Raw genomic sequence first — 144,179 nt, 5'->3', positions numbered from 1 at the left:
ATCTGGCATGACCATCAGGAGTGGTAGTTAGAGTCCTAGTTTCACTAGGTACCTGTACATGGGCAACTCAGTAGTTAGAGAATCAACAGAGTCAGAAAATGCAGTGTAGATTTTGAATCATCCTAAATCAAATTTGGATGCTTAGTCTAAGTTTGACTAGATGAATAGCACTTGACTCCTTTGACTGGGTTGCATAGGTCTCCATTGACTTAGCTTAGACATCTATCTACGTTTATTGCTTCCTAAGTTTAGATGTCTGAATCTTGAACAGAATCTTACCCCCTTACTATTTAATTACTACTTCCTGTTCTCACTTGGTTAATTACTACATAATCATTTTAGGTGGCTATGTGGCATACTAATTCAGAAATAAAATGTGAATTCCTTATTTTATGCTTTTTAATGAAATTGCCATTTTTAACTGTTACAACTATAGTCAGTTTATGGTTCTGATGATTATGACAGTTTTTCCTGGTCTCTTATTCATTCTGTTTAATGTAATAGATTAAACATACATTAAAACTGCGCATCCCACTTCTCCTCACAGTTATATCTCTTGAGTTGAACAGTCCTGTTATTGCCAAAAATAATTCGCTGAGCACAGCTCTCATGAAGCATAACACAGAGCTTCAGTAAGTTGTTTTATGGCTTATAAAATACACTGTCCAATAAGAGTGTCAGTGAATTTTTTCCAGGCATGTAGAAAAGGGCAGGACTGTACAGAATTACTTAAGATCATTTAGTGTAATCATCTACAGTAAGAAGGACTACATGTACAGCAACCATTCCTCACAGGTATTCGCCTAACCTATTCCTAGTGAAGAATTTTCTGCCTGAGTCCCTGTTCTAATATTTTATCTACTATATACAGGAAGATTGTTATTGCTTTCTTCTACAGGCTTCTGATTCTTGGAAAATATATCTTTCAATCAGCTGCACATACATTTTATCGTGATTACATCTAGAACATCCTGTGGAAGTGCTTATGTCTGCTTTGACTTTAGCAGAACACCATGACCTTTTCTCACCACAAGAAATGTTAATACCAGCCACCTTTGCTTGGACAAAAGATCTGTATCTACTCTTTATCCTACTCCTTACAGAAGAAGGAGATAAGCAAAAACATGCTAGCTGGTAAAGATACTACCTCAGAAACCCTCTCCCATAATTAAATAACTTTCAACCCTGAAACCTGGTGCATCCAATGTAGCATTTTAATGACATTTAGTGACCTTTCTGCTAATTTTTAAAGCCTAATCTTTTAAACTAATCTAAATTTACTGTCTACAATATCCCTCAGCAAGGAGTTCCCTCATTAGGTTATAAATCTAGCTTTTAGCTAGCGAAAGAAGGTAAGATTAATTTCACCTACACACTTGCAAACTGATTGTTATAGATGTACTTCAGTATCTTTATGAGGATTGAAGGTATACTGACTGATCTATACTTTGATCTGTAATTCCTTGTGTTGCAGCACTTAACCTGCACTATGAACCTCTCAGCAGGGCTTATTAGCTCAGGTGCAGCACAAAGTGAATTCATCTAACTGGGTACATATGTTTCTAGGGTCTCTGCACCAAGCTTCACTGTTTTTTGTAGACTATGTTTTTTGTATCTACTATGCTGGTGGTGCTGATAATGCTTTTGTCAAGTCATAGAAAACAAATGTTACCAGATTGGTTTCCTTGTCTTTGGAGTTCAAAATCCTGCAAGAATATTCAAGAATTATACAGGATACAAGAATCATGACGATGTTATCTTTTTGTTGTAAGGCAAATTTATGAGTAACAGCAGAGTTATGCCTTTAAACTTTCTTCTTATGGGGAAGGAGTCCTACTTCAGTATTGAAGCATAATAAATCTAGATTTTTGATCAATGATTGGTCAAATTTCAAGTCCCTCTGTATCTTATTCAGTTCCGCATCTTTGAAGTTTTGTATTGCAGCTAGCAATGTGTGTTTGAAGCTTCCTGTGATCTCTTGCAATGTATAGGAGCTCTCCCACTTTCCTTGTCAGTTATTATTATTTAGCAGCAGTCCTCTCCCAATCCAAAAAGATTAGAATTGCATTCTGCTCAGGGAGGGGCAGACAAGACAGCTGTGAAATATACCATTAAACATAAACCCCAGATGTACCTAGTGCACAAAATGCAGATAAGGTTAGATGCACTGGTGGAATCTGGCTGGTTAGACTGTGTTTATAACTCCTTTGCACAGCAGAAAAGAGCAAGGAAGATAAACCAGTTCATCTGGTCTATTGATTTCTTGTTGCTCTGAATCCTGATACTTTGATTTTTTTTTTTTTTTTTTTTTTGGCTTGAATCTTTATGCTGCAAAAAGGGTGAAACTGATGCTTAGGGCCATTTCCCTCCGGGTAATATATAGATCAGGTATGCAGGTTTAGATTTTCTAAGGTAAGTGTGCAAGACATGCAGCTACAGGTCTCCCTTTAGGAAGGGTTTCAAACCCATCTCTCTCGTTTCACATGTTAAATGTGGCCTAGAGGAACATCCACCCACACCAAATGGAAAAGCCAAATTTCCTTCCAGTTCCAAAAACATTCTAGACATCTGCCAAATGACATTTCTAATTCTTCCCGTAAAAAAATGGAAAGCTAAACAGAAGCATCACCCTTCCAATAAATCCATTCCAAACTCTTCCTGATTTATTCCAGATCTGCTGTATTTTGGTGAGGCTGTTAAATAATGCTCTCTTTTGTTCTCCTTATGGGGCTTACCTCAGAATGTATTTTGTATGAGTGTTTCTTCAGAGACTTTTAAAATGTTTTAGAAACCATAAGGAGGCAAAGTTTGACTTCTGATACATGTGTTCAGTTCCTATTGACTTCGGTGGGAATTTCAAGTCGGAAGAGACCAGAGTGTTGGAAATATTTAGGCATGCTAGGGAAAATGAGTAGTTCTGAACAAACATTAATATTTCCATTAACTACAACAACACTTAAGCACCTTAGTTGGATGGTTTTCTATATACAAGAAAGAGAAAAATTACTAAAATACATTTAAGAAATCAAAGGAATGGTGAAAGCAAGAAAGCTTATTTTGGGAAGAATTTTTTGTGGACTAACTAATCACAACATCTTGCAGTAGATGTATCCTCCCTCAGATGTAAGTAAAGGATAAAGCACTAAGTCATTTTTTATTGCAATGAGACTGTTGAAAAGCATCAAAATTCATATTACCATTAAGAAAATAGGTCTTGAGATGTTATCCTTTACATTACAATGGTGTTGAAAGGGTTTTTTTCAGCTGTCACTGTTGTGCCTCTATTTGTTCTAGAAGGTTTTTGTAACCTGATGACTTGGACAAGCACTAGAACACCCTAGATCTTCTGGCTATGCCCTGACCTGGTCAGACAGAGCCAGCTCCTGTCCAGAATCAAGTAATTGCACTCAAGTTGCTCAACCCTACTTATTACCTCAAAACACAAGTGCCATGCGAATGTATCTATGTATGACTTTGGATAAGAGCTGACTCACATCTGGCCATTTTGAAGAACAGGCAGACAAGCTTGCATCTGTCTGTACCTGTCCCTGTAGACATACCCTAAAGCTGCTAAATAGCTAATTTTTTTTTTTTTTTTTAATGTCACAGTAAATAATGAATTTGGAATGTCAAGCAATCATCGTGGAATTAAAAAATCCTCAACAAAAAGAACAGGTAAAACAATGCAAATAACAAGATATATTTTTTTTCCCTCCCACACCCATACATTGTCATGCAAGTCCAATAGCTGGAATTGACTTAAAGTCTTTCTGAAAAGCTAATTTAATAGTGTGCAGTCACTTTTTATTTTGTTAATTATTCACCTATTTTAATACATTTCTTTTTATTTTAAGAAGAACTTGCACTTTGATATTTCCAAAATGTGAGCAAGAAATACTTGCTATTGGTACAGGAAGTATAAGAAAGGCTTTGAAATTTTCCTTTTTATTTAATAAAGGTCTTGTAAACTTTGGATAAGATTCCATACTTTGAAGTCACAAGTGTTGCATGAATATATCTGCTGGCAAATTTTTCCCTTTTTTTTTGTGGGTGAATATGGAAGACTGATGTTCAGCAGTAATAAATGGGAGCGGGATTGATGGAACTCTTCCACAGTTCTTCCCCAGGTTTTCCAGGGAGCTCTAATAACTTGAGAGGTAAGATAAAATATGGACCAAAGCTTCTGCACCTAGATTAGGTATCTATCCAAACTCCTCATTCAGATGGATCAGAGAAGTGATTAACAGAACTGTTGTCCTCAGTGTGATCAAAGACTCATTCCATTTTACACCAAAAGCAGGATACTCTATCTATAAAAGATGTTTTAAAGCGCTCGCTCTCATGATGATTTGAGCATGGATCCATGCTATAAAACAGAATAAAGGACAGCTAAGTTTAGAGGTGCAGCTGAATCTGAGAAGATGAGACTTAATTTCCCAAAGGCTTTGCATAAATGGTCAAAAAACTTTAAACGTAGCATTACTTCACACCTAAAATATCCCCTATTTCAGTAAAAAATTACAATATGTCCTCAAAAGTAGAACAGAATGTGTAGTGGCTAAGGAGTTTCATGAGTGGATATAAATTTAGAAGATTTGATGAGCCATCTCAAACTTTTCTCCAGCTGCTTTGATGACATCATTGATTTTACTATCTACAGTGGCACCACTGTCACATTAAACAACCACAGATCTAAAACTATCCTCTCTGCTTTCCTGAGACATATTCATATGCTGTAGAAAGAAAACAAAATTCTTCTACTTGTCATCATAATTTTTCTTTTTTTCTTTTCCTTCTCTTTTTTCCTCCCACATAATTCCCTTTTGTCCTTCAGGTCTTAATTGCAATTCATTATTATTTTTGTGAAGAGCAGCCTCATGAAGGCAAAGAGTTAAAGACGTCACTTTAAATGACAAAAGCTGAACACTTTACCCCACTTTCAGTCTCTCATCTATTCATCCTTTTCATTGTGAACTTCGCTATTTCAGCTTTCTAAGCTCTTCAACTACCTGCCCCTAATTTGTATTCCTGGGAAGAGGCCTAGGCTGGTTATTTTGCATTTGTGTGCTAATGGTGATGAGTTTGCTTCTAAGAGGAGAACAGGGAGGGGAGGGCAAGAACCTCCAAAAGGGTTTAAGTGGGAGTGGGGGTGAAGGTGCAGGAAGGGTTGTTTGGGGGAGAGTCATGCTGAATTTTAACCCTGAATGCTTTCTTATACAATTTAGCACAAAGCCCTCCTGATTATATGGAAAATGACACCCTGTGAAAACTTGCCTGTTCATATATACCTTTTAAGCAAATAGGTTAATCAAGTGTCCAGAAAGCCTGGGAGACCCTGAGTTGAGTCATCTTTTTATTAATACATTAAAGCATGACATAAATTTTTCAAAGTTTTTTAGCTTTTTTCATACTGGTCTGAAAATATTGGAAGTTACTATTTGAAGTATGTATAGTATTCTTCAATACATGTGTTAGAAGAAACAGTCTGTGCATGTAAATAATAGCGGTGCAACTCAACTCTGCTTTGTTTGATAAAAGCATTTACTTTCAAGGGGTTAATTTTGCCGTAGATGCCATGTGAGATAAAATACCTTTCATTAGATTAAATGGGCCAACAGAGGCTTTTTGACTTATTGACTAGTATTTCAAAGCTGAGCATTTCTTATGCTAATCATTTTTATAACTAATTTAACAGACGTAAAAGAATGTCATTATGAATAATTAGAGATGTTAGTAATTTAGTTTCTAATTAACCAGGGATGTGGCAGACCATTACACATGGGAATACTCATTAGCTGTGAGAGGCATGGATGTTTTACTGCTTGTTGTAGATCCTGCCTATATTTAAAAATGGTTTAGCTGTTTGCACTTTTGGTGTTTTTTTCAATACAGAGCACTTTCATTTTGTGCTGCTGAGTGAATCAGGCCTCTATACTTTGTCATATGGTAAATCAGACAACTGCTCAAAGCACCTGATGCAACAAAAACGTGTAGCCAGTCATTTTCTGTTGCATGAGTTATTGTGTGATGGTAGCTCTCACCCCAACTCTATACCCAAGTGGTGAATTTGCAAAAGGGACATTTTTTCTTTTGCCATTGGTGTAAGTTGCTTGTAATACAATTAAACACCCAAGTATTAGGTCTTCAAATCTGTACCTGTGATTCATTTTATGAGCATGAAAGAAAGAGAGCCTAGCCACTAACGTCTCCCTGCTCACTGAGCTTATGACATGCTTCACAGAATGTTACTGCTGTCAATATGTCGTCTGTTCACTCTGTTGGCTTCCACAGCAGTTTCTGAGGTATGAAAAAGGGGTCTCCTTTAGACTCTTAAATCACCTGAGTGAACTTCCACACGTCACTGTTGTTTCTGCTCTTACTACCTTTTGCTTTCCTTAGCTTCAATTTCCAAAATTATTATTTATTCTATATGTTCAAACCCTGTTTCAGTAAGACTCAAGCCAAATGAAATCATCTAAAGACAGACTTTCTTCCCCTCCATTTGAGAAAAAAAAAAGAAATAAACCAGTAATAAATTTGAAAATCCTTTGGAATCAGTACAGTCAATTTGTTTGGAAGAGACTAAATATTGATTACAGAGTATCAACATATTAACAATATAGACAGATCATTAAGCTCTCTAAGAAAGGCAGATTGCCCCTTGATTTATTAGTCTATAGAAAGCAAGAGTGATGATTTCATATGCTACATCAGCAAATAAACCTGAAGAAGAGCTTCCTCTGAGTTCTGACACTGGGATTATATAGAAATGTGTACCCCACTAATAACAGTCTTTGTCTACAGAACAGTCGTGCACAATTTTTCAATAGTGTCTCAGTTAAACTTCTGTAAGCTCTGTTTAGTCTGAATATGCATAACAAACCTCCATCCCTCCTTTAATGCCCTTTAACTAGATTATTTTAAACTGTCTCTTTAGTTAACCATTGCAACTTTCTCCTGTAGGGACAATCAAAAGTGGTTTCAAGTCAGATCATTCATTGTCTCTGTGCAAATCTGTTTGTAATTCCTCTCACTTGAGAACAAAGGTGTCCCATTTCAATTCCTAGGTTAGAGTCTGCACCAAAAATATCAGAAGATGTAAATTAAAATGAACTACTATTTCAATTCAAGTGTTCATATACGGAAAAAGATGGAGATTCCCGATATGCTTATTAATCTGCTTATATATATTGTATTCTCAGTTAAACTTTGCCTAAGAAACAATTGAACATACTTAGTCAGATTAGAAAATATTTTTTCTTTTCATAGCAGAGATTGAGCAGTAACCACAGCTATGGAAAATCAGTGTTCAGTGCCTGCTCTGCTATAGATATCATAATACAAATGACCTTGGGCAAGTCACTTAGCATATATTTGCACTGCAATCAGACAACCTAACCTTAAAGTTCAGCATTCCTGAACTTTTTAGCAGCACCAGAAGACCACTGTCAACCCCTACTGTTTTCAAAGGCCACTGTGAGCCCCTATAAAAATTTTAATCAAAAGCACCATTGTGACAACTTTGTTTTATATGGTTCAGCCAACCACTTACTATAAATTGGGAACTGCAGATGGGAATCACTCCAATGGCATGGTGTCAATGTGGGTTAACTGCAGAGGGTCCCAGGCAGATTTGTGCATCCTGAGCTGCTTTGTCTATATCTCTGCCAGTGTCTGAGCTGGTCTGTCTACCACCAGTTCTCCCATGTCTGTCCTCACTGCTGCCACATTTCCCAGCTGAGACTGCCTCAGCTCCTCACCTGTAAAAGTAACTATCTAGTTCACAGGTAGAATCTGAACATATTCATATGTAAAGATTTTTAGGAATGCAGATATCATAGTGTTAATGAGAGTGTTCAATATATGCTCTAAAAGACACTGAATAGTTATTTTCTCAGCTTTCTTTATGACCTTGTGGTGAGTCTTAGTAGGTACGGCTAGAAGAATGAGCAAACTACTCAAATGAAAGTGAGAGGATATGTAACTGTCAAAAATTATCTGTTCTGTTGGTTTAACAACTGTCTGACTCATCTGATCTCTCTCTAGACTGCCTATAGTCGAGATTTAAAAAAAGGACACCAAACAATTTTAAAAGCATAGAAGGTACTAAAAGGAAGGGGGAAGCATGATAATGAGTAGCTGATGGCCAACAACCATCTTCCCAGATGCCAAAATGCATGAGTTGTTTGGTTTTGCCCTCAGAGTTAATGTGATGTACTTGAACATGTGGAGTCTTCAAATCAGAGGCTGAAATATCCTTACAGTGGTGCACTCTTCCGTGCACTGTTCTGGCTGAAGCCAGTGAGTAAAGTATCTACATATCATTTCCAGAGAATATCAAATAAGGAACAATATAAACAAAATTCTTACATATACTAGATTTTGGTCAAGTAGAGTGTAGAATGACAGTGGTTTTCTTTGCTCTAAATCAGTTTCTTCACCCTCAGTTGCAAATTCTTTTCCACAGGTCAAGCAATAATGTAACACTTCCTTAGGGAAACTTTGCTTGAATTTGGATAAAAAGTAATTGTGAGGCATACCCCATCCTTTTAGGTTACCACTTTTATTAGTAACAAACCAAATGCATGGTATCATGAGCTTCTTCCAGTGATTAAAACAACCAAGTCAAACCGAAGCAAAGTGAACCAGGAGTGGATCTCATGTTAATGGCTACTATCTTTCTGTAGGGAAGACGGGACCATAAGTGTTTATGAGTACAACTAGATCAGATGTATCTATAAATTTTATGAATTCTCATTCATGCCAAATTCTAAAAGATGTAAGTCCATACAGCCATCCTACTTCAACTGTTAATTTTTCTCTATATGTTTTGCCTGAACGCTCTTGGAAAAAGAGAAAAATCTTTCAGCTATGGTAATCAAGTCTTTACTGTGCAATGACTGACATAGATGTTGTTTTGTCATTTGCAGGTTATTGCTTAATAGAAAGTTGGCTGAGTAATTTTGTAAGATTAGGTGATGACATATTTCAATGTCACTTATCATAACCATGTAAGCAATATCTGCATCTTAATAAAGATCCTCTGTGTTGGGATTTTCTCTTTCCTCTGGTTCTAAACTATGTTCTGATACATCATAAGAATGAATAATTTAGTTATAACTGTACCACCACAAGTTTATTGTAAACTGAAGCCACAATTGCAATCTTGGATGCCACAAAAAACTCACTGTAAAAATATCTAAATGGTTCTTTCTTCAGCTGCAATAACATACCATTTTACATTACCAGATGTTAAAATTCTATAGATTATCTGACAGCAAATACTATATCAAAGCAGTTCAAAAGAAATGTAAAAATGATTTTCATATTTTTAATCATACTTGCAGATGGGTTAGGATAATCTGTCATAGTTCAGAAGTAGAAAAGAAAAGAAACAGGCTTGATGTAACACGGCTCATTGGTCTGTTTCAAATATGATTCAGACACAATGGGAAAAATAAGCAGGTCTTTGCTTGAGAAAACAGATGCAGCAGGCAAGTGCAAAATCTGACTTTGCTCATTTCAAAGATAAAAAGCAAAAGTCTAGCTTTTTAGGAGAGAGATATCATTCCAAATATCTCATGTAAGGTTTTCATTTTTTGAGATACTTTCTGTGCTTACCCCTTCCTCTTCCCATACACGCTGAATCAACAAACCCAGATGTTCATAGAACACATCCCTTGGTACAGCCATATCCTATGCCATGCATGTACAAGAAGAGATGCTTTGCTGCAGATGTGCAGCAATCCTGCCACACCAATTTTTGTTCTGCAAAGTGATGTACAAACTGCACTGCAGAGACAGCAGGGAAGCTGAGCATGCTCTTTATTTCATGGACTGAATCCTTTTCATGGGTCATGAAAATCTAGAAACTCGGTGCTTACAAAAAATGTAACATCTGGACTCCAGGTCCTGAACTCCCAGGTCCTTCTCTTTTTGGCAACACAATGTTCCTTCTTAAACTGGCATAGTGTTGAACTAAAAAGTGGGATCTGGAAGACAGAAAAGAGATGATTAAAATAAAGGTGCATAATTATTATCTTCTTATTTAATGGAATTTATAGGGAACGATGCTTCAGTTTATACCCACTCAAGCATAGTCTCGTTCCTTTGCTTACCTGCTTTTCTCGGCTATTTTCCTTGACTGACACCTATTTAATTTTCAGTCAGCCTATGATTTAAATGTGTGACCATTTGAATCTGAAGAAAGCAGTAGTCTTAAGTTTTGCACACAGCAACTCTTGTGTCACCTTCTCCTAGTTTAGTTACGCCTGAATACCTCATAGCACCCTTCATCCAGCCTGTATGAAGGGGTTTAAAACAGTGAATTCAGCAGGAGCACTTGAAAAAAAAAACCTAACCAAACAGCAAAATAAATGGCAGGGTACGGGGTGGGATGGGGAACCAAACTGCCTAGTGCCTGACATAAAGTAAATTAAAATAATAAGGCAGTCCCTTGCCATAAACAATAACCTGGATGTTTACTGTGCCTGGCTGCACACCCTCGAGCGAGGCCCGGCCACCCCCCTCCCCAGGCCGGATGGCTCCACAGCTCAGTGCCTTGGCTTAGGTGCAGTTGGAAATGCCCGAGAATGGCTCTTTGTTGATTTTCGCCTGTGCGAGAGAGCCTGGTGTTGCTGCGAAGCGAAGTGCTATTGAATTTGCTCACTCAGGCAGAACACTCGACAGGAAGGAAGGAAGCAGCCATTCTTTCTGGTCCTATTGTCTGGCCACCAGGCTTAGGCAATCAAACAGCCCTGTGGCCCGGCTGCCGGCTCCCACTCCGGCCTCTTCTGGTGGGCCCGGAGTGGGGAGGGGGGCAAAGCGGGGGACTGCCTTCTCATAGCATTTACTTTGTTTTCCCTGCACTCCAACTGCATCTTTTCACGGATCAGGGCCTCAGGTAGCCGTTTTCCAGCCCTCAGAGTTTCTCCAGGGGAAAAGGGTTGGGGGAGAGACAAGAGTTTCCCTGGATAGGACAGAGCTGCTTGAAACCGCTTCTGGACTGTCACTAGATGACCAGAAAGTGCAAGAGCAAACTGCTGGAGCCACTGAAGAGTCCTTCCTGCACTAGGAAATGTTTCTGTTGTGATCAGAAGACACTATTCAAAATTGTGAGCTATTAAATGATGCATTTATCATACAGGAGTAATGAAGGGTGAGGTGCAAAAGGGTATGGGACAGACAGAGCAAACCTGTCTTTTGAAATAGATTCATTTAAAAATGATGGAAATACAATGTACATTTCTGATTCCCCAGCTCCCTTATCTCCTCAGAGAAAAGGAAAGAGTGAAAACAGCCAAAGATACTGGTTTTGTGAGACAGAGTGCTGTGAGCCTGGCCCTTGCTTGCAGTAACACCACTAGGTCTGGGCAAGTTGTCCTCTTGAGTGTTTGTGATGGAGGGAGTGCAAAAGGGATAACCAGTCTAAGAGCATCCAGAGCAAAAAGCCGTCTGCTTTACCTGTATTTTACCCACGATGTTACATCTGTGCAATATCTCAGCACTTCAAGTCTAAAATGAGATTGTAATCCTAAAGTTGCTATGTGTCTCTCTCATTCTTACTAAAATCTGTCCATGGGATAGCCCCCTACTACAGTTTGGTGGCCAAATTTCTGTGTGATAGCTGCAGGGGTTTTTTTGTTTCATCGTGGTGGGTTTTCTTCAGAAAATACGAACTGGTAGATTGTGGATCAGGTAGCAGGTGTGTGAGCATTGTCATTCCTGATGTCATAGAATACGCACCAGCAAGTCTGCAATGTACGGTGAGATAGTAGACACTGGCAAATGCAGAGACTTTAGTATTCACATAGTCCTGTTTCTACCAGCCTTTTGTGGCAGTTTAAGCTATTCTAAATCCAGATCTTGGTGCCTTCACCCATGCTGGTGTCCGCAGTTGCATGTTTCTTATTCATCCTCTTAGTCAATGGTATTGCTTCAAGTCTTCCTCGGTCGCAAGCTTGGGCACAGCTGGAAATCCATGTCAGTACCAAAGACTGATTACCTGGTCACTGGACAGAGGCTGACATTCACAGAAAGGGCAGGAGGGAGTGGTGAAGTGTAGTGTAGGTAGGCAGCATGAGGGAGCTGCCACAGCATAGACTCAATGAGGTGGACATTGCCCTTGGCATGGCATCATGCTGAGGCACTTTGAATGCAATGTTTGAAGCCAAAAGAGTTTGCTCATACCCAAGAAAGCCTATGGACTGCACTTGAATTTTGTTAAATTCAACAGAAAGAAACACAATGCACTTGAGAATTTTGGTCTTGCAATATATCCAGCTTCCCACTCTTATCTTAGTAAAACCTGTGCTTAATCTGCTCACATCTATCCTTGGTGTGAATCTGAAATAACCCTGATGAGTTATTGCAGGTTCAGCAGTGCAACAGGCAGAAATCAGCGTAAATTATACTTTTTTTCTTTTTAACGGAAACAAGTGGAAATTACTAGAACAGAGAGACACTTGAAGCCAAGCAGAACTCTTGGGTTTGGATTTTATTACAGACTTGAAACTCAGGCCAGTTTTGATGGGATTTGTAAATGCTTTCAACAAACGTGAGCCAAGTTTCAAGTGAAGCTGGGCTCCATTGGAAGGGAATCTGGGCCAAGGTATGGTTTTGAGTGGAAAGCATATGAAACTCAGTGCATTTTTCTGATTTAGAGTCTTGCTTTGAAGTACTTGGTCCATTCAAACCTAAAACTCAAAGCAAAAATCCACATGGTGTAAGTACACTGGAGCCAAAACTATAATAAAAAAATGCCCTTGGAACTCCTTGATTCAAAGCTAGTACAGCTCCAGATACCCCTTATAAGCTCTTACCAAGGTGGTTATTTTGCGTATATATTTTACTTTAGAAATTTTAAATAATTTGAAGTCTTTACTAATTTCCAGAATCCTGAAAGCTTATATTAACATTTTACTGTGAGGGCTGTAGTGGAGGAGAAAGGATTTAAGATTATTACTTATGTTAATACTTTATCTTTGAATATATATACACAATTATCTATTTTTTAAAAATCTTGTACTAAATGAGATGCATCATTAGTGACCCTACTCTACGTCTATGGGCTCTTTCACCATTCTCAGTACTGTAGTGTCTGAGAGCCTTCCAACAGTGTGTGAAGCAGCGTGAATAACATCTGTACATGCTGTTTATTGTGTCATCCTTTCCCTTGAGATGCAGCATGTGCAATGGAGTGTCTTGTTCTGATAGGAGTTTTTTTGTGCAGTGATTTGCTTTATGATCATGAAACCATGTATCTGAAAATGTCTTAAAGGGCAGAGGAGTGAAGGATTTTACTGGCTAGAAACTGGAGGGAAAATTCCCCATGAGATAGTATAGACTTTTTCTTCCTTTTTTTTTTTGGCTATTGACAGACATTTTCACTTTACTGCAGCAGTCACAAACATAAGCTCTGTGCGCATATTCACATAGCTAGACAGAACTTCTTTCAAACGTTTTTGTTTGAACACAGCATAATGCAATTAGCTTTACTGCCCAGCATGCCTTTGATACCAGAAAGTATGCTACAAGCCGACTTCTCTCGCCTTTACAGATGCATCAAAATTCCATATGAGCAGCCACCCAGTGACTTGACTGGCTTTTGCATTTCCATTTAACTACTCTGAATCATAAAAGTCTGGGAAAGGATCTGAGAAGTGTGTTCCTCCCAAATACTGCAACACTTCAGCAGGAAGGCTGAATTTGTGTTACATGTGGAGAATCGCATGTTGATGTGCGTCATTCATAGTCCTATGTCTGTTACACACTTCTGAGAGGGGCTGGTAGTTCCCAGTCACCCGCCTGTGGAACACCCATAGAGCTAATGGGAGGTCTGCATGTGGCTTGCTAACAGAATTGGGTCCTGTGCTGTAAAGCAGCCGAAATATGCTGTGTTATCAGCAATAATTCTCGTACCAAGGGTCTTATTTGTTGCACAGCTCTGTAATTAATTCTTAACTGCTTAATATGTGATACTGATGGTCTGGGTCAAGAGGAAGCAGGGGCAGGGCAGACAGAATGGACATCTGGTTCTCTCACTTCTGTAGCTTGTCAAGATTGAAGTGATGGCCTCAAACATCACTTGAAAAAGGGAACTGAATTGTTTCTGAGGTGTAAAAGAGAAAGAAAAAGGACAGCCCTGGGGATGCCATGATCAAAAGTAAACAGAGAAGGCAACAGTGAGGGAGCACTATTGAAAGGAGATGTACATTTGCAGAATAGTAATTGCTGCTCTTTCAAACACATTACCATCACCAACAACCTCTTCCAGGAATAAATGCACAGGCACATAACTCTACTCTTCCTTCTCCTTGGAAGTTCAGAATGGAAAATCAAGCATGCAGAAGCTCTCCAAAGTTCTATATCCATCTACTCTTCCTCCTGAAAATTCTTTCTATTCTCTTCTGCATATAAAGCAACACAAATTAGAGCAAGGATTGTTTTTAAGACCATTAGAGCAACACTGGAGAAGACTGGACTGGACAGCTGTTATAACATAGCTCCCAAAATAGAAAAGCAACTTACTATTATTTCACCTGTCCACATACACTGGTATGAGAGGTGACTCTCACTTGATAATCTCCATGTATCTGGACCATGCATTCTAGGTGAAACATCTCTCCATACCAAAGCTCTGCATGGCACAAGAGGAATGAAGAAAGCATTGTGTTCTTGATTCCTCTGGCCAGGTGGAAATTAACTTAGACTGAAATTCAGATGCCCTAACTGGCATAATCTATATGTGGTTAGAACACTGGTGAAGCAAGCACATGCTTGCTGTTGTCTCTTTTTTTGACTTTACAATTTGCATAGGGTAAACATAGGTCATAACAGAGGAGATCTGGCCTGTAAAATGTCTTTGGATAGACTTTTATGTTAATTCAGCATGTTACCAATTGCTGAGCTTCTCCAGGCTCTACACAATTTGTAAGAGAAGCTCCATATACCAGATCCTGCATTGTGTTGTGGAGTTTCCTCAGCGCAGATACCTACACCTAGTTTGATAAAAAAATGGTTCTGTTACCAGCTCCAAATGTTTTTTCTTGATTGTTGTTTTGATGTGAAGACTTAGTGGACATCTGAGCTACTTAGTCTCCTTGTTGTATCCTACTTGTTCCCTCCCCCATGCGGATTGTAATGAATTTGTTAGCTGTCATATCTTGGAGATTAAGCTTTTGTGCAAGGTTTTTCAGGACCGACATGTGTAAAGGGGCCCTTTCAACCAGAGAACAAGTGTTCCTTAATGGCCATACACATTTTTTTGGCATGCATCCATACATTTGTCGGTATGATCAAACATATCTCAGCAGACAGTAGAACAGAGATAGCTGTAGGTATAGAGACCTTCAGAGCACAGGGGGAAATATGTCATCTCTGTTTTCTTTTAGGACCTTCCTCAAGACTGAAGGCTCATAGTAAGTGGTGATCCTGATTTCTGTGGTGTCAGCCTAGAGGACTGTCTGGAAAATTCCATACAAAACAAAACGGCTGCAAACAGTCTTACTGCCAAATTAACTTATCAGCTGGAGAAGCTTTGATTTACAATGAAATTCTCTGTTGGTTACTGAGAGTCTTACATTCAAAATTAATGACCTCATAGCTGATGAATGATGAAGCAGGAAAGGAAGTGTGCTGAAGACTGAACAAAAATCATCAGGTGAAAGGGACACTCTGTGATTATGGAATAAAAACTAGTCATTAGGGCTTTAAAAAAAAAAAAAACACCCCTAGCTGGGCTTCTCACTGGTGCTAGTGGTGGATATTTTCTTGGAATAGAAAATTACTTCCCCCCCTCAGGATCTGTGGTACTATAAAAACAGTCCCCTTCAGAACTAACTTCCAAATCTGCTAACATAATACTCCTCTGAAGAAGAATAAGAATGTTGGTTTTACAGTTAAATAAGGGTTTTGGGTCAGGAACTTGAAATATATCCATTACGATATGGTTTTCTGGTTAAGGAGTCATAAATACATAGTACACTTTATTAAATAGCTCAAAAAAGACCATGTTTAAAATATGATAGCTGCTTTGGTGTGTTTAGCAACAGATAAATAATTGTTGAAAGAAGAGAGACAGTTCACCTTGGCAATAACTGGATGTGTCATTTCTTCAGAAAAACTAATTTTGTTGTTACATGTGTATTCCTTTTCTTTCTCTTAACTGATTTGAGAGTGGATGGAAACAAGATAAAGATGAAAGGTAGAGCAAAATAACACAGGAATTCGGGGTTTTTAAAACCCAAAAAGGACTGTTATAAGACAGAACTGAAGAGAGTACCTACTTCTTGATGCCTTGTGAAGTATGAGAAACACGATGCAAGGTGTCTATCTTGGCAGCTGGGACAATCATTTCAAGAGGAGATGATAAGTGGAGCAAAGCATAGTCAGAAATAACTAGAAAGAAAAACAGGAATTTGTGAGGAGAAGCATATAAAAAGACACATTCTTGGAGATGGGGGGAAGGAGAGAGAAGCAGGGTCCATGCAGGTACCCTTGAACAGTGAACTACTTGTTTGTGAGCAGAATAATCTTTTAGACAGTTCATCATTTCCAGAACCATTCTTATGCTAATTCCCCAGATTTAGGGAAGCCTTGAACTCCTTCCCTTGCTGAATGGAACCATTCCTCCATCAAGAGTTAATTTTAAAAAGCAAGCAGACAGAAGAACTTGGTGTTTGGCAAGCTTGGGGTTAGAATGTTCCCATATACACATACACATTTAGAAGAGAAGTATCTTAGTATTCATGATACTTGGTGATAGAGTAGCAAAAAGCTTTCAATTAAGCATGAAAAACAAATATCACAATTTATCTCAATTCTTCACTTTCGTGTTCTGAAGGGGTTTTTTTTAATGGTGGATTTTTTTCCCCACTTTTTTTTTTTTTTGTGTGTGTGTGAGTGTCTTTCATTGCAAGTTACCCTTATTCTGTGTCCTTTTTTTCTTCCTTTTGGTCAAAGCATTTCTGAATTTCTGCCAAGAAGTTACTATGTAAAGCCTGTTGTACTCAAGAGTTGGATTCCCATTCCTGGAATCATGACTAGCAACCCCAAAATAGAGTGCATTGTTGTTTCAGAAGGAAAACAAAAGAGGAAAGAAACCTTAGGAACAAACAGAGAAGGATGAAGCCAAGTGACAGTTACAGACTCTTCAGAAAGCTGCTCTTCAATTAGACATTTATATTGGCTGCTGATGAAACTAATCTAGATGGTAGGAAAAACTACAGATTAGGTATGGTCTGCTCTCATAAATTAATGCTACACAAAGCTTCTTATTTTTGCTTCCTGCCTACTTCTACTTAGGAACCAGCATCTTCACAAACGTTTGAGAGGTAGGACACCTTGAAATGTCCTGCTTCTACTGTAGAACACCTTTTTTCTCTGAACACAAAGTGAAACTTCACCATAATTACATTGCAAATTTATTCCTGGGGGGGGGGGGGGAAGGCACAATCTCTACAGAGAGGAATTAAATAGTAAACTTTTTGATTTTAATCATAGTGTAAGCAAAAGAGTTAGCAAAGTTATTGATCTTTCATTAAAGTAAGTATATTACTGAATCCTCTTCCAAAAAAACTACCAAGTTATCATTTCATCAATTTATTGTGCTTTGTATTGCTTTTTTTGCTGATTTTCATCACATATAATTTTAAATTTCATAGATATAGGAGCATTTGATCCTATAATAGTAGTCATTATTAACTACAGGAAGTTTAAAAGCTTGGAGAGCTTGGCTGGGTAAACAGAAGAAACTTTAGGATACAGGGAGGCTGATACCAAAAAAAAATTCCCTAGTAAATTGTATTAAAATATGTTCTTGAAAAGATTGATTTGAAACTAATTAAAGAATGTGAAAATGAGAGGAGATTCTGAAAACTCGGCAGAACTTTGTGGTGTTTATAAGGTTCTCCTTGTTCCCACTAGGACTTTTATAATGATGGCAGAAAGGAACTCAATTTCTCCTACCTTCCAAATATTAAATCATTTAATTTGAATTAAGAGTATCCTTTTTAAGAATATCTATATTATTTGACACAGTGGACAGGTCTATTTTAATCCATTTAGTAGCATATGATGAATCCATTGATTCCTTGTGATACACACAGGAACAAAATCCTAGTTTTAGTTTAATAAAATATGATTAATATTGATTAAGACATTCATATGAAAAGAGACATGAGGCAAGACCAGATAAGATAAGACAATGATTTTGATCTCTGCTTTCAGTGGTTGTCAGCACTGGGATGTTATGCTTGAGAAACTGTAAAGGTCTGAATATGGCAATGATAACTCACTATGTGAAAGTTCCACCACTTTAAAGTACATCAAAATTGAGTATAAAATACATATACAGTCCAAAATCACTAGTTTCTTTGTGACCATCACCAGAAGCATCTAAAAACCCAGTTTTATGTGTAAATATGTGTGATATAAAATGTATATTAAATTTCAGTCATAAAAGATACTGGAATTCCCAAGCTAGAAATACGTGAGGACATCCTAACCATCCGGTCTGACATCTGATTTGTCTCTTCAATTGAGGTAACCAATGAAGCAGTTGCACGAAAGTTATGTGCACTGTTAGGACACAGTCAACAGAAAGGAATAAATGGCTCTGGGTGCCTGCAAAAGATTTTAGCTGCTAGGCTTCAGTACACAGTTTGGGAAATTAATTTAGGAGCAGGAAGGTTCTCAGTCTGGATATCTTCAAATACACTATATAGAAACACTAGCACTTGTGTTTTGGAGCTCACCATCTGCTCTAGCAGATGTTTAAAACTGTCAGTTACATGGTTGCATTAGGTGAACTGGAACCTCTCCTATATCATCTGAAATACAAGTTTTCAAAGTGTCATCATAAGGAATTATTTTTTTTAATGTTACTAAAAGTGTCATGAGGCCAGAAATAAACACTTTTCTTCTTTTTCTCCTCTAAGCAGTAAGCAAAATGTGTCTAGAAGACTTAAATGGAAATTCGGTTTCTGGTCCTGAAAAACTGAATCCACACATAATGCAGAAAGCTTTACCAAGTAGACATACACAAAACAATCCTACAAAAAAGTTCCTGATGGAGTTGTCTGGCCAAAACACAATATAAGACACTATCACTGAAATCAGATCACTAGGGACACACTGTTTTATTTTTCTAACCCATGTTGGTGCGTATTCAATGAATATAAAGCACATGTGTGTCTCTAAATAAATTAGTTTCATTTAAAAATGTGACTATGTCAGTTTCTGTAATTAGATCCCTTAGCATCTGTTATTGATCATTCCTGCACTTCTTTAGCTTACACTTGTGAATCAAGCAAAATGCAGAATGTTACTATACCGAAGAGCGATGCTAAAGAAAACATCTATCATGTCCAGCATTGCAAAACAAGACAACCATGCATGGTTATCAATTGTTATCAATTGAATTTATTCTTGGCTTACAATATAAAAATCTCTGACATCTGCAGAAAAACAGTACTTGGGGACTTGGTGCCACACTATCATGAGGAGAGGATGTTCAGGCACCCAAGTTAGCCAGTTAAAACCAGGCTTGATGCAAGAGATACACTCCCTGTTTTAGCACAAACTTGCACTGCCATTTTTTTTTTTAATTAAATGACAGCATGCTATGACAATGTTGAAATGGATATAACCCAATGCAGAGAGTGAGACTTTCCTCCTCCGAGCAACTTACTTGCTCTACTACACAGAGAACACAAGCATACTGATTTACACAATGTGGTGCTTTACTCTGCACTGATGCGTGTCAAGCCTAGGTGTGTTACATTCAGTTGACCTGATAGGTGCACTTAGCAAAGGTGTTGTGTTTATGTCTCTCCAAAGGTGGAATAGGGCAGATGTGGACAATACAGGTACTGCCTCATTGCTTTCTTGTGCCTAGCTTCAATAGTAGCTTCAGTGAATAAAGCAGGTATTTATCAAGTACCAAAGGCTGCATGTTTTTACCTTTTAGGTAGGTTACAATAAAAATTATTCAAGTGTCCCACCAAGAGTCTCAAAATCAGAATGGCTTGATACTGAAGAATTGAATTCCATGAAACTGAACTGTAGGACAGAATGCTCAGAAGAAATCAGAAAATGTGAACAAAAAATGAGAGTATTTTTGAACCTGATCCTTCTAGCTCTTTCACAGCTTTATTTCTTCATAATCCTCACATTTTAAACATAAAGAATAAATTATAAGGTGAAGAAAGGAATCAGAGTTTTGATTCAGTATGTGCAAGTGGAATGAAAAATGTACCTCATAGTCCAAAGCAACTGAAGGACTTGATTGAGAATTAACAGAGTTAAAAATAATCATTAAAATTTTCATCTGGTTACTATTGCTAATGATAACAGACACTGATACTCACATGTCTTTGATAATGTGTTTCAGAGTGGGCAATATTATAGCAATGTCCAAGAGAATGGAAAAGAGGAAAAAGTTTGTGTCTACTATAGATCAATAATCAAAAGAGTGAATAATATGTTAATGCTAACATAGGAGGTAAATTTCATTCATCTCACATATTGATCTTTGAGATAAGTACACTATACATCAAAATTCATTCAATTTTATTTATGTGTTACTTTGTGAATTGCATTAACTTCAAATGGACTCATGATCTTACAGGAGGGAAAAAGGTTCCAAACTAAAAGGTATGTAAACCACTACAGCTTTTTTTTTCCCAGATCTGAAGTGTACATTGCAGACAGGCAGATATAGTCCCTTGCTGATGCAATTCTAACAATTTTAACAGAGTTGTAAAAGTAGGAGTTATAAATGTCAATATAGGTTACAGTACAGTCCACCTAATTTTGACTCCAAATTTGTACCTACAGTTTAAGCATCTTCAAAATCCTTTTATAGTGCAATGACGTTCTCTGATACAGGGCGTTAGTGGCAATTCATCCCTGGGGATCTAATGCCTGCCTCAAACTACGTCCCCCAGTAACGTGTATGGGATCTCATATGTCCTTACCAATCATAGCTGCATAAGGCAGCAAGCAATGAAGAAAAAAATCTATCAAGGAGTTTGTTTTGTCAAGGATATGGATGCAAAGAGCTATATAGGCATTCAAGTTGGAGTTCTTCCCACAGATGACAGAAAAAAACAAAATCCTTTTCAATAATGCTGAAAGCTCCAAGTGCCTACTGTCTATCTCCTAAACCCCAAAAGCTTTCCCCAACAATCTCTTCATGGCTATTATCAGGCCTGTCAAATGCCAGGCTTGCAAACACACGACTACTAGTGTCTCATGCAACTCCTTGCTAAGGGTCACAAGATTTCTCCTTTTCTCTTGAGACATATTGGTTTTCTCTTGGAGAAGCATTCCAGAGAAGGATTGCATCAGCCACCATGTATAGAGTGCATTGTAAAACAGCCTTGTCCTATAGTGTTGTCTATTCACATTCAGTTCCAGTAGGAATACCCACCTCCTTTGACATTTTAAAAGGCATGCCTACCCTTGCCCTTCACACAGCACATTCCATGGAGCAAAATAGGGTGATAAATGTGTTGTCACTGTGAAAATATGGAAAGTCAGATGTAAAGTGTGAAAATAAACAGTTGATTAAATTTAATGTCAATGTGAGTAACATACAGAATGCATCTCTGATTCAGTTATTTGTATTTTATGTTACTGCATTCAATAAATCTCTCTACGAATGAAAGCTGTGAAGTACTTCCAGATGGCCAGGCTTCTCTACAGAAGAATGGGATGAACCTCACAGCTTTGCAAAGGAATTCAGGTTCATCTGTTGCAGAAGACACAGAGCTTTTCCCCTGAACTTGTCCCAGTGACACTGTAAGAGAAATACAATATGAAATGTAACTATCAGCCCCTACCCAGACAAATGTTCTAACATGTACCTATAGTTAAGAATGTGGCTTAGGAGGTAATCAGGCACTGGAAATTATTGAAAGAGCTAATCCTTTGCTAAAGTGATGGAAGCCATTTGTGTAACCTCACTGTCATTGTAGCAAAAACACAGCTAAATGTTGTTAAAGATCTGAATTCTTTGCCCCTGGAAGTGTAAAACAGCTGCTGGGTCATGTGTCTTGGTGGAATGTTGTACAATTCTATGAAAGAAAAAGCAAAGGACAACACTTTAGTGTTTTATCTACATGACTTATGAAATATTCAGTTTGAGATGTAAAGGGAGATTCACCATAGGTCTACTTCTTTTCTGTCTTTCTAGACAAACATTATTACAGCAGAGATGTAGTTTCAATGAACTCAAAGGAACAGAGGCACAATATGAAGATCATAAATGAATTATACAGAGAGTGTTGTGGTTTGTCCCAGCTAGCACAACAGCATTATGACAGTCTCTCGCTCGGTGCTCCTATTCACCTCCACCCTTGTTAGGATGGCAGAGACTCCAGCAAAATGGGAGTAAAAAGATAAGCAAGGTTGCTGTGGATTGAGACAAGGGCAGGGAGGTCTCGCTGCCAATTACGGTTCCGGGCAAAACAGACTCCAGTACTCGGCTTAGAAAGTAGGAAAGTTTATTCTACAAGAAACAGAATGGAGTAAAAGCAAAAAAGGAGTAGTATGATGAAGAAAATTACAACCAGCACTTTAAGATCTCCCTCCCTCATCCCTCCTTTCTTCCCAGGCCCAGTATCTCTACCTCCTCCTTGGTCCCAGTATCTCTACCTCCTCCCTCCTCAATGGCTCGGAGGGGTAGGGAATGGGGGATGTGGTCAGTCTCTCACAGATGGGTTCTGCTGCTTCTCTCTTCTCAGATGAGGACGACCCCTTGCATTCTTCCTCTGCTCCAACATGGGATTCCTCCTCCAGGACACAGTCCTTAACGAACTTCTCTGGTGTGGGTTGCTCCCAGCAGCTGCGCCTTCTACTGATATAGGGTCCCTCACACAGGACACAGTCCTTGGTGAATATCTCTGGCGTGGATTCTTCTCCACAGTTGCAGTTTCTGCAGTTATAGGGTCCTCTCTCGGGACAAGGCCTCTTCTAGGCATAAGTTTAATGAGCTCCTTTGTTGTGGGTTCTTCTCTACAGTTACAGCTGTGAACATTAGGTCCCTCCCTCAGGACATGGCCTGCTCTGGCCATAGTTTTAGTGAAGAAAATCACTGCCCCTGGCTGGAGGTTCTTAGCAGAATGAGTCGCTCTTGCCCCTGGACTGGTGTCAGCTTTAGCAACACGAGTCTCTGCCCCTGATATGAGGTCATTATCAAAATGAGTCTCTACCACTGATGCAAGGTCTTTAAAGAAATGAAAATAAATCTCAGTTTCACCAGTCCTCTCTGTAGAATGCAAGGGAGTCTCTGCTCCTCCTCTCTTCCCTCACTGACCTTGGAGTCTGCATGATTGTTTCTCTCTCTTCCTACTCCTTGCATCACCACCAGCCAGAAGAGAAAGAAAAAGGAAGAAATGGGAAGAAGAAGGAAAAAGCCTCCTCTTCTGACTTCTTCTTAAAAAGTGATTGTGGAGGCGTCTAACTGGCTGGGTCCCAGAAGTGGATCTGGCTCAGAGCTAGGGAGAATTTCGAGCAACTACTTATAGGAGCCATCTTCCCCCTTACCAGAAAGGCTGTCATGTCAAACCATGACAGAGAGGCAGATGTATGAGTACCTAGGCATCTTTAAGAAATATAGCACTTCCGAGATTTCACTGGTAACCTAGACAAGGTGATGTTCATAAACTTCAAGTGTCTGTTATCTGAGGCAGTCAGCTAAGATTCCCTTTATAACCAATAGAGGGAAACAGGTACATTAAGGATAAAAGTCATTTGACCTATTTTCATAATCTATTTTAGGATGAGATGAATCATACTCTAGAAGTGCTTATTTCATTTCATTGAACATAAATGAGAACATAGAGACACTACTTCATATGTTAACTACATTTTCACCATGATTTATGGTGATTAAGATACTGATGTCTGTTTTTGCTCAAATGAATCTTAATCATGTTGGCTTTTGTTGGGAAAAATAAAAAAGATATGTTCAGGGGAGTGTTTTACATCTTGTACAAAAGGTACTGTGAAAAACAAGAAATAAGTGAGACTAAGGTCTAACCAGGTACTTGTTATGGTTTACATGCAGGTCACCACCTGTTAAGGTTGAATTGGTAATACACTTGAAGTACTAGAAGTAACTCCGATGGAGCAGATTTCCGTCAGTGAGACGTGAGACAACACTTTCCTTCAACAGAGAGCTATGAATATGCGTGAAAGGATGATTTCATGGTTTATAGAGGCAAAATGTAACGTGGGATGTCATTTGAGGATTTTTTGAAGATGAGAATGCAGAGGAAGAAGCTCTTCTAGCTTCACTGACATAGTCCAGTGTCAAACCAGAAATTATCTGATGATTGCAAGGACATCTATGCCTTACATTGATATTACAGTATACAGAGGATGTCCTACATTTTTGTGGCACGTGAGTTGTACTTAGAAATAGATAAAAATATATATTATAAACATATAAATGAAACAAGCTAGAAAGAGCAAACAATTAGGATGTGAAGAGTCCTAGTTAGGGTTCCTCTTTTGAGAATTTCAGTTTTGAGAAACAAGTGGATACAGAACAAGAGTAATATTGCTATTTGAAGAGCATGTGTATGTAGTAGTGTGTATGTATATTTATGAAAATAAAAAAGAACATGTCATCTGCCTTATAAAATAAAATAATCCTTATTTTTCACATTGTCAGTGATCAGTTTGAAGTTCAGATGGCTGTGAATGTTATTTATTTAATGCTTTGTTAGAAGCAATATTTTTATTATGTTTATTTTGTAAAAAGCTCTTCAAAAGACATCAAGGACAATTAACTTACTCTTACTTCCCACTCCCTTTTCATCATCTGGAATCCTTGGAAAGCTTCCCACATCCATATTTTGCAATGTTCCAGATTTGTCTTCTGGCATTGACTCTTCTATCTTGCATTTACATCTTCCATAGCCCTCAATTATCAGTGAGAATATAATTATTTTAACCTGTGCTGTTAATGTTGCAAATCAAATCTGGCTTGGTAAACAGCCCCATGGTGTTAGCTTACCTCCTTAAGATTCCTCCTTAAACTCCCACTTTCAGCAACTATCTTTCTATCAATACACTCTAGGTTGGCACAAACCACTTCTCCTCACACCTGTGATTGTATCATGAAAAAAGACCAAAATAAATATTTACAATGTACATGCAAGAAGAAAAGGTCTGTTTTCCCTTTTCTGTCATTGATTTCCTCTGTTCCTCAGTTACTGGTCCTGCTTTATTTATTTATGATATTGTGTCTAACTCAGACTGCATTTTGTGGGCAAAAGTCCCTTGTTTCTGCGCTGTGGCTTTTGTGTTAGTCTTGCATATGAAGGCAAAGAACAGAGGAAAAAAAAAAATGGAGAACACTCCAGATGAAAGCAGTAGTAAACCCACAAAAATTGTCTGAAGTATTCAGAAAAAGATAGTCACTAAAAAGACTGTTAAACACTCCAAAAAAAGATCTATTCTCTTTCATAATACCTCCTCAGAATAGCATGTGCTATCCTTTAATCCACTAGGCTTGTAAAAAAAACCCCTCACTCATGAGAGTGTATGTGTAGAAAAGATCTGATGAAAATTAGGTTTAATTTCTTTTAGATATTTTAAAAGTAATAATAGACTTTTATTGCTGTCAACAGTTTCACTTTTTTTTTCCCAAGTGGCAGCAGAATTCTTGTTATGCATAAAAAAACCCAGAAATAATGCTAAACAGTTTTTAGAAATGAAAAATTCTGTCTTTCTTACACTTGAAACACACCAAATTTTTCAGACCAGTTTGGCTTACCTCTCCTGTCTTGTACATTATCTGGATTTAAGAAATCAGACAGAACTGGGTCCTCTCCACTTTTGGAGACCAGTAAGTCTTCTAATAACGTAGGACTTAGCCCTTAGATAACCAGAGTTCTTTTCCAACAAGAACAGACTGTGCACAAGACCCTTTTGATGGGTTCAGAATTGGGTAATACTGATTAGGAAATGAAAACCTGCTAAAAGCTTAGCCCTTCATATACTATAAGGTGGTAGTTAGTCCAGTTGTGTTTGTTCATACTCTGAAATGTTCTACATTACAAGATGGATGTGTTTCAAATGTGGAATAGTCCTATACATTACTGTCAGTATAGAAACTGCGACTAGCAAAGCAAGTCTATAAACTGCTGATTGCCAGAAGCCAGGAGAGCTACAAGGGGAAGGCTTTCTCCCTGCTTGCATTCCTTACCTCCTTTTTTAATCATCTCCTACTAGCAAAAAAAAAAAAAAAAGCAACATACTGGGATAAACAGACATTCATTTATGTCTGGTCTGATATTCAGCGTTTCACAAGGAGTGAAAGCCTTTGAAAGTTAATGGTTTGCTCTATCCTAAAGGAAATCCTTCCTGAGTGGGGGAGATGTGTTTTCCTGTCTTTGCATTTATCTACTCTGGGGCTAATGGAAGACATCGGTTTCCTGTTCTGTCAGTCTTGCCTGTCAAGCAGACACTGAATTCACTTTAATCAAAGCCACAAACTTTTAACAAGGCGTGTACAGAAGGTTCAGCATGTCTCTCTTGCTTGTACATAAGTACTTTACCTTTGGAAACATCAGCTGTTCTCATTATGTAAAGGCCAGATGCTGAGAAGGTAAAAACCCGCCTATCGTTCTACTGACTTCAATGACCATATTGATTTGTAACAGCTGAGCTTCTGCTATACAACTTAAATTTTCAAGCCTTTTGCATATGCACATTTACAACTGGAGAAATAAAGATGAGCTTTTGATTTTCTTCTGTTGAAACAAGTTGATATAGTTCCAAAGTATTGTTTAAAAATAAGTTTTGCTTGATAGAAGTTTACTTCTCTCAGAACAACTTTCTATCACTTCTAATTTATTTTCTGTCAGTTATACTTAAAATAAAAATTAAAAGTCATTCTGGATGATTTGCATCATGTTTTAATTTAAAAAAAAAAAAGAACAGAGATCCATTTATTTAGATAGAGCTCTGTCGGGCAATGAATTATATGGAATTCTATCTATTTTGGGTATTCTCAGTGTGAATAGCAATGGAGTACATAGTGGTCCAAATAAATCTGAATGTAAAAAGGCAGATGAAATATTGATCCTACTTATAGTGTCCTCGTTAGCTTGAAAATGCCAGAATTTAAAGACTTAAATCACAAAGCTTCACATACTCCCTATTTTAGGGCAATTACTCCTTCTAACTCTGAAGTAAGACACAGACAAGGTCTTAAGACCTTGAGTATCTTGTAACCTGAGTATCCAGCATGTCCTATGGTTTAACTCTTTATAGACTACATACAAAGATCAGATAGTGTAAAGAAATTCAAATCATGTTCACCGTGATACTGTTTCCATATCAAATGAGGAAACTAAAAGATTACTCTTTGAAAACCACAAGTAGAATATATGTTGCCTGTGTTATAATATAAATAGAAGAAGATGTATTAGAAAATTATTTTAACAAAGAATGCATAATTTCATCCCTTTTTTTTGCATTTTGACTTTTTTATTTTTATCTCTGTTTAAGAGAGAAAAAGGTAAGAGGAAGAACACCTTAAAATGTTTTAAATTTGCTTAGCAGAAAGGTTACAATAGAAACTATCAGATGGATAAAAATGCTTTTAAGAACTTTTTGAGAACAATACAATTTAATTGAAATGCTAACAGTCATGATTAAAAAGTACATAACATGAATGGTGTCTTACCCTGGGGGAAAAAAAGAATAGTATGAAAGCATTTTTCTGTTCTCATTTTCAATGTCGTATTCATAATAATCACAGCTTCAACTACAAGTTTTGCTACTGCTGGTTTAGAAAAAGCAAATACACTTGCCTTCCTCAATTTATCAGGAGTAAATATTGCATATCAAGCACACACATAAAACAAATATCCGGTCAAATGGAGGAGACTGGAGTTGTTCTGCCAATTAGTAAATTAATCAGTGCTGATATTGTTGCAGATATTTAACTGTTGCTAGTTCCTCAGATATATTTACTGAATATCTTAGAAGAAAATAAATAAAGATCACTGGTCTGTCTGAACCAAACCATCAAAGTGTGCTGTTGTGTTTGAGTGAGTTTCTCCAGAAGTATGAAAATCTGGCAGATTTGATGGTGGATGGTAATGGCTTCTGTTCTCTAAATGCTTAAGCCTAAGTGTACATTAGCTCAAGTAAATAGTCTATGAGACTGTGGCCATGAATGATGTGACAGATATAAAAAAGTATAGGCCTGACTGATTCCTTAAATGTTTACAAAATCTTAATGTCTTGCAAACCATTGTTAAAGGGTAGACAAATTTAGATACTTCTTACATTAAATATAATGTTAACTACAGCATTCTATGTTTTATCATTGATACAGATATTCAACATTTCAAGTAAAATAAAACAACACAGTCTGTGTCTTTGTTCATGTTGAGGCTTTAAATAATACTCATGTGGATTTCTTTCTCAGTGTCCATGTCCTGCTTTGCTTCCTTGTCCATCACCAGGTAGCTCTCATTTTTTCTTTAGCAAGTAATGCTGTGGATACTTGACTTCAAAATGATGTGATGGAGCCTGTAAGATAGCAGGGGGAAGGAACATAGGGAACAAGGAAGAGGGACCATCAAACAGCTAGATGGGTCAAGACAAATTTTGTTCCTTGGGAATCAGTACATCTTACTTTGGTTGTCCTTACAAATAACAAATACAAAGTACAAATAACTTTGGAGGGTTTTTTTTAACTTTTTAAAAATGTTTTTTCATGAATTCACATCAGTTAAGAGGAGCTCCCCTGAAGGCATATGGTATCATCAATATGGAACACAGAAAGATCAGTGTAAGATTCATAAAGGCATTTTTTTCCCTACTTTCTTCAATACTTACAAGTCCTTATATGACAAAGGCACAGATAAACCCAAGACTACTCTAGATCCTGTCTCAAATGGGTGCAACAGTTAAAACCCTTCTTATGGTATTCAAATAGCCATTTTAAAGCTCTTTTCTTTGATGCAATGTCTAAAAATAAGCCTGGGTTGAACATGAATCTTGTAAGACAGCTATTTAGCTGACTTTATGACATGACGAAAGGAGGTAGTGTCACACTGATTCTCAGTGGACAGGTGTCTATGTGATGGGACAATGGATGTTGCTGGACACACTGTAGTGGTCTCAGCAGACACTCATAGGAATAAAATGGGCATTTCCTCAATGCCAGAAGAATCATCCCAGAGTTAAAACATGCCAGTAGGGTGATGTGAGGATGCGTGTCCTGTTTTTGATTTGTGCCGTATTCCTTCAAAGCTTACTTTAGCTGCAGTTATATATGTCCTGTGACTCCTGGACAAAATAAAAAAAGCCAGATCATGCAGCTGAGTGAAAGCCCCTTCCCTTTGTGTCTCTATTAAGACAGTAGAGCTCATCTGAAATACATTGGCTTACATGCAAATCAGCAATGAACAAAGTAATATTATTATAATAACACAGGGAATGGAAATAGAAGACTGAAAATGGTTTTGGATCCAATATTTCATTTGAATCTAAATTAATCTTGGTGATCTTTTAGTATATAATACATCGAGAAAGGCAAAGAATATATTAAATTACCTACAGACAGTCCACAGTCATAAAATGTTCAGAAGCAAATACTCCTTACAGCATTTCTGCTTCTTGTTTCTTCACTGGCTCCATTAAGATACAAAAAATAGAATGCAAAGGTTTTAGTCTGACAATGAAATCTTTGCTGAATTTTAATTAAGGGACAAAATCCAAATGAAATATTACAGCATAATATCACAACAAATTAGTCTTGCATTTAACATTACTTTGACCTAAGAGAAACACATCAAGGGAAGAGTTTTTCCAAAGTAGCTTTTCACTTTTTATTTAAACTTAGAATGCCTAAGTCTGGTGTTCTAAGAAAACTCCTGTGGAGTTTCTCTTGCACTTCGAATTAACCAGAAAATTTGCAAGATTCAATCTTTGGTCCATAGTTACTTAAAACAATCCTTTACATACAGTTTATGTTCAGAGTCAAATCAAAATGCCACTGCGAATATAAGCAGGGACAAATGTGGTTCACAGTAGTTATTCTCTACTACTTTTTATTCAAAACTTGTATGGATGTCAATGTCCTGTATGACATGAGTTGTGTATGGCCCCTTCTGAGAAATATGTGTAATGCCTAACTGTGAATAGTTAGCTGTACAAAAAAAAGAATCATTTTTTTAATTGGAATTATCTCTTCCTCTTGTCTATTTTTTTCCTGTACTGACACATAAACTGTTTAACTGTTAATAAAAAAATACAATAAGAGTGGTAGGCAAGTATGTGTATATGCATATGTCTCTCTCCATATACATACAGTATATGGACTCACTGAGGCAATGTGGGCTTCTGGACAACTTTCTGTGGTATTAATCAGGCATTACATTGATTTTGATTGCATTCATATTCTGGAAGAATAATTTGCTGTTATACATCAGACGTTTTAAACAACAAGACTTGTATTCACAGAAAGGCATAATGGCTTTATTGATGGTAATAAGTTATCAAAGTGCACCAGAGAAGACAAATTATGTGTATGAACTGTGATTATACATATCTCATGTTCTAAGGACTATTTCTTTGTGCTTTTCATAAGAGTAAAGGGTTTCTAGAAACAGTCTCATCTGTACATGGGTTTAATTTTTTTTTCCTCTGTAGTTTAGAACTTACTTAAATGAATAATGATGGAAATTATCTAAAGCCTATTGCCATTAATAGGATGACTGATACCATCCTATACAGGGGCAGGGGGAGGCAACTAGGAGACAAGGGGAAAGAGTAGAAGGGGAGGAAATATCCCATTGTAATTGCACTGTGCTGTTATAATGTTGAAGAGTTGTGCATATGTCATGACAGAGAGATGACCAGGTAGCTACACAGTCCCTTTTTCTCTTCCTGATCAGTGTTACAACAAGCTACTGTCATGTAGCTGGATCACTCCTGATTACAGTCTTAGGCTTCATAACGTTATTGAGCACATGCTCATTTAAAAAGCACCCTTGTGAGCCTGATTTATACACAGATGTACGCAGTTATATTTTTAAATATGTGAGAATTATGAACATTTGTCATTTCTGATAATCAGACTTGATGGGCCCCAACTATCATGAAGAAATTATTTGCATTTCAGCAGCGTAAAATTAAAACTCATATGTGGTCGGTAGACAGATTAGACAACAAAGTCTCTATCTATAGCATCAATGTCTACATTTGACCTAGTTATTTCAGGCTCCCTTTATTGTCAGCAGGCAAAACATTTCCAGATGATGATTCTGCTAACCTATTTTAGATATAATTATTGTCAGGTAAGATGAAAAATAAATGAGGTTGATCCCACCTGTAGTTTTCCAGCTTAGAGAAAAATTCTTTTTTTTTTTTTAAAAAAAAAAAAACCAAGAATGGCCATGAATTTAACTTTTCTTTATTTCCATTTGCTTAAGTCAGATTGTTGTTAGTGTCATACAAACACACAATAAATTGCTCTCTTCTCCCAAAAGGTTGTGATTTATTTAAATAAAAAAGCAGACAAAAGTTCATACATCGTCTATTATATGCTGGTATGAACTGGAGGTGGTGCAGTGCTCGAGAGAGCAAAACAGCATAAAAATGATTTATCACAAGTTAGGATTGTATAAAACTTCTTGATTTATCATCCAAGTACTTCATTTAAACTACAAATAACTTCTTGCACAACCACTGGCTCTAAGTCCTAGGAATGTGTATGTACACGATGAGATAAAAAGAATTATTATGGTATTAACTGTAGGAAATAAAGATCAAAGGTTACCATCATGACTCTTCCTGAACTAGAACTATGCTTTGCCTCAAAGTGATACCTCAGCTGTCCTGAAAGTGTAATGAACAATACCTAAGGCAATATTTATATTGGCATTGGTTTCTCTTTAGTAGTTCTGTATAAACTTAAATAAAATATCTTCCTTCAACAAATGCTTAAATAATTTCTACATGAAACATTCAAAGTATTACATTCTCCATATATTTTTTTTGTTTGGTGTGTTTTTTTCCAATCTATCAAGTTTGTATGCAGTTTCCTAAAAAGCTGGTGTCATTTTTGTAGGAGCACAGAGGACTAGAGGTGAAACACAGCTATTAAAAAAAAAAATCTCTTTTTCTGTTGTTATACTGAAAACATCTTCATGAAACATCTTCATGCTTTTCTAATACACAACTAAAATTATGTGAGTGGAAATGGAGACATGGCAACTCAACAATTAAAAAAAACCAAAAAAACACTTATTTCTTGTTATTGAGAAAAATCCTCATGCAAATCTTCATGTCAATGTACTCAGCCAATACCAAATACCTATATTCAGTAAATTTGTCAATAGACAATTTTCCATTTTGAATGAACTTTGTTCTCTTCAGCAGCTATATAAATTTTTCTTTCAAATCTTCCCACAGAGAGTTCATAAGCTCAGTGACCACTGTTCAAGTGGATTGGTTTATTCTGCCCTTGCTTTCAAGGCAGACAGCTTGAATAATTCCTGTGCAGACCTACAACCTTATAGTCTTTTTAAAAGGGAAGTGGCAGTTAAGGATTACACTGTTTGGGACATAAATGTTTTAGAAAGCAACAGTGTCATGGACAACCACCCCACTAAGGGTCTGGACACTGAGAATGTTCTAGTTTTTCCCCACATTGGCCTCATTGCAACCAATCTTTTCGTAAGATTCATACACATTGAATAGTTTTATACTAAGTACTTGCAATTGTTTAGAAATGTATATCTAGTTATTGTTTGCAATTTTGAATGGTGTCATTTTGAATTTTTGATACTCTGATGAAAAGTGTAGCCTGCTCACTGCATCTCAAAATGTTTGTGCAGAAACTTTGACACAAGAATCCTTAGACAGTTCAAGACTTGGACATCAGCCCCTCAGAATAAGGATGCAGAAAGGAATGCAACTGTAATGTAAGATGATGAAATGCGCACATGGGTGCAGAGCAGCTGGCTGAAACGAAATCCAGACAAAACATATGTGGATGTGGTGGGAAAAGGAAAATGTTTAAAAAAAAAAAGGCCACAAACATTACCTCTTGATGACATCAAAGTGGTTCTCAACTTTTGCTTCCTTTAGTACTCATTATTGCTTCAAGATACCTATTATTAATCTACTCTTCTACAGAGAGGCTTTCTTAGCTGTTGTGAGCCATACGCTCTTGTCACCTACAGCTACTTTTTCCTCAGTACACTCTGTCTGGGGAAGGTGAAGGATGTCACTGAGAAGTTCTAGGTTTTCTGATGTGTGGTGAAGCATAAGGCAACGTAAAGCACAATAACATCCTTCTCCACCAATGATCCTGATGTTTAGTGTTCAGTGTCCTATGTCCAGACACCACAGAAGTCTCTGCTTTTGGAGTCAGAAAAACTCTACCCATCCCCATTTACAGTCTACAGCTGTGGAGAATCTGATGACCACTGATCATCTATTGCAATTATGTTACATTTATCTCACTGGCAGGCAGATTACTTCTCCACAGGTGAAGAAATGGAAGATGAAGAAAGCACAAATGTCCTGTCTACATCCATCTCAAATATATTACAGCTTAATTTTTAAAAACTACTTATTTTCTTTCTTCCAACTCCCTGTTCCATAGGAAAGTGATTACTCTTTTTTTTTCATGAACATTTTTTGGTCTGTTAAGACAGAAAAAAAACAGATAGAGAACTCTGACTTGTGTAAGTGATGGAGAAAACATATCTCTCCTCTTGGATAGGAAGACTAAGAGAAAAACAGAGGGAATCTCAGGAATTTTGAGTGAAGTAAACCAGAACAGTGCAGAAAAAAATCTTTACTCATTACACAGATGAGAGACTAGCTCAAGAGGAGAAAAGTTATTTCAATCTTAAAACCTTTGTTCCAGGACAAGCTATCACATTCCTTACCCATCTAATGTGTTGAATTGATTTGAATCAATACAACTTTCAAAGTCTAATTGATCAAAACAGATTCCAGATATTTAGTTATTAATTTTTAATGTCAGATTAATTGGTTATTTTGAGAACTTTATTTTTCCCTCCTACTTATGAAAAATTTCATTTGACATAGACAAATGTTGGAGGTGCTTTTCACTCTTAATCCAAGTTCTTTTCATTATAAATATCCCTTCTCTTTCTGTTTCCTTTTTGGAAGAAGAAGGAAACATTCAAAAGATTAAGATCTTGTCTTTTTTAAAGACATCAGCATTCTCCTCATCTAATTTCAAGAGACTTCCTGTCATTTACTTTTGATAACTGTAATGTGACATACATTTTTGATTTCTTGATGTAAGTAAAAACGAGTGCAATGCAATGACACAAAAATGTCACAAAGTATAATCAATGAAATATCCTCCTTTAAGAAGTATGTGCTTTGTCATTAGTATATACTTCCCTATATCATGAGATCAGCTAAAAACAGGTAGGAAGCTGGGCTGACTATTGTCTACCTGGATGAACATTCATGATATTACTGACTGGTTTTGTCTTTTGACACAATATAAGTAATGGAGAGGTTTACTGTTGATCCTTCCTGTTGTCCATATATTTGCTTTCTGAAGATAGCTTTGTTGTTGCTTTTCCAGAGTAGATAAGGTTAAAAAAATCCATTGTCGAATAATTCCATCCAAATTCTTACTGACTCCAAACGTTACATGCTATTGGAAATTAAATCCATCAAGTCTATGCAACTGATTATCATTTTTTTTCCAGATAGATTTCACATTATAATCTTAAAAAAATCCTGTCTGTGTTTGAGTTTCTAGATGGGTATGGAAGCTGAGGCCTTAGAAACATGTGGAAGAAGGGCTATTTTAGTCTCTATATTTGTAATTAGTTATGCGTGTTTGACTGTAAATGCCCTGAGAGGATACTACACACTGATAGGACTACTCAGGTGCTTAAATTTCTATATGTGTTGCAGTATCAACACATATTTCTGTATCTTACAGGATCAGAGCTGAATTTCTGCTGTTGAAGGGCATGTAGAAAGATGGATCTAGGCCTAGGTACTCAGGCATCCTTGATAGTCAATTGAGAAAAATAGCTACCTCCAGTGGGCAATTCTTTCCATTAGTCTTAGTCAAAGGTATTGAGAAATGATGACCTGTCCTTTTGTGGATGTCTATCACTCTACTTTGTTGACACAGAGAGCCTAAAAAAAAAATCAGCTTAGACTTGATAGCTTTTTTTGGTTCACATGAATCCTATCATCTGCCATTCTGACTCCATTGATTTCAAGGTTTCTGCAATTGTCTTATCTTTATTGTTTACTGAATTCATTAAGGTGGCCAAACTGGTAGATATCTACTTGTTAAAATGCTGTGTTTCTAAGGATATGGTATATCAACTACATGCTGCATGATACTTCCAATCTCACTTTCAGTCCTGTGTTTTCTCTAGTTCCCCTTGAAATGCTGATTCAAGACATTCAGTTTTACACAGTTCTGCATTTTATTGTTTCCTTTAAGAAACCTGTGATTTACAAATGGCACTGTGTATGTGATAAGAACATGTCCTTGTCATTCTTTGCAAGGCTATAGCATGAACTAGGATAGGAACAAATACTACATGTTTGGTATCATTTTATGATAGCCTTGCTTTATAAAAATGACCTTGTTTGACTATATATATTAAATAAACAAATGATCTCTTATTCATCTGTAAAAAGCCTTTGGCTATCTGCTTATTCAAAATATGGTAAAACATTGTCTTCCTTTGCTTGTCTCATGATGTGCAAATTAGATTTAAACCAACAGTGATAACACTCTTAACACTGAAAGAATGTTGTGCTATATCAAACTGAACTTTGCACATACAATGTATGCTTAGAGGTATACTGAAATGTGCACTGCAAAAATGGCAGTTATGTAAAACAATTCAAAAGGATGGATACAGACCCTCAAGAATGCTTCAAATATTTTAATATAGAAGGGGAAAAACAGTTTTATCTTATGTCTAAACTGAAGTCAGTTAATATGTTGAACAGTTAATGTATTTTAAAAAACACTGACATGTGACTTGCACAGGGGATTGGATATGGACATGTGATAAGAAGTGCTGGGCTCATTCTGGTGCTGATGACAACCTTCCCTGTGACCTCAGACAAATTACCTTCAATGCTCTTTTTTTATTCACCCCTTAGACATATGAGCATAATTTACATTTCCCTACTTATGTAGAGCTGCAGGGCCAGAACGTCATTTGGTTACTTAAAGTGAGACATTTACAGAATATTCATACTTGGAAGATGGACACATATCCAAAGAGGATATGAAGGTGTGAGGGAAGCAGGATAATATGGATACTATAAAACTCCTTCTTTGACTTATTGTTCTTAAATACAGCCCAAGGTTCTTTCTTCATGGTAAGACTATACAATCTAGCATAAAACATCACTCTGCCATCTGTCAATATGAAATATTCCTGTCCAGTGGAAATCTTGACACTTTCTAGATGGTGGGGCATCCTGTGGAGGGCTGTTAGGCAGATAAGGGATGCTTTCTGCTCCAATGTGCTGCACTGCTGGGTTTGGTGCTACCATATGCATTGCTGACACCTAGCACAAGAATGAAGTAAGGCTCAGGAAGATTTTCCTATTGCAGCCAGGTTTGCCTCACCAGAGCTTTCTCAGTGGACCCTGAAATCTTGATATTTGAAGATTCTTCAGTTCACATATGCCACATTCTTCCCACTATAACTGCAAGCTCTTGAGTTCTTTATAAAAGGAAATATATCAAGCTTTAGACAATATTAACATCCTCTTTTTAGGTAGTGTTAGTAAGGAGGGCAAGCTATCAAGTAAGGAACCACTTTTCTCATTTGTCCTAGGAGTATTTGTATATAGGGGGATTACATGTACAGGTGTGAACAAGTGCAGACCAAGGAAGATCCTTTCACCCTAAAATTATGTCTTCTAAACCAGAAAATGAATCCAAGCAAACTGGAGGTCAGTACCTGAGAAAAAATGCTTAAGCTATTTTAGAAAAAAAAAGAGTTACTTAGTTTTAGAAAGAGGATTATTTATAAATAAAAGAGTTCTGTATGAGTAAGGAGAAAGCTGTTACATAAAGTTCAAAAACAGTTAAGAAAATGTGAAAGAGAGAAGGTTTCCCTTGCTTATTGTAAAGAGGTATATTTTTTACCCCAAATAATTAAAAGGCACAGTAGATTACTGTATAAACACACAGTGAAGAGCAAGCTCTGTCATTTCACCATCAGGTAAACTTGCTGAGGTTAGCTTCTGGCCAAGGTGTAGGGCTGACTTCAGCACATTTACCTTGAGGTAAAAACTAACAGGCTTTGATCTTTACTTTGTTTTCACCTCAGGACAGCTCCTGCTTGCTACTGACCTGAAGGTAAAAAAAAAATCACACCTTCTTTTATCACTAGACTTGAGTCTATGAATCAAACAGACTGGGAATAAGAAGAAATGAGAGCTGGTATATGGCATATAGGCATCAAAGGAGGGGATGTGGGGTTGTTTTACTTCTTCAAGAGGAAGAAGGAAATTTAGAAGTGAGATATGAGTCAGAAGATATAGTAGAAATGGTAAATATGACTGAATAATATGTAAAATTACTTTACAACAAAGTTTTAGACAAATAACAGGAGAAACAAGGTGTGAAAGTAAGGAAATAAAGAGTAATGATGATGAGAGAATGAAGGCAGAGACTTTTTTTTTTATGTGGGATTTAGAGAAATTGGAGTCTGGAGGTAAAAACATGAGATGGATTGTACTTGGTGCATTTGGATGGTGAAGCAAAAAGAGCAAGCATCAGCAATGAGCCAACGACCGTGTTAGGATTACATCCTGCCAGGGATGGACTCACATCAACCTCAGGAAGTCCGATAGGATGTGTAAGCAGACACCAACCCAGCTCACAGCAGAGCAGCAGGTGGTAGCACAGGACACTGAGGACACTGCTTTCTGCAGAGTTAAATTTGGACAATTGGACTGTTTAACTTGGGAGGGAGATAAAAAAGAACTTGAGAAAGGGTGGATACCAGGAATTTGTGATAACACATAGGTAAGACAGGACTCTAGAATAAGGAGCATGTGAGGATCCACTGCTTAGTCTTGCTCTGCTTTTGGCCATGATTGCATGCACTCAACAAGACTTTTGTCATGCAGTATCTACTGCATTTCTATGATTTCTCTGGTGTTCCAGATTTCTGAAGCTATTTCTATACCTTCATATAACTAAAAGTATTTTCTAGGGTTTTTTGTTTGTTTGTTGTTTGATTATTTTTATTTCTAAATCAAGATCTTAATTCTATGAGCCCTAATTTAGTCAGGTTATATATTTCAGAGAAAACAGCTTGCTTTGCCTAAGTACTTCTGTGAACAGAACAGTCTGCCCTGAGGCAAGCAAATCCAAAGCCAAAGAAGGATGCACCCTTCATATTCTGCTAATTGATTGAAGGGGCAAATGATCTATAGGAAAAGTTGCATCATTAACTTAATTGAGGGCAAAGCCTAATTAGAGGGGAAATGAAGTAGACAGAGCCAGAGACACAGCAGGCCTTCATGTGAGATGTCAACAAACAGACATTGTAACTAAAACCAGACAGCAAGCAGTACTTCATTTACATCTTCAATTTCAATGTGAAAACATTTACAGTGATTGTGATCTCTAAGTGAGATTTCAGAGGGAGAATGCAAAAATTTTTCATGACTAAACTGAAATCATCGGGTTTTAGAGTTATAGAAAAAATTTCCTGACTGAAATCACTTTAAAAAATTCTGTGCAAACTGATTGAAGTTACTTAAGACTGTATTTGTGCTTCTTCCTGTGCTATATTTGAACTTTACATTCCTGAGGAAATCCAACAAGAACTGCACCGGGAATTTTACAGGAGCAGATAAATAAACCAAGTAAATTATGGAAGATGATATTGCTTCAGTTTGACCACGTAGAATTCCTGAATGAAGACATAAAATGTCACTTTTTCATGTTCTTTAAATGGTTACTCTGTGCATTAACCTTTTTGGAGTACCCTTGCTAGTACAAGGAGGCTTCCCTCCTCAGAATCAGAAGCTCCTGAGCTGTGAACTGATGATGTTAAATTCTAAAGACTTGTTAAGTATTTTAAACATCAATTTAATATCTGAACTAAAACAGATGGCAGTGGTCTTTTCAGGACCTTTCCTACTGCTTTTTAGGGGCTTTTTTACCAATTGCAGAAATACAAACAAAACCTTTTCATAAGAAAAGCCACTTAAGTGAAATGAGGAATGCAAGCAGACATGTTTTGGCTATAGTGCAAGTCTTTAAAGTATATAGGCTTTATTATACAATTCAACTCCAGTCACATGGTACTGTGCATTCTTTAAAAAACTGGGCCCTGAGCCTGCTCCATAAATATGCACAAAATTTCTGTGACTATATATAATTAAATAGTGCATAGATATGTTAGTAAATGACAAGAGGAAAATAAGTTCTATTGTTAAGATCAAACCTACATAGAACCATTTTAGTCATCACATATTAACCAAAACAGTTTTGATCTGACCTTTTCTGTATTATCAGGAAAATTATCAACAGTTTGTAGCTTCACAAACATCATGTTTTATCAATCAATGTAATTATTTACCAGACAACAAAGTCATTTCTGTGTTTACAGCAATTGGATATTAAATAGATGCTTCTGTGCCTGTATTTTATTCTCAAAACTTTCTGTCTTCCCTAGCTGATGCAATCACCCTCATCTGTCTCTTTCCATACAGAGCAGCACATAGCCATCAGATCTTCCATTTTTACTGGATTTGCTTATGCATCTCTGAAACAAGCAAACTCTTAATGACTTATTGGATGACTTCACTTGGACTGGATCACCATGTCATTCTCACAACAGTTTGAGTTTTTCCTCAAGACAAGTGAGAGCTGCTGATCCAAGCAAGATAACATACTGGCTTCCTTAGAATTCAGATTCTTCCATACAAAGCTTGAAAATACTGACTTCAGGCAGAAGACAGGAAGAGGCTCCGCTGAGTATAGTAGTAGTAATTATCTATGTTGCGTGATAAGGAACACTAAATACACCTACAGTTAACCTAACAAATGCATATTGTGCCATTATTGTAGACAAAGACCTTCAGGGCAAATCTCTTCGTAGTTCCCTGAAAATACATTAGTTAAAAACTCATTTTGGTGAAAAATAGAATTTATAAAATTATGGGTTTCAGGACAGCAAAAATTATAGCAATCTACTAATCACTGGAGCAGTCTTTCTTTTTTCAGCTTTGTAGTAAAGTTTATTCTAAACTAGGTAATGAGAGGAAGTCCTGCTTAGATCATATAAGAGCACAATAGTTGAATGTTAACACATTTATTATCACCTGTCACATCCACATGAATGCATCATTGTGAACATGTATTTGGATCTAGGACAGCATCATTAATCATCATTCCAAAAAAACCCACAGTAGTTAACTATTTGTCTCAGCATATTGCATTTAAATCATTCTCCTCATTAAATCAATTATGAAGCAATTTAAGTATCCTAATTGAGCTGCTAGGAACTGGAACATCGTTGCAAAATATACACGGAAGGAAACTATCAAATTCCTATCCTGATTTTCTAGTACATAAAGTCTGTTTCTTTTATTCTCTACCAGAAATCATACAGCTTGAGAGTTAAATTAGGAAACCTTCCCAGGTTGTATTAGCTGGGGTTTGGCAATGTACTACCTTTGTCACGTGGCTTTTTACAGCTTGGAACACAAGCAGAACTTACTCATGCGAGCTCAAAATATATTCTGTAAACATATCTTAGGATGCAAAGAAGTTTTTAACACTTCCCATTGTTCTCACTGGAATACAGACAAACAATGGAAGATATTGAACACTCTGTGTTCCTAATGTATATCAAACTTCATTTCTTCAGAGTGGCATCCACTGAAACAGATATTGGCATGTGTATATCTGAATTGGCTGCCTCAGGCTCCCCTTATAGTAAGCAGAGGAAAACAAGCAGACTTGATTCATCTGATTCATTTTAGATATCTGCATTGGGATGAGATGAATCATACCCTAGATGTGCCTCTTTTTTTTTTTTGCCATTTATCCGAGAAGGAGACAAAGACTTCTATGTGTCAAGATGAGGGTGTATACACCTCACTAATATAAATTTTAGCCTAAGATCCAGCATCTTGAAGGATGACACAATGCAAGCAACGTGAACTTGAAAGCTGAAAGAGTTAAGAGACACAAGTCTTTGATTATTTACACATGTAACATAGTACAAGATATGAAGCTACATCAAGCTTAACAATCAAAAAGTGGCATGGAAAATACACTGCAAACTGTTCTACAGATGGAAATATTCTTACAGACCACAGTAATTAACTTTGTGGAAAACGTATTATTTCCAAATGCTACTAATTTCTGTAGCTTTTTTATTTTTCTTTGCTTTGACAAGGTACCCATTAAAAATGTAGATACATCAGCTGCTGTTCTTTTCAGTTATTGGTCTTTTCTCTGTAATATTCTATTGTTACATCCTACTGCAGTATTAATTTCCTTAAGTAAATGAAAACACCTTCGTCATTTTGAAGTCTTAATTTTAAGTTATTATCAGCTGAGGCCTGATTTTACTTCAATATTGACATAAAATACTTTTTATCCTCCTCACTCACTAATCTTATATTACATTGTCTTAATATCAGTCATACATATTATTTCTGAAAGGAAAGTTGTATCAATTAGGGAACTTTTTGCTTTGTTGTCTCTGACATCTGATTTGTTTTAAAATAAAAACATTATAATGATGATTCACTTCAGTAGCAAATCAGTCGCACGTCCAGTACTAACTTGAGCTGTTTTGACTTCTTTTAGAAGTAGGTTGCCCACAGCCCTAGGACTTGACTCTATTTTGAGGAATCATTCCCCATGCCATTACATAAAATCTTGTCTAAACAGTGTGCAGACCAGTTTTTTGGTCTGATTGATTCTTGGTTTTGTTATAGGACCACCTTTCCATAGAGGTAATTTTTAGTCTTCTGTCCTGGCAGAAACTAGTAGTCCGTGCAAACTGCACGGGAAACTGCATAATGTGGAACATTCAATCAATTTTTACCATTCTCATTTGAGTGCATCAGCATCATGGTAAGTATCTTTATCTTTAAAAGAAACATTCTTATTCTGAACATCACTGTATAGGAACACTTTTCTGTGTGGTAATTATTATCAGATTCATTTCTCTTCTCTCTCAAAAGTTACAACAGGAGAATCCATATAATTCTTAGTCTTTTTCAACTTCCAGAGTAAAATTAGACACAACAGATTTCTATTTGTTTTGGGATTTTTTTACTTCATCTCCCAAAACAGCCTGCTGACAAATGAACTACAATCAATGGCACTTTTTTTCTTCAATTAATTTTAAAAATAAGCAAGGAGGGAGTAAAATAAATAAAAAAATTAACATTTCCTTTCGTAGTAAAAATAGTCAATGTTAACATAAAAATACCCATTTTCTATATATACATTGTAACTTCCATCTTCCAAGTTTTCTGTAAAAGCTAACATTTGTCAACAATTACCAATTGGTGCTGTACAACACTTCTTTCAAAATATTTGGAGATACCTACTGTGTAGTTAACTATGGGCAAATGCTGATTTTAATAGCCTTTCTTATATATGATCTTGTTACTTGTGAAAATGTGATGAACTTTCAGAACAATTTCATACTAAATTATGACTCATTTTATTTTTAATAGTTGTTTAGTCACATTAAACTTGCAAAACAAAACTCTGAATCCCAGGAAGGAATAAATTGTGTTGAATGAATTGACTTGTGAATGGTTTCTTCTCCTCACTGCCTTCACACACTAAAATTCAGTACATTTTGCATTCACCAAGTCAATTACAATTAAGGGACATATATCATTAATTAGGAACTAAACCTCACTTTCTGCTAAGTGTTGACATCCTCTTTTTACCTAAAATATGTAAACTAATATTTTATGGAAGTAAATATTGAACTTTGTGGACACAAAAGCAAAGTAAATTTTACATATTTGCCAGATTTACCAATTATTGATTGTCAGATTGCTTTTGGAATTAGGAAGTACAGAGTCATTGTGAGCTTCCCACAAACAAAAGCATACTGATCCTCATCCGACTGACAGAAACAGTGCAAGTTGCCACTGTCTTCAGTGTAAGGGCGATTCAGCCCAGAAAGCAGAAACATTTACTAACATGGAAGAATAGGGGCAGCCTTGTTAGTGGAGCTCTTTCCCAGGAAGTCAGAAGCTGATCAGCTCTGTGCTCAGCAGGAGATGTCAACAAAGTCTATAGAAATTATGATGGGCACTTCGGATTACATGAAGAAATTGTGACTTTCTCAGAAAGGTCATATGTAAAATATTCTCTTTAAATACATTCTCCTCAAATTAGATCAGCACTTTACACAATGCACTTTCTTTAATAAATAATTGAAAACTTATCTGTAAGAGATACTCTAGGAAGAAAACAGAAATCAAAACAAGTAAGTGTTTTTTTAAGAATAAAAATCTTAAACCATGAACAGTTTAAAATCATAAGCTATGACAGGAAAAAAATTGCTCTTGTTTCTGCTGAGAGGTAGGCTTTGCCCACAGCAAAATGAGTGGGGATGTTATTTCAGTGGCAATAGTCACAGTGTTTTCACTACTTTGTGGCACTGGAGATAAAAAAAAAAAAGAAGAAAGCAAACTATCCTGCTGCCTGAGGCATGCTCCTGAACAAAGCCTAGCTAGTGAAGACAGGATTTTCCTCAACATGAACACTACCTTAGTGGTTTTATTTAAATATGGAGTGTTAATATGAACTACTCTCCTGCCTAGAGGCAACTGTAATGGTCATCTGGGTGAATGAACACAGAAGAGTCCATCCTGTGGCCTTCATAAAGATATTGGTTTTAGCATGACTATGGACAAGGCACTTTAGACTTCAGATCTGAAAGAAATAAGTCATTTTGTCTACTCTTCAACCTCACTTTCTCTAAACAACAGATGTGGATCTTTTTAAACTCAGTAGAAGGAATGAGTTGGAGGGAGATGCTTGCAACTTGCCACTTTTTCCATTTCAACATATATAACTGCCAGCTGTTGATGGTTTTCCATTGGACAGTTACGACTATTTAAAAAAAATGTATTACACTATTATTTGTTAGCAATCAGTTATCAGATCAGTACAAAAGTATTTTAGATATTATTGGAAGATTTCTTTTCCTCCTTCAGAAAATGCGAAAGGAACTGGTCTGAGAATTCCCTGTATTCACTTCTATTTCACTTGTTTGCAAATTCATTTTTACTTTTCTTGAAGTCAGTGGCAAATCTCAGTGAATTTAACTAGAGAAAAAGGGATTTCAGCTACACCAGTTTAAGTTCAAGTATTCCAATTTATATTGGTATGAAGAGGAAAAAGATTACAAGTAATACTTTAATAATAAGTTTTAGTTCCAAGGGCTTTTTAAATTTAAAGAATTTAATTTAAATTTAAATGAAAAAGAACAACAGGTATGTGACTCAAGTGCCAACAAAAACAGGTACCTAGCTTGGACATTATTATGCAAGTAAATCTCCTTTTGCCCTTACTGAGTGTTTGCCTCTATCACTTTAATGAGCGTTTTATTCTGTCCAGTTACTGCAGAACTATACCTGTAATGACTACATGTCTCAGAAATATTTCAGTCTTACAGATAGTTTTCATCTCTATGTCTCTATAGGTTTACATTACCAAGCTTTTATTGCTTGGTAATGGACGTATAAAATACATCAGATAAATACATGTTCAGTCTGTATATGATAGGAAGTCTATCATATACATATGTTCAGTAACTATTTTTTTTTCTTCTTAGTAAACTATTTTAAATTTTGTTTTTGACAAAGTGTACTTGTAATGGATACATTCACTATTTTGTAAACACAGAAACTGAAGAATTTCACTGTTGTCAAGACTTCAAGCGTTCCTTTTATGTTTCTTGTGATGTAGAAGACTTTGGTGATAATTTGTAATTAAGGTCTTCTGAAAAGCTTTTTAAAAAAAAAAAAGGAAAATAAAAAAGAATAAAAATGAAAGAAGATACCTTACTTAAAAAAAAAAGGAAGAAAAGAAAGGAGACCAGTACCCAAAACCAAACTCCAAATATCTACAGCATTGCAAGAGGAGAAGAAAAGGAGTAAAAGTTCATTTCAACATAGTGATTTATAGGGAAAGACTCAGCAGCTTATATAAAACCAAAAAGGGAAGTGGTCGAACATTGGGTCAAATCTCCATTCACATGTTTTGTAATAAAAGGCTGACTGTAGCTTTTTAGCCTTGCTTCCAGTCACAGACAATGGCAATTGCAGAGCAAGACTAATAACAGGATTTAGCATAAATCCACCACAGGAAGTGAACATTTGTACTGGCAAATAATTAGCCAGGGAACGTTTTATGGCAACATCAGGATGCTCTCTGTGCTTTAAAACATTGTCTGCAATTGTGATCATGCAAAAAAAAAGAAAGAAATTTAAAAAAATAGCCACATCTCCATGTTTGCAGAAGTCTTTTAATTGTTGATAATTTTTAACAACATTTTAATATTTTTTCTCCTTAATCTAAGCCAGTGGAAATAGTGTAAGTATTGAATTTGTGTTTGAAAATGTTTTTAAGAGTGTTCTTTTTTTTCCCCCTCACTGATGCTTTTTATTGCAAGGTGAATTGTGTTTATTTTGTATGGCTAACAAGTAGGTTCAAAGCAACACTTTGATCTTGAACCTCTGCCAGATTCCAAGAGCTGAAAGCCCCCCTGTGCAGTAAAGTAGACCTGTACTCACAAAGCCTGGCTAATTTGCAAAGGAATGTCAAAATTACTGACACAGCTGACTACTGTGGTGCAGTACAGTCTATAGCCTTTCTAATGAACAGAGATCTGCTTTTCTCCATATGTTTGTTTGCCACTTGTTGGAAAACTAAATTTAAGCAGCCCTGTTCCTTCTCTCAGCAAGGAACTTCTAAATCATTACACTAAAAAAAAATCAAGCAAACAAATTTAAAAAACCCAACAGACTGGCTACTGTGGAATCTTTACTTTTCCGAAGAGATAATTTTCTGATATCCATTGCAAATATATCTGAAGAAAGCAGTCTCTGTGTTCTTTGCAGTTTACAAAAACTGCAAAGAATTTTAGCTAAAGAGTAGTCAGGTCCTATAAGAATATTTTGAATACATTTCTACATCTTTAGTCTTCATCAGTTCTGTGGAGTAAGAGTGCTATTTGTTCTCCTGGAAGCAAAATACATTAATGAAACTCTCTGAATGAAACTCCATTTCATTTCTATTGCCTTTGCATATCTTCTTGCTAGACACAGGGAAGAAAAAATAAATTGTGAGGATATAATTCGTATATCCACTCAGAATTAAAGAAACTAGAAGTACTAAAACTGGTAGAAATGTCACACTAAGTTGTTTGCTTTGTGCAACATCAGTCTGTACTTCAGTGAAGAAAAGCAATAACAAAATCACTGGATGCTGAATCACAATGTAACTGGAGAAAGAGAGGTCTAGAACTGCACAGTGGTTATCTATAAACCTGAGTCTAGCTCTGTAGGGGCCGAGGAGGGGGCAAGTACTTCAAACCACCCTCACAATTGCAAGTCATGACTGTACTAATCAGCTAGATGCTCAAACTGGACCATGGGCTATACATAAGAAATAAAATGCTAGAAAACTTCCATGACTTTCTGGATTTTGACTATATCCCCTCAGCTGTCAATGAACCTGTAGTGTATTCCTACACACGTGCTAGACTAAGCATTGACAGCAACAGCAAAAGCACAGCAGCAACAGCTTTCTAGCAACATTAGAAATTGGAGCACAAACTGTCCTGTATCCTTGAGTGTACTCATTTACTTTACTATGCAGACAAGAAAGTGCCCAGAGCTCATTTTGTGTTAACAGACATTTGTTAAAACAATTAAGTGTACAAAGGGCTTTTGTGTGTGTGTGTGTGTGTGTGTGTGTGTGTGTGTAAATAAGCAAGACTGACAAAAGGCAGGAGAAAGGAAATCTCATTACCTATATAATGTCACAAGTAAGGAACTGAGGCACCAAAATATTAGCAACAGGATTTTCAGAAGGATTAAAGCAGCATGACATTATCGACTGTGCTGCATTAATATCAAATGCGGTTTGACCCTCAGTGATTTCTTCAAAGTAAGACTGGAAGCAGAACAGGAACCAAACCCAGGTCAATACTCAACCCACAAAACCATAATTTCTTCCCTTTTTTCTTTTCTATATTTAGAAAAAAGAAAAAATAGAAAAACAAAAGTAGCATATGTGTCTGTAGGTGACCTGTTATGCCACTAAGTCTTTACTTGTACAAATCCAGTCTCTCCCATTTTAACTAACTCTAAATTTGAATGCTGTCTTTGGCATTCTGCCTTGGGCTTCTCACAAGTCTCCTTTTTTTTATTGACATTTTAAAAAAATTAATATTATTTCTCCTTTGAGAAGGGAGATAGTAAGTGTGAAGAATTATTTCTCCATGAAGAACAGATCTTTTGCAGTCAAGTTTGGTACTATTGCCATTTCTTTCTTGCTTAAAGTTTAAATTAACCTCATGTCATTTATGCTGTGAAAATCTCTATAATGTTCCAAACCAATCATCCATGGGAGCTTCCAGCAAGTGTTCATATTTTTTAATGTCCCATTTATAGAACTTTTTTTCTTTGTTTTTTTTGTTTGCATTCTTGGAAACTTATCTTATGAACACTAAAATTTGTGGGATTTTTTGTTTGTTGTTTTTTTTTTTTTTTAATGGTTCATACAAAATTTCTAGATCAAACTGGGCATTAAATAAAAATTTTTTCAAAGGGATAAATTTGTTTCTGATTACACATACAAAAATCTAATATCCATTCAGGAGGAATGTGCATATTACACAAGTTCTGTTGTGCAGTGTATACTGTATCTACATATTTAAAGAGAAAGAGAACAGAGAGATATCAGTCAAGGAATAAAGAAAGGGTCCAGATTTTTAATTCAAAATTCACAGAGAAGTTTTATCTGCAGCAGTAAGAGGATCAATATCACTATAGCTATTCTGACAAGTTTTAGGCCTGGTAATATCTGTAAAGTTTGAAGTACAACTCTGTTCTGTAATTCTCAATTATTTGTGTATGTATAAACTAAGATTTTATTCAGTATGTCATTTTTATATCTGCAAATTCAGTTATATTAATTCAGTTATATTTACCTACTAAATAGTAATTATATCTTTGCCTGCATTTGCAATTGAATGCTACAAAATCAGTATTAGTGGTATGGGAGAAGGCAGCAATGTCAAGAAAATACTAGCATTTCTGCAAACAAAATAGCAACAGGGCCTTGGGATATGTTGAAAAATATTTTTGGACTGCCGTAGTTTTCCCAAGATGAACCTGACTAGTTGCTGTGACTCTTGCCCCCATTATGAACAGTCTTATGTTGGCATGGCTTTTCTTTAGCTTCCACATAGCTTTAGTCTGTTTTTACTATGGAAGATATTATAGATAAGTCACCTGAGATCCAGCCAGTCCAAACCACACACTAACTGTGAGCTGATTTAACCAAATTCTGAAAATGAGTATACTGTATGATTTTCTTATTCAGATTTTTTAAATATATATATATAAATATATATATACACCAAATTATACATAAAACTGAATTTTTTATGTTACTTGTTCTTTTAGTATTAAGTACTTATTGTTTAATTAATACAGGCTGAATTTTTCTGAAGTGACTGTGTTCCAAAAAAATCAGAAGTTCTCTGAGAAAAGGAGAATTTTCATATCATTTGTTCCCCAATTAAATACAAGTTTAATAAAAATAATCAGTGAGAATTTTTGAAATGAGGTTACACATAAACTGACTCTCTAGAATAAAGCAGTATATTCTACATGTAGAATATAATTATATTATAAAATTGTAATATAATATTTTAATAATAATTTGTAAGAAAGAGCTAAATGATTCCTGACAAATTTTGTAGGTGACAAAGCCCCCTAACAGAATTATAAATGTCAATACAGTTCACTGAGAGTCACCTGCACCACTTAATAAGTAGAAAAAAAAAAAAGCATTTTGAAATATGAGGACAAACAACTCTGTCCACACTTTAAGAATAAAGAATTATTTCAGTTACTGTTATCTAGGGATGGACTGGGATTGGAAAAAAGAAGTACTCTTATTAAGCTAGTGCTGTTATTCTATGAATAAAAACACCTAAAGTGACTCTGGGATTTATGAGCAGGGAAATATGAAGTAGGTGTAAGGGGATGATATTACCTCTGGTACAACTATTACTACAACACTGAGTCCAGATCCAGTACCCACACCTGAAGAATGTGTTATTGCATTTGAGGGAATATGCATTGGAGACAGGACAAATACTATGGAAGGAAGAATGAGCAAAAATATGTGTATTATTGCTAAAGATATAATGATGTCATGTATCTAGTAGAGAGATTTTCATCTGGCTGCCATGCCCTGTAAAGAAGTAAAAGGTCAACAGGAGAACAGCCTGGAAGTAAAGCACGGTGTTTAAAAGCAATGGTAATTAGTCATTGAAACAATGCTTATTAACACTTGGAACATGCAACTCGTGTAACCCAAGATGTAATGGTTTTTGCAGCACAGCTAGTGGGCTTGAAGCAGGTATCAGTTCCAGCAGACCTCACAGCTCCAGTTTAAGTGGTCAGATGGATTATCACAACAGGCTGTCAGCTGACTGCAGCCCACTTAAGTGTGTATGCTCAGAGCAACAGTCCATGAAAAAACTGAAAGACTAAGATTCCTCTGTGGAGCGTCCTCTCTTCCCGTGGAAAAAGTATACACTGCATCTTGGACACAGGATTCAGAATCTCAGCTACATTAAGCAAGATCACCACTAATTAATCATCCTGGATAATTGACTGAGTTTCATCAGCAGGAGAGGAACAAGAGTCTCAACAAGGCAAATTATCTCATTCTGGTAAGAGTCAAAGCTAGACAAGAATGCATCACTCAGGTATTTTCTTATAGCAGAAAACAGAAGTTTGAATGAACTGTGTAAATAAGGAGCAAGAATCACATAATTATAGCTGTTGACATCTATAAAGAAGATAAAAATAAGCACTCTTTGGACTTAATCTGATATACTTTAGGTACCTTTTCTAAAACAAAATGAATTGTGAAAGAATTGTAAACATGGAGTCTGTACAACTGTTTTGTCCCATGTAAAACTGCATTTTATCACATAATCCTCACATAAGAATTCTTAGATTTAAAATGTTAAATGTAAGCAATACAAATACCACCATACAAGAAATTATTTTTACTTTCAGGTCTTCAAAATAGGGATAAGAACAAAATGAACAAAATTCATAGAAGAAGTATAGGGAAAATCATAGAATAGTTTTACCTCTGTAAAAGAAGGGAGAAGAGTGACAACACTCAGAATGATATAGATGGCAGACAAAAAATTGATTGAAATTCTCCCTGAGAATTCCCACTCTGAGAGAAATCAACATTGTCTTTGACAATCTGCATGCACTGACAATTGGCAGGATGCATTGACAATAATTTGATGTTGAGAACTGTCATTGAGACCTGAATTACCCAAGGAAAGAAAACTAGCTAAAAATGTTAAAGAAATGATGCTGAAAATAAAAGCACGTAATTGGAATAACTAAGAGGAAAAGGAAAAAGGAAACTTTCTGCATTTCTTTTGAAACTAATATAGTCAGATTTATTATGTATTTTGTCATATGTACTTCATTTGAGGTTTGTTAGTGAATTAATGCACAGTCTTATAGTCTGGTCTTACATATATACATAGTTTCAAAACTCATCATATGGATTAGGAGAAAACATATATATAAAAAAAAAATCCACCCTAAAATTTTACTTTGTATTGAAAAGGGGACAGAATTTTGGTGGAGTAGTCTTGTAGTACCTTCAGTAGCCAAGACAACAAAATACCTTTGAGACAATGGATAGCAAATAAACATTCCTCTATATTAAGAAGCTGTGAAATCTGATTATAATTTTTTTCAAAATTAAAGGCTCATTCAATAAATTGGAAGTACCAGGATCATTCTATGGCTTTAAGGATACCTGACATGAAAGAGCTCACAATTATATTAGTGAAATCTCTTCGTTTTTAAAACTTAGTCCTTCATCTAGTGGGAACTTGCTAACTCCCAAAGTAGGCCCAGAAGTCACGTTGGAGGATGCTGTCTGTCACAAGACAAAACTGACTGGAACTGTTTTAGAAATGCAACGGTATAGTTGACTGCAGGTCCGAGCCCCAGATTCCTTAATTGATCAGTATGAAATGAAATATTAGAGCACAATGCTATTAACAGGCACTACCATGGAAGTCATTACTTCTACGTGCACTGTTAATTTCAACATGGAGTAATTGGGCTAGGTCTAAGACTAAGATAAGTCACATGAGTAAATGCTTACAAGAGCAAGTCCAAGCAGCACTGACCTTGTCCAAGGCACAGTGAACAAAAATTAAATATTATATCTGTTTATTGAAGGAATAGAGAGGGAGTAGAGGAGACTAAAAGTGTTTATATTGTATATATTCGGGATAAAAACCACAGTTTCTGCAAAAAACATGTTATGAAAGAATAAGGAATATGAATCAGGGAAGGGAAAAAGTAAGGCTTGCATTTCACCTCGTAGATTCCCTTGCCTCTGAAATTATTCCCTTGAGACACTGTTCTGTGGGTTAATAATCCTCATGATTAGAAAGTGTTTTCCTGATATTTCACCTAATTGTACCCATCCGTAATCTCTTCCTCAAAGCCTCTCCTCATTTTACCTCTTTGGCATACTCTAAACAAGTCTTTTCTTTCAGCTCAGTCTTTCAGCTAAACAAGTCCTTTCAGCTCAGTAGCTGGCTATGTAATACCCTATATAACTGGAATCCAAATCTGCAAATTGCTGAGCAGCCCCAGGTTTCATTAATTTATAAAAAGCAGTAAAAGTTCTTACCTTCTCACAGGTTAGTGCCCGGCATTAATAAAAATATATGCATTTAAAATAAATAAAAAAATCAGCCTTGCTGTGCACATAACATAACTAAACACATAACCTGGTTTCTTTCCAACACTTTCTTGTTCCAAGAGAGCACAAAATTATACTTTTGGTAATAATTATTGTAGAATATTTCCATTCAGGAAAGTCTCTATCTACAATGTGTGTATTCTGGGGAGAATGTAGTTTGAGAATTTTCTGGGAAGATAGGTCTTTTCATTTTAAATGTTCAAAAATAAATATTACACTAATACTTACAGGTCTAATTCTGTGAGGGGTGAATGCCACAAGTCCTGGCATAGATACATATGCCAGCTTCCATAAATTAAACATTCTATCTTCAGTAATGCACTAAAGCTGCAGTATCTTGAAAAAAAGTGGCTATTATTTGTTTAGATGTAGTGCAGCCACTACTGAATGTCCTTTTCTCCTATTTCTAATATACAGCCAGCACTAGTGAAGACCTTAAGGTACATTTCCGTTGTTTTTAGACATCTGAAGAGAAAACACTGTGGACTCCATCCTTCTGGCAAGTAGGGACACAGTTACCCCAGTCAACTCACTGCCTCAAAAGAATAAGCTGTATGTTTTGAAGAGAAAACCCTAAACAGCTAAAAATAAACAAATATGTGTATTAAAATTATTAGATTTCTTCTCTTTAGACTTTTGCCAAGCTACACAAGAGGACTGCTTGTCATGTCTACAAAATACCTTCTGAGGTTTCCTGCTTGATAGCTGTCACTGAAGACAATGTTAATAATGAAAATGGTTAAGTACAAAGAGAATGGTCCCAAGACTGTGACTGTTGCCAGACAAAAGGTGAGAAACCTCCAAAGTTTTTAGAAGACTGATGATGGAAAAGTTGAAAGACCTTTCACATGACTCAGACCTCAATCAGATAGATATCTAATCACTCAGGAACTTGGAAACACTTGGTATGTAAATACATGATCAGCTTTCACAGCAAAGGAAGGCTGTTAGTTGGCATATCAGTGGTGTGCTGCGTTCGATATATTCAGGACTGAAACAAAAAAAATGGGAGAATACTCGTGTGACAGAGCTGGCTAATGACACAAAACTGTAGAGGACAGTCAAAGCTGACTGAGTAGAAATGTAGCAGGGTCACGTGATAATGAGGTAACTGAGTAACAAAACAGCAAATGAAATTGAATCTAAATAAGTTGAAAGAAACATAGATATTAAAATAAACTTAACTAAATACAAATGCTTTCCACTGTATTATCATCCAGGAAGGACACACTGGAGTCATTACAGATAGTTTTTTAAAAATCGAGTAATAGTAAGCAGGTAGACAAATGTAATTTAAGTGTTAGAAAATTCTAGGAAAAAAATAAAAACCGAAACAAAATCATCCTTTGCTATGGTATAAATCAACATCATAGCTCTTTCTGGATGTTTTTTCTGATTATGGTCACCTACCTCAAAAAGCCATAATAGAACTAGGAAAAGCATAGAAAAAATGGCAAAAATGATCAGAGCTATAGAATAGCATATATCTAAGCAGAGGTTAAACTGAATAGGTTCTTTAGAATAGAGAAAATGTACAGGTAATAATTATTTTGTATTCTCTGTAATGGAACTAAAAAACAAACAATGAAAATAGTATCCAGAAAACTATATTATATTAGATTATTTGTTTATTTTATTTTATCTATTATCTGTTATTTTATTCATTATTTATTGCTTTTTTTGCTATTTTTACTTTATTTTATCTTTCTTTTTTTTCTTCACAACATCACATTGCTGGAATCTGTTGCTATAGGAAGACATGCAGGCAAATGAGCACTTTGGTGCAATAATTAGACAAAGTTATGGAGGGCAGATGCTTTACCATCTTGTCTTCTGGCCCAGGAAATCCTGTAAATGCAGAAAGGGAATACTATTACTCTATATTGTCCTGTTTCCTTTACTATGCAATGTTCTTATTAATTCTTCATTTGTACATAGGACTTTCATTACTCCAGGCAAGTACCTGACTGTATATGTGAGAAAATACTCAACCTCATAGAAGTTGTCATAATTTTTGGCTCAGGATTGGCTCCAGCACAAACTCCATTATAGTAAGACTACTTTTCCAATGCTCTTTCATTCTCAGCCAAGCAGATCCTGGACACCAGCCTACCAGGGAGCTGAAGGCTAACTTTACTGAGGCTAACTTTTCTTCCTTTACTGAGGAGGCTGCCTTGGCTGTTCACAGGCTCAGCCATGCAGTAGCAAGATTTGACAAAAATAGATCTGGGTTTGTGTGAAACAAGGACAAACACTGAAACAACATCTCTACTTCTCCCCTTTCCTAGTTTCAGCACTGATTCTTCACTCAAGACTCCTCTACCACCTTAAGTGTCATAAGGTTCAGGATGGAGGTGGGTATGATCAGTATGCAGGAGTTTCTCCTGCCCCTTCCATCTCACATTTTTTACTTGCTCTGGTGTGAGGTCTTCATGGGCTGAACAGGGAACATCCTCCTACCAACTTTGAACTGAAAGACAGGTGCAGAAACTCATAGGTCACTAAATGTTCCATCTACCAGCTGTTGTAGGAGACATAAGTTAGACTAAATGTTTGTTAAGTATCAGTAAATAATCTTTCTAATATGGTTTATTGTTTAGATACAGAACTTTAATTTTCCAAGGCTATATTTTGTTAGCAAACAGATTACATCTGTTTAAAAGGAAAGAAAAACATCAAATTATCAGATGTATAAAAAACCAATATATTGCCTGTAAATAAAATAGGATTCTTTTTTTCAGATACAACTCCTGCTTTAAAGATGTTTATCTTACCAAATTTTCATGGTACTGTCATTATTAGCCTTTCTTCACAAAATAAGGAGCTGCTTTATTGATAAAGCTAGAGATGCAGGAAAAAAATGGTAATGTCCTTTTGAGGCAGATCTTTCACTTTTTATCTAATATGCCTGCTGATATTTGACACCTGACCTTGCCATGAGAAATTGCTTAGTAGTAGGTTGTTGACTTCCATTTGCAAACATGCTGAAAGTATATTCAGAGAGTGGTTGTTGATTAATTATGTATACTTCATGTCACTGAGATCTCTGAGCATGTCAGAGGGATGAAGAGAGAAGGAGGTATATTGTTTCTGATTTTCTGTACTATGTAACATTCTAAGTTTGCACAAACAGAAGAGTCAGTGCACCTTGCTGTTTTCAACAAAACTCGCACAGGAAAAAAAACCACAAAAGCTTATGCAAACTTGTTATCTATGGACTAAGAATCAGTAGAAGTTGTATATATTTTTTACATTGTATAGAAGTGCAGCTGTAATCCAGAAAGGAACTCTGAATACTATGAGCCCGAAATTTAGTTACCCAGTAATCAGAATGGAAATCAGATCAGTGAATTAGGCACTCTGGCATCTCTAGACTATTGACCATGGATGAAGAAGGTATTCACAAGAGCCAGAATGGATGGCTAGGACTGAGCAAGGCATTAAAGAGTTTGTCTCAAACGCTTCTTATAATCATTGAAGACAGGAATTTATTCTGAGGCTACATTTGTGCAATTTGTTCCAGCTGGGATACAGAATGGGTCCTAAATATAGGTAAATGAATGAGTACCTATATAATACATAAGCATTCGAATAACTATACAAGAGGAGAGATCTGCAGCCACAAGTGTTTGAACAGAGCTGTGCCCCAGGTTCCCTAAGAACCTGGACTAAGAGGACTGAAGGATCTGAGAGTATCCTTCCCTCCTAAAGCTCATCCATCTTCACAGGAACGTACAAGTCATAAGGACAGAAAGGGAGCAGGTAGGAAAGAACATGAACCCAGAGTATCTTTTTGGGGTAAACAAAATTTAAGGAATGTCATGTGTTACCTAATTCCTCTTAATAAAAATGTTTGGTTTATTTTACCTTATTTTACTCAGAACACTAATATAAAAAAACCTCAACCAAAAACCACCATTCCACTACCAGACACGGGAGCAGTAACTAGAACCATAGAAATAGCTTACAATAGATAACACCGTTTCTTAGTCACCTAGCACTAATTGAATATATGTCATATTCTTTTTCCATTTCAATTTTTACCATACCAATGTAATTTTTTTCCCCATTTTTGTTTGAAAGAATCAATCAGACATTATATGCTGTGTTCATATGCTGCCTACTAGGGCACCATCAACACTTCTGGAAGCATACAGGCTTGAAGATCTTAACAATGGTTTGCCTCTCCAGAAAGTTAATTGTTAGATTATTTATTTACTACAAAATGTTATTTGCAGCAATATTGCTTATACTAGAGTGTTTAGGTGTCTCAGTATTTTTGCATGCTATCTTCATATCTTAGGTAACTTAACACATATTTGCTATAAATTTTCCTCCTTTCCTGGGTTTATTGGAAACAGGAGGGGGAGAGAGAGAAATGACCATAGAAAACTGGAGATCCAAGATAATTTAGGAGATATGGGAAAGCTGAAAACCTAACACTTAATTGAATCAACACCTATGCTGATACATTGTTAGAGATTTGGTATGTGAAACATTTGCCCGGTTTTCTGAAATATCACCTTTCTAAACACAAATTGTCATTACTGTTAGTCTGCCAATCATTTTAGGTTTCAGATTCTTTGAAATAAAGTTTAGCAATTTATTATTTATCATTGTGTTCACATAACTCAAGAAAATTATACCTGATAGTGCCTCTTCATTATCATAAGGCATTAAAACAAAACTGTAATTGGAAAACTGTAATTCAAAACATTTCTATTTCTCATTATTGAAAATTATTGTTGTAAACACTTTCCATTTTATGTAAATATTCATTTATATAGTTTGTAATCTAGACCTCTCATGTTACTCTTTGCAAGAATGCATAATGTGTATAACATATTGATCTCAAAAAACACAGCTAAAAAAACAGATAGCTGTGAACTGAAACAAATCACCAAAATCTGGACCCATTGAAACTGCAACCAAATTTAAAAAGGGGTTTATAAAAAAAAGTGATTTGACATTTTCTTTATAGATACTGACAGAATTTAGCAGATAAAATAATCATGTTTGATCCTCCCACAGATGCTGGTATTGAGTCGATTACAATAATCCCATTCCTTCACTATTTCTGCGCCTGAGGGATCCAAGAACACTGCCAGAATACTCAGTCTTCAGTCCAAGGCTTCTAAGTTGAATCTGGATTTCCCTGAATTAGCTTATTTTGGTTCTTCCAGCACATGGAGGCCAAAAGCAAATATGTCTAAGGAATAATAAAAATTTAGATGAATGAAAGGATCTTGCAAAAGAAGATGAAGAAACAGATGGGAAGAAGTGTTCTTGGTGGTAAAAACAGGCTGGTTGAGTAGAGGTTATATTTGGAACCTGAGAAAAGAAATGTGGTTACTCAGACCTAGAGGCCAGATAAAACAGTGATGACATAGCAAAAGGACATCTAAATGAAGAAAAAGATTTTAAGAAGTTCTGAGACTGACTGTGTGAAAGATGTGATGAAGGCAGAGGGGAGATGACAACACTGAGGTGCATGCAGGAATCTATGGGGATAGGGAGATCCAGAAAGAAAATGAGAAATATGAGCCAGAGATGTCATAATATCCTCAAATAAGAAAAGAAAAGAAAAGAAAAGAAAAGAAAAGAAAAGAAAAGAAAAGAAAAGAAAAGAAAAGAAAAGAAAAGAAAAGAAAAGAAAAGAAAAGAAAAGAAAAGAAAAGAAAAGAAAAGAAAAGAAAAGAAAAGAAAAGAAAAGAAAAGAAAAGAAAAGAAAAGAAAAGAAAAGAAAAGAAAAAAGAAAAGGGAAAAAGGTGTGAAAACTAGTGGGGCAATAGTGGAACTAAACAGGTGAGACTGGTAGAGAAGAGATTAGTCTGTGTAGGTAAGGCAGAGAGCAACAAAATAAGAAACAGGTAGAAGATAGCTGTGAGAAGTGGATGAGAAAATTCTCTATCCTCTGCACACATTATTGCCTGTAGACTGAAACAGAGGTTAAAGTCCCAAAATCTCAGTAAATCTTGGGCAGAAGTCACTGGCCACTGGTAGCAATCCTCTGGTTTGTTTGGCTGGTCTCACCTCTGATAGCAGTGAGTCACTGAAAAGGTGCTCTGCCTTGAAGCTTTTTGTTATTGGTCTCCTGCAGCTAGAGCTGGCAAAATGGGACACTGCAGTCACTCCACTTCTCAGCATCTTAGTATAAACCTCACTTTCCGATTTAAAACATTGTAATCTGTGACCAGAAGTAAAGCAAATTCTGTTCCAACAGCTTGGCTAGCAAAAGATAACCCACAGAAAGGTTTGGGACAGGCTGCCAGATGAGGCACCTAACTTCTTCCATCAAAGGTCATTTGTTCTTTGAGTGAATGAGATGCTTCCAGCAGTGTGGGCAAACATATCTCAGGTTAATTGTTTGGACAGTTCAAATTATACCTTTTTACTTTCCCACTAGTTTGATTTCTGCATAGATCTGGTCAAAGAGACAATAAGACTTTTAATACAAAAATAAAATTGAATTTCATGTCTATAAATTTTTACTCTCTTCTTCTGCCCACTCTCTCTTTCTTCAGCTGTGTGCATTCCACATTACTTGTAGAATTCAGTATGCAAATTTACTTTACAGACTTTAGAGAAATCTATTTTTTCCTAAATAAGTGTTTTCAAGCATTTAGAAATGTTTCAACATTTATGCATAGATAGAATATGTTTTCTTTATAACTATTGGTATGTTTAGTAAGGTTAAAACAAACTCTTCTCATAACTACAATGTAATGTTTCTCCTTTAAGTTCATTAAGTCACAATTTACTGCTGTTTCTTTAAACCAACCCTCCACAAAACAACTGCAGTATTATTGATTCAGGTTCTGATTTTCTGATCTCATCAAGTATCACATTTTGCTTTCATGCAACCACAGTGCTGCAGAATGGAAAAATACCCCGTTAAGTGCTTCCCTTCATGCCTGGAGTTAAAGTCTATCTGCTCCTCTTGATTGATATCTCCACAGATATCAAAGAGCAATTCTCTAAAAACTGATGTAAATTGTGCACAGCTAGTTTCTAATGGGATGAATTTTCTGAAAAATATTCCTGTGACATATGAAACTGTATGTCCTTTGGAAAAAAAAAATGTATATGAAGAGGTGAAATTGATTTTTAATAGTTTTCTTTTAAAAATTAAATTATGTGAAAAAAAGTTTAATAATTAATTTAACACAGGTTTGTCCTATTGTAGATTTCGAGGAGATGTTGAAATTGTGAGTTGTTACTAGAGAAAGAAGCACGTTTTCGCATGTGGCTATTGCAAACAAAAATATGGTAACCAGTGAGTGCCTTGGAATTTGGTGAGCAAATCCCTCTCCAGAGAGCTTGTTACCATATTCCATGCTTTACAGGCACAGAGCACTCTCACACAAAGCCTCATTTTCCCAGAAATAAGGTGACTATATCATATTTTCTTACTAAAACCTTTACTTTACTTAATCTTACCCAGAACCAACATGAAACTACAAATAGAAAATGCATCTCCATATTTACATTCAACTGCATAATGTACTTATTGTTAAATTAGCTGGTTATATTTATTTGTTGATGTCATTAGAGGCCCACATTTTTTACTATGGAACTGGACAGACAGGATTAGTCCAGAGTTGTATGAACTGGTCGTAATGAAATCCAAAACCATGCAAAACTCCTCTGAACTCGTTGTGAACTTGAAATCCAGCCTATGCAAGAGACGTTCTAAAAGAACAACCTCTTCTCCCAAATTTTTGGTAGTGAGACCAGAAGAAGTAAACAAGCAAAGCTATTGTTGAGCAGAAGTAAGGGGAAAGCTTTTATCTGTCTGGACTTTCATATTACACACATCCCCATGAACCCTCTAAAGACCTAGATCATATTAACTGTGGGAACACACAGTGTTTCCTGGCTGCAGGCCAATCAGGAGTTTCAGAAACAGCTACAAGTTAGTTGAAACAGGTGCATGTAATAAAGAAGTCTGAAATAAAGAACCAGAACAACTGGGCTGTGTCAAGTTAAAGTTACTATTACACAAGGCTGTACAAAATTTTCACAGCAAGTTTTAGAAACCTCAAAATCTGCGTTTTGCACTTTTTTTTTTGACCTAAGAAAAGTGATTCATTGAAAAGGTGCAGACCAATGTATTTTCCACTTACAGAGGAACCTAATGTCATGCAAAGCTTTTCCAATGCTACAAAACTTGTGCAGTTTGGATTGTTGTTATTGTGTAAAGTTAGCCTGTTTAGAAACAAATAAGGAAGGAAAGTTGTTTTTTTAATAAGTAGGCATCTGACCTCTCAGCCCAGGACAGAAGCAAAAAGTCTTCTGTAAAGATCTATCCTGTGTGTTTATGTAAAGCTCTATCTTAAATGTAGGCAAAGGAGAAAAGGAGATAAGTGTTCATGTTGAAGGCAGGCAATCTTCATAGCTCAGAACAGACCAGATATTATCTCTGGATAGTGGTCCCTTCTCTGGCAGAAGGTCTGTGGAAGTTCACCCTCCACTTCCCATCCTGAGGATCTGAAAAAGGAGGCAACAGGTTCATCAGTGGGTCAGACTACATTATCTGGATATTGTAGAACACATTTTTTTCAATACAACCTTCTCCAACTTTGGTAGGAGAATGCCTGAAAGCCCATGACATCCCTTTTCCCTGGTCAGACTCATGAACCCATGCACATATAGATCAAGTTATTAGCAATATCCAAAGTGCAAGGAAAGTCAAATTTTTACATGTTCTTCCACAAAAAAGTTAGAAGTAAGATGGACCAATAATTTTCATCATTAAGATGTACACCCAGGAAGTAGTCAAAAAGTGTTCTTTAGATGAAGCACTACTTAGGAGCACAAGGAAGGATGCTTACCAAAATACAAATTATCAGCTGTCAGAAACAGAATATTGATTTTATACAATGTCTTAGTGTTTGGGGGTTTTTTATTCTTTATATAATCAAAACCCTTCAGTTTTAAAAAATATAAAAAAATATTTCTTTGAAACTGGTAATGAGGACTTCCTAGAAATATGTACTAGTTCCCTGGAACTCTAGTAGGAATAGCAATAAAAACAAGGTCTGGCAAAATCACTCTTGAGTGCTATTGGACCTTTCGTCTGTATACACGAAAGTAAAAGTAGTCTATGGATTAACTGTATCACATTTTTTCTATCAAATTTAAGGTAGTGTATTTTCTGCCAACATTTTCAACATATGGAATTCATGTTATAAAGTTAATGATCTTAGTGACATAAAACTAGCGGTTATGGAAAACAAAAGCAGGATTCTTATAGAACCTGGTAGTTATAAACGTATATCAGGTTGGGTAAATCTGAGTTGTAAATTTCATAACCTATTGCTCACACAATACAGTTCCCCACTAAAAAGATGTTACTGGGAAAAATTTATATCCATATCTTTTATATGATATTTTAATAGCAGCATTAAAAAAATTACCAGTCAAGTCATCAGTACAAAAAATAAATCTTCTATGTAGACAATGGGGTTTTGATAGTTTTCATGCTATCAACTTTGGTAAAAGCAAGTGCATCCAAAGACTTTCTTGTATCCAACTCATGCATCTTGTTTTGTTGGTTTTCTTCATGTCTCCTTTTAACTTGGGATAGTGGCAACAATAAAAACATCAATAAACAACTAAGGGTGTATTTTAAAAACTTTTTGAAATGTCTCCTGACTGAATAACCCTTCACAGTGAAGGAACAGCATAAGACAGAATGCTTTTACTGATATTCCTGTATAAGGAGAACACTTTGACACAGTAGATAGTTTTTTTTGTGTACTAATGACTTCAGGAGCAGCATTGTTGGGAAATTTTAACTTGTCGTAGAGTTACTTAAACCAAAAAGGTCAAAGGATGGTGACCAAACACAAAGCAGTCCACTTGCACTTCACATTGGGGTTTTAGCAATAGGACAAAAGCTCGATCTCATTAAAAGTCAAGAGGAACCTAGCAAGCCATGGTGACAGACTCAGTTTTGGGAGAAATAAGAGAGGCCTTAGAAAAGGCCTTCCAAAAGGCCATCAGAAAGCCAAGATTTTAAGAGCATCTTTTATAGAAGGTGATATAAATTGTAACTGGAGTTTTCTGGAACAGTATAGTACTGGTTTCAGCAATAAAAGCCATAAGGTGATGAAAGAAATGGACAGCTGTGATTTTGAAATACTTAAATGAAATAAAAGTTGATAGCCAGGAGCTGTCAGAAAACAATTAAAAAGAAAAAAAAAACCCACAGTCATACATAGAGGCAAAATGTTTACGAGAGAAAGAAAGCATCGTTAATTTTAACTACCTCAATTAGCTTCTCAGGAACAACTGTACAACTGTAATAAAGGATTTCCGATAATGTAACATCTTCTCCCTAGTCAGGCTTACTGTGAGCTCCTAGGATGGCAACTAACATACACCCACTAGGTGCCAGCCTGTAATGTGGGAAAAGTTCTTCCTGGCCTATAAAAACGTGCTTTGGCTGAGATCCAGCACAGAGTGGGAAACTTAGCCATAAGAAACAAGAAAAACAAACCCCAGAAAAAGGCTGGTGGAGGCAAAGAAAATAGATATAAAAGGGAGCCTGGATGAAGCAATTGAAACTCTTTCCAGCCTAATTGCAGTGCGCCCCTGCAGCTTATGGACAATCCAATCATACTATAGCGATGGAAGTTCTCTTAAGCCTTTCCACACTTTAAGTTCACAGAAATAAGGTGCTGTACCCTCTTGCAGAGCTATGGCCCCAGGTGCATCTCTTCCTGAGAAAAATCCCAAGAAGCAAATACGGTGTAGTTGCCAAAACATTGACTCATAGTTGATATTTGCCTGTACTAAAGGAGAAAAGGCCCACACTCATGCATCAAACTGATGAACCAACACACCAGCAAAATGTTAGGGGTTGAAGTTGTTGCTGAACACATGCAAGTGGTAATATAGGCTTTCCCATTGCCAACATGCTGCAAATCAGACCATTCATAGCAAGAAATTCAGATTTCTTCTTTTACCTTCTCTCATGATGCCTCCAGGAAGGCCATGACTGATTTTGAGTAGGTGACAATGTCCTCTGTGAAGCTATGAGGCCTCTGGGATCCTCATCTTTCCAGCTAAACTGCTGCTGCACTATGCAACTCCATGGAGGCCAGAATGAAGAGCACAGTTATTAAATATACCAAGCAAACTGTGCTTCTGTAGCATGGAAAATGACAGGATGAGCAATGCTTCTTTCCCATTTTCCACTTGATTATAATTTTCTTCTTGTCCTTTACAAAAAGGAAAATATGATTTCACTTGAATATGAGAGCAACACTCATGTGGAAAAAGGAAATTTTACACTAGACAAAACGTTGAAAACAGCCTCAGACCACAGTAAGAGACAGTTCTTCTAGGCCTGGAGGAAAATAAATTGAGTTCTTTGCATAAATATTCTTCATGAAGAATAAAGGGTACCCCAAAGGTAGGTACACAGAGTCCACGTATTGTGGTTGAACTCCAGTGTTTCACAGCAGTATGGTTTCTGCATCACACAATAGTACTCCTGTGCCTCAAAACTACATGAGCATGCCCATGTGGGTGTGCACACACCACCCGCAGCAGGAACCAGCTTCACACACCAATAAAGCTTTGGAATTCCATATCAGTGCCTTGGACTACATCAGTGAATAATTTAAGTGTGATAATCACGATGAGGGATTGATTTATAAACATGATAAAAATATTTGTCTTGTTTGAAAACTCAGTTTATATAAGCTTAGGTACTCAAAAATGAAAGCTGATCTGATACACCTCAAAAATCTCATGAACTTCTAGAGACATAGCACAGAAATTTTGATCTTCAGCTGCCTGAGACAGCATTGCATGAGTAATTCTTATTTGACATGGTCACCCAAAAAGTCTACATTGAGTGACAAAGTGAATAAGTTTATGATACCGATGAAAAAATTAATTCCTGAATGCTATAGATTTTCTACAGATGCCAAACTGATCCCTGTTATTCAAAGAAATGGATAAAATTTTCTTTAATCCTTGCTGCAAAAAGAATAAGTAAAATGAAGTAATAATTCCATTTAATTCAGACATTAATAAGTGAAAATAATTTCAAATGAAGATGGCTTTTCACAACCTAGAAAAGCCAAAATGTATCACAGACAGAAAAAACAGACTGTATGAGGAGACTGGAATAGTGAACTTCAGAATGGAAATGCAGATATGATAAAAAGAAGTGATATGACAAAGAAATACAAATAAACAGTACAGCAACATTATCTCAATCATTTTTTTTCATTCTTTTTAATAACAGAAAAGCAAATGACTATTAGAGGAATTAAGAAAAGGAAAATACTTTTCAAATGATGCTCAATTAGGCTGTGAACCTTATTGGCACAAGCTATTGTGGAAAGCAAGAACTCAGCATTACTAATAAAAGGACCGTGCAGAAAAAGATCTGGTACTGTCCAATTTAAATGGGATACAAACTGTCCCATTGAAAGCATAAGACATCTCTGCTCTGCTGGAGGTTTCAGAATATCTTTCATATATCTACAGGGAAGTTATTCCATAACTATTTGCAGTGAAGTCTCTTGCACATTGAGGATGATAATAATAGAGTTTAAGACATGATATTGGACCAGAGTGATTACCTTAGTTAATGAATTAATCACCTTAACTAATTCTAACAATTTCTGCACTTACTTACATTTAATACAAACCTGATGAAGCATTAGAGTGCAAAGTGTGCAACTTGACTTTGCATGCCAGAGGTGTTAATACTAGAGTATTCATGTTAAAAGTAAATGGAACATACTCCTAAAGGACAGAATTTCACCATTTGCTGAACTAATTACATCAGTAGATTTTTCTTTAGAACTTTCCTTAAGATCGGAATCTTTAAACTTTTTTTTTTTCCTAACTGAAAGTGGGGTTTTTTTGTTTGTTTGTTTGTTTATTTGTTTAACTGGGCATATGGCAAATGAGTTTACCTTCCTCCTGGTTTTGATTTGTTTGGTTTTTTTTTAAGGCAGTTACAATAATTATTTTCTGAGACAATTGATATTCAAGATTATAGACTTCAGAGAGACACTTAGAATAATGTGTACCATCTGAGTTACAGCTGAGGTGAGTCATGTCAGGAGAATATTTTTTTGATTATACTGAGAAATAAGTAGGATTTTTGTCATTACAGAAGGCTAATTTTTTTTAAAAAATGAAATCACACAAGGCGTATTGATCACAACATCTACAAATGATTTGCTTTAAGGAAATTGTAAGCTTGCTGTGATTTGGATGTTTTAAAAATACAATCAAAACTCCTCACATCGTACATAATCTTATCTTCATATCTATTTTTAAATAAAACATTAATAGGTTGATATTCTGATTGGTAGCATACCATACTTACTTCGAAAATCCTTGAAATATCTTTATTGCTTATTATGATACAAATTCATCCTACTCAACTTTAACCACCTGATTTCAGTACCTAAGTTAGGATAACCTAAGTAACAAACGTAATAGAGATAAGTTAGTCCTTGAAGTGTAATTCAATTATGACGAAACTTAAATCAGTACTTTGAGGACTGGAATCCTAATTAAGGAGGAAGCAACTGCACTCTTAAACTTGGAGTCTACATGTATATAGATAGGATGAATGTTGGACTAGGTGTCTGAAGAGGGGTAATGAATACCTAGCTCCTCATGGAGTTTAACATTTGTGTCTAATTTAAAACCAAATTCATGTGTCCAGGTGTCTGTAGCCTTTCACTGAACAACAATAATCTTCCACTTGTGGTCTACTAGAAATTTGGGCTAAGAATCACAGAGTATTTAGAACTGGTAGAATGGAAAGATGACTGTGCTTTTATTTTCATGAACATACACTGATGATTACTATAAATGTCACATTCCTCCTGTGAGGACTTCTTGAAAAACAGTGAAGTACAAACATAAGCCTTCTTTGCTACCCTTCCTAAGAAACTTCCTGAGGACAAAGATGTTCTATAGGACCTGGCTCCACCAAAATGACAGTTGCAGCTCTGGGATTGCTTGGGTTCATTCCAGACTGAGAAACGGTGGAGATGTAGTTTAGTCATCTCCAAGTAATTTGCACACAAATCATAGTAGTGTTACAGTCCTCCTGCACTCATCTGATGGAGCACAGCAGTTTACAAGACCCGGTGAGCCATGACTCCTGATTTATCTATAGGTTTGAGAGTCCCACTTGAAATCTTGAAGAGTTGAAGAGGAGATTCACAGGTTTCTGGAAAATGGTACAACTCAGAGTCAAGCTCCACACTCCAGGGAGCACTCAAAGGAATACTACTTCTATGAGAAAGGTTTGTCCTATGTGATATACCTTTGTGTGTGGTTTTAATTATTTAAATTATAGAGAAGAATAGGCTCATCTCAATGAAAAATAAGGAGAGAGTTCCATATAGTGACTATGTCAAACATTTCTTGCATATAGTATCAGGAATAAATCTAGACTTCTTTTTTTCCATCAGCCTCTATAGAAGTCTAGGTAATTACCCTGCCACAGCTGAAACATGACCACACTAACATCATGACACTAGTGAACTCTTGTCCAGAGATGTCAGACAACAGTGTGACATGAAAAATGGAAATGTACGCTGAAATCCAGGCGTGGTAAGATGAGTGGACTGTAGTGACCCTAAAGCTCTTCAACACTTTCTGGAATCTTCCTTCCAGAAGCACAGAGGTTTTTGCAAGTTTAAATGGAAGTTGTAGAAATGTTTTATTGAAATAAAAGATGGCTTTTTTTTTTTTTTCTTCTTCCCATCTTAGTTTTATCTCTAAAGAGAATAAAAACAGTCCAGGAAAACTGATAACCATAATTTATTTCATGACTTTGCAGCAGGCCAGTATTTAAAAAAGAAACAAGTAGCATATTTGACAGGTTTATAGGAAGAAATACAGTCTAATATATAGTTTATCACACAAAGTATTCCTTGGTAGGTTAGTTTGTGAAGACTATTGAACATGAGTATGCCAAAAGCCATGAAAGTTACTGTAAAAGCTATCATATTGTATGAAGTATGAAGTACAGCTACACTACAGAAGACCTCCAATACTGTACATGTACAGATCTGTGCAAAGCTGCCAGGTTTTGCTTCACTACATTTCTGTAGCAAAACCACAAAATCTTGCCTGTAGGTCCAGGACTCTTAAACATGGAGACATAAGTATACAAATGCCTGAAAGGTGCAAACAATGCAGAGAAAATAATTATTTAAGAATACAGGCTCATCTTTGAATACTGAAGAATAGAATAAGGACAGAGAAAATGGGTCTAAAGTACTTTTCAATAATTTACTTTCCACTCTAGAAGAGACACCAAAAGAGTGGCAGCTATATTACCTGTAAAATTTTGGTGATGCACAATGACTGCCCTGTTACCGGGGTTGACTATAATAAATGTAGGGTGCTTGCAAGACTCCTGACAAGTATTGGTAATGATTACAGACTAAATCGAATATTAGGTGATGCTGGTGATTTCTCTACTAGTGATCACATAATCAGTCACTCAGGAAACTTAGTTTATCTTTACAGTGTGCATAGTTGCTTGACCTCTAGAATTTCTGGCACTAATTTTGCAAGTGAATCTATGAGACTTTAGTATCCTAATTTGAAGGACAAATCTTGTTTTCTGACAAAGCTGGCAGCCTCAAAGACTACAGGTGAAGGTCACTAAGTCCATTTTCTTCAAAAAAGCAGTATGAACTGTAACTCCAGACAGAGGGGAGGAAAGTTTTAAGCTTGTGTTACATGACATATTAAGCGACAATAACAACTTCTTGCCCTAAGGAACAATATAATGCTGGGAGATGTTTAGTGCTTCTTTTTCCTATATATACCAAGAATATAAAATACTCTTATGTACAAAATGAATTAATAATTTAAAAAAAATCATGACCTATGAAAGTGAAAATCACCTCATTCAGACATCCCTTTTGAGCCTATGAGCTCTGCATTTTTACAGTAGCAGGCATCCATGACGAAACAGACATATGAAGATTAAATGGTCTGTTGTTGGGTTTGAAAAAGTGTTATTTTCTCAGCCAAGAAACACATCAGCCTCATTACTCTTTTATTCTGTATTATATGGTTCTGGGGACATCAGAAATGTTGGTAAGGCACCTGGTATACACGTTACTGAACTCTGCTGCATGTATCTACATCCATGGCCTCACCGCACAGTAGCATTGCAGAACACAAGCAGTCTTTGCACTATCGAAGCTGTTCTCAGTCTTTTGAAATAATTTACAGTAAATAGAAATATGAGTACCGATTCCATTCTGTTTAATGTTACCTATGACATATCAGTGAATGGTGTTCATCCTGCCTCCACTTGGCATGCCTGCAGAGATAAGAAAACCACCAAAGACAGGAGGAATTGATTTTTTTTTCTCCCTCAAGAAAGACTGGTTCTGTTCTTCCTGTAAAATACATTAAGCAAATTGGCTTTTGCACCAGATCAAGTCAGTAATCCATGGAAGGAACAGTGCTCAAAGACATCAATGAAACCATTGTGCTGCATGCAGCCTGTGGATATTGTGCTGTCTCTCTTTCTGGTACCAATCTCCTGGGTTGAATTGGAACCTGTATGAGCTCTCTCCATTATCCTCAGCTGACATCTGACCTAAGGACTATGATGCCTGGTTCATGGACAGATGGACTCTTAAAAAAAGGATTGGTATTTTCTACATTTGTGAGTTGAGTGACCTGAGAATAAACAATGGAACCTTCTAGTCCTGCCAACAGATGTAATAGCATGAGGAGAGGGTAATGAATATGACTGTCACATTCTTCTGTGAACCAAAACATATCCAAGTATGACCTCAATATTCCCCAAAGGCTCAAGTAGGAACTGGATTTTTATTTCAGTGACACTAGATATAATTATTTTCCCTACACCTATGTTCAAGGAAATAGTTTGAGGCCATATCCCAAAAAAAATTCAGTTCCCAAAAGACTAAAGTGAAATCAATAAGTCCTGGAAACACTGTCATTAAGCAAGAGCATTTGAAATTTGCATACTACTTCTTTTGGCATGCAGAGTTATGCCTTAACATATACCCAGAACAGCACTATTCCTGGGATGGTAAAGTAGCTCACTACACATCTTGTCAGGATCCTGGTTTAGGATCCAAAAAGAAAAAGATATCTCATCCTTCTTAAAAACTCTCAGAGAGTTTATTCAAGAAGAATTTTCAGAGCAAATCTAACACACCCAGGAGTTCCTGTTGACTTCAAGCTACAAGTGAAACTTTATGTATGAATATGGCTCACTGATTTTACTAAGGTGTTTCATATACATATATGAAGTGAAGTGTGAAGGTACATCAGAGATCAAATTTAGAACTGCCAAATACTTTTCTAAACTTGACAGTTACTGCTCAAACACAGCTAAGTTATACAGACGCTGGAAATTCAATGCATCCTGGATACACTGGATTCACACTTCTCCACAAATTAACAGTTCCTAAGTACCAGGTCTGGTGCAGTGTCGGATCCCTGTGGTATGCAGCTTGCTGTTGATATGTTCACATACGTTCCCTTCAATATCCAACACATATCAACCTCCTCAGACAGGTATAATTCAGTTCACACACATGAAGATGAAGACAGCAGGTCTTAAATGCTCTAGATATGTTAGAGCTATCGTATGTACTCAGTTTATTTATATATACAAAGCAACTGTTACTTGAGAGTAGTCAAAGTTGACAGTGTTTCTGCTCAGGTAGGGGAGAGGCTAGAGCATGAACTGTGAAAGGCAAATTGGAGACTTACAGCCCTGAAGACTCTCACAGTAGATAGAAGAGTCAGTCAAATATCAACAAACTCACCCAAAGGAAAATTTATCTGTTGAAATGAAACTGTATTAAAGCTCAATATGTGCATGCAAAAAGAGATACTTCCTTGAAAGGAACAGTAAGTATTGTTTTATTTTAAAAATTCTGCTCATAGACAAAGCCAAGGCCCTGATATGGAAGAAAGGGCACATGCATGCAGTAAGTGACAATCTGTTCACTGGGGGCTTACAGGCTGAGCAGGTAGGGCTAGGGGCAGAAGCATGGAAAAATTGTTATCCATGTTTTACAGGCTACAGAAATACAAAGAGATTAAACGATTGTGTAAAGATCCCATAGAGTGTCCAGGATAGATCCCTGAAAATGAATCCAGTTCTCAAGGTGCTCCTTCCTGTTTGTCACCCAGACAGATTTCATTCATAAAGAATTAAAAAATATAAAATAAAACAGAGAATCATCCATTGCCCACCAAGACTCCTGAAGGATTTCAATCTGATGTTTCCAATTGGCTTCTCAGACTAGTAGCTAAAATTTCATTACATCTTTGAAAACATAACCGCAACTGTTTTGACTCATGCTATAATATGCATACTGCCAAAAGCAGTCCTTAACGCTATAATATTTTGCTCCATTAGAGGTGCCATACTGCTAGCAAGCAGCAACTTTACTGAATAAATCTGAAACCATCGAACAGTCTCTTCTCTGTGTCTCTGTGTCATTTGGCCAAAATAGAGTAAATACACAGCATTAAGGGCCTGATCCTACTCCCACTTAAGTGAATGGCAAAATTCCCGTTGACTACAAGGCAAGAAGAAAGCATATCTAACAGAACTGGTGATTTTTTTTTTTTCCTTACATTACTGACAGGTTAATTAATATGAAATTTGCAGCACCAAGATATTGGTTGAGAAGGTGTGTATCCATACATAATTTTAAAATAATGCAGATAGAATAAATTTCATTACTGTACTGACACTATACAAAGATTTTCACTGCAATAAATTCTATTTTAAGACATGAAAACAGATCTTCTCCAGGCAATGCTAAAAAGAACAAAAAGGATTTCCACTATGGAAAGTGGATGGTAAACCACGTTCTAATATCTTGTGATGTATGTAATAAATCACAGTGTAAGGGTTTAAGTTCTTCACATTTTACCACAGTATACACACACACACAAAAAGTCTACACCATTGAAATAAACCATGGATGAATTGTGGGTAAAATGTTGTCCTTGAATATATATATATGATTTCTATTGACATGAAAGTATTCTACCCTTGCATCATTGCACAAAATTTAGAACTCTCTAATTCTTTCATTTTACTAAATTAGGCACATGCATCCAAGTAGTCTTTAAAGATGTTTGCTTAAGTTTTGCTTTTAGTTTAACTCCCTAGTCAAATCATACCTTCTCTCTCCCATCTTTCTTTATCATCTTTTCTTCCATGATTCCTTGCAGAGATCATGAACTCATCATACTTTTTCTTTCTATTTGATTTATGATGTTTATCTTTGGCTGCTGGTACCTTTGGTACCACATAGGACTTGAAGATTGTGATTGTTTTTTTGGTAGAACACTTTCAGTATCAGATTGCCAAAAAATTCTCCCAACACTGTTTAATACGTTTTTAGCTGAAATAAATGTCAATAGAATACATAGCCACTGTGTGGAAACTGAACTCTTTTATTTTTACAGATAACCTCAGATGTTAGCTAGAATAATAGATGCTAATAGTATTAATCTCCTGAGTGGTTTAGTGACAAACATAGTTCTTTTGATAATAAGAAGGCATTGCAGAACCGAATCTTGCAAACTTGAAGAACAAGCCACGGTGCTGGTGTAAGCAGGTTCACACATGCTATTCCATCCTAAAAACAGAACGAGTTTTAGATCTAAATGGAGCTAAGCCTCAATGAACAGTCAGTCCTTCAGCAATTATCCCATCAGGGTGAGAGGATCAGAACATATAATACAACTCTGAGGAATAAAGTCCTCTCAGACATTGTCTTCTATGGGAGAGATAAAACATGATAAAGACATGAGTGCTAGGAACAAAAGAATGAAATGTGATTTGTTTCATAATTCAAAGCTAGGGGTAATGGATGCAAGCTGGAACACAGGAAGTTCCTCTTGAACACGAGGAAAAATTACTTTCCTGTGAAGGTGAGAGAGCCCTGGCACAGGCTGCCCAGGGAGGCTGTGGAGTCTCCTTTGGAAATTTTCAAATCCTCCTGGATGCATTCCTGCGTGACCTGATCAAGCTAAAGCTGCTTTACCAAGGTGGTTGGACTAGATGATCTCTAGAAGTCCCTTCCAACTCCTAGCATTCTGTGATTCTGTGAAAGATGTAGTTGTTCAACAACAGGACCTGAAGGCACCTGAGTTTGAAGTAACAAAATGTTCAACCAGTAGTCTTCTAGAAATCCAAGTACTTGCTTGTTCACATATCCTGTACAGGAATGACTAATAAGTTAAACTTTGTCATTTTGGCTACAGGCTGTTAGTCTTCACCATTTGCAGAGAGAACTCTGTACTACTGCGTATCATATTTTTTAATTGTAAAATAACAGTTCCAGGACAGTGAGTGAACGGGGAAAAGTGAAAACAGGTGTCTATGACTTCAAGGATGCAGGTCTGCTGAACGGGGAGGGTCAGTCAAATACATTTCTCCCTGAGAATCAGATGCAGCTAGACGAATGTACTCTGTTCAGATGACTGAAACAAAGGCTAAGTCTGTGCACATCCAGACAATGTTATTTAGAAGCAGGCAAGCAGATAAACACCATAGATGGAAAAGTGCTTTTTAAAAACTAACAGATAATGATAGCACAGGCTAAAATTAGTATAATCTATTTCTGGGTAAGAAGAGAAAACAGAAGATTTCTAATTATCAGAAAAGAAAAAGTTTGAAAGACATACAGACAAACACAAACAGGGCTGTACCAAATAGGTAACAAGGACTTACCATAATTTTTGGAACAGAATGAATATAGTCGTATGGACACAGTTTGGAAGTGGGTTTTTTTTCTGCACAACAAAGTATTTTTTCATATTTATAAAGTGTAAATCGGTTGCCATTAAATAAATTCCAAATATAGAAGATGTTTGAAAGGACCATACAGAGAATTACTTTAATCATTGCAACAATTAGAAATAGTTTACACCTCCGAAAAAATTATTTACTTAGCAGAGTTTTTTGATGCACAGAAAGATTAATTTCTTTGAGAGAACCTAATTCTTTCAACAAATCCAGTCAGTAGACTCCCAAGTTACTGTTCTGACATCGGTACAGAAAGCAAATGCTGTCTGAAAAATCTAGGTGTTTTAAAGAGAGGAACAAAATTTCTCTTACCAATAGTAAAACACAAAAGGATGTGCACTTCAGTTTGTGTGTAAATTCTGGAAATTATTGTGATTTGTAATTGCTGACAGGATGCTAGTTTCTTCACACTATATTAAGTATTAAATGTTTGTGCCTTGAAACTTTTATCAAAGAAAAATTCACTAATTATCTGGACTTAACTAGTGAACCCATGGTAAAATATAGAATACACATCTGCTTTTAAAATGGCAATTAGCTAAAGTATATATTTTTGTAAATATCAAACTTTCTGTGATTTTACAATGCATTTTTTTAACACATATGCCAAAGGAGAATGTTGTCTTTGTGAGCTCCTGTTGTCATACAGAAATCACAGACAAAGCTTTGCTCCTCCTATATATCTCCATCGCCTTAGGAGTCCAGCTGCATTTGGAATAGCAGCATCTTCCCGTCAAAGTCCAAGACAAACACACACAATGAACCTTTGGTCTCCCCAGGCTCAGTTCTCAGTTCCTGTCTTCCGGGGCAGACCTCAGCTGAAATAGTCGATTTGGAATCTCACCAGCAGGCTCTTGGTTAGAAATCAATGTAGCCACCTGCAAAAGGCCTGTTCTCCCCTGGGGAGGCTCTGGAAGGCCACAATCCTAAGTCAGGATTAGTATCCTTATTGTTTCAGATAGGCTTAATATTTCCCTTCACAGCAGACACCTCGCCATGTGCTGTGAGCTTCCTATATCTAATGGTAAGCAGGTGAGTGATTACAAATATCCATACGCCTGTCAGAGAAAGAATGCACCATTACTTCCTTCTTACACAACACAATGAATATGTATTTCCTCTAAAACATTTTTAATTCATAGAGTATCAAAACTCATTTCCCAGAACTTTGAAGAATGATGATGTTTCAACAAGATTAAAAAGCTTCACTTGAATATTCACATGTCAAAAAGATTTGTATTGGCTTACTCAGGTCTGTACACCAGTAAAACTTTAGAAAAAGAAATTCAAGCAGAAGATAATCGCGTTCAGTCAAATAATACTCACCTATTTATAACCACATTTGCTTAATGTATCTTTTTCACAAAACTTGTATATTCTCCACATGAGGGAGATTTCCGATCAGTCTCACCCTATTCTCAGTAGATCAGTGTCATGGTTTTGCCCAGACAGCAATGAAGCACCATGGCTCTGTACAAATTATTTAAGTAGTGCTGGAATGACACTATCATCGTTGGAGAATAATGATCATTCTCTAGTAATGAATAATGATCATTCTCTAATTTTCATTAGAGAAATATGACCACACTCCTCATCTGTGTCAGGCATAGGCTTTCTCTTATAGCCTTTTTTCCTCTCGCCTCAGATATCATGAAGTCCTGAAGCTGGGATGCTATGAATGCACTTAATTGGATTGGAGACCCCTCTCCATCTCATAACCCTGAACCTCAAGCTCCTACTCATCTTTATTAGGCAAAGAGTGGTTATTTGTGAAGTTCCCTGCCCTATTCTCATTTTAGGCACACCTTTTGGGGGATAGTGATGTAGAAATCTATGATGTGGATGGATAGGAGCTGAAATGCTCACATTACACAAACAGCACTGCTTACAACATATATGTATGCTACTGGAACATCAAGTGCCCAAGAAAGTTTTGTGAGAGGTACTCTGGAGCCAGTGTAGGTAGGTGGGGTTCTTAAAGATTGCTCTGATGCTGTTAAACACTTTTTTTCATCCCAACAGACACAAGTAGCTTTTTCTATTTGGACCATGATTTACTGCTGGATTCCTTATAAGGAAATAGTTAATAACTCCTTGACCTCCACCAAAAACCAAACTGAACCAAAAAGTATGGGGAAAATTTGAGAGTCTATGGAAGTAGATTGTTATAAAAGTATTATTTAAGTCTTATAACCATAAGGATTTTATTTTTCCAAAGACATGAGATGTCTTAAAAAAAAGGTAAACAAGTCTGTTTTTCAGTCAGGGTTAATTAAGCAGAAACTGAGGCACAAACAGGTCACAGGTGACATAGCCACCAGGGGCAAGACAGCAAACAGAACTTGATTATGGTATATTTTCCCCATTCTTGAGAGCATGTTGTTTCACATTCACATGCAGTTACTTATTTAAACCTTGAAATGTTAACAATATAGAAAGGAAGAAAATGGCACTGCTCACTTTTCCTTCTTTTAGTTTGGCTTTCTAACAGTGTGAGTCAGCCCTGCTGGATGTTGTGTTAAATGTATAAAGAGTTAATGTAAAGTGATTTAATCAAGCCATATCCTTTACAGGATAAACCCCAATTCTTTTCAAAGTGTGAGTAAGAGGACTAAGACTTTTCCAGCTTTTCTCTGTTGTCCTCAAAGGGGTTAAAGAAGTCTAATACAAAGGAGTTAAGCAACGCCTGAAATGGGGTAATAAATGTGACACTCTCTGACTATCAGTAGCAAATATTTGAGCTTATCAAATAACGGAGGAAGTAGTTTAGTTACAAATAAACCAATCTCTCATAAAACAAGTCTTCACACAAGGTAATTTCATTGAACTGGAGACAGCTAAAGGCTGCTGGCGGGCAGGACTCCCGCTCCGTGTGCCCTCCCCAACAGCCCCCGTGTGATTAATGGTGCAGCCGGGAGGGAGGCCGAGCCCGGGGACGCCGGCGAGGGAGGGATGAGGGAGCCGGCCTTGATATCCTCGGAGCGGCAATAAATAAAGCATCGCAGAGCTGGTGCGAGGAAGTGACTCATCCTCCTGGAACACAGCGGGATTTGTGCTCCCCCTCGGCCACCCCCCCTCCCGCTCGCCCTCTTTTCCCTCTGCTGCAGAGACCAGCGTGTCCTAGAGACTATAGTAGATGTCACCGCTTGGCACTGGCTGTGCGAAGAGAGGACAAATATGTGGGTGTGATGTGGATCTGGGACGATAGCCTTAAAGCTGCAGCGCTTACTTGCTTATTCACTTGCTTGCTGTTGAGGGAGCTTTCGTCTGGGCAGAGGCAGGCTTACCGAAGCACATTTCAAAGGCCAGCTGCTTCACCCGAGAGACTTGGATGCTACTTCTCCTTTCCATGGCATCCAAGCAATGCAGAGGGTGAATATAGCAACTTTGGTAAACAGGAACAGACTTTCCTTCCAAAAGTTGTGTAAAAACACGAGCAATAAAGACACAGGGGAACCAAAGCAAAAAGAGATGGAATTGAAACAGAAGGAGTTGCAACATGTGCACAGCTAGGCTGAAACCTAAGGTGCACTTTCACTGACCAAACCCTGGGGTGCTGCTGGCAGGGCTGAGCCATGCTCCCCTCTCTCCGAGAGCTCTTACTGCCTCCCCAGCAGCTGCTTCTCAAGGGACATGCACAATCATTAATGGAAACACAAGGCAATTTGGGGAAGGAGAGAAGGATTATCCTTCTGATGGCAATGTGACTGTAGCATCATTTTTAAGTTGAGCTCCAATTTTTTCAATCACATGAGCTCACTGTGAGAGTACAGGAAAACCATTCATACATCAAATAAATACATTTTCTGCCTCTGACTAAACAACAAGAGGTCCTGATGGGTATCAGTAATGCAATTTATTTTTTCTCTTTTTGTTTTTCAGGCCTAACGTAGCTGTTATTTACTACATCACTCATACTAATTATACACACATCTTTTTTTAAACTTCTATGTGCTTCTATCTATACTTGTGAAAAATGTTTGCAAAAGATAATAGAGCCTGACAGTCTTAATCGAGAATGTAATGAAACTTGAAAAAGCAATATAATACAGAAAATAATGTAGAAAATCAGACATGCTGGATTTGAGACTGTAGTATGCTGTTATTCATGTATGTATATCTTATGTTGGTGAATTGCCTTCTATAATCATAAACATGGATAAGCATATATGTAGACACATAAGTGAAAATATATAAGTATAAAAGCAGGTCCAAATCAGATTGTGTAACTGCTGCATTTTTTGAAGTCAAACTTCTCCCATTACTGCCATCTTTGGTGTAGCTAATAATTATAACACTGTGTGGAAAAATCCATTAGCACCTAAATTTTCAGTCTTGAACATGGGCTTATCTCTGCTAGCTAAAAGTCAAACAACATGCAAACACTTCTGGGAATAAATGTAAGTGCATCACCTGACACAGCATGAACCACCTGGTCAGCTGTTGTTTTCTCTACTTTTGCTGTCTATAGGGCAAAATAGGCTTCAGTGCCTTTTAAAATGGTTTTTAATCATACCAGTTATTGACTTTAGTGAGATCATTAGTTTAAACTGTGACTTCCAGGGGCAAAAGCAGTGCACTTTCAGGGGGCTGTGGTTAAAAGATACTTTGTCAGCACTGTCTTAGCTCCCAAGACCATGGTGATGTCTGAAGGCTTGCTCTCCTTGCTGCAAGTGGATTTTACTGGGGCAGCTGGGCATCGTCTACCTATCCCACACCAGTGGTCAAGGCTACTGCTCTTGGCAGGAACTGCTCAGTGAGAGACAGAGTAAAGCTTCAGAAGCAATAGTTCATGTTGATATACCAGGCAAAGATCTGAAGCACTGAAGGCTTATCTGTCTTGTTAAGTGATCGTTTCTCCAGAAACAAAAAATTCAGATGCCTGGAATGGACTTGGGATGAGAGAAGTGTCTCAGGTGTGGCAATTAAGCCCTTCTGCAATCTTAAAGCTTTACATTCAAGAGACTGAAAAGAAACTGAACTATCTTCTGCATAGATATGTCAAAAGCTTAGATCCCGAAACAGTCCATGGAAAACAGTAGACTCAATCGCTTTGTAGGCTGTAACTGGTTTGAAAGTGGTAAGAAGAGAGAGTGAAAAATTTTGGTATTCAAATGAGATGCGATAGAAATATGTGAAAAGCAAAACAAATGCCCTTCCACTCCACAGGATGGTTAGGCCACAGATCACTTCCCTTGCCTCCTTCATTTAAAAAAAGAGTTTCTATGTAAAGGGAAGGATGAACTACTCTGTATTGACTTACTGTCATTTCCCTCTCTCCCAATCCATGACTTTGTACCCAGTTAAAACTAACACTGTGCTAGTTCCACTTATTTTTTCTTTTTTAATCCTTCAGTAAACAGCTGAAATACTTGTTAGAAATTCAGTTGCAGCTGACAGATCTGACAAGAGTGAGCCTCGGCTGCGTACTCGAATAAGCAAGTGCCACAAGTGCCCCCAGTGCAGAGCAGGTGGGAACGAGACGTGTTACAAAACATTAAGGGGAGCTGTATCATCTCTACTGGGATTCAAAGGAACAACCTGTGGCAGAAACAGACCTAACTTGCATCCCAGGGATTGAGACAGTGTTACAATTCAACACAAGGTCTGGGAAAACTGAGACAAATCCCTCTGTCCTCTATCCAGCTGGCTAGATGAAAACTGCATGCTCTACAGAGAAAGCACTGAAAGAAAACACGCTTTCTTGGGGGCTTTTCCCCCTGAATATTGCTGATGAAGCAACGCCGCAGAGCAAGGGTTAAGGGATCTCAGAAACCCTTGGCGCACTTTAACTAAGGGCGGAGACACCCCTGCAGAATAGATGCCTGTGCTGCTTTGCCTGGGAAGCTTTTAGATTAGTGTGCTTCCAGCTGCCTTTCCTTGAAACTGATTTAGTTTCAGCTCATATCAGAGTACTTTCATGGAGCTATTCCTATTCAAAATAAAATGCTTTAAGAAAAGCACTGCAATGGGGTTTAAAGTAATCAAAAAGGTATGGGTTGGCTTAGAATTTTTGTTAAAGCTAAAAAGGGCCAGGATTCAGGACAGGAGAAATTACGCCTCCCTGTACATACTAAGCCTTTTTTGACCTAAGGCATTTACCACAAAGAACAGGGGGCTTCATCACCTCTTGCAGGGTTTACAGTAAGGGATGTGCTTCTTTCCTTGCCACTAAGGCTTGTTTCATTACAAAATAGCTCTTAAAATTATGCTGAACTAACTGTCTTTGGGAATGACATCTCTCATGACAGCCATGGTCATTTCTTTGTGTTTTAAATACACTTCTGGAAACACTATCTCATTTATTACTTCAGAAATGACAGTTGTTTTCAAACATGACTGCTGTATAAGTAATGATTAATTTATTTCAAGTACCAAGCCAAAAACACAGATGTATCTGTTAAAAATTTAAAGTGTCCATGAACAGTGCTTATTCTGCGAATGACAGACAGACATATGTTCTTAGAGAATTATTTCTTTAAATGATAAGATGGCAAGGGGTCAAGTGAGAACAATTAAGAAAAATGCCATTGTTCTGGGCACAGAGGGTAGCAGAGGAAGTATGTAGGCTGCAGAGCCCAGAAGTGCTTCCAAGTACTCACTCCAGGAGCAGGCACTGCCTGCATCTTTGCTCCCCAGTGGACTTCAGCCTAGTCATGTGCTCCAGGTAAATACTAGGACTGATCTAAGAAGCATCAGGTGTGGTTGTTGCAGGGACCAGAAGAGTATCACAACTTGCCCTTGCTGGTAAGTACAGGCATAGCATGAGATTTATTATCCAAAAGAGAGTTGTGATCTAAGTAAACAAGTTGGACAATGGGCTGGAGAGAAGTGATGGAATACATACTGAGCAGTGTGATGGTTTGCATAAGTCTGCTCAATTTAGGGATATGTGGTTGTTCGCTTGTGCATTTTTCTCTAAGAGGAAGCGATACTTTCTTACTGCGATACTGGGGTGGGTTTTTGTTAGATGATGCTTTAGTAAGCTGGAAGACAAAGGAAAGAAGGGAAACAAAACAAGAGGAAGAAGCCTATAACAGAAGTGGAATGAATCCAAAGCAAAGAGAGCACACAGGAAAAGAATACAGGAGACTCCTGCACATCATTAAGAAGAGTTTACTTTGCCCTTTTAAGGCCGCATTTGCAGTACTGCACCCAGTTCTGAGCTTCTTGATTCAAGAGTCCTGTGGAGGGCTTCAAAGATGATTAGAAGGCTGGAACATCTCTCTTATGAAGAAAGACTGCAAGACCTGGGGCTGTTTAGCCTGGATAAGAGAACACTGAGGGAAGACCTCATCACTACATTAAATACCCAAAGGATAGATGTCAAAAGGATGGGACAAGTCTTTTTTCTGTGTTGCCCAGCGACAGGACAAGTGGTAAAGGGCACAAGTTGGAACAGAGGAAGTTCCACTTGAATATGAGGAAAAACTTATTTCCTGTGAGGGAGCTCTGGCACAGGCTGTCCAGGGAGGGTGTGGAGTATTCAAAACCCATCTGAATATGTTCCTGTGTGACCTGATCTAGGTGAACCTGCTTTAGCAGAGGGGTTGGACTAGATGATCTTTAGAGGTCTTTTCCAACCCCTAGCACTCTGTGATCCCAAGCATCAGTACAAAGTATGCCAGGATTCTTAGGGTTTGGTTAAAAAGATCTAATAACAATGCAGAGCCTGTGAGAAGATAAGATGGAGTAGATTATTTTGATATCAGACCCTGGTCCTGTCTCAAATCTCTTTATAAAAGTAGTAATAATGTCTTAAAAATACAAACATTTTGATTTTTATTCTATAGTTTTTATTGAAACCATTGTATTGGAAAAGGTCACCATCAGTTTGTGAGGGAAACTAGCAGGTCAATTAGAATTTGGATGGCTAAAATGTCAAAATCACCACCATTTTGTGGAAGAGTTTCACATACACTCAAGTTGCATACAGAAGGAACATGCAGGCCAAAAGACTTTTTTGAGCAAGATCTGTATGCACTTACTGCTTTTCCAAACTCTATCCTAGAAAGACAGTCCATTCTCGAAAACTACAAGAACAAGACAGATGCTCACCACAATATCAGATGTACTGAAACAGCAATGCACCATTCTAATTCCTGGCAAAGGAAGAGCAGATTAGAGGGTACCAACATGGGTTTTCAAAGACAATTGAGGTCTTTCTTGTTCTGCTTTGGAGTATTTGTTTGGTAACGATTGTTCTCTTTCTTGTCCATCTGCTTCAGGATGAACAACTGCACAACTAGATGTCAGACCACTAATCAGGACAGTAATATTGTAAATGTACTTAATATAGATAGATGCAGATAGCTGAGAATTAGGTTCTGTTTATTGTTGTTCTCATGACTTGACATCAGACCTGTCTACATATGGTTGCCTTGTTGAATTTCCTCCTATACAGTACAACTGCCAGTTTTAAAAGAAAATATGGTTTCCACCAATGTAGTTCTTACCTGTTCTACATCATGTTGTCTCTCTTCACCATTCCAGCTGTGAATGAGTTTATACACATGGCATCAACAGTTGTGGCATTTAGGCACACTCAGCAACTGGTGTTAAACCTCATTCTGAATCTACAGTTCTCAGTCTCCTTCTACATGAAAAGCAGTTTGAAACTAAATGAATTGTATGACTTCAGACAATTCCTCCTTTTCTTTTCAGGCTGGGCACATGGAAATGATATGCAAATGCTTCACCTGGCAGCCAGCTTGCAGCTACAGCGCAAAAATCTGCTGTGACTTCTTTAGAACTTTAAAGGAAAATGCCACACAGCCCTGTTGCTCAAATGCTGTGGAGTGGTGAGAAGCAGCAGAAGCCAGGTTTCTATTTTGTCTCTAAACTTGAAAGCAAGTAGGCTTGGGATAAGCAGGAGAAAGAAGAGAAGGGATGGATTTGGAAGGTGAAAGGAAAAAAAAATCATTTGCTTTGAGTCCAGAGCAAAAGTTTAGAAATAGTTTCTTTTAAACCCTCGCTGGCTAAGATTATGTTAGCTAGCTTGGAATAGCCCTGCAAGTGTGCTCTGCGCTAAAGATAAAGATTTCCTGGGGTGGGGGGAGTTCAGAAGGGAGGGGAAGAGGAGGGGAAATGAGGATATTCAATGTATTGAGGTACGCCTGGAATCCTCTTATCTGTAGTGAGACTAGGAACACCTGGACAACACTTGTCTTTCTCCCCCACCCACCTGTGCAAATTACTAAGTTCACCGTGGCTCAAAATGCTATGCCATATGCCAGTCACATCACAGACGTCCATTGTGACTTCTCTGAACATCAAAGAAAAGCTATTGCACATCTTTTCTGCACAAATACTGAGGGGGGCAGTTGTGAAGGGGTTAAAAGATCAAGTTCTGCTATAAAGATAACAGGAACTGGAGAACATGCAGCAGATGTTCCATGTGGAGGCACTTAAGTTTACAGTCCCACCTGTGTCCATTTAATACCTTTAAAAGCAATCTCCTGCTCATTTGTGAGGGAGAAGAGAAAATCGATGTTCCAATCTCAATGTTGTCTCACAACATCCGCATCCCACATGAGGAAAGGGAGGAGGGGATGGGACAAGACAAGAGGGCTGAAGTTGAGATTTAAGGACCCGAATATACAGAGATTTACGCAAACAGACCTCCCCATGTGAAAAGCCAGCCATTCTTTTATGGGCAAGGAAATTCCTGCTCTGTGCTGGGGAGCAGCAGCCTAATCTTAATATTAGCATTTAGAATGTCTTAAGAGCAGCACAAACTTTAACTAGCCATGTCACAGAATTTTACAGCCTTCTTTTTGTTTCCTTCCATCCTGTTCTCATTTCTATTTCCCTCCCAAAATAACTGCGTTCCTTTATATAGACTAAATGATTTCAAACAAAGTAGGGGAAAGGATATAATTGTGTTACGATTTTATGGAAATATACAACCAGAGGGATAAAGACTGAGGCTGAATATGATCCATTGTGCTATTAGACACTACAGGGTCCAAGTGGGAGAGATTTGGGAAAGTTTCAGTCAGAAAGGAGTAGGCAAAGACTGAACCTTCTTATATAGCAAAGTGAGACCATCACAGGGCACAAATGTGCAAGAAAACAGACTGCAGTGTTGTGCTTCCATGTACATGTCCTTGGTTCAAACAAATCTAAGACTAGAGAAAGAAAAACATCCAGTTATTAAAGGTAGTGAGTTTGAGTCTGCTCACGCTGGACTAAGGAGAAGAAAATATAGACTGTAGGCCGTATCCAGGGACACAAGATATAAAATCCTGTTTCATTTATTCAGACTTGCTGGTTACAAAGAAAAGCTTCCAAGCATGATCTTGCAGAGCTGATAAGACCATGTTCACCAGCAGCCTGAAACTCTCCCATACTGGTAAGTCTCCATCAACACATTTATGCATCACTGCTGGTTGTTTTGAACAAGCAGTGGGGAAGAAGTAGAAGCACATCTCTCAAGAAACTGGAATTAGGAATTGGCAGAAAAAGAGGAATACAGAGCTCAACAGCTTTGATCTTAAAAGGGAGCAAATTGTTCAGCTGAGTGATGCTGATCTCTCTGTGAACTTCCAGTGACATCACTGGGATGCTGTGCTAGAAAGTATGCAATTCGTGTATTTATACTGTGACCCACGAACCATAATTTAACATGGAATTCAACCCCCTGTGCTAAATTACTTTGACACCCTGAGGCTATAGCAATTCAGAGAACAAAACGACTACTGTCTCCTCAGGCAGGCAAGCTTCTTAAAAATATAACGTTACACAGAAAACAAAGGTAGAATAGTTTCATAACTGTGTACAGCACACCTTAGAGCCTTGTCTTATCCCAGATGTCTCCTCACTGCTGGATATCTGCCATTTACACCAGTCTCCCATTTCAAGTCTTGGCACAACTCAAGTCACTCCTCATTGTGACCTATCTGAAGGAGGAGTTACAATCAAGTAGTAGCTGGAGGGTAACCATGAAATACCTGCTTGCAAAGCAGACTGCCTCTCTAACCAACAGAATGCTATATTAGCACTCCAGAAATATTTATTCCATGTCTAGTTTTGCCACATGGTTGGTGATAGATGGCAGGTGCATCACTTTGTGGTTTTATACTTACATTTCATAGAATCATAGAATGGTAGGGATTGGAAGGGACCTTTAGAGATCATCTAGTCCAACCTATCTGCAGAAGCAGGTTCGCCTAGATCAGGTCACATAGGAACATGTCCGGGCGGGTCTTGAACATCTCCAAGGAAGGAGACTCCACAACCCCTCTGGGCATCCTGTGCCACTGCTCCATCACCCTCACAGTGAAATAGTTTTTTCTTATATTTAAGTGGGAAGTTTGCCTATCTTTTGTGGTTTTTTTCTCTCGTGCAACCAATACTTAAAGAAAACATTAAGAATGTCTCGTATTTGAAAAATGGTATTTCAACATCATAGGAAGATATTAGTGTAAAAATGTTCACATTTTTTTCACCCAAAAAGTGTGAACTCAGGAGCTGAGTTCACAGTAGAAGATAGCTGCTAGCAAACAAGAAAATGTCTAGCTTTATCTGCACAACTAGACATTCATGCACACAAATACAGAGGAGCACATAGCTACAAGTTACCTTGTTTTCAAGTACAGCATTATTCTATTTATTTTATTTATTCTATTTAACAGTAAGTTTGGCACAGTAGCTGCAATACATTATCAATATAGTTTCTTCACAGTTCATGTCATAGAGAAACTATCTACTGCTCCTTGAGTCAGGTGCATTTTTTGGAAATACCTGAAGATCTGAAAGGAAACACAGTTGTCAGTGTAGTATGAGCAGAGAGTTCAAAGCTCACCAGCAGAGAACAGCTTCTGGTCCAACATGAGCAACAGCAGCTCCCACTGTGAAAGCATTCCTGTGCAATAGGCAACTTCCTTGCCATACAGCTGCCACTTGCGAAAGGGTTCACAAGGAAGAACCCTGTAGGTTGACTTTCACATCCAGAAACCTAGTGAAGCCATGAAGACACAGTCATTTCTAATTTTAGATGAGCTGCCTCAAAATCTCACAATATGCTCCTTAAAAGCATGTCTGGGAAATACTGGGAAGTCTCATTTCCCTACAGAAGATACTACTCTTTGTATCAACAGTCCTAATTAGTCTGCAATGGTCCTCCCAGGTGACAAGTGTCAACTGTTGCAACACTGAACTGCTGCTGCACACAGCAACATAGCAAGGTCTTACAAAAGATGCAAAGGTGGGTTTGTTTTTTTGCACATATCTTGGTATGTGCTATCTTGCCCTCTGCTATCATCAAGCTTGCTGGCTGGGATGGGACCTTCTTGACACCTTGCAGGGTGTTCTGGGGCTGGTAGCCATTGCTTATTTGGCTACAGAAGACTTCAGCAGCTCCGTACAAGCACGTTAGCTTTCCTGGCAGCCTGATTGAGCCTCCTGTTGCCCTCACTCTCACCTTCAGATGTAATAATTACAGTCTCTTATTGTTTCCATTATATAACCATAATGCTCCTTTGTTTATTATGTTTATTATGTTTATTATGTTTATGTTTATTATGTTTATTATGTTTATCATGTTTATCTATAATCCCATCTCCCTCCCCTACCAGGCCCAATGGCTTAAGTTGGGGACTGTTGCTGAAGGTCTGAGCCTGTGTTTTAGATGTTTGCACTATGCTCTTCCAGGCGCAGCATTGAGTTGTGAACTGCAGCCACCATCCCCACCTGCAGAAACCTGACTGTCCCATTACAGTATCCCAGCCATAATTAGCCTTATCCAGGTGACAAGGCTGTAGGAAGAGGAGAAGCTCCCATACTTCGCACTTTGTGATTCAAAGATTTTTAGTAATGTAGAGTGCTGGCAGGCTATTTGTTTATTACTCCTTTAGGGTTCAGGGACACACTTCTTGAGGACCGTGGTGAGAGCTTAACTGGTCCCTCCAGGAACTCCTAGCAATGGGATTTGGGTACCTGCTCACATCTATCTTTGCAGCATGCACCTGGGGGCAGGTGAAAGATCAATGGTAGCATGGTGAGGAAACAGGTCCTTAGGGAATCTAGGCACCTAAACAGGAATGCCATGAATAATATATTCTTCCACTAATAGCTGCCTGTAAGCAGGAGGTATCTCTTCAAGCTCTCCCAGTACATTTTTTCACATCTTTGGACTCTGATGGAGCAGCAAGCAGATCTCTGTTACAGTGAGCAAAGAATCTTCCAGGGCTAAAATCCTCCTCCTTAGTTCCTTTTTTTCCTTCTTATTGTTCTCCCCCCCCCCCCCCCCCCTTCCCTGCTAAAAATAGTCCTGTGAGCACCAATTATCAGGTGATTTCCTACCTGGAAAATAGACAATTACCGCACTCATTGAACCTTACAGATCTAGTTCACAGTCATTTTGTGCTTTGTTTTCAAAGACTAGTCCTTCCTTTATTCTCCATCCTCTCCTTCCCCTCCTTTTTTTTTTTTTTCTTTCTTTTTTTCCCACTGTAGTTTACCATAGAAAACATTCTTAACTTGCTCCATACCTGATATTTATTTATGTTTTCTTCTCAAGTGCTGTTAGTCAAGAAATAATTTTCTGCCTTATCTGCAACTGCAGTCAGAAAAAAGGAGAGACTGGAAGCCACAGTCTCAGGGCTGTGAAGGGTTTTCTCTTTCTTTTCCTTTGTTGTGGTTATTACAACTGTATTTTATTTTTCCCCCTTTAAGATGAATAAAGATTATTGCAGCACTGAATTAAAAATTTTGCTATATTGTAAAATGGTTTGGTTTTAAAAAGGAGAGAAAACTCATTAAATGCTTTAAAAAGAGTTTTTTTCCCACTGACCACAAATGAAAACCGTTTTAATTTTGGGTTGTCTTCAGTAAAAAGTTGAGCTTTTGATGTTGGTCAGGAGGGGTCCTTTGATGCCTCTTGTTTATTGTTGAGAGGAAGCAAAATGGAAGGAAGCAGAATATCTCAGTATATTCCTGTTTATATTCCTGTTTTCTTTTGGGACAATGATTGAACAATTCGAAGTAGACTAACTCATCTCCTTAAAGCAGAGTATCTGCTGGAAGTGCAAGAGGAGGATCTACTGAATAAATGCAGTTCTATGCCCAAATTTGCTGTCTAGACTTGCACTGAAGGGAGATATATTTATGGATGGTGGTGAATGTAATGGTTAGCTTTGCTGAGTGCAAAGCAGTGCCTATGAATGCCTATACAATAGTGGTTGCAAACTTGCATGTAACATCTAGCACATTAATTACAGTTTCCCTGGGAATGGTAATGCCAGAATCCTCCAACATAGACAGAACTTCTCTGACTCTGTAAGGTTGAAATAAATAGTGTTTGCCTCTGGCAGTACAGCATTCATGAAATCAAATGCAAGTGTTCTATATATGTAGTGCTACACGTGTACCACTGTTCCATAAAAGCTCATCTGTGTCTCATCTTGAATCATATGTCATCAGCTTTGTATGGCATTTACTGGCAGGATACCATTAGAAAGAGAATTCACAGTTTAATTAAGAAGACATATATTTCTTACTGCCCATCATTTATCTCTGTATCTCTAATAAAATCTGAATCTGTAACATCTGAATTCCTTTAACTAGTGTGTGGCAAAATTGCTGATTACCAGGTTGACTAGGGATTGCTGTTGTTGTCTGCTCTCTTACAGCCTATTTTACCTGGCATACCATGTGCCAATGAATCATTCGATTTGCATTCTAGAAGGAAGAAGGAGTCTGAAGTGGTAATGAAGCTCTCCATTGCCTTACAAGTTTTATTGCTGTAGATATCCAGAATCTGTTTCTCTCTACAGGTTAACAATGTGCTGGGGATAGTCATTAGTTTCAACAAAGCTGCTGATTTACACATGTAAAGGAGAAGAGGACTGATGCTGTCAGTGGTCAAGATATAGACTGAAGAAAGGTAAACCTTCTTTGTTCTCAGATTGACTCCAGAAAATCAGACCTCTAAAGGTAGACCTTAAACCTGAGATTACAGTAGTTTATGGTTCTGTAAAGTTGTTTAAATACTTAAAACAGTCTTTGCCAAACAAAACAGGATGCATAAAAGACTAAATCTTGTTTCAGATGACTGGAATTTTTTTCCTTTTTGTGTTATTTTTTTGAAAAAAAAGCCAAAACAACTCAAACAAAAAAAAATCCAGCTGACCAGGAGACAAAGTAGTCCAAGAGGGACATCTCTTCTTCCAGCTGAGGTAAATTTGGAAATGGTCTCAAACTGTAGTAATTCTTCTTGTTCCACTTGTAAAGTACTCATTGTTTCCTATTTCCTGCAAACTAGGACAACTGAAAGATATAGAGAAGAGCTGAATGGGACACTAAGGGAGAGATTAATATCACTCCAGAGCCTTTGAAGTGTATCTCTACCCATTCTACCCGTTGTTAACTTTTATTTTCTATAGGATATTGAATGCAGTAGAAGCTTCATATTTAATCAGACATCAGAGGAATTGGAACTAACTCTACTTTGCAAAGCCAGCAGGACTGCCAGGACCTACCATGAAACAGAATTTCCTATTAGAATATGTTCACTCATATTTAACAGGAAATTTTGTTATAAATGAGGAATGACTCTTTTCTCTTTCATTATTTTTGCTATGACTCCACTGCATGGGAATCTGTACTTGAGACTGTAGTCCTTAATGTGCTGCTGAGGCCTTTCTTGGAAGCTGATATTTCAATGCAAAGTTTTTAAAATTGTAAATAAGTATCTCAGAGCATATCTACACTGTATCTTGTACAGGTTACCTTTGCACACAAAGCAAAGTAGCTGTATCAGTTTTGCACAGGCTGTGTGATGTTTAAGTCTACTGAGAAGCAGGATGTATCACTGAGGCTGCACAGCGGCACTTATAGGACTGGATTGTAGGACCGGACTGCTATTAGGATGGAAGTTAGTGCCACTCTCAAGATCTGCACTGTACAACATGGACACAACACCTCAATTTGGGGTTTAGGGTTTAGAGTTTTATGTGACTGAAGCACGTCGTCTAATTAGTAGGCTGGAATGGACATCTACGAAGGGATTTTAATGGAGTTTCAATTTGAGATTCTGTAATTCTGAGTAGAAAACTTTTTGTCATCTTCTTGTTCTTCCTCTCTCTCCCAATCAAATAGTACCATCAGACTAGAGCATTCTCCAGTAAAATGCAGGGTCTGAATCCCTTCATTAGGAAGAAGTATTTCATTAAGTCAGACTAAATAAGAGGTTTGAATTTTTTTCCTACAAGAACTGTTTGCAGACCCGGGATCCTAAGTAGGCAGACCTACTTGGGTGTCACTCTATGTCAGGAGTGAAGGGAAGATACATTACTGAGCTCAGTATTTTGTATTGCCTAGCTCTAGATACATGCACACTTGATATGCTGACAGAAACACCAAAACTGCCCAGCTCTGAACAGCAAGCTGACACAGAAGACTCTCTGTCACTTGCACATCTGCTTTGTTTATGCTTTCTTTTTAATATCCTTTTAAACAAGTTGTTGAATATGCAAATGAAGCCCAAAGTTACGGTGCTGTAAGTTCTCTCATAAATGTATAATAAAAATATGTGCTCATTGTATAAAGCTTGTAAGAGACAAAGTAAATGAAGCTGTTGTGTCTTTCAAAAAAACATCCATACAGATCTGTTCTCTCTAGGTGACGTTGTCTTTGGGGTTTTTAATAGCTAATTTTTTATTGATAGACACAACAAACACAGAAAATATAAGAGTGTTTGCCCTATGTTTTATAGCAATATGTTTATGTGACTTAACTAATATGAAAAATATACACCAAGGACATCCAGAACTAAGAATTAAGGACAAAAGACCAAGATCTCAGATTCTCTGAGCATTGGAAATGCAGCAAACACAGACATCTGTGAGTACTTTGCATCTCCAGTAACTCAGATAAGTTCTGCAAATACTGTTAAGCAATGGTACATTACTGGCTGTTTTGGTGTCTGGTCAGTCTAGGAAGTGTCTGTGAGTGAGCATGAATAGAAATTTAGCTGATTTTCTGGTGTAGCAAAATATAGATTTAAAATGAGTAGCTAAATCTTCACATTTATAAATCTAGACTATAAAAATGCCATTTTCTGAGAGTCATATGGAGTTCTGCACAACAGCCACTGTCTGATAGTAATTAGAATAGCATGAGCATACATTTGTTTGAAACAAGGCCTTTTGTCTACCTTGACCTATTTTGATTTACTTTCCATTCTTTTATATCCTTTAGAACCTCACAGTAATAGCTGATGGATCCAAATACTAGGGTTTCTTTCCTCTTTCTCTGACAGTAGCAACTTGAAGTCATTGAGTGACCAAGTAATTTACTGATCACAAAGAACTTTCTTACTTCTTTTTCCTAAAAATATTTCATTGTTAGTGTCACACTGACATGACACTTTGGATAGTATTACTGTTGTAGGGTCATTTTTTTCAGCCTGTTATTAGAATTTTATATTACATTGACGGCAGTGGGGCAAATCAGTCCACTGTGAAGCCTGTTCCATGAGACAATGTTTGGCAGCCCAGGGGGAAGATGCAGCTATTGGTTAAACCCCTCCTTTACAAGCTGTCAGGAAGCAGACCTAATCAGGGACAGCTGACCTGGGATGACAGATCTCTTCCACAGACATTTGTATGGTTCCAGATCTTGTTTTTGTTCCACCTTGGCACAAAGAAGAAAACCTTTTGAACTTCTTAATGCCAATCAGACTCTGACAAACGCAGAGTAATGTTTTCTAGATTATTCACTCGAAATCCAGAAAACCAAGAACCGTAGTGGGGCTCTTTCACATTTCAGGTTAGTATCCTCACTGACTAGCTACAGAACCTATCTTCATTTTCTTCTGTTTTATTTTGCTCCCCTGAGTCATTTTCCAGATGAAACAATACTTCAACACATCTTAGGGTGCATCTACAAGGCCAAATCTTTTGGCCAACTTTAATAAAAATGATATTATCTATATAAGTTGAATAACTTTATCGTTCCTGCCCTCAAAAAACTCTTTCTAAAATTAGTATTGTGAATTCAGTTACAAAAAAGATAATGGTGCTAACATAGAAGGGAGAAATTTTGGACCTCCCAGAATGCTGCCAATAAATTTAACAGAAAATCAAGCAAGTTTGTATCAGTTGATATCTTGAATTAAAAAAAAAAAAAAAAGAAAAAAAAGACTGCAAAGTATACTTCTTAATATACTGAAATTGCTTCATTGACTTTGTGTGGGACATAAGATCTTCGCTGAGTTTGATTTTCCTAAGAAGAGCTAAGTTTAAAAGGCAGAATTTGAGAATATGCATTCAAATTGATGGTAGAAGACTGAGTGCTTTGCTTCATAGGACAGATTGTGTATCTGTTCACTGACATGTTTGTTTTACCTGTGCTTTGCACCTAGGCACAATAGTGTAATTGAAAAATAGAGACAGCAGCAGAGACAATTTATGAAACAAGCATCAAAATCTATTACTTTCTATGTTACTTTCTACAGAAATACTGAAATAAAGAACAGAATCATTCAGATATGATTATTCAGATGTCTTTTAGAAGGTGACAATACTAGACAGCTGTTGTTTTTTTGAAAGGAGGTAACTAGGAAAATTAAAATACTAGTGAGACAATAAAGACTCACTTGGAAAAATATATAGTTAATGCACTGAAGAAAATAAAAACATTAGATGGATTCCTGACCACCCCCCCCCCCATGATTGGGGTTTTTTTTTATCCCTCATTTCTGTTTAAGCTACAACAGAGAGGATGCAGTAAATTAGTCCAATTAGTTTGGTTAACACATGGGTAGAGGGATTTGCACACAGTGATGGATTGAGAGAGCAAAGATAAGCCTACTAGTCCAAAAAAAAAAAATAAAAAAAACATTTATCCACCATTGGGAAATGGAATGGTTTGGATATTTTGAGAAACAGATGAGCAGACAGGTATGACATTTGCTTGATCTAAATCGTTCACTAATACACAAGGACACTCAACTATAGTGAAAACTCTAAAAAAAACCCCATGATGAATAATCAATTACACCTAATGATTGGCATTTTCATCCACTTTACTAATGAAAGAGCTTATTTCAGTCTGAAACTGATTTAATAGAACCAAATACCTTCTGTATAGGTAGGGATATTTTTTGTTGTTTTACTTTTTTATTCTGTCCCCTTCTCCAAAGAGGCAGAACAAAAATACTATATATTACCTTGGGAAGAATCTTTATTGTATATTCTGTTTGAAAATTCAGAGTATGAAGAAATGGAAGAGACAAGAGAGGCAATCACATAATCAAAGGGCAATTCAGGTGGAAAAGGATCTCAGGAAGTCCCTAGTCCAGCCTCCAGTTCAAAATAGGAATAACTTGGACATCAAACCAGGTAGTTTTTCCAGCTGAGTCTTGAAAACTTCCAATAACAGACAACACAGCTTCTCCAGGCAACTTGCTCCACTCACCAGTCATTGTCCCTATGTTTCTCCTTACATCCAGTTTGTTTCAGTTTGTGCCCATTGTCTCATCCTCTCACCACACCACTGTGAAGAGCCTGGATCCTGTTAGAGCATTCTTTCATCATGCCTGGGTCTCTTTGAAAGGCATCCTAGCCTTCCAGTCTGTTAACTGATCCCCTCAGTTTGGTGCCATCTACAAGCTTAATGAAGGTGTATCCTGTAACTTCCTCCACACTGTCAATAATGACGTGAAAGGACAGGTCCCAACACATTTGTAACTGGCCTCTGGGTAGGGTACATCCCATTAATCTCTACCCCTGAAGCATGATGATCCAGTGCTGCAGAACATTGTCCCATTCTAGTGTATTCTGACCTAGGTGGGAACAAAATTCCGAAAACAAGCTCACTTCCATAAAAACATCATTTTAGTTGTAATTTGAATAAGTAGAATGGGTGAAAAAAATGCTTGGTCTATTCTTATCCTGGAAACATTTTAAAAGGAACTCTTTTAAACAATGTTCCCACTAGCAGGATGTATCTCTGGCCAGCATACACAGAGATGGTCTGTGTTATAAATGATTTTACAGAACAGTGCTATTGAGCACACTGAGAAACTTGAGCTGGCGTTCTAATTGCAAGATCCCTCCAGCACAAGTATAAAAATGGACAATATAGTCAGCATCAAATTGTATAAAGCATCACCAGCAAGTTTGTGTAGAATACGTGTGTACCAAAACCGTTCTCAAGGAAGTATTCTAACAACACGTAATGTAAATGTTTCTACTAAAGTAACTATGGCTAATTTTGTTAACATGTATTATGATCCCAGAAAGTTCCATAGCATTTTAACCTACAAGATTTAGTTTTTCAGCTAGGTTCAGTCAATTCTGCTGCAAAAGACTTTTATTTAGCAAGTGATTGCAAGGACAATAAACACGGCACGAGAATATAATTATAGAAAAAATAAATTTATATAAGCTGTTACTTCTCAAAAATTACAGTTTCTCCTCTTTCATCTAAATTTTTCTCTAAATGTTATTTTAAGTGCATAGTGACCTTGATATATAGAACAATTACTCTTTCTTACTGATTTCCATAAGACAAAAAAGATGAAGTAGGATGTTGAAAAGTTGGGAAGAATGCGTAAAGGAATTCTGAGAACAATGAATTTCCGAAGTGAAAAAAACTTCAGCTTACATATTTTATTTGATTGAATCCATATGTATGTAGTCTTGTAAATAAATAAATGAAGATGATACATGTTTGGCCGTGGGAATGACAGACCACTGTCAGAAGATAACTGTTGCCTTTTCTACTGTCTTTGCCTGGAAACATAAACACAACTTTTTAAGTAAAGAGAGTTGTTAAACTACATTAAGTTGATACTGATCCAAAAAAAAAACCTTAGTCTTCAGAATCTGCTGACTGTGTAGGGACTGCATCTCTGTTGACTGTAATAGTTGTTTAAACAGCTTCAGCTGCTCAAATTCAAATATGTATCACCATTTCAGAAACTGAAGTGGATCCAAAACATTTGCACAGGGCTGGCAAATGACTACAGTTGATAAAACCATACTTTTCCAAGAAATTATTAGTTACCTGGTCAAAGTGGCTTGGAGTCACTCATATGAACAGTGAAAAAGCATGTTTTTTCAATGTAGAGATAAAAAATAAATGTTTAACTCCAGAAAATACAATATAGGTTTAGAAAGAAAGCTTAAATATTCTTATCTTTATTTTTCTTGCCACTCTTGTGATATCCAGGTGACCATATACTGGGAAACACCTTTAGAAAGCTGTTATGGTTTTGACCATTTAGGTAGCTTACAGAATGAGCTTATGAGAGCTTTCTCTTCTTCAAAAGACAATTATGAAAAAGTTGTCATAGTCAATACATAAATAAATTTAATTTAAACATATGTTGAGAATTTGTAAAAGTACATGACACTTAAGCAGGCAACAACTTTAGCTTACAAATAGAATATTTGATGATGTTAAAAATGTTACATGAGCCCATGCTGCAGTGGTAACGAAGAGATTCCTTCACACAGCCAGTATAAACATCATACAAAATGAAACAGTTCCTCTGCAATGAACACTCAGATAAAATGTCATCTCCTAATATTTTATTAAACTTCTTTTTTTTTTTTTTTTTTTGCTTGCGAGAAAGCCTGTTTGCCTGTCAGTCTTTTGGTCTTTCTTAAAGCATTACTTGGATTCACAGACTCTTTCCATTTGTTTAAGACATTTTGGCCTGCTATTAAATGTGTCTTGCAGAAAACAATAAATAATTAGCATTGAAATAACAAAAAGAGTCCTCAAAATATGAGGATATCTTTCACAGTATCTGAACACTTTGCTGTGCAGTGGAGGAAGTATTAGCTGTGTGTCTGGCTGGGTGTCCTGGTTTTGCCTAGGACGAAGTTAATTTTCTTTCTAGTAGCCAGTATAGGGCTATCTTTTGCATTTACATTGAAAAGAATATTGATAATACAGGGATGTTTTGACTATTATTATTGAGCAGTGATTGCACAGCATGTAAGGCCTTTCCCGCTTCTCATAACACTGCATCAGTGGGTAGACTGGGGGTACACAAGAAGTTGGGAGGGGACACAGTCAGGACAGCTGACCCCCAGTTGACCAAAGGGATATCCCAAACCATATGACATCATGCTCAGTATGTAAAGCTGGGGGAAGAAGGAAGGTGGGACATTCAGAGTTATGATGTTTGTCTTCCCAAGTAACTGTTACAGGTAATGAGGCCCTGCTTTCCTGGAGATGGCTGAACACCTGCCTGGTGATAGAAGGTGGTGAATGAATTCCTTGTTTTGCTTTGCTTGCACATGTGGATTTTGGTTTATCTATTAAACTGTCTTTATCTCAGCTCATGAGTTTTCTCACTTTTACTCTTCTGATTCTCTGCCCCATCCCACTGAGGTGCAGTGAGTAAGCAGCTATGTGGTGCTTAGTTGCTGTCTGGTTAAACTACAACACTGGATCACTTCAGCCCTAAGAATCTTTCAGTATTTTCAAACCATTTTTTGATTTCTCCTTGTCCTCTTCTCATTTCATGACATGGATGTTTTTGTTCTCTCTTCCTAGAGTCACTGAGTCTATGGTTTAAAAATATTTTATTTTGTATAGAAAGATATGTTAAAGGATATGATACTAATACTCGTCTGCTTTTTAGTATACAATGCTTTTGGAAGTTGCACAGTATGATGTCAGCTCGAAGTAATAGTTTTGCTGTCTCTGACGACTGTCACCATAATTCTGATAAAACACAAGAAAGAGTGAAAGCCTAATCTAGAAAAAATTGGAAAAGATTATTTGTGCCACTGTAGCAAGTTTATTTTCCCTCCTTCTTTTCAAAAGCAAAAGATTTATATTTGCCAAAATTGGATTAAGAGAGATAGGAGACAAAAAAAAAATCTGAAAAAAGAGTAATGGGAAATGAAGAAGGAAATAGAAAAATGAGATAGCACCAAAAATGAAAGCTATAATACAGTTTTTTATTTTCAACTTTTTTTTTTAAACACTTCAGAAGAAGAAAATCCAGTCTAGTGGCTGATAACTATATATAAAAAGCTGGACCATATTTCTTTGCTTTTGAGACTGTTGTCACTCCTTACATGAGGATACTCATAAACAAACAGGTCACCCTAAGAATAGATGATGTAACTTTAATTCCCCATGATTTCAGTATCCACCAAGGCACCAGAGCTCATTCTCTTCGGGCCAGCTTTCAGTGCTTGATGGTGTGGGGTCATTCATGGCTCCCTTTGTAATGACTGGAGAGAGGCTGTGGCCTCTAGAGGGTAATTCAGGTCTCCACAGCAAGATTTCTGTCTCCCTCTCACTATTGATTGTGGAGGTCATCTGACACAACTGCATTCCTCATTGAGGCACCTATGTGGTTTCTACATATGTAGTAAAACAAGAGAAGGGAAGCCTGTTCTATAAGAAACTGTCATAGGTTGGAAAGAGAAATTATTATTTCATGAAAGAAAGAAAGGATATTAAAAATGGATCTGTTATACTAGATCTGTAAGAATGGTGAATGTAGAGAAATAGGTTTTGTTGCCCACCAAAAAGGAAAGCAAATATGATTTAAGTAACTGAGCAGTACTTTCCCCTTCATGCTCGAAACACTTATGTCAGGGAAGGTCACAGTTTTTCACTTAGAATCTATTAGTTAAAGGTAGAGAAGATATTAGTGAGAAGATAGTTATCTTCCTCTTTTTTTCAATTATATAGCATATCTTTTACTAAATATTATAATGCACACAGCAATATATATATTTTTTAAAAAATAATCTTTAAAACCTCTCCAGAAAACCATGCATGCTCTCTTTCGCTTGTCTGAATCCTTCTGGAAGATTTCAGAAGTTACGCTCTCAATTGCTGGCTGTGCATTTTTTTTTCCGGTTCAGAAAATTCATGGTTTTGTTCTGTCTTTACTCAACAATTGTCTTTCTCCTTTCTTTTCTTTAAACACAGATTGTTCAGAAAAGGGGAGAAGGGGAAGGGGAAGAGCAAGGGGAAAGGAAAGGGAAGGAGGAAGGGAAGTGGAAGGAGAAAGATAAGGAGAAAGAGAAAAGAGAAGAGGAAGAAGAAAGGGAAGTAACCTGTACCCTGTGTCGGAGACATGCAGGTATAATTCCTGGTTTCTGTCTTGTAAGGAGGAGTACACCATCTAGTTTTGTAAAACTTTCTCACTACTATCACAGCTGTACCCTACCCTATAGACAGCTCTCTTCTTTGTTGGTTAATAAATAAGGTGAATATACCCATGGGGCTGTTGAGTACGATATTCTCTGGTCTGATAAATCACTCTCTCATAAACACTATCTATTACAAAGGAAAAAACACATTTTCATGTATCAGTGGAGACTTCAGTTAAGGACAGAGGATTTGAAATGACTAAACAAAATATATTAATACAATTATGTCTTACTGAAGGAATTCCATTCTAAGTAGGAATTGCCATGGGTGAAAGGGGAAAGGCCATTCTAACTAGGATCTGATACGGCTTGTCTACCTTTCTATGCTGATAGCTGGGAGTAGATCAAAGCACGCACTTAGGGGCAGTTTCCATGGAAGTGAAGAGCCCAACCTACAAAACATCACAAAACAAACCCCAAAGGAATTTTAGCTTGCTGAATTTTTTCCTTGGGAAGAAATAATTCACTATTTTCTTCTGCATTCAGCCACCTACACTTGTCAGCCCTGACATGGGAACAGGATGGGCCATGGCTGCATTTTGAGAGCTAATATCAGTAATTATGTATCATATCATACATTGCACAGTAGTGCAACAACATAAGGGTAAAGCCAAAACTAAGAGAGGATTTTTTTTTTTCCTGTGGTTCTTTTACATCCCGTTTTCTCTGAGACAGTCACCATACTTTTGGTCTGTATAGCCTAAATCAGTCCAAAGCTGAGTAACTATCTAAATTTTCAACATTCACAAGACAGGCCTTGTCTTTGTTTCTCGACATGAAATCCCTGATTAGCAGTGGTGTTTGCCTCATAGGTGAATTGTGCTGAGTTTTTGGCTTCATATTGTATATGTATACATTTATACAATGTCATAGTCATAGAAGCTATATGCTTTTGCTCATTTGTGAGACTCTTATGCATGCATTACATAGAAAAAAATAATTAGATTACTTGAGGCTTTGTTTTTATCAAAATCTTGACTTTATTTCTTTAGAAGTCAATGAGAAATTGCCCTTCGTCCACAGAGAGCAAGATTAAATCGCTGGAATATTCCTTCCTCCTTGCTTTTAATAAGAGACTTATCTGTTATGTAGACTATTTTAAAATTATTATTACTATTATCTAGAGCTTAATTTTTTCTCATTATACAAGTAAAAACGTATCTCTGTCCTTTGGTATATTCCAAATACTACCTTTGCTCCCACTGAAGAACACTTCAAAGCTTGAACGACTCTCTAAAGGGACAGGGAAATGTTAAACTCTCTTCAAATATTACTATATTACAGTTACTCTACTAACATGTTATATAAAAGATTGTCCTGAGCAACTAGACAGTCTGCTCATTATAACCAAGCTATAACTCTCCGGGGTTGATTTATAGTAAGATATATTACTTGCTTATCTGCCATCTGAACTTCAATAACTGAACAATAACTGTATCATAATAAGAGGCAGATATCTATTGAGAAGATAATAGAAATACCTTATTAATACAATAATCTTCTTTTTAAAAGGCATTTCTCCTCTTTAGGACAGATTATAATTTTCATTCACTGAAAATAATTTCAGCACCAACAGTTTAGAAAATCACTTATCTTATGGAAGGCCGTTTCCCACATTTACTTTTCAAAGTAAACTCAAATTCACTTCCTTCTTTGTTTAAACAGAAACTTGGCAACACATCTATTTTCTATAGCACAGTTTAACTAACCTGCTAAGGGGAGTGCCTTGCAAAATAAAAACAGACTTAAAAATATCAGGGGCAAGCATGTCTCCTAGTAGAGAATTATATCTAACAGCAGGAAAGACCCCCAATTTGTTCAGAGTTGTCATGATGTAATATATCTTAGCTCTAGAAACAACAGTTCAACAGCAAGAAGTGTATCACTTCTGGCAAGTGGAAACTGGGTTTTACAACTCAGATGTTTCATTCAGGGGTTTCTGTATCCCTCCCTTTAAACACTGGCACATCTCTGACATTGTAAAGTATTGTGTGGGAAGATAAAATGCACACAAATGGGAAAATACTTCTTTTCAATGTGCGGAAGGAATCTTTCTAGGAGAAGTCACTGGAGAGCCATCATTCAATCTATGGAGAGTGTTAGTATGTGAAGAAGCACGTTATTAACACTAAGAGAGTAAAAGTACTGACTCTACTTAAACACTGCAAAATTAGATTACCTTTGAAAAGCTTTATAGTTTCAGAAAAAATGAGGATTCAATTTTATTGAATGCATCTTTGTTCCTGTTATGACATCATAGAAAAAAACATATCAAACTGAGCTGAATTTGTAAATCACTGCTGAGCTCTGGAACCTCGATTTTTTTCATATAACTTTGTGAGTGGAACGTCAGTAAATATTACTTCTGGGGGTAGGCAGTTCTGAATGAAATATTGTGAAATTATTGCATAATTTTCCTGTGTGAAAAAGAAAGAAGAAGAGGTATAAATATGAATTACTATGAAGAAGATGTATTACTATATTTTTTGATGTGGAATAGGAAAATAATTTTGTGGTAGACAATATCTTAAAACCAATGAGAAGAGCTGGAAAAGAAATATAAAATTTCAGATAAGCCTACATTCCTAAGAAAAAACAGAAATAAATACAATTTCAGATGAATAATAACAATAATAATGATTTTTAAAAACTAGCTGTTCTAATTCATCAACTATCTGAGAAAACATGTACTTGGTATCCATAGTGCAAAGAAAAGATGCTTTAAATCCATGAAATCACACACATGAGGTGGTTAGTTGGAGGAGAGAAATCAATATGTATGAAAAAAAAATATATCCATTGAGTCTATGATTTTAACGTCCAGATTCATCTGAGTTACTCTGTACATTTCCACTGAAGTTGAAGATGGAGATGTTAGTGATTAGTTAGTCATTTCATGGAAAACATTCTCCTTCCTGAGATTTGACCAAATTAATTGTGGTACATGACAGTTGGTTTGTTTCATCTCTGTAGTTTCTATAAGAGCATTTTTTTTTCTGTCATGGGAGAAAAATGTCACATTATAAGAAGGGTTTGTAGAAGTTCCAAGAATTTTGATGATTCTGGTTTTGGAAGCCTTTACTATATGAATTATAGAGATGCTAATAAGTCTCTTGCATGACATGTACTGGTGCACAGTGTTTGTTGCTGATGTTGTGGCTTGCAAAGTTGGGGTCTATTTGAAGACAAAGAAGAGAGTTTTGGGGAAAATAACTTCCATCAAGATCTCATCACTATGTAGACTGAATAATTATGTCTGTTAAAATAAGAGGATGTAAGGGTTGTATATCATGATATTTTTAAGAAAGGCAAGGGACAACAAGACCTTGAGAAACAGATACAGAAGACAGTAGGCATCTATAGACTTTTTCACCTAGTGGAATCACCTGCCTACATTGGAATTTGTGTTAAATTTAATGAATTTTTAATAAATCTTGGGAAATTAGAGATTCCATATTCCCTTTCTTTACAACTTTTGGTTCAAAACATATTTCTGCAATTGCAAAACTCCCCTGCATCCCTAGATTTCCAGTTGGGATCATTGGATGCATAGTTGTAATCTATCATTTTCATTTAAGACAGATTTTGCTGGATGTGCTCCGATTTAACAAAGAAATATTTCCATTCCTTTCATGAATCAGCAGCTGTTGCTTTCCCTGACAGCTGGCTTAGTCAGGCTGAAATATAAACATGCGTTTATTGGATGATGTTTTACTTGTTAAGTCACTTGACTAGTCATATTGATGAGTAATATCTCACATGTAATCCAGAAAAAAACCAAAATCAGCAAACAAACTGGCAGTGAGCTGCAAGCCATGAGCTGGATTCATCAAAGCTGGTTACAGGAAATACAAGATGCTGGCTGGGGAGCTGAAACAGAGAGTAAGAAGGGCACCAAGTCCAAGAATCTTTATATTGAGTTGATTGCTACAAGTTCAATGGACAAGCAATGCTTAACTTAAATTGAAGCTTCAATTTCTTTTCTTTTTTTTCTTCTTTTTTTCCTCTTTCCACTTACAGAAAATTCTTTTTTTCTGAAATTGTCTGTCGTTCTGCTCCAGTGAAACACTCAGAGTTCACAAAACCAGGTGCCTGGGGTAGCCATGGAAAACATGAGAAACAGAGTTCTACAGAGACCTACAGGATGGGGCCTTGAGGAAAAATGACTCATTGCTGGACAGAGGACATCACTTTATTCATACACCATGTCTTCGACCCCTCTCCTACTATTCTTCTATGCAGGTGTCCAACAACACTATTGAGCCATCTGCAGAAGTCACAAGTACTCGTTGGATCCAAATGCAATTAAAATCCCTGTTTTAGCTTGAGAATCTTGGATAACATGTTAAGTATGTCCATCTTCCCTAAATACTTTTTGTTAGTCTGTCTTCTTGGAAAATTGCCAGCATGCTGCCCTCACTGTCTATGATAGATACACTTTTCCCCTCTTCCCCCTGTCACTTCATAACACATTGGCTGAGATAAGATATTCTCCTAAGTTTCATGACAATGTTAGCTCTTACAACACAATCTTTATTGTGTATAAGAGAGTTCATCCATGGGAAAGCTAAATGATTACAGCTGCACAGGGGCTCATAACTTACTGTAGAAGACTCAAAAGTACAAGACGTAAATTCATAAGAAAGGTTGCTTCCTCTGTTTTTATGAAACTTTACGAAACTACATTTTAATCTGTATTCTAGATGAAAGAGAAGAACTGTGAAGACTGAAAGCAGATTTAAATGCTGAATGTAAAAAAAAAAAACCCATATGTAAAGGGGTTTTCAAGAGTTCAAACCATTAAAAATTCCTATAAGCTGCAGTAGTGCTGTGCTAAAGGCTTCTTAACCCCTAGCCCAGACTGCTTTGCCCAGCTGAAGTTGTCTATTGTGACTCTTGGAAATTATTGAAAAATGTTCTTTTCTGTAGATATCTCCACCCGTCTTAGTCAAGTAGTATGAGAAAAAACACCTGTTGCTGAATGTAAATAAGACCATCTGATAAGGTCGTGTGTAACAGGAATTTTTAAGAACTGGAATAGTGGCCTCACAATGTCACTTTGCAAGTCAGGCCCTGGTGTTCAACAGCCACAGTTTCACTATATTATAATGCCTCTGGATTGTGATAAGGAAAACAGTTGACAAAATATTTCTGGCCGACGTCTCCAGTTTGGTAGTGTGCAGTAGCCAGAGCTCCCTCCACCTGGAACAGCAGAGATGAGGCATAAATGACTAGTCTATGTTTCAATGCATTTTGTGCAATGCTAGTGTTTTTTGAGGTTTTTAGCTTTCACATGAAACATGTCGTTTGTTGTTTGGAAAGCGGGTTAACCATTTCTACCTATCAGATCAACCAGTAGCTTAGGAAAGTAACTTTGCCTCTCTTAAGCTTATAAAGTGGAGACAGAGCAAAGTCTTCCCCATTCTTCCCAGGCAAGCATGTCCAGTCTCAGATTTAATCAAAGTGTTAATCCTAGGAGATTTACACAGTAAGATATTGTATTCAGCTTTGAATATGAAACTATTAAGTGCCACAAATACTCGTTGCCAATAATATGTTCCCTGGGGATCCTCAAAGCAGCACAGACTGTGGAATGAATGGGCTAATTATTGCCCTCAGTCACACCTGTGCAAGCCCTGTTAATTCCGATAACTGAGCACCTTAAACCAAGGGCACTGGGAGTGAGAGTGGCTGGAAAATGTTAATGTGACTGATAGCACTACAGATATTTAAAGGAAAATCTCCTGTTTGAGGTGCTCAAGTATTTTGAGCTCGTTCTACCTCCTTTTGATAGATTCTGACAGATACTTGCTCTAATAAAATTTGCTAAAAAAAATCAGTGGTCATTAACAGTAAAAGATAAAAGTTAACACTTGGAACAAGATATACATGAAAAGTCCATTTACATATATAGTGTGTAGCCATCCACAATGTACTTCATCTTAAGATGAAGGGAACACATCTCTTGATAAAATGGAGGTCAGGTCTTGTTCCCTATTCAGAACATTCCCCATAGTGTCATATAGTGCCAGCTATATGTAATGTTCTCAGATCATCTCTGCTGAGTGCTTGCTGTTATGATTTTGTCTGCATAAATGTGGACTGGTTTTCCTGGCTTATCTTCATGATGCACACGATCTGCACGTGAAATAGTTTCTCCTGAATAACAGCATGGTGAAAGGAATGTTGCACATCCTTTCACACAGGGATGCTGGAGTCCATTAATTCTACTCAAGCCTAGATAAGTCATATGGAGGATTTTTTTTACTGAGAACAAGCAACCAGATGGATTCTCACTGTAATATTCCCTCTAATATATTCATTTTTTTTTAGAAAGACTGAAAAATAGAAAAATTGAGAATCACAGAAAACAGGGAGCCATGTCATGGCTATCACGGACAAAAACTGCCATGAGTGGGCAAAACTCCATGCCTCAAAGCATACTGTAACTTAGAGCAAAAGATAAGAAGAGAAGTTTTGGATCACATTGCTTGTCTCCTAGGTCATGTGGTCACTCATTTCTTGTCTAGGAAAAATGAGAGTGCTCTACTGTGGCAGAAACACATGGCTTCCAGTTTCAGCTAGATAGGTAATTTTCAGTACATAGCTCTCGATTTCAATTTTGAAAAACTTTCCCTGTAACTTACTTATTGCACAACAGTGTAGCATATTTTATTCATATCCCCAAACTATTTCCTAGTGAAGCATATGTTACAGACACATATTCTTAGTATGTTTTTTTTGAAAGTTAGCAACTACAGCTATATTGTTTTGTATATTGAAAAGATAACTGCTGCTCCAAATTCAGAAAATCCAAAATGGCTTTAAAGAAAGGATTATCACTGTAATTTATTTATTAAAGTACTGTTGCTTTTATATTCTTGATACTAATAAGACTCCATCCCTTTAAAGACTTGTGCTGCTGTTGTTAGGTTTTAATGTGAACTATCAAATATTGTAGAGTCTCCTCTAGAGGTTTTCAAAGCCTGTCTGGACACATTCCTGTGTGATCTCTAGGTAGACTTGTTTTAGTAGAGGGATTAGACTAGATGATCTCTAAATGTTTTGGAAACACCTACCATTCTGTGATTCTTTGATTCTACCAGACTCTATGTAACTCACTGTACCAATGTCCTTATTAGTAGAGGTAAATTTTCAAGAGTCACTGAGGTTATGTCTCTACTAGTCAATAATACAGATTTGAGGCACAGACTAGAGTACTGGTTTGTCATCATCCATGCTGCTTACAATGCTCTTTGAGAAGTTTTGGTTCTTTCCAGATAGCAATTCATCTGTACAGAGGCAAACTGTGCCAGGCTACTTGGCCCCAGGGACAGAGACTAGTAGACTGGCCTGTTTTATTTAGTAATACAGATGCAGCCTAGGATTACATATTTAATTAGTGTCTTTTGGCTTACATGAAATATTTATCATTTGTATATGGAAAAATAGAAGCTGAATAGGGGCTTTCTGATCTTCTCAACCACTGTGACCATTTTGTCAAGTTAATACAATTTTCTATTTGCATGTCTGTGTATTTCAAACTTTGAATTTTTTTGAACGTTATGAAGAAAAAGACAGACAAATTCCCAACCAGTGGCATTTAACTGCATATTTCATTGTGTGTATAACACTTATAAGCTGTTAGTTACTTTAGCATTGAATATGTAGCCCATATTAATTTTTGTGGTGAAATGCAGCCAGAAGTCTAAGTTCCTGCTATTTCTGTTGAAGGAAATTCTCAAAATAAAAATGTTTTGTAGAAGTACACTTACCCGTGTGAAATTTCAATGAAATGAGACGTGCTATTTTGAATGTTAGGAGTAATAATTTTGATTTTACATTTCAGAATGGCATTTAAAAATTATTTCCACATATACATACACACATAAAAACAATAATAATAAGAAAAAATAAACAAAACATAATTCACTTGGAGATATTTGTTTCAGAATGGAAAAGAAATTTGTTTTCATTCCAATGAAAAATTAATTTGAATTGTGAGATTTTTCTCACAATAGAAACTCTTGGATTTGACCATCTCTTCTAGGAATTTCAGAATCAGAGGGGGAAATGTTGGAATTACCATTTTGGGGGAAATTGTATGTTAAGTTTTTAAATCTCAATTGTATTCTTTAAAAAAAATCTTAGTAGCAGTAATACACATACAAATAACTATATGCAAAACATTCCTTAATTTTGAGGGCTCTAAACAAGTCACATTTTTTTACAACTCTAGTCAAGTGAGGTTACTGATGGACAATTTCTGCTTTTCACTCAAAAATTGAAGGATTAGGATTAACAACTGCTTTGGAAAATGTGGTCTGAATCATTAAGAAAGTGATGGTATTTATCTCAGTGTCTCTGAGTGTCTCCCCCTCAGCTTCCACAGGTGCCAAGTCAGTCTCCTAAACTGTCAAATCAAATCCCGCTGACTGGTTACTGTGCCAGATATTAGCAACTTAATTATAACAACTAAACTTAGTACGTGACTAGTGAAATACACACTCTCCGATTTTGACACATGCTCCACAGAAAACAATAAATAATGCCAAACATATGCTTTCTATTTGTTAGTAATAAAAGAAATGCCTGTTGCAATCCAGATATCAAGTGACATGGCCAAAACCCCCTTCAGTAATACGTGTACATTCTCCAAACACTTTAAAACTCCACTAGCAAATATTTACAATGTCACACCAGTATACAGTTTACTAACTAGGTGATGCTTCAGTATTCTTTCTGTGTAAATTTTTGTTTGTTCATCTTGCTTTTTGAAAAAAAAAAAAAGAGCTGGAATTTCAAAATGTAATCAGTTTCCTTTAGTACTCTGTTAAAAATTAACAAGTCAATTTATCCTTTGCTAGAACTTCACTGACCCTGGTGAATTTAAACTCAAGATGACGTTGGCCCACCAAGGACAGTGGAAAATATTTGCAGTAAAAACTTCTGAAAATTGCACACATCTGATTCACTTCCAGTGCTGTTCACTGTTTTCTCAATGATTATTGAACGATTCACTTCAATTTGCAAAAGAAAATCTCAATGGTTAAACCATATTTCAAGCAGGCCTGAGACAATTAATTTTTTCAGCCTCTGTTTCTAAAAATTCAAAACAAAGCTTCTATTACACTATTACTCTGTTTATTATTTTGCTTTTAATAAATTTTATGGTTTCAAATATAGTTTACAGTTGTTTAGAGAAATTCTCTCTTTGTGAACAGGGATTTTTGTAAAAGCCCTTTAAGAATATCTTCCATTCAGAGAAGGAACAATAAAAGAAACTCACTTCATATTTAGACAGCAAATCCTTTAGAGTCTGGTTTTATAGACCCTGACCTGAATATAGGGGAAAGAAATACTGTCAGTTTTTCAGTATGATGGGACTTTTAAGTTAGACAATCATTTGGAACCTGTGTTCTGATAATCACTTAACTAGGATTGGGATTCAATTACCTCAGCAATTCAATTACCTGTTGGGTTTTTTTTATTTTATTTTTTTCACTCCAAAACATGCAAAATACTCTCCAAGTGATCTTTTTTAAGATCTCAGGTCTGTCATTGGCCCCATATCACATCTATCTGTCCATATAAATGTCTTCTTTTTGGAAAGGAAGAAACTTGTATGACCATTTCATACAAGTTAAACTATTAAATTGGACTATCAACTTTCATCACAGTTTGATATATGCAAAAGGAACATTTCCTTATTAATTTCTTTAAACCATTAGCTTCCCCTATGCTGTTGTTCTGTACTTTCAATGGACAGAAGGATAATAACTTCCAGGAATTTATTTGCCTTCAAATTGTTGAGTTTGGAAAAGGTTAAGATATTTATAAACTAAATAGTAGTCCAGAAATTATTTCCGGTTTGAGTACAGAGCACTCTAATGTTTAAAATTACAAAGCTTGCAAAGTCCTACAACAGCTCTACACAGATTTACTAACAATTGAATACTGAATTTAATATTGTTATCTACACCTTTACTTCTAAGGATTCTGTATTTAATGGAAAATTTATTGAGTGCATAACTGTCTGGCTAGATGAGGAGAGAGCAGCAGACATCATCTGCCTTGTCTTCAGCATGGCTTTTGACACTGTCTCCCATAACATCCTCAGGCAGTGTGGCTTGGATGAGTGGACAGCGAGGTGGAACGAGAGCTGGCTGAAAGACAGAGCCCAGAGGGTGGTGATCAGTGGCACAGGGTCGAGTTGGAGGCCTGTGGCCAGTGGAGTTCCTCAGGGATCGGTTTTGGGGCCAGTCTTGTTCAACATCTTCATCAACAATTGGATGAGGGGACAGAGTGTCCCCTCAGCAAGTTGGCTGATGACACCAAACTGGAAGGACTGGCTGATTCCCCAGAAGGCTGTGCTGCCATTCAGTGGGATCTTGACTGGCTTGAGAGTTGGGCAGAGAGGAATCTCATGAGGTTCAACAAGGACAAGTGCAGAGTCCTACATCTGGGAAGGAACAACCCCACGCACCAGTACAGGCTGGAGGTCGAACAGCTGAAGAGCAGCTCTGCAGAGAGACCTGGGAGTCCTGATTGATAATAAGCTAAACATGAGCCAGTAATGTTCCCTCATGGCCAAGAACACCAATGACATCCTGGGATGCATCAAGAAGAGTGTGGCCAGCAGGTCAAGGGAGGTTCATCTCCCCCTCTCCTCTGCCCTGGTGAGACCTCATCTGGAGTCCTGTGTCCAGTTCTGGGCACCTCAGCTCAAGAGGGACAGATAACTTCTGGAGAGAGTCCAGCACAGGGCCACCAAAATGATCAGGGGACTGGAACAGCTTTCATATGAGGAAAGACTGCAGGAACTGGGGCTGTTTAGTCTGGAGAAGAGAAGCTGAGGGGAGATCTTATTAACATTTACAAATATCTAAATGGTGGGTACCCTCTGACACTCACCATTCACCTCCTGACACACATCATTTAGATATTTGTCAGGAGGTTGGGGCAGCTCTTTTTTCTATTGTAGCTAGCAACAGGACAAGGAGTAATAGGATGAAGCTGGATCACAAAAAGTTCCACCTAAATATACAAAAAAACTATTTCACTGTGAGAGTGATGGAGCAGTGGCACAGGCTGCCCAGGGGGGTTGTGGAGTCTCCTTCCTTGAAGGTCTTCAAGTCCTGCCTGGACATGTTCCTATGCAACCTGATCTTCGTAAACCTGCTTCTGCAGGGGGACTGGACTAGATGATCTCTAAAGATCCCTTCCAACTCTCATCATTCTATGATTTTATGAAAGGAATATACTACTTTTTTCAGTCTGCTGATCTTCGAAACATTTTCTGAGGGGACTCTGCTCTCTATATAATTACGTTAAGTCTGTCAGTGACAAAGTCAGAGCAACCCATATATCCCAGAGATACACAAAATAAAAAGCAGTAGATATCTTGGAAGGGGGTACCAGTTTATGTTGAAGATTGTACCATCTTGAAGAAAAAAATCTGTATGATTTCTTAATTCATAGCTTCTAAGAATCACCATTTCTTCTCCTACAAATACGTATTAAAGAATAACCTTGTTTTTTATCTTATTTTTTCAAAGTGTAACTAGGTCAAATCTTGCAATGAAAATCTGTAAAATCTTTGTGTTTTACTAAAGAAGAAACATGAGAAGAATATTTTCAGCTATCTATCTCCTCTGTTTCTACCACATCATCTTTATGGCACTAGTGGGGCAATACTTAAATAATTGCAGCACATTACATATTCTTAGAATATACTCTCTACCTAAGACAAGGAATACATATTTGTTTGTGACTGAGTTGATAAATATTTATTTTATTTTTTAAGTCTCAATTTTTTTTTTACTTGTTGATGTCCACTTACCACTATTTCCAACTTTAATATTCATTTCAGTTGTGTATATGGTATTTCTAGTTGTTTGCAGATTGAATTATACTATGGTGCATGAACTTTCAAGCTATCTTTAGTTGTGCCTCATCCAAACTGGAAATTGTATAGTTTTGTCAACATGTAATTGAGCCTAAATCCACTCCTTTGAAAGACAAGGCTTATTATTCAGGGTTCAGAGCTATGCTAATACAGCTATACTGTATCAAGGCACAAATTAACATCTCCAGACAATTCTTCATTCTTCTTTGTGGATATATTAGATCAGATCATTGCATAATTTAGAGGAAACCTATGTGATTTAGGAAAGCTTCAGGCCTATGCAACCTCAGGCTTTCCATAAGTATTCAACAAAGTGTAAGTAATCTCTTGTAAATCTTGAGAATTGACCTGTTAGACTGAAGTGTCTGGATCTTGCCTAAATCATTCTTCATATGCTTAACTATCTTTTCTGGCTCTGTCCCAAGAATATGTATTCACAGTTGTACAATATTCCCAACAAACAATAAATATCATGGGTTTTTTTTTTTCATTTTTCAGCAGTGAAAGGTTTAACAAGTTCAATTAAAGAACATCTAAAACTTCAAGATACACACTTTAATGTCTTACAAAACCAATATTTGTCTGTCATCTCCTGCCTGTCTTCTTACAAAACAGGTAACTAAAAAGACTTTTTTTTTTTTCTTCACATAAACTGATCTTGTTTTTTAATAGTACACCCAATGTATAGCTCGTTCTTTTTCTGACATTGTTTTCAACAAACTACATTTTATCACTTCTTTGTACAAATGTTGCTAATATAGCTCCTGTCTGTGGAGTTATAAAAATCAATAAATTGAAAAAAACTTATTAAAGTCAGGACTCTAAGATTTCTGTCACATGATTTAGAAATTTAAAAAAAAATTAATGCATAGATTAAACATCAAATAACAATCAAATGTGTAATTGAGTGGGATGATTTCTGAGTCGCTACTAGAACACCTCCATGATCCATTTACTAAAGCTTAAGGAAAGCTATTAGTGGCAAGCACTGTCCTTCACTGCTACCTCATCAGCTCAGTATATTTCTATGAGTTACATTTAAAAGATGTGATATTTTTGTTGGTAGATCAACAATGACTAAGAAGCAGTACAACTCATGGGAAACGTTGAGCATATTGATCACTAACACAGCAGAAAGCAGCTACAGAAATTTCATTACAAAGAGCAGTGATGCAACTAGGAAGTGGTAGAGGAAATACAAGAGTATGAAGCTTTTATAAAGCTGAAAGCATCAGGAAAAACCAGAAATAAAACGTATATAGATAAGGATGGGGAAATGAAAAAGTCTGTAAGTTTCCTTATGTCAGTAAGCCCAGAGAATATTTTAGGAAAGCAGGACAGAAGATGCATTTTCCAAAAATACTTTTGAATTTCCTGTCACTTAGATCATTAATCTTGGTTAATGACATCTTACTGCAGGAAAAACAAAGGGATTTTTTTGTTTGGTTTTTTTGTGTGTCTATATGTAGCAACTATTGTGATTTAAAGTGACAGAGAACTCTCATGAAGAAACAGAGATGTAAATTCGATTCTGCTGGCCTATACCCCTCCCATTCTCTAGCTGTGTGCTTAGGAAAGTTGTAAGAATCTAAAATACTAGAAACCCTCACGCTAGGGCTTTGTACTCCAACAATCTTTTCATCTTAAGGACTCCTAAATCCATTGTTCAAAAACCAGGAATGCCTTATTCCAACTGTCTTCACTGTTGATCTGACTTTTCAGTGCTAAAAAATCAAGGCTCTTGTGTAAGTCTCCCTCTCATGGAAAAAAAGAATTCACTCTGAGCTGTAAAGACAATGAAGAGTTATTAACAGTCTCACAGTAGTTAGATATTCTCTTGATTTAGCTATAAAATTTACAGAGGAATGTTTCCTTACTCCAAATAATCAATGCCGAGTAGAGAAACACACGTACACATAATTTTCATAATTCTGCCAGTGGTAGTATTTGAACAAGTAGTATCACTTAGGTGTCAGTCAGGGATAGGGACTACACCACGTCCTCTTGCACCAAGATGGAAGTTTGTATTCAGATTTGTTGTGACTGTGTTGCATAGTTAAAGTTCTGCTCTTTTAGTCAATTTTGAAAGCTATCACCTTCCTTTAATATCATCTCTGATCTTGTTTTTCCAAGGGACAAAGTGTTGGCAGAGATAACTGTTAAAAGGTTGAGATCCAAAAAAAGATATGCAGAGCATGAGCATCAGGAATGCAACATGAAATATTTTATAAATTTTAAAATAATTGTTAATAACATTTTTCTAACATTTTTATGATAATTTTAAAACTTTATTTATAGATAGTCTTATGTTTGGTGCACAAACAGTACTTGTTTTTCTCATGGTATTCAGAAACATTCTGAATAAGCAAGTGAATTTTAGGACATTTTTAAATATCTTTTAAATATCTTTTAAATGTGAATAAATACTCTGTTTTAACAAATGTAGGGAGGTCTTTCAAAAGCTAAAGTCTAATGATGTAAGGATTATCTGCCTGCAAAAGTCAAATCACAAAATCAATGCTCTGTTCTGGATATAATATATCTTTTTCTAGTTTAATTTATGCTATTTTGAAAGTGACTTAAGCTAAAGGGAGAAAAATCTCCCTTGTCTTTTAAAGAAGGACAGTTTTGGTAGGACACTAGTCATCACTGCTCATATAACTATATCCTTCTATTGTAGTTGAAAAAAATTCTAAGTGAGGAATCCCTATGCTGCTTTGCTTATCAAATAGATAAGAGGAGAAGATTACGTCTGTTAAATACTTAATATACTTAAAATACATCATGACAGTAGTGACCTTCATGAGCATTTAGAGTCACAAACAAGAAATATCTTGCAGGATTTTTATTTATTTCCCTTTTCTTGCTAAATCCCTGACTTACCAGTTCTCGTTTGCCAGACTAAGTGTTATTAGTGATATTTTGAAATCTCAAGGGCCTTTGAATCAACTTTATTTTTCAGAACTATAGAAAGCTCAGGCATCTTTTGTTGCTGTTATCTTTTTAGAGCCAGTCAACCCACTTTAATGTTTTCTATTCAGGATTCATCACTGATGGTCTTGGTTTGGTGCTACCTTTAATTCTGAGGAATATATCTGTCCAAGGATATGGATCTACAATCTCATCTCTAATTCCCTTTTACATTGACCTTAGACCAGAGTCTGCAATATAGGAAAAAGGCTTCTCATTACTGTTATGTGACTTGCAGATGGATCCCTCTTCCACCATTGCTTTTTGGAGAATCTGGGTACAAATCAGAATCGGGCTTTCATGACAAGTCATATTCTATGACATGTATCCCCTTGTGAGATGAGTAATTCTTGAACAAATTCTCAGCTTCACTTAGTGCAAAATCTCCTACAGACTGCAGTGGGATTAGGATTTATCACTGTTTTTGGTAAAAGATAAAATAAGGCAGTGTCTCAAAGATGTAATAAGACATTAAACTCCTTTTGTGAACCACAGCAGATTTTACCAACAAGTTAAATCTAAATTAACTAAAATATTTCAGTGTGACAATAATATATATTTACATATAAGCTTAATTAATTAATATGTAATACATTTTTACATGTAAGCTTTGCTTTAATGTTTTAGCTATGCCTATTGATGTCAATATGAATGGAGTGCAAGTAACTGTGTTAAAGATTTGGTCTCAAAAGATGCAAGAGTATAATTTAGCCTTCAACATTTGAATCACTCTGTGGTTTATTTTCCCTGATCTTATTAACTCATCAGACCTTCTACATGGAACACAGAAACAGAGTTGTTTGCAGACTAATGAACAAGCCTTGCCAAGTATAGACTGACATAAGAGTTACTCATTTAACTGGTTCATATTCATAAGGAAACCATGACTGTTATTAGCAGTTGGTTGTTCATACTTTAATAAACTACTCACCAGTGTTGATCTGAAACACGTCTTTCCATTTTTATCCTGTCATGCTTTCAGCAATGCTTAATAGATAATTCCAGCTTCTTAATCATAGAGTCATTATAATGTTCAACAGACAATAAAGATCAACAAAACTAGAGAAAATGAAGTACCATGAAACTAGCCTTTGAACTATAACAAAACTCTATTTACATGTGTCAGTTGGGAGTTGCTAGATTGTGCAGATCACAGCTCTTATTACGATGAGTCTCCAGTACATGCAGACAGTTTTGATGGGTGGAGATTTTACTGCATTTGTTTATCAACTTTTTTACAAATAGGTAAACAGTTGAAAAAACGTTTTTCTCTTTTGATACTAGACTTTATCTAAACTGTTCTCTGCATGCATTTACAGAAGTTAAAAAAGAGCTTTACTAATAACATCCTTTCTGACTGGGGTTCCATCCTTTTTCATACCCTCAAGCTAAAAGGGGTTCCATAGCTGTCATAAACTCAAACGTGGTTCTTCACTTGGAACACCATTTTTAGGCATTGCTGTTGAAGAGAATTAAAGGGCAACCAGCTTTCTGCAGGCCAACATTTTTATCTGCAATTTCAGCAGTTCAGTATTCCGTATGGTTTTCTTTCATGATCTGTTATAGATTTGTTTCTGAACTCCTTGAGATTAAAACTGAAGTTTAACCAGATAACACTAAGTAGTTGTTTTTGCCATCTATTTTTGCCTAAACTCTCTATAGGCCTAATATCGGTTTCTTTAACTTGCATTTAGTACTTCTATGTATTAAGCATGTAGAAAATGATCTCATCAAAAGAGACCTGACATTCCAGCAAGGCTTTTGCAAGACTTTCAAAACATGAGCATATGTTTTCCTCATACATATTTTGTTCCAGAAGGGTGTAATGAGTCATCACCTCCACAATATTTAATACCTCAATTAATGTAAAGCCTCTTTCAACATTTTAGCTGCTAGTAAACCTGTTATACTTTTAAATAAAATATTTATCTGATCAACATTGCCAAAATATGCTACTTAGTCAGCAATGTGGATGTATTTCTCTTACCTGGTCACTCTAAAAACGTTTATGGTGCTAAATGATCATCCACTGAAAAATTCTACACATCAGTTTCTTTCTTGGCATTAACATGAGTTAACAACAACAGCAATAATGAATATGCAATACTTAAATGCAGCCATTCATAGTACTAGAATCTTCATGTATAGAGGTAATGACTTGATTGAGAGATTTTCTCCTAACTTCAGTGAGTATTGGGTCAGGCTGAAGGGAACAGGTGTTTCCTTCATGCTAACAATATCTGAGACTATTGCTATATATCATAAAAACATGACACAGCAGCCTTGCAATGAAAGGTGTAGTTTTTCAGTTGAAAGAAGTGCAACAAATTTTTGATTTCCCAACACTAAATTTGTAGTCCAGCTGCTTCTAACATCTGTCTGTATGTTAATTTCCATACCCTGATTGAGTTGGAGTCATTTGTTCACTATGGGCTGATTGCTGGCAAAAAAAAAAAAGCATCCTTTATTTAAGGACCTGTCTGGGAGAGCTTATCATGCAATAAAACACATTTCAACTTTAAAAATATTTTTATGCATACAGTAGGCTTTGAAAGAGAAATTTAAATAATTAATTGCCAAATATCCTTTACTGTTCACTGTGTGTCATAGCAACATGTCTATTTAATTATACTGATGAGACACTACATGCATATAAGTCTTTCCCGACTTTTTACACTTAGAATTATCTGTGCCTTGAACTTGGAGTTTTCAGAAGAGACATGTCTGAGGTGAGAGGATATATGAACATTTCAGGTAGCAACCTGTCATAATCTGCTGTATAAATCTTCTGTTCTATCCACCTTCTTTTCTCCAGTGAAAATCATAAAGATTCCACAGTCTGAAAGCTCATGTAATGGACGTCAGCATTTCAGTTGCATCTGCAACTAAGCAGTCAAAGTGCTACAGCAGTGACTTCATTAACTTTTTCAACATGAAAAACAATATCAAAAGAAAAAGTAATATATATGACATCAGTATTTGTTACCACTATTTCTACGAGACTTTTACCCGAAGGGCTTGGCATTTCAGCTTTTCACGTCATTTCAATAATTATTGAACACTTTTATACAGTGAATAACATTTATTTCCCAAATTGCATCTACACATTTTCACCAGCACTATCTTGTTTTCTGTATCATTATGTGATCAGCATGGCTGTTTAGAGATACTATCTTGCACGTGTTAAAACAAGATCTTCAGTAGAATTTAGTAAACTTTCGTTTTGTCTAAAATAGATCTGTATAAACTAAACTACCTTTTTTTTTCTGTCTGGATTTCAAATGCTTCTACTTGAAGACCTTTTGAAATTACTGAGGCACTGATTGCTTGTCAGGAAAGCACTTATTTATTCACTTGCAGATTGACTTGATAAAATCTCAACTTCCTACCATTCCATTATTATATCTATATTAACATACATCTAATGAAACTTGGGAGTTTGTTAAACAAGGCCACAGCTTGGGAAATAGGTTTTGGACATTATCTACCACCGCATTGAATAAAATTAAATTCGGAGTGAATCTTTCTCTAATTTCTTTGAGATTTCTTTAAGATTTTCATGAGACATGTAAGAAGATAGATGAGCCTGAAGAAAAGCTGTAATTATGGAGTTTTGTCCTCTTTTTAGGCTTTTACTCTGTGTACTTTTGTGTCTGTAGTTACATATGCCCTGAAATCACAGAAATAAGTAAAAGCTGAACAGAAGCACCTTTTCTGGTTCCAGGATAAGTGTTGTTATTAGGTAAGGAAAACAAATGTATCTTCTACTGAAGCACTAAGCTATAGTATCACCTTAGCCAGCTGTATGCATACTACGTAGACCACAGATTCACAGTATTGTTCCTCATCTGTCAGATGCAAAGAACCCAGACACTCTGCAGTCAACTGATTGCAGCTACAACCATGCGTGACATGTTATACAATATGGGTAAAGATTTGACCTGGAGCTTGTAGATACAGCACTCAAGTTTTGTAGTCCTTATATCTGAAGAGCAGCAATGCCTTGTAGTATGCCGGTTTTCCTGTATTACCTGAGTGGCAAGTCAAGGGAAAGGTCAATGTAAATGTCACTTACACTGTCATGGTGTGAATTGTGCTCTTTTCCCCCCCCCACCTCTACTTTCTGTCCCCACCTTTACAGTCTAGGGCATCCAGGAAGCAAGGGACAATTTTGGTCACACAGCTGTCAAGCCATCACATGGATCAGCTGATGTAAGATCAGCTTCTCTTTTAAGAGGTGTATCTCATGCACTTGATAATGAATGAAAGGGATAAGAGGAAGAGGGCAGTGAACGAGCATGAGCATGCAGGAGGAAATGAGTGATCAAAAGAGGTTAAAGAAGGCAATTCAGAACAAATTTTACCTGATACAGTGATGGCAAGATTTTAAAAACAGGAGGCAGGCCATACAAAAAAATCTCTAACCTCTGCTAGAAAGTCCAAACAGAGGCTTGTCTGTATGGCCCACAACACAAAGCAACATGGCATAAAGAATGAAAGCTCCAGTGATTTATAGGAATTTACACCTGTCATGCATTTGGCTTTACATTAGACAAAAGTTATATTCTACAGTCCAACTTCCTATTGCCCCATTAAGACAGCCTTAGACGGTGTTGTCTGAATTTTATTTTTTTGCAAATTAAAAAATCCTCACCCCATACAGGATAAATCTTTCTCAGCTGTCTTTTCCTTACCAAGCTCCACTCTTCTTTGAGTTTCAGCTTGTTTTAAGGGTAAGTGTAAACAGACATTTAAACCAGTAACAGGTGTTCCCAGAGAGGCATGTTTTTGTTTCATTCCAGGAGGATGAGGTTTGTGACCGTCCACATTTCCTTTCCTTATATGACCAGGACCTTCCAGGCAGAAAAGTTGTACCAAGCTAGTGTCAGCCAGCAAAAGCAAAATTCACTAAAGGGATTCACAGTATCACCCCAGAGATCTTTGTGGAGGTCATGAAAAATATTGGCCTGACATCTGTAGCCTCCCACATGGGCAGTGCTATGTGCTCCACAGGCAACTGCACCTACAAAGAGGAATGGGCTAATATTTCCCTAAACTTCCTCTCTCCAGTGGTTCTGAACAGCAATTGCACTCCCATCCATCTCTTACCTGTGTGTACAGGACCAATACCAAGACTATAAGAGGCAACTGGTACACAGGAGACCAGTTTTCCTTTCTTTGTACCAGAACAAATCAAGATCTTTATTAAAAACAGGGAGGCCAAGGGGTGGGAGTTGGGCAGGCAGACAGGGACACAGCTGATAAAAATGTTTGTAACCAAACATAGGTTGAGTAAAACATGAATAAAAAAGAAGAGGTTTTGTCATTGGTTCTCCTGAGGGTTGATTGTATAAACAGAAATTTCACCTTTGCTTTGTGAATCACTGTTGATCTGCAAATCCACATCTTCCACTGAAAAAATATGTTGATGTAAAAAATCTGCACATTTTAAGACTTTCACCACTTTCATCAAATTCCTATGTCTCTCCAACATCTTACAAAAAAATTACTGATGACATCTTTCCTTCTATCCTCTTCCTCAAATAGACCTAATCCTTATCTTATTGGAGTCCTTGGCTATGTTCCACCACCACTGCTGACCCCTGTGCATTCTATTTTAATCCCTCAGCTTATTGCTGAAATCACATTTTCTGTGCAATCACAACTATTTTTGAACTTTCCATCTTCCCTCATCATTTTAAAGATATTTTAGTAGCACAATAGCTATGCTCCTTTGCAGGGAAACTAGCCTTTCTTCCTTGGTCAGTCCAGATACTTTTGGGAGCTCCTCTCAGAGATTTTCTGCAGATGTGAGCTCAGCTGCTAAGAATGGCTGGGCACAGCCCCAAGTTTGCATCTCAGCACATGACCCTTCCCAGAGAGAAGACCTCCAGTCTGTGTCCCAGGCCACATCTCTCCCGCTAGCACAAACCAGTACAAACACACTCTGCCAAGAGCAAATCCACTGGGATTGATTTCCATTCACTACTAGGGTACATGACTACCTTGTGTGAACTTTGGCTACTAGCTTTTGAAAATTTATTTGACACACAGCTTTTACCTAAAAGCCTAAACTAAATTCTCACTAGACATTTAACAATGTAAACAGCTTGAAAGGGAGCCCAGTCCAAGGAGGAGGGGGAAAAAAAAGGAAAGGAGAAAAACAGAAAGAAGAAGAAAAAGGAATTGTGTATGCCTTTATCCTGTGCACAACTTCTATTGAAGCTCATTTCTTGTCCTCAGGAAACAGGGAAAAGAGAAATTTATTATGTCAGAGAAGAGAGAACCTGGTTCTCTTTGATTCAGGCCACATCCAAAAGAGTCTAGAAGTTTCCAGAACAGCTCTTGCTGGCACTGATCTCATGTCTTCAGATTTTAGTGTACATGGCTCACAAAATCTTCCTCTTGTGTGGAAAGATCATGTTCTTCAGAGAATTACAATAATTCTTGTAATGAAAACAAAGAATGTATTTTTGTTTATTTTTCCTAATGGCCCTGATCCAGCCAGGTTTTGCGTGCTGGTAACAGATGTTTCTCGTGAGTGACCCAACATCTGGCAAAAAGATCTTCTGTTGTAATTGTTATAATGAAAACACAAAAGACTGTAGTGCTAGACACCAAGAACTGCATTTTTTTTTTAATGGGTCTCCTACTTTGAAGCCATGAATGTGTACACTGGGTTTGGTCCAAAGCCTTTGGAAGTCAACATTGATTTCAATGAGTTTGTGTCAGTCTTTTTATGAAACACTGGATCTCAATGTACAAGGATAAAAAGAAAACTGTTGATCTGTTTTTTCTTTTTTAAAAACCAGTGATTTTTAAAATGTGTTTTATTAAGAAATCCCTGTGCCTTCCTTGGTGTGAAACTTTTGTTTGCAAGTCTTTTTGTTTCAAAATCTTATTAGAAAATAATATAAATAAAAAATCACTTTAAATAGGTTTATTAGACAGCTAGTGCAGAATTCATGTGAGTAAAAGCAATACAAAATCAAGACAAATTGATTTTGGCATTGTTAGAAATCAGAGAATGATCTCTCTTGCAGTGTCCAATAAATATCTCTACTGCAGAAACAAGTTTTAACATACGTTTTAAAACACAGCCATTTTCATAAAGATTAAGGACTAAAAGTCAATTCTCCCTGAGCTTCAGAGGCAGGATGCATAAGAATTTTAAGGAAAACCCCACATTGTTTTGTTTTCACTTTTTTAAAGTGAAATGCTATTGTCATGTACACTGAAGAGAACCATACCATTCATTTATAAATATTATCTCCCTAAATGTAGTTACTTTTACATTATTCCTCTTGAGAAAGAAGAAAAAAGAGTGAAAGAGAGAAGGAAGGAGGAGAGGAGAGGAGAGGAGAGGAGAGGAGAGGAGAGGAGAGGAGAGGAGAGGAGAGGAGAGGAGAGGAGAGGAGAGGAGAGGAGAGGAGAGGAGAGGAGAGGAGAAAGCATCATAGAATCACTTTGGTTGGAAAAGAATTTAAAATCATCGAGTCCAACTACTAAACACTAACAAACAGGAAGAAAGGAAAGGAAAGGAAAGGAAAGGAAAGGAAAGGAAAGGAAAGGAAAGGAAAGGAAAGGAAAGGAAAGGAAAGGAAAGGAAAGGAAAGGAAAGGAAAGGAAAGGAAAGGAAAGGAAAGGAAAGGAAAGGAAAGGAAAGGGAAAGGTCCATACAAGGTAGTTTGACTGACAGCCAGGCCATGATCCACTTTATAAGTGCTACAGTACAAAAATCTTCACTAACATTAACGTGTGTTTTATTCCTAAGGAAATTAACCATCAAAAGCTGTTGCTAAAGCAAATATAATTGAAATGTATTAGCTCCTTATCCAGAACTCTTCTTCTATACAGTTCCATTCCTTAAGCATATTTTTTTGCCCTCTTTGCCTTTGACAAATTTTAATAAAAAGTCTCATAGGCACAAATAGTACATTTCCTTACCTAATATAAACACAAAAGACTTTTTGCTTTGGAAACAAATGTAGGGTAACAGCTGTGCTGATGAGCTACTCAGAGCTCCCATTGAATCTGCAGCTGCTTCTCTCTGTCCTCAGAAAACTCCAGGCTTGATTGACAGATAGAGAGATAACCATATGGAAGAGGAGGCTAGATACCAGTCAGGGGCTCAAATCAGAGCTGCCTTAAATTTACAAAAATTATGGTTCTTATTTTTAACTGCTGATATGGCAGTTGTTTAGTCATGAACCTGAAGCTTCTGCTGAGTTAGAATGGGTAGCTCTCCCAGGATTTTAAGATGCCTAAAATTTATGCTCGTTCAAATCAGTAGGTTTGCTATACTGGCTTATCAGTCTTAGCAGAGAAGGTTAAAGAAGGAAAGGTTTATTTGCAACAATAAATTTTTGCAGGAATAATCTATAAAAAGTAGATTTTTTTTTTTTTAACCTCTTGTTTTCTTTGCAGAAAAGCTTGATATTCTGGTTTCATTAGAAAATTTAGACATCCAGGTGGGAATATATAAAAAGGCACATACTAGCTACTATCAAAGCAGTGGTTGTCACTTGTTGTACTCTGAAAGGTACATTTCAGGTATTGGGTAGGATAGCAATGCTACCTATCTCACCACTGCACTCTCTAGTGACCAGGGAGAAGCAGGACTCATCAGTCTTCAAGACCCAGTGACTAAGTCTAGATCTCCTTCTCATCCTAGTTTAGTAAATCATGTACAACAAATATATGCCATTTACCGCAGAAAACAAAAATTTTCAGACATTCGTGTAACACAAGCTTGATCTTAAGTAAGAATTTATATCTTTATAACAGCACAGCATACAGAAGAGCTTTTTCCTGACCTTTGAGGTGATTTGGCTTTTTCTCCTAAGAGTTAGGGGCCTAAATTGCCATATTTTGTGCCCAAAAACTTTATTGAATTGTTGTATTGAGATATGATTACTTTTATAGAAAGGCAAAAACATTTATTTGTTTGCTTTAGCTGCTTCAGACCTAGTACTCCACCTTGAAACCTAGTATGATTATTATTACACAAATTGGCAAATAAACAGGAAGAACAGTGGGTACTTGAAAACTTAAAGGTTGCAATCTAAATTAGGAGGAGAATTGGAAACACTTCAGAGCTGATGAGTCTGGACAACGATCCTGCTTCCAAAACAGACAGAATCTTTTGCTTCTCATCCTATTTTCTATAGGATGGTTACCTGGGAGTGCTTTCTAGATGGGAGCCATCACATGCTTCCATCAGATTTCTGATTTGGGGTGTACTGTGGTTCACACCCGGAGTTCAGTTTGATTGATTTTAAAATTGAGGTTCTGGTTGCATTTCACATCTGTGCCAATAAGTACCTACCTGATCACCCAGGTAGGGATCCTTTCACCAGTAGCATACCTCAGCATTGGCACACACAGCCTTTGAGCACTGCCTGTGGGTTGCTGTTGTCTCTGACACTTGTTTCAATTTCTCTGTCCTACATTTAAAAGAATTAAATGTTTTTTTCCTCTGGCATGACTGAAAGACCCCTCTATTTTTCCTTTTTTTTTTTTTCACTGTCTTCCAATTCAAATCCCCTTTGCACGAATCACTTGATTAGTTTTATCTGTTTGAACGTTAAAGAAAGTATTTATTGCCCTAAGGGAAGGAAAGCTGCCAATCACCATTAAACATGCTGTGGTCCAATCCTTGGACAAGAAATCATCATTCAATGTTAACTAACTTATTAATCAGGCCTACCCTTAGAGGTTCAATGCTTTAGGCAGATAGGATTGTTAGGATTTTTTTTAAATTTCCTCATTAGACATACAGCTAAAACATTTGAACAGCTCGTAAATATATACATAAATATGTGCATGTGCGTGTATTGGCATGTGGTTGTTTGTAAGTGCTAAGCACATACATGTATACACACACAAGTTATGCCACATATCTAAGAACTGGAGTTAGCTACATCGTAAATGAGTGATGTACTTTTACCCATCTCACATCATATTATTCTTTGGTCTGTATTCCTGGATCCCTTAGGACAGGCTTTGTAAATTAAACACACATCTGAGCATCCTCAGACAGCTGCCATGTTTTCTTTTTTATGTGACCATAAACCATTTCTCTCTTTCTTCCTCAAGGACATAACATTGTCTGAAAAACTGAGACTAGTAACTACACATCTTCAACTACACTTCAGCAGTTAAATTTTTAAAAAAACAAACCAGCAATTATTTTCCTGCCCTGAAGAATTGGAAGTAGTAGGTTTGTCCTGCTACAAAGTGTATATTCCCAGTTTCAAAAGGGACATGAGGACCAGACTTTCCAAGTACATCAGTGAGTTATATAAGCATACCTTTGTCTGTTCTTGTATATCTCGAGTTAAGTAATTTTGTGGTCCAGTACATCAGCACTGACTATGTACAAGGTAGCATATGCTGGGAATGAGATTTTTTTATATCTTTCTTGAATTACAGGAGATTACATTTCCAGTAGAACCAAAAACCAGTGTTCATGTGGTCTGAATGTTTCCCAACTGTTTTTTGTCTTGAAAATATCAAAACCATTAGACTCTAGACTGAACTCTCAGTGATTTATCTTTACAGGTCTTATCACTTTCTGAAAGCACTCTACAGTCAGCTGTTTAATAACTTTAAAAGATGGAGATATTAAGCAAAATTTGGGTACTTGAAAGAGTGTCCAAGGACTAGTTTTCTACAAAATCTATAGCATGTGGAGGACACAGAGCTACTTAACATGTCAGAGAGCAAGACATAATTACCTATCCAGCAAAATAAAAGCATGCAAAATATTTTTACCTGAATCAAGAAAAAGTGAGCTCTATTAGAGTCAGTAAGGCTGTTCATATACATAAAATGAAACAAGTGCTTAGCCATTTGATTGAGTTGTAACATTCATCTGTTTTAAATGCATAATTTACATTTAACTTTACCAGAATTTATGGATATCTCTGCTTTCAAAATCTGTATAATACATGGTCATGTTCAGATGTATAGGACTTGAAAATAAATTCAAAATCCTCCAAAATGCAATCTAAGGGTATCTGCAGACCTATTCTGGTGAAATTAGTTTATATTCTGCCCCTTACACTTCAGCTGAATGTTTTCATTTCTCCTTACATCAGTTTCCTAAGACTACAAGAAGAAAGGGAGTTAATGACTCAGCTTGTACAAAAGAAAATACAGATAGTTATTACTCTGGTTTGCATTTTGATTCTGTGAGTGGAATTTTGGAACTGAGTAAATTTAATGTGTGTTATTTTGCTTAACAGATATTTTGACTATTGCCTTTTTTAAAAAGTTACAAAAATACGACTAATTTCTATTTGTGCATTGTGTTAGTTATATCTTTATTATACTCTCTGTAAGTATTAATCTTCTGTTTGGGAAGAGCTTTCATTTTAATATTTTAATTCCTTGTTGTCTTAGACTTTTTTGAACTAGGGTTACAACATATCTCCTTGTCGGTACTCTAACCCACTCAACCTCTACTCAGAGTTTTTTGTTTTATTGATTCAGTCTCCCAGTGTCTGTAATACGATAAATATGTGGAAAGTTGAAAATGGTATCCTGTTTACATGTCCATGCAGCTGCCAAAACAGCTGCCATTTCAATTTTTAAAAGGGAAACAAGAGCCTCTTATCTCACGTGGAAGAAAAATAGACCAATCCTTCCATTCATTTTTGGTGTGTCTCAAACATATCTAATAACACAGATGAGCCAACATTTTAAAAAGATATCAACATCTATGCATAATATTGAAAAGCCTTTCTAAGAGTTAAAATTATTATCTTCTGTTAAAGGATTTTTATGTGTGCAGATTACAAGGAGTTGAATACTGAAGAAGATGGAAGTGCTTCTGAAGAGTCCAACACTCCCACCGAACTATATAATTTCTCCTCATCAGCTACCAGAGAAAGCAAAAAAAAAAATCTGCTGTTGATGGGACATGATGGATGCTGACTGTTTCCATCAGAAGTAAAGTTTAATCATTTTGAAAAATAATCAAGCTAAACTGAATGAAAAAATGCAAATGTAAATTTTCTTTGTAAAGATTTATTTTTAGTGGTGTTATTATTGAAAGCAAAATGGTCTAAAAGTCAAAGCACTCTTAAGTCATGCTCCTCTAGATAAGAATATAGTTGACTCATAATGAAAGGAAATTTTAAAAATCGGTGTTTTTCAAACAAATTATTTGAAAATTTTCACAGAGAATGTTGGCAATACTACCGCATTTTCAGGAAATATTTTGCTTTTGTTGAATCAGCATTTACTAGTGGAAAGATGATCAGTGAGATGTTCAGACTCCAGAGATAAGTATTTTTGGCTGGGAACAAAATCAGTCATAGTTTTGAGTGCTCAGTATCCCACAAAAGGATGCAAGACCAGAATTTTAATAAGGAAGTTCCATCTTCTGCTGGAATCTCTTTACTGCCATAGGACAGCAGAAGTGTTACTTATTCTGCCTTCAGATGACATATTTAAGGTCAATATTTGCCAAAACACTTCCATGGGAGCACATCTTGAGTTACTCACGCTAATATTATACATAACTGATATACTACTTGTTTCTGAGAAATTAATACAAATTGTCCCAGTGTATTTTAGAACAAGGCTCAGTAACTCTCAAAACATCACACCCTGTCCCACAATCCTTCCAGATCTGTGGTGAGTTAATTTTGACCTTTCCAACTAATCGTTAAAGAGACAGGGATTATAAAAAAAGCTTTTTTAGTTACCAAGAATTCCCATAAATATATATGTGTATATATATATAAAATACACTTAATTTATATCCATAAGCACATCATTTACCTATCTGTCTCTGGGTCTCCTGAATTTAGATCCTATGGAACCTGTTGTTGTTGTCCTCCTCCTTTTTATTTCAGAGCAACTTCAAGTGGGAAAAGCAGACTATCCTTTGCACCAGTAGTTTGCACCATGTCTTTTAAAAATAAAGGATTATTTGTTAATCATAAAATTCGTACTCTAGTCAAAGTTACAATCAAAATTAATTAGACAATAATTTACAATTTCCTTTGTAAAGAAATGTAGTAATTTTAAAATTGGAACTATTTCACTGTATCTTAGTTAAATTTGAAATCCTTTAGGGGCAGAACTTGACTTTTTCTGTAAACACCTTTCTCAGAGCATTCTCTACCAGAAACACAAAACATAAGTAATGTCTTTTTCAGCTACAGTATAACACTTTTTCTGTAAAGAAGCGGTAAGGTCTATTCCCTGAAACAAAATGTTCAAGTTATGTTTTAGGAAACTAGACACACAAAAAAAAATAATACGAGGAACTGTACACTTTCTCCCCACTCCACATTTTCAAAAATAAAAGATCTATTTTAAATAATAAAATGCAGCATTTGTCTCTATTGTCTGTGCTTTTTTTAAAAGTATGACCTAATCTGGTGTCCTGTCATTGTTTTGGCAGAACATGAAACAGCAAATATGTTAAATTTGAGTGGTTTCCTGCAATGTTATTCTATCAAACTGGCAATTTCCGAAAGGATTTGGAAAGGAGTTTGCAATTCCTTAGACACCAGGGAGGTCCAGTAATGGCTGCCAAGATGATCTGCAGCTCAAGCTGGTCGCAATATCTGAGCACATAAAAACATTCTTTTTACTCCAATTTATTTTTAGGCCTAATCTTAAGCAGATTCGAGAAACCTTCTGAGTATCCACCGTTAGCACTTCAGGATGTAGAGGACTTGATATTAGTATTTTTATACTTTGTGGCACACAGAAAGATTACACATTGCTTTCTCAGATGGTTTTTAAGCAGTAAAATTTTAATTGCAAAAACAAACCACTTGAAGTACAAAGAGAATGCAAGCAATAACCAAACACTGGATGTTACAAGGACAGGATGCACCCTAGGACTCATACATGGAGTCATGTACTTAATCTGTAGTCCATGTACTTCACAAATTTTTTGCTATCACCAACAAATCATGATGTTTCCAAGATGGTAGCAACTTGGAAAAAATCTGAGATTTAGTTGTGGTTTGGAATCGTCTCAAATAGCAACTTGTGAATAAGATCAAAATGGAGACCTAATATTTCAGCTAGCCTATTGAACTCTGGCCTTTGGAGCAGGGACAAATGCTACATAGGATAACCTAAATCTACAGGCTTAGTCCTGTTTCTAATGTGATGGATGAAGAAGAAAAGCTGTAAAACCTAAATGGATTTTAGGAATTTAGACATTGACACTTCATATTACCATAGCCTAGCTTCAACTTACCAAATCCTCTAACAGTCTGCAAGTGCAAGTCGTTAATGTAGAACTTCTGAGGAGTTTCTGTTGTCTGTGAATAATATTAATGTCAGAAGGTGCATCCACATGAAAAAACATCTCTTGTATCTTACCTGCAACAGAAACTTTAACATTTCAGTGACTTAGTATTGCATGTAACCCATTTTCAAGTGACAGTGAAAAAATATTTTGCCAGCAAAAGCAAGTGAAAGCAATAACTGCAGAGACAATCACTGAAAAACAGACACTCCTGAGGACTGTTGACATTTTGCTGGAGAGCACAGAAACTAAATAATGTCTTCTAAACCTCACTGTGCAGAAAAAGAAACTCATAGAGACAGAAGAAACCTAATGAAGCATATAAAAATATGATACTGGAGCAGTATCAAAGCAAAATTTGAAGGGTACATTTGGAGGTTTTTGGTTTTCTCTTCTGTTTGAGGTTCTTTGTTGAGTAGTGTCATTGTCATGTCATGTGTCTGCCCTCCTACACTGCCATGAAAATGGTGCTAGTGTTTTGGTCAAGACATTCTAAGATGAGTTTGTACAACCATGTTCTTCTAATTTTTATTTCTGCAATTCAGCTGTCTGAAACTTCTACTATTTTAGTAAAAGGAATTTTCTCTCTATTCTCTATCCACATTACAGATCTATAGATCAAAACTGACTCTTCTGCCTGTAATAACAAAAAGTTTCATACAGGCTCCCTATATTAAAAAACTTTTTTTTTTTTTTAATAAAAAAGCTAAGGACAAACAGCTGAAATTTTGACCAAAAAAACAATGGTTTGGAATTACTCAAATTGTGACAGCTTTCGAGACATATATTGCAGGAAGGGAAATTTTGGAAATTACAAACCAGAACATGATCAATTGATATAATAAGGAGTGAAGAAGGACATATAATGTATGATGTCTAGGGATTCTTTGATAAGATTGTTGTCACATGGTATCAAACAACTTTAAAATAAATTTCAAAATGTTAAACAGTTATATATTTGATACATGTACATTCACCTGTCTTTTCCTGTCTGTTACAACTTTGGTGATACACAAAACATTCCAGTTTCATTTGTGAGGACAGTGATCAAGATAGAAGGCATATACCAGACACTGATTGCTAATGAGAAAGAGGACACTATTGAAGCCTATTGGTACTTCAGATAATTCTTACATTTGCAGTCAGTGGAATCTATTTAATATGTTCATGAATTTACTTTAATAAATAATTTCATAAACATCATGTTTGTGAAAATTGTGTTTTGTGAATGGTCATGCTCACAAAACATGGTTTAAATTCCATGTTTGACTGACAGGGAAGTTGTACCAAATATCATAATTTCTGTAATGCATTATACCCTTCGATATGTTTTTGACTCAAAAGCTGACTTTTTGCTGCCATTTTCATGTAGATCTAACATATAAAAAGAAGCATGGCTGTGATTAAGATAGATATCTGTGCTAAAAAGCTTAATCATTTCATGAAAACAAAGGAGTTCCTATGTGACCTACTCTAGGTGGTGCTGCTCTGGCAGGGGTGTTGGACTGCATGTTCTTTCAAGGTCCCTTCCAAGCCTTAAGATTCTGTGATTCTGTAATTTCTATATGTACATTATCTCAACTGCAGAATCAATATAAAGTACATTAGAGAAAAAAAAAAAACCAAAAAAAAAACCAAGCCAGAAACATTTGCTAAAACATGTTGCATCTCTATTTCTGTGCTGAAAGAGATTTTGAAAATATTTTTACACAAATACATTTAATGATTTTTTACATAAATCAGAACCTGTGCCCAATTTCTCTCAAGTCTGGTACAAATGATCCTTAGAAGTGTCTTCAAAGCTCTTCTAAGAACAGAGTCTGAGATCTCAGGTAAGTGGTCAAGTTACACCTTAAGAAGGTATCATCCATTAGTTGGCCCATGACAGCTGATCATGCAAATAGTCATAGTCTGGTCTAAATGCAAAGCAATTTGATTCAAATCATGGTGGCTCACCTGCCTCATGGTATTATTTAACTTGTTTGAATACACAGACACTTGAATAAATCTACAAGGAGACTCTCATGAGACAGCTGGCATGTCCTCCATCCTGTGGGCATTTTGGTTACACAGATCTACATGTTCCAGTGGAAACAGCACTGAGATCATTAATTAATCTTCTGCTCCAGACATGAGAAGAGCTATCAGACACTACCATTCTTCCTTTTTTTTTCTGATTAAATATTCCATCTTCAGTTTGTTTAGAAATGTCGACCTCCCAACTTACAGAAAAAGAATTAGAAGTAAAAATGGGGGAGAAAAGACAAAAAAAAAAAGACTTCAAGACTCAGAACAAAAAGATGGGTAATATGTTCCTGTCACTAAGGACAATTATGAAATTCTTTCCATTTCATCAGTATATTAAGTAGCAGACTCTAAAATTAGATACTTTAAGTCATAAGACTATAAAATTCACACCTTATATGTTTAAAATATCTGGAAGAGGATCTCTTTAGAACTTCAGTGGTGTTTTTAAAGAAGCCTTGGGAAATAGAAGTTGCCAGTGGGCTGAAGAAAGCCCTTATTTTTTCAATACACACAAAAAAAATATTAGATACCAAAAGCCAATTGGTTTATATAAAACAGAGCAGATATGGAATCTTAACAACAGAAAATAAAAAAGCTTACCACAGATAGTGACAACTGTAACATGTTTATGGGGAATATAACATTAGACTTATAGAGTGTCATTTAAATTGAGAAAACAAGCTTGATAAAGAATGGAACCAGTCTTATCTAATCTTATATTACTGAAAAACCAAATATACTCTATTTGTAAAAGATTCTCTTTCTGTTTGACTTCAGAGATGCTATTATCCTAAGCGTTTCCATTTCTCTAATAGTACATGTCAGTTCTCAAATATGTTTCTAAAGTCTCGTTAGCAGTGAAATGTATTTTCTTCTATCATTACCCCCATAGATTTGATGAACTGATGAATGTTTATCTTCTAATTTGAGACAAAGTTCCTTTTTTTACTTGCCTTTCCTATGTTAAAGAATACTAGAGCCTTTTACTACTACTGTATGTAATTTTTTCTTAATTTATCTTTTGTGTTGTGCTCTGGACTATTGTCTTCTGGTCTTTATTCAAACTAGCTATATCTTTCCTTTAAGACTGGGATTGAAAGACACAGAAATCTCAGTCGAATACATTATGGTGCAGTAGAACTGGAATTGTTAATTCTAGACTTTTATGCAAAGTACGTACATTTTTTGGTCTATAAGAGTTTGTTTTTCATCTTAACACAAGGGCTTTTTCTGATGTTTTGCTGGTACAACATGCAGGGCAGTATTTTGAGACATTTCTTGCTTCCTGAAAGCAAGAATTTATTTTCTGCTTCCTACGTATGACACTGCCATTTCCAAAACTCCATTCTTCTAAATTTGAACATTTTCTTGATTTTTACTACTACGTTTTAAATTCTGATCATTGACTTTTCCGTGCATACATCCTTGCTGCCATCTGTGAATTCCATCAGTATAAACTCTTACTCCATAACTGAAGTTGCTATATAGTCAGGATAGACTTTTGAGCAACCCTATTTACTGATACTCTGTGAGCTTGAGATGGAAATGTGATAATATTCTTTGAAGCAAAATACACAGATGCTCCTACTCATGACCGATTGCACTAGATTCAATTTGGAAACAAAATAGCCACTCTCATATTACTAGATTTCTTTCAGTATCAGGTTGGTACACCAGCAGAGGGTGGTACTGAAAGATAAATCTTCCCAGGCTGTTGCCATTCCAGGATTTGCACAGTGAAGATATGTCCAGTAGGACTGAAAAAAATAGGAACCGTTAGAGTATAGTTACCTGTTACAATGTTGTGTAATCTACTGTCTTCATAATCAAACAGCTTTTGTAAAGGATTATTGTGAGTGTGATAGAGCACTGGAACAGACTGCCCATGGAGGTTGTGGAGTCTCCTTCCTTGGAGGTCTTCAATACCTGCCTGGACATGTTCCTATGCACCCTGATCTAGGTGAACCTGCTTCTGCAGGGGGGTTGGACCAGATACTATTTTATGATTCTCTGATTCTATGATTTCCACTCAACTTCATGTACCTGCCTGCCTACACAATTTGTAATGATTTTTAGGCCTATCAGACCAGCCTAGACACATCTTCTATTTTTTGAGGTTTCAATGGACATTAAATTGTCTTTGAAGGCCTCAGGCCTCTACCTGAGCTGTCGTTATCCTCTATTAAAGTGTAAAATTAATGAGAAAAGTACATTTAAGGAAAAAAAAAAATCTATGCATTGTGTTGAAGGTGCTATAGTTTTATTTGAGTGAAGGGAGTAATCTTCTTTCATGAAAAAAAATATATATCAAATAAAAAAATTATTTCTCAATTGAGTCATTGCTTGGAAACCCTAATATATTCCTGAAAGACCGTCCTAATCAGAATAGGAACCCTAATGATAGGGTTTAATTGAACAGGAAATGGATATCTCAAGCCTGTCACACAAATATGAAGAGCTGGAAAGTATAATATAGTGTTACACAGTACAGGTGCATTGCTTAGATGACTTACTGATGGTAGCTTAGGTGAGGAAGGTCTATTGTTTTTCACAGTTGAAGAAAGAAATTTGTCAGTGACAAGAAGGATAGCTTACATGCCTTTCATTCCTCAGTGCTGAAAACACTGAAGGGAGGGAGAAGAGGGAAAAAAAATCAAATTTCTACTAAGATATCAGCAGTGAACTTATTGCAGGTGCAATATTTCTCTAGACAAAGAGGTTTTTGTTTCACATCCATGTTATTCCATGAAAATTAACCCCTCCCCTCTCCCTCTCTTTATCAGCACAAAGTAGATTAAAATGTTGATACCCTTTCCTGGCAAAGATATTTTTACAATCTTTAGTCAAGTTGTTGGAGAAGGATTAACTTCCTACAGAACTTAAAATAGCTTCACTAAGTGTAACAGAGTTCCACATAACTTCGCTAGACTGTCCAGTTTTACTGACTACTTTGCTGAATTACTTTTTGCATCTGCTACTGCATGACTGTAACCTTTTTGTACTCTTCTAAATCTATTTGAAAAATCCATGTACTTCATTGAGCCAGCATATCACTCCAATCATTGAAATGACAACTACAAATATACTTTCACTCCAGACTGAATCTAGACTGTGTTTAACCCCTGTGTTGCTGGAATTCATAATATTTGGTTCCGACTAACAGAAGGTGAAGCTTTTCAGTATGTAAACATTTAATATTGTTGGAAAAAATCTTCTTGTTCTTACCGGGATTTACTTGAACTGCATATTGATTCTAGAGTTTCACTTTGCTATTAAACCATAGCCTCAGTATTGGGAACAGAGTCTTAAACTGTTCAAAAGAGCAACAGCTACAAAACAGCTACTAGGAAGAGGATGGAAAAAACTGAATTTACTTTCTTGGGGAAGGGGATGCAGAATTAATGACCTATGGTACTTTCCTAAAGATGTGTGATACATGGCTTTGAAGAGGGTTAAATACAAACCAAATCAAAAAAGCACACATCAAAAAAGATGTATGCTTCTGAACAGTGACCAAAGCCATGTGCAAACATTTCCCTCTTATTCTCACCCAATGAAGAAATAGCCTGAATTCTTGCAGTTTTGTTTGGGTTTTTTAATTAAATGTAAAATCATAGTGCATTTAATTTGGGAAGAGTTGGACTAACATATTGACTGGAAAGGTTGTTCCATCTCAATCTTTGGATTTTTTTTTAAGGCCCAACTGGCTAAAGGCCTGATCAGCTTGGTCTGACTGCAGAGTTGCCCCTGCCTGGAGCAGGAAATTGGACTAGAGACCTCCCGAGGTCCCTTCCCACCTGATTTATTCTATTATCCTGTGTTAACAATAAAATTAAAGACTGAGCACAGTTCATAAGCTGAGAACCAGGAACAGAGATAACTAGTAATGAAGTGATTAAAAAATAAATGCAAGCTTTACCTTTTGAGGAAAATGGTGTAAAATACAAATACTTGTTGAGGCAGAATAAAAAAAATGGTGAAAGATATACTTTTTATCTTATTTATACTTTTTATCAAATACCTTTGCAATATGGATGCCACACAAATAGCTAGCTTTACTTTGCATTTAAAGGGCAATCATGTGAAAAATTAACAGCCTCAAGTCATTTGTCATCAAGTACTAATATTCAGCATTTGCTCAGTAGCATTTGGCACGAGAGTCTCATTTGCACCAAATAGCCCACATCCATCCAGTCAAATACTCTACCTGTCAGAATCTTAGGTGTATGTAGACTGCTCAACGGAGGGACTTCTGCTCTGTACTACTAGATGATATCCAAAGATTGTCTGGGAGACTCCTCTTGGCACAACATAAACTTCAACTATTTAAAGGGATAAATGAGTTTTGGAGCCTGGGAAGATTTCCTTGTACTGTATAAACTAGTAAGGACAACAATTTGACTACAATTCTTACATGATGCATGAAGACAAGTAAGTCCTTTGGTAACTGTAGCAAGATTAGGCCGTTAGTATTTGAAAACACCTTCATGGAATTCTTCAAATGTAAGCATATTAGATGTCTAAATTGACTGCCTGGATTCTTTCTCATTAACTAGGGCTTTAGTATCAACAAATGGAGAGAATTCAGAGGTGTTTGACTGGCTGAACAACTTGTAACTTCAAAATGCACAATGAACTACTTGTATTCACAGACATGCAAAGGTAGACTCTTCCATGAAGAATATCCTTTAAAATGAATCTCAATAAAAATATTCTCAAAATTACTCACAGATGAAAACCCAGAAAAATATGAAATTCAGAACTGATCAAAAATAATTGTAGTTTTTCTAATTTTCAGTTAGAAGAAACAAAATTACAAAAATTCCAAGGTTAAAAGCTTACATGAGACAAGAATTTCAGTTAATGCTTACTCACTTGAATCATTTATGCAGGTATTATTTAACAGAATTGTACATGTGCAGTTACATAAATATATAACAGAACATATTTTGTGTGTCTCTGCTTAGGCATATAGTTTATAAGTTTGGAAGTGGCCTCAAAACTCAAATGAACAATCTACAAGTATGATTCTATTCCACATGGCAGACTTAGGAACCAATATATAATTGTATGTTAACAAACCTATGTGATTTGTATTGGGCTAAAGATATTTATCAGAATACCAGTAGATTTGGATCCTTATTTAAGGAGAAACCCTAAATCAAAAGCATTCCTTGCAACGTCAGCTTGAATTAATATCCTCGCTAATGTCCCTTCTATAATACAGCTTCATATGCTAAACTGAAGGTAGATCTCAGTCACTGTACCATCTATTTATAGATATACAATTTATAGTTTTTAAACTGGCATAGTGACTGATTTTTATACAGGAACCAACATGCCTAACAAACGTGTAATCTAGTGCACATGCAGATATAAAATCACTGAATGTCCAGGCCATAAGGAATACTTCATTGTTTAAATCCATTTGAATTTTAGCACCCATCATAAAATAGTTTCTGTTTTACATTATCAAATGTTTCTGTGTAGAAACCTATGAAATCATCAATAGGAAAAACTAAGAAAAAGTAAGTAAAAAAGATTTTTTACCTAGGCAGTATTATTTACCACATGACTCCTCCTGGAGCATTCAGAGCTTTTTTATCATAAAGAACAATTCTTGAGGAAATGCTACATCCAAGTCATCATATGCCATTACGACAGAGTGGATAGGATTTAGTTTTCATTTTTCTATTAACTTTTGACTATGAAAACAGAGTATCATTCAGTCATAACCTGAAGACAAAAGGATATATTCTTCCCTTATTTGTCACACTATAGCAGCATCTGGGCAAAATAATATCAATGCTCCTATAAGGCGGCCCACAGACACACTGGCAGAAAATCCATGAAATGCAAACAGGGAGGAACTGGAGAAGGTATTTACATAGGACTGAGTATATGTGTACTCAGGCCTCCTAACAGGAAGAATGACACTCTCGTCCTGGACAAGAAGGGGATCCTTTTTGCTAGTATCAGGGATAGAGCAGTGTGATACAGGTCTTTGATCTCCTTCACACTGCCACTTTCCCAGTAAATTAATCTGAGTGTTCTATCATGCAGCAAAATATCTTTGATAACATATATAATATTTTGAAGTGTGAACAACTAATGGATTTTAGTCTCTTTTTTGTTTTGTTATGCCTTCTGTCTGTGAAATCAGTAGAAGTATTCCAGATTTACACCACTCTAATAGTGGACAGAATCTAGTCACTTTACTTTTTACTTATTTTGAATAAAACCCTGAATAATCATGACACTCTATAAAGTAGGAAAATTATTATGTGAAATCTGGAGCAAATAACTTCCATTAAACAGGCGGAAAGAACGTCTAGTATTTCACTTTGAAAGTACACCAGTAAGAGTTAAGTGAGGTGGGAATGATAGCCCATAAACCAGATCACAACAGCTGCACTACATGTTCACTGTATTTCCACAGAAAGAAGGAAAATTAATTTTAATTGTATTTCAGTCATTGGCTTAGGTGACCTGGTAGGAATGCAGGGACTTTGGTATAATTTTGTTTCTTGGCTGTGGTCCACTTAGCCTTGACATTAAAATAAAGGAATGAAGCCATAACACTAGAAACACTCTGGAAGAGGCTTATGGTCTGTCCAGGGTACAAGAGGATTCTGTATGTCTGATTTTATCTGGAAATGTGATTGCCAGCATGTGTAAGTCTTGAAGTGTGAGAAAAGAAAGGTGTGATTAAACTGCAGGGAAAGCCTTGCTTTCTTACAGCTATGCAAAGTTGCAAGAGAGAGCCAAGTATTCTCCATGTAATAGTGAGTGCTTGTTGTTGTAAATAAATAAATAAATATATATTTATACATATACAGGCAGAAGGGAGGGTGTGTGAAACGATTAAGACATAATAACCCTATTTCAGGGAGCCAGAGTAAGCCATGATGTGTAAGGCAATTGTGAATGTTATTAAAATTTGCTCTGTAGATTAAGGTAAATATTTGAAGAATAAATTTTGTAACTTTGCCATGGACAGAACACCAATCCAGGACTCATTTTTATAGTGCAATAAATTTCTGTCAATATCATTTAAAAATGTTACGTCTAACTGATTTTTTGAATTCTAATATAAGACTAATACTTTCCTTGTAATGGTTTCATATTTTCCATATATTTCCCTACGTGAAAGTTAGTAAATAAACAATGCACACTATGTTACCAGCTCTCCAGATTTTTTTTTCTTCTTCTCATTGCAGAAAATTTTGGGGTTTGTCCCTCTCTGTCACTTTCAGCTTCAGCTATGACTCCAACTGAGTGTTTTTCATAATGAACTGCACTGAGAAAATATGGCAAATGCCAGTGACTCGGATGGTAATGCTGCATTTCTCATCAGCTATTTTCTTGATGACAAACTTTGCTTTCAGAAGCAAAGCTGTTTTTGGAGAATAGCTTGTCTCCATAGTTATGTGGGAAACAGAATAGACACTTCATAGTTTTAATTCTTTTTCAGCATCTGTTTTTTAAGACAGATTATGACCTGTGGTAACATCATCAAACCTAAGCAAATCCTCTGAAATGCCACAGGTATGATCATATGCCAGAATAAAAATTATCCGGTCAGTTTAAGGCAAATGAAGCAAAGCATTTCTGTCAATGTGAAGGTTCAAACTGAAGTGATCTCACATTAATATTTTTTTTCTGTTTTCTCTCTTTTCACTTGCCAAAACTTCAAAATGGTTTGGCCTGAAACCTGCAAATCAGTTTAATTTTGTTGGACAAAGGTAAGGGAGACAAAAAAGCTGTGCCGTGGGGCCAGCCTGGAGGAAAAGTGGACTGCGAGAGCCATGTGAGAGAGTGGTAAACTGTCTAGCAAGGTGTGTCCTGGGAATAACAGAACACAGCTCCTGTTTCCCCAGTTTTGAATGCTTTATGATAGGACCAGATGTAGCCTTTTGTCATACAATGAGGATCTCCTTTTGGGGAATATTCTCATAGAACCATTCACACATATGTTTCAAAGCTTCTTTATGCAACCAACACTGCGCAAGGGAATATTAGTACATTTGAGAGTCAAATAGAAAACAAAACCAAATAATGTTTGGGGTTTTTTTCTCTCTCCATCTCACCGGGCTTGGAGCCATTGCACTGCTGCCACTCTCCACTGGACCTCATTGGCCTCCTCTAAATATCATTTTATTCAGTGAGGCCTGAAAGTGACGTTTTATTTAACATCTTTAACATCTTTAAAAAAAAAAAAAAACTAAAAAAAAAAAGTATCTTTCACCAGTTTTGCGATTAGGTCCTTTTATTGATAAATTCCCTAAAAATTAGCTAAAGATAAGAAGTTCCTACCTCAAAAATCTTACAAATCAAGTAAATTACCCAATACTAGTGTTCATAACTTTTGAACAAGGTGGTCACTGTATTCCAGGTACTCTACATGTCTTGTTAGGGATTGAACATTTATTTCAATCAAGCAAATCTCTATTTTCCCCCACTAAGCAGTATTATGTGTCTGTGCTGAGTTTTAGATTAAAAGATCTAAAACTATGGGCTACATAAAACAATTAAACATTTGTTCTACGGTAACTCCACTTGAAAAAGAAGAGCTTCCCTGTGAAAGAAAAAAAGCAAATTTACAGTTGTTTTTGACATAGATTTAGTGATCTGATACAGATAAGATGTACTTCTTTTGCCCTATTCAAATGTTAAGCTATCTAATCCAAATATTATCTTCCAATATCTGAAATCATTCATTTACCCACGCTTCTAGAAAACCATGAATGTAAAACTCTTTCAGTTACTGAGGTAGTTTTCACTAACGTATTTTCATAAAATACTAATAGCTTTGTACTGTGACTGTTGTTTTCTCCCTATGATAATGAAACCTTTCAAAGTCTGCATAAAAACAGTACTTTTCAGTTTCATTTCCCATACATTATAATATCATATTTATATTAACAGTTTGTACTGTAAGTTTTGCAGTTGCATTTACATTTCCATTTCAATAGAATTTATAGATATTTTCAGTATACATATTTTCAATATTGTATGTTATTATTTAGGTATAATATATCTATAATGTCATCCTCTATGTTATGCTTAGCCTCATTCATCTCATAAGTCTTTCTCTGTTCTGTTTCATGTTGGTTATGTTATTATTGACTTTTCAAGAGACTGAGTATAAAAAGTTTTATATGTCTTATATGTTTCTCTTTGTAAAAATTAGCAAGGATTTAAATTCTTAAAGCAAACAGGAGTAGCTCTGCTCTAAGAAAGAGAAGCCAAGGAACAAGAACCACTTCACAAACATAAGGCAAACAAGCCATCCTTAAACTCCCTCCTATTGATCATACAGAGCAACCTCAAACTGATTTAAGGGACTCAGCCAAAATAGGAAGTTCTTGTGGTGAGACAGCAGATACGGTCAGGCTGGAAAACCTCTCAACTGCTTCCTGTGGTCACCTAAATTCCAGAGCCTTGCCGAACAGGAGGACAGTCTGAATAAAGAATTTCTTAGAATTTTCTCTGCCGTAGTCAAAGGCTCTGCAAACGGCATGTGACTCAGTCCTGGATGATTTCAGTTCCTTGAGCAAACTGAGATAAAGTACAAAAATGTTTCCCTGCTTACCCTGGAAAGATTCCCATGAATAAGAGGTACTGCAGTCAAGGAAAGTTTTCTGTATAACTTTGCTGACATTTTGGTCATACATAGCAGTTTCAATTGGCTTCAGTATAAAGAACAGAGAAGCTCTACTGACACCTGTTACTGCATATTCTTAATATGTCAACAGTTTGATAACTAAAATCACATTCACCCTGAGAAGTCTTCTGTGAAAAGTATGCAAGATGTAACTTGCAAGGTATCAGGCAGACCTCAAAGCATTGCATGTGCTCAAGATTCCAGTTCTCAGTATAAGCCACAGGTTAAAAAAAGAATGTTTTTCACCTGTCTTGCAGAATTAGACTCTGGATGAAGAAATATCTACTGCTCTACTGTCTAGATTTTACTGGAAATAAATGGTGTATTTTATAGGACCTGGGCCATGGCGTGTTCAGCTCTGTACCTTGGTTCAAAAGTATATTGCTTTAAACAAACAAGCAGCTAAGGTAAAGGTAACATTATAATATCCTTTATGCAGGAGAAGAACTAAACTGTGAACACACTTTCCTGTAGTCTCTCTGCAAAGCTGTAACGAAACTGGCCTGTGAGCCTCCCAGGACTGGGCTGTTAAGATCTGCTGTTTCAGTGTTGATCTACAGTCTGTGTTACTGGATCACAGGTACAGAGGCCTTTCCTTTGTAGATCTAGAACCACATCAATACATCTTCCCTTTTCTCTAGTTTCTTTCTGACCTACTGTTATCAATTCTATACCAACTGCATACAAATCTCTTTTAGCTACTGCTCTTACTTTATTTTCACTACATGTGTTCATTGTGTAAAATAACAAGTATTTAAGACCAGCATCTAGTTGACAGAATAAGGTGCAGGGTTATTTAAATGTTAGCCTTCTTGCTCTGATGATGAAGAGATGAACTAATCTTTTATGAAGCCAGGTACTTGCCTGAGTTCATATAAAGTCAGTGGAGCATATACCCAAATCCTTCAGAGGTGTTCTATTTCACTTAAAACAATTGCTTACACTAATCAGAGCAGCTCTACCAGTAAATAAAAGAGAATGCCAAGGTGCTGGCTTGCTGCCAAGAGCTAGACTCCTTCAGGCAGATACATATTGGAGAAATGTAGATGGAGATGTCTAGCACAGAGACAGAGGGTGAGATAGTCATTAAAACACTGGGAAATCAGAGTTTCAGTTATCAACCCTCTCTCTGAACCCACTTTTGTTTAGAAATGTATACATACTCAGTGAGTTCATCACCTGTGTTCCTAGGGTTCATTTCATGCTTATAAGAGATATGCTTTCACGTCCTTCACCTATATATTCAAAGAAAAAAAAAAGTACCAATTTTCAGTAAATGAAAATACAGATACTTTGAATTGCCTCTTGCAGAATGTTCATTCTTGGCCACCGTGAAATCTATGATTTCTTAAGCTGAAGTTTCCTTCTATGGTTTCAGACATGTCACTTCACCAATTCCTACACATAGGACAAGGTGCCTTACCATTTGATATGATGAATAGTCCAGGTACCTAAGTCTCTGCTGGACAGGATTATTAATTCGTAGTTTCTTAGTTCTGTCTTTTCAGTTCTGTTCCAGAAACTTGTAGGCATTGTTATGTTTAATATCACAATTAGTAATTTTTTGTCTCTGTCCTTAAATACATATGTGGCTATTTAAATATGAGCTGTTTCATTTTTTCCTTTGTTTCTTTGTGACAGTTTCCAAATCTTTGAACATTTAAGGAAATGTAAATGCTTACTCATGAACTAACTTCCAATTCCTATGAGTCTTCTTGTAAATATGGTAGTTAGGGTTTGGTTTTCTTTTTCCTTTTTTTTTTCGTTTTCTTAAAAAATGTGAAATGTATTCAATCAGATTGTTCATAAGGGAAAAGATGTCTGATCTTTGACAATAATGATTGATTCCTTTCCATATTCTTGTTACAATTCTTTGTTACTGGATATAGTACTTGAAGAGTGTTTTATGAGTATAGTTTTTGGCCCAAATCCTGGGTCTATGACCCTTGCAATACAGAAAGAGTGGAATAAAAGAATTTGTAATGTAACGTTCAAAGATATGTTCCAAAGAAGTCAGTTCAGCTGCTATAGTGGAAATTGTGTTCAGAAATAAGGTTCAGCCAGATCAGAGATAGTTTGATTTGGCTGATTTCAATTTGAAATGGAATCTCTCAGGCTACAGTTTTTTTCAGATTTTTTATTTCAAGAGCTACTGATCTTTCTGGAAGCAGCAAGAATCCAGAAAAGATGAGCAGAAGAGCTCCAGAGAAGGAACTTGCTGCAATTGCTATCACTTAGCAGGTGCAGTGACTTTCTCATTAAGGAATAAAAAAATTACTAGATCTCTAGTTTGTTTTATGACAGCATCCTCTGAAAGTTTATAGGAGGCAATTTGTCCTGAGGGAAATGAGTGGCCATGCTTACTCAGTCTCTTATTCCTGCAACAATTTTTGACAGGGTGTGGTTTGCTGGAAGGCTGAATCGATGCTGATGAAGCAAATGAAGTGAGTGGAAACTATATACTCCAGCTACAAAATGAGAATCAATTACAGAATGATTTGCCCTCTTCTCAGTGCATCTACTGCACAAGTGATTCATCCTGAACTACAAGCCTAGCCCAGTCATTCAGAGGGAATACCAAGATCTCACTTCCAAATTATTACTCAGAATTGAGTAGGAGGAAATCACTGTTTAGGACCGTGATGGATAATAGAACTCCATCTCAGAATGCCTTGACGGGATGGAAACAGTTTCTCTTGGACCTAATTTGAGTCTAAAATGTTTAATGAGTTGAGTCATGTCATGAAGTGAATAAGGATGAAAAGCAGATCAGTTGGGTGGGGTCCAAAATGTAGCATGCCCAAATCTGGGCTTCCCCATTGTCACACAGACTGTGATGGAGTTTCCCCTCAGCAAAGCCATTTTTTTGTTTAAAGTAACTTTAAAAAAAAAAAAAAGCTTTCAACAAGAGTAATCAGTGGGGATCAGCTGTGGTCTATTTTTGTGCTTTTTCAGGAAACAACTTTTTTGTTTGTTTGGGATTCTTGGTTTGGTTTTTCTGTTTTCCTTCTTTTTCAGCAACAAACAAACCCAGTTGCACAGAACAATGGCAAAGGTTGACAGATAGCCTTGATCTGATACCAATACTATATCTGTGCCTCAGTAGGAACAGAAAGAATCCAAAATTTGTCTTTCTAGAAAAGGTATATGGTAAAATCTAATGCTAAGTGTTTATCTGGAATTAGGTTGCACATAAAAGTGATTACTCCACTGAAATATTTTACTACTTCTGTGTTCTGGGAAATCTGGCAAATACCTCCTATACATTTCCCTCCTTATGGTAATTATTATTATGTTTCCAGCACTAAAATGATTTGTGTGGGTATTTGTGAGTACTTGGAGCATAATGCTAAATATCAAAATTCTTGGATTCTGTTTTCTTGTATTACCAAATTATCATAGGCTTTGGTGAACCAGGCAACTTTGCTTTCTGACTCTCACTTTCCTCATATATGAAACAGGGTCATGAATGAAGTATTCTGATGACTGGCAAATATTCATACCACTGTGATCAGAGCATAAAAGTGCAGAGGTACTGAATAACATAACATAGTCAAATAAGATTGAAGCTGAGTTGTACAGCTTGATTTCTCTTGTCCATTTATGCAGGATGTCTTACTTGGCTGCATGGGCTGCATACATTGCTGGAATCAGAAGGCTGATTAGATAAATTATAGAGAAAGTCTTAAAAAGAAACCCAAACAAACACATACAAGTTGCTTCTAGTGGTGGTGAATTGTCTGTAATCTGCTAGGGAAACCACATGGATCAAGGTCCAGGTTCCTCAAGGGACATGTAGGTCCAATTTTGGAGTCCATGCTCTAAAAGTGTTTCTTCCTGCCTCAGGGTTCATTATCTCTATAATATTTGTATCTTCTCTAGTAAATGTACTTGCTTTGGTGAACACCTACAATAGCTGCTATCTTGGGAGGTATGAGCAGCACAACTCCTATAACTATTCCCATAAAAAATCAGACTAATTCTCAAGCTAATAATTTCTTTACCTAAAGCCCTGGAAGCTCCATCTGATAGACTTCACCTCAGGAAACAGCTTCTCTTAGTCTGGCTTTAGCCTGAACATGGCAACTCAAGTGCTTTCATAGCACTGAGCAGCAGAGTTGAATGTGGGAGTTTTCTTCTTCTAATTTTCCATCAAGAAAAAAACTTTCATTTCCTGATTTTCCCTAAGAGGTTGGAAAGATGGACCTGTAGTTGAAACTCCAGACTTGGAAAAGATTCATGGTTGCACAATCATGTTCCTAAGCACAGATGACCATCCACTTCTCTATCCTCCATATTCCTCCATTCCCAAACTTCTCACAAATAGTCACATCAATCATAACTCCTTAGCAGCAAATGGCATGGAAAAATAGAGAGATGCAGAAAAACAGAAAAATTTTCAGCCTGCTTGGAGATAGAGTCGTACACGCAGAGAAGCCTTTTTGTCTTCTCCCTATAGAAGCCTGTTTATCATTTCACCATTCCTTTTTATGATACCACACTAAATATCTTTCCTAAATGGACCATTTTTCTTCTTTTCTTCCCAGTAGATATGTTTTACTACTTAAATATACCATTTGGGGATCTATAAGAATTTACATGGAATCATCATCAGTACAAAAAAGGCTTTCATAGTATATCCTGAAGCCCTTATATTCAAGCAGCAGGACTAAAAGGGCTTTTATTTAAAACTCTTCTAGACGTTTCCTCTCTTGCAATCTGCAAAGGCCCTAATTGTAAATGCTTCAACGTGTAACGATATTTTTCATTTAGTGAGAAAAAGATTCTGTTATGTGTTCATTTCAAGAGAAATATTGTAGCAAAAATTAAAATATCAGCTTTTTGTAACTTAGATAACTACTTACAGACACAGACTTTTCCTAAGATCTGATATTTTTTGCAACCACTTTAATAATAATTCTACCAAAATTAAGCAAGCAAATGTCAATCCTATACAAGAAATTTGTTTGAGAAGGAGATTTATTAAATAGCTCATATAAGTCTAAACCATGAAGAATTGAAATCTAAGTCATTCCTGGACCGTAAAGAAGAAGAAGAAGAAATGAGTAACCAGTCTCCTTTGCAGGTGGGGGAAGGGGAAGAGGGGAAGACAGAGAAGGATTATGCCACAAGCTCTCTGAGTATTCGCCTGAGCTCGCACTGTAAATATCTTTTCTAAAAACATTAATTAATGAACTAAAGTAGAGTAGGATTGGGACAATGTGCTTGTGCTATGGGATTTCCTTATTTATATTATTTTACTGAAATTTGCAAGAAATGGGTCTCATTTTTTTGTTTGCTTTTGTTTTTGTTATAGTAAATGTTCAGCATTTTGTGTCATGATGGGAATTTTAATGAATGCAAAACAAAAGCATTAGTGAGGGGTAATGCCCAGTGTATGAATCAGGTAGGTACATGTATTCATTAGCACTGATTACTAACACTCTTTCATGCTATTGTACATCGTAATGTGGGTCAATCAGATGCACCACAAAAAGGCTTATAAAAGAGTTACTGACACTTTTCATGTTCATTTCCAACTTTGGATTGATCCAAAGTTTGTTCACAAAAATGCTGGTGTAATCTTAGACCAGAACACCAGAGCTTCCACTCTGTTTTTCACAAGTACAGCCCTCTTGAGAGGTTTAGAAATGTAAGTGCCCAGAAGAAATAGGTCCTGAAAAGAGTCTGCTCTGAACAGCAACCTTTACACATGTCACAAGTGAAGGAATGTTTGTGCCTACCCATGGGGAATTAACTACTTCCCCTGGCAGCCTGGCCACTTCAAAGATAAAGTAGCAGTCTTTTCTTTCTGGGTTTTGGTTTTTTTTTACCATCTCCTTCAGGTTGCTAAGATCAACAACAGGTACACAATGTTGATGAATGCAACTTATTTCATAACAGATTCTGTAAATCAGAGAAAATCGAACAGAGTGATTGAAAAAGTAACGTTTCATATATGACATATAATGTTGCTGGAGTTTCAGTAGTAATCAAAGCCAGCACAAACAGCACAATCTCAAAGATGGAGACATTTGTCAGGACATAAGAATCCAGAATCATACTTGATGCAACCATTTTGCTTTCAGTCAGATCGTGCATAAGGTGAATTTGACACAGCTTCCTTTTCACTGTTGCATGGATAAAACAGAGCTGACATTCTCCCTTTTTTTTTCCCACTTCTAAATTGCTTCTTCAATGAAAAATTGGCAATATGTTTTCATTTAAAAAGTAGACTTTTTTA

The sequence above is a fragment of the Colius striatus genome, chromosome 1 (genome assembly GCF_028858725.1).
Source record: "Colius striatus isolate bColStr4 chromosome 1, bColStr4.1.hap1, whole genome shotgun sequence".
Taxonomy (NCBI): domain Eukaryota; kingdom Metazoa; phylum Chordata; class Aves; order Coliiformes; family Coliidae; genus Colius; species Colius striatus.
The sequence above is the reverse complement of the archived record's forward strand: the minus strand, read 5'-3'. Positions refer to the sequence as shown.